At 40.3% G+C, this 115,897-nt stretch overlaps 1 protein-coding gene across 1 annotated transcript; it reads right to left on the bottom strand.

Annotated features, from left to right (window-relative positions):
• Nucleotides 1-4,724: 4,724 nt before the first annotated feature.
• LOC109052501 (neuronal tyrosine-phosphorylated phosphoinositide-3-kinase adapter 2-like) lies at nucleotides 4,725-100,619 on the bottom strand. The gene is given in 6 exon segments (XM_042754662.1): nucleotides 4,725-5,075; nucleotides 5,161-5,273; nucleotides 89,029-89,294; nucleotides 89,296-90,118; nucleotides 93,148-93,443; nucleotides 100,441-100,619. Coding segments are annotated over 6 exon segments (1,908 nt in total). The 3' UTR covers nucleotides 4,725-4,844.
• Nucleotides 100,620-115,897: the final 15,278 nt, after the last annotated feature.

The following is a 115,897-nucleotide window of genomic DNA, read 5'->3' as shown; positions in this document are numbered from 1 at the left end:
TATTTTTGCTTACTATCCGTTGACAGGGTCTTCCGGCAGGACGTGTTTAGGCGCCATACCACACGTGATGCAGCTTATTAGAATGCTCTCGATAGTGCCCTCTGTAGAATGTGCACATGATGGGGGCAGGGACTAGCTCTTCTCAGTTTGTGGAGGAAGTAGGGGACGCTGCTGTGCTTTCTTGGCCAGTGTTGCGGTGTTTTCAGTCCAAGGAGATTTCCTCTGTGATGTGCACCCCAGGAACTTGGTGCTGCTCACTTCCTCTCCAGAGTCGTACCGGTTGATGGTCAGGAGGGAGCATGCTGAGTGTGCACTTCCTGAAGCACAACAATTTCCCTTCATCTTCCACATTCAGAGAGAGATTGGCTGTCACTGCACCACTCAGCGCCAGGTGGCTCCCCCTCACTCCCTGTGAAGTTTGTCTCTCGTCTCTGTTGCTAATAATGAGATCAACCCAAGTAGACTTGATATGGTGTATGACTAGCTGTTCAAAGCACTTCATGAGAATAGAATTAAGTGAAACTGGATAATAGGTCGTTGGGAAGCAGGATGAAGACTGCTTCTTTCGGGACTGGAAATGATGGTGGTAGCTTTGAGCTACGTGGGGATAGTTGAAAATGTAACCGTAGCTACATCGAAGTGTGGTTCCCACCTGCACAGTCTCTCTCAGTCTATGCCCAGGAATGTTGTCAGGACCCAGAGCTTTGGCAGCATTGATCCTGCTGAAGCGATATCCTCATGCTGTCTGGGGTCGGCTGCCATTCCCGGGTCACCGAGTGAGGTGGTGGAGTCTTCTGTGCAGTGGTGATGTTTTTTGTTCCCTCACAAAATGAAAGCAAAGAAGGCGCCCAGCCTGCTCAGCAGGGAGATGTTGCTGTCACGGGTCTGGCGGTGGGGGCGTGACACATCCGTAATGATCTGTATCCCCTGCCATAGGCTCCTGAGTGTCTCTGCTTTTATGCGTTGAAGCGATGGGCCATCCTCCTGAAGTGCACAATCTCTCTAGCCTCTCTGATGCTGGCGGGATAGGTTGGCCCTAGCTGTCCTCAGGCCCATCTCATCTCCAGCCCTGAAGGCCAGCTGCTCCCACGCCTTCAGGACTCTGTAGAGCTCCCCTGTCATCCACAGTTTCTGGTTGACCGGGACAGTGATGGTCTTTAGGACTGTTACATCATCAATACACTTGGTGATGTAGAAAGCAGTGACAAATCTCGGAGTACTCTTGGAGGTCTGTGGTGCATTGTGTGTGTGGCAGCCTGCTTAAATATATTCCAGGCAGTGGTGTCAAAACAGTCTTGAAGGGCCTCTGGCTTGACCCTTCTGGCTACACTTGATTTGTTTGTGAAATGGTTTGGCTGACTTTAATGAGCAGTCTGTATGCAGACATTAGCATGACAGTGATGTGGTCTGAGGCACCAAGGTGGGGGGAGGGAGGGGCTTTGTAAGCTCCTCTCTGTGTGGAGTGTAAACAAAGTCTAAAATGTTATTACCAGTATGCTGTGTCTCCGACCTCTAGTGCCTGCCTAAAGCGTCAACCAGCCTACAACTCACGTAAGCTTCAGCCAACACCCAAGACTTCACTACAAATGACCACTGAACTTCCAGCCAATCAGCAACCTTTGTGAACCCCCCTTTCTGCAAAGAAAGTGACTACAAAGGAATCCATTAATGCCAAAGGCAACACAACTGCACAACCTCCAGATTCTAGCTGAACTGGTGCATATAATATAAAGTTTATAGCCTCTTTGAGAGACTCAATTGCAAGGGTTAATTAGATGATTGATGGTTGTTTCAGAATCTATACAATTGCATATATTGCTATAAACTTATTTCCTTATTTTCACTTTATAAACTCATTCTTTCCTCAACTTTCTCTCTGTCTGCAACTTGTATGAATGTGTGAGAGTGCATAAGTTTATGTTAGATATGTCAAACTCAAATGCAGCTACGGGGTTTGTTGACAAGCAAATGTGCATGAGCAGGTTACACAAATTTTGTTTGTAGTTATATGGAAGCAGCTCAGTTTTTACTGCTGTAAAATACATTTGGCCAAAATCCTTTTATAAAAGATTAAATGCTACTGTATCATGAGGCTATTTAAGTGTAGGCTATTGGCTATGACTATATGGCAAATGCTATCCCAAATATCCTCAATCCTCAAATACATAAAATATGAGCTTTGGTAGACATAGTGTTTCTTTGCGTAAAAAGAAAACACTGTACTTATTCAAACAAAAAATATCTTTATTTACCCTAGCAAAAACTTTGTTCAGCTGCTGTGGACTTCATTCAGTCAAGATAGAGAAGGTGGACTTATGCGGTTTTACTGACAGTTTGAGGTGAAACAAAAGATTTAGTCACAAGCTCTTTTTATTACCTTTCATTGGCTAAATATTTGTAAGACAGACAGACGTAAAGGGTGACCAATAGTATTGATTTATAAAAAAAATTCAAAATATGAATAAAATGTACACCACCACCACTAAAAAGGGCACTTCGGAGTGTAAGGGCAAAAAAGGGCATGTGTTCTGCACAGGTTGAGCCCTACCTGTGCACATGCCTGGTGACAGCCATAATTACAATAGAATTTTCAAGTAGCTTACATTAATTCACCTAACTGAAGTTTAACGACTGCCTCTTAGGCAACAGAAATATAACGATAAAAAGAAAATTTTGTACTATACACCAATACTAAATATATTATAGTTTGATGTGACCATATCTTACTGAGACAATAAAGTGTGTTTACAAATAATGTTAACTGAACACCAGTTTACAGTAAATGTAGCCTCAAACATGAAAACTATTAGTTAAGTTTAGAGGAATCATTTAAGATTTGGTAAAGGGACAAAGCACATCACAGAATTTTAAAGTTTATATTTGTTTATTCATCTTGAAAAGTCTCGTGACAATCAGTATACTTTTTTCCAATGGCACTGTACAGAGAAGCGAACACTCAGTGCAGTAAGACAAAGGACATAGGCTTTTTGCCTGTCACAGTGCACATTTTAAATACAAAGATGATTGTTCATTGTTACATTTCCATACTGCACCCTCTAGCCACAAGAGAGTGAATTACAAAGTTTATAGATGATCTGCATATAGTGGTAGCTTGACACACATACATAAAAACAGGCTACAACATCTTGTAAATCCCTCCATGCTTTTTGAGACTATACTAAGTGCTACCTCCCCGGGTTGTTTATTCCCCTTGTCATCCAACCTATGATTAGCTCACACAACTATATGTGTTAAATACCGGACCACCTTTCATACAGAGCTCAAAACACTATTTTAGACATTTAATAGTTTTTATTTCTCCAAAATGCTTGTAAAGCAGCAAAAAAAAAAAAAAAAACCTCTCAGGGGATTAGTCTACAGTCTTTACGACTGTGTGTTCACCCAGGACCCAGCTACAGTGAGTACCTATTCCAAGGCAACGCATTTGTACAGGCATCAGTTTCGCAAAACATGGAGGTCAAAGGAAGGAATGAGGGAATGAATTGGAGGTGGAGGGAATTTTACTACAACATCCAAGTACTTTGTCAGTGCAGATGGTGCATTGTTTTAGTACCAAATGAATGACCACTTGAACTGATTTTGGGAGTTTGAGGTAGAGGGACAGCAGTGGGTATCCAGTCAGGTAATATGTGACAGAGGATTGTGGAACTGCAGCTCTCTTTTTGTACAGCCTCTTTACTTATGTAGCCATAATCCCCAAGCTACCAGACCTTGAAGCCATTGGTATTATATACTACTTACAATAAGCGGAGTTATTGGTCATTTATTTGTTTTTATTAATATAGATTGGTTATTGTCTGTCTGGAAACTTCCACTCCAAATCCAAAATGTACTCCATTAACTTATGAAAAATTATGGCACAGCCATTCTATACAAGACAATTACACAAAAAATCCTATCTAATTTTTACAATTATCAGTCCATGTACACAAATCCTTAAAAAATGCTAAAACAAAATAAAAACTTTGATATTCCAGATTGTCAGCTAATCCTTCTGGGTGTCTACCTTGCATTTTGGAGAATTCTCCATCGCACCCGCCAGCTATTGCCACAGACTCAAAGAGGAGAGGGCCGTCCCTCAGGAGATTTTACACCTGTACATGTCATGTACACACAGAGCTGTTACAACACCCCATAAAGGAAATTTTCTGTATTACACAGAAAAACATTTACCCTTTTCATGTGCAATGATCTGATCTTAAATCAGAGCCATACTCCTCTGGAACCTACCACTCACTAAAGAAATTAAAGGCAGAGCAAAATGAGAATGTGGTTAAAAAACAATTGAACCCTTTCTGAAGGATTTTTGATAAATGCTTTATCCTGTTTTATTTCTTAAGATATTCAAATAAATGATCTAATCATGTGTGGAAAGGCAGCTAGAAGCCAGCTCACCTTAATCCAATCACCATAACGTCCAGTGTTAAAATAGATTCTATTCAGTGTGGTAAAAATACCACAGAAACTCATTTCCATAGTTCTCAAAATAGAAAGGCAAGTCAAAGCTTGATGAAAAGGTAACGACTGTGCATTGCGAAAATAAAAAAATGAAAAATAAAAAGCAAGAAAAGAATGGTAGCAACACTGTACATAATCTTTGCAAGGATAATGTGACATTTAATTTGTGGAAAATATCTATTGATGCTAACTCATTAGAAGAATCACATTGCATATAAAATATTAGATATCAACAATATACGAAAAACCTCATAAACTGCAAGCTCTGACATATTGCTACGATAACACCACTCTTTTGGTGGGTTCAAACCTGCCTGATAATGAAAGACAGAGCATGACCCTAATATGCTCACAAGACCACGAAGTCAAATGGCTGTGTCCCAGAAGACTGTAGTCTGAGTAGGGTAGGGAGGTGGGCTGTGCTTCTTTGCCCCGTTAGTTTTTTTCCAGCTGGGCATTGTAGGCAGGCTTTCTTTCTTGCATGGGCTACGGTCAGGAAGACGTTGTCGAGACCTTATCTCCCGGCAGAGGCGTTGTTTCCTCTCTATCATCTCCACCATGGTGCTGTCACTATACAACCATGGCATAGGGGGCATCTATTGGACACATATAGAGAACATAGGTTGTCAACTCTATGTAATTTTACAGCTGCACAAATAAGTACAGTGATAAAGACAGTACCTGTTGGACATCAGCTAGCTGTCTCTGAGGTGTGCCTTTTGGAGATGGTGCTACTGTTGTGGAAGAAGACATCCTGCCCTTTGGAACCATCTTTAGTTCTGCAAGGAACGTTCCTACAGATGAACAAGAAACATCAGTTATTGCAGTTATATCTTTCCACATGAAAAGACCAGCCCCAGGCATGAATTTCTGTGCTCTTCCAGAATAGATCAGGCAAATTTTTGCTGGTTATTGCTGGTCTAGCAAATCATGGTGAAGCTGATCAACCAGTGTTGTCTTTTTACTTTGCTGAAAAAAAAAAAAAAAAAAAAAAAAAAAACATCACATACCAGCCAAAGCTAGCTACCAGTTCGGATTGGGCTGGTCTATTTCCCTGGGATTTTCTGCACTTTCTTTAGCTAGTCAGGCTAAGATAAAAGCTGAAGACAAGGCTTGAAGACCTGTCATCAGCAACTTCACCAAATTAGCATCCTTTCTCAGGGGCCAGCATTCAAGATACATGATATTAACTAGCTGTGCTCATCTTTTTAGCTGGGCTGTAAAATCCACTATGTTCTTACCAGAGCTCTGAATTCCCCAACATTATATTTGGACTCATGGAGGATGGTCCAGACCAAGTGGCAGATGCCATGGCAAAAGATCCAGGCCTTGCATCTTTGTCCTGTGCTTTGGGGGATTCTGTGCTATCAATAAACCTCTATCTTTCCTGGCATCATATAATAGGGAGCCAAAGTCTCCATTTACGGTGTAACTCCCCCTATCTTTGCAGTCCCATTTGCTAATGACACTACTAAGCATTTGTTGATCCTTTCCTTGCTCCCCCCCTCCCGCTGTCTGAACTGTTGTTGCTTTTCTCCCTTGTCCTTACTGGATTCTATGACATGCTTGCCGCCATCTTTATCCCGCTGGCGGTTCAAGCCCGTCTGCTCCAGATCTTTATTTTCATGTCTGGGAAGAAGTTGGCTCTATCCCTGCTCAAACATTCTCTCGGGCTGTCACATCTGCTGTCTGACCATTTCTTAGCAGGTCTCTACTTCTCGTCTTGTCTGGGCAAGTGCTCTGGACCAACACAACCTCGGTTCCTACTGTCATGCCTGGCAAAGGTTCTGCACATTGCAGCCCCTGTCTTTGTTATCTCGCTGTTGAGGCAGTGCCTCAGTGCTACTTCCTCTATCTTGCTCTGTTGTCGGGAGGCAGCTCTGGGTAGCTATATCCCCTGTCCTTGCTGTCCCTTCCTGGCTAATGGCTCAACATTACTATATCCACAGTCTTTGCTGTCATGTCAGATAAGGCTTCAATGCCATTTGTTCTCTTGTCTTTGCTGTCAATACCGATGCAATGACTTTCGATTGCTGCTGCATCTTTTTTCCCGCTTGAATTCTTTGCTGTGATGGCTCCTCCTTGTGCTCCATTTGTACTCAGAACTGGTGACTTTTCCTTTGATTTCAACTGAAGAGGGAAAAATTACAGATACTTCAGTGATTTAATCTCATGTTGAAAACTATAGGTGGCTATTCACACTGATGTGTTTCAAATTTTGATTTTTGCGTACTGGAAATTGGTCACTAGGTGTCCCTATGATACTCAAGGATTCATCAATTAAGTAGTTTAGTGTTCTTTGGACTGTCCATGGTTATCAGTGCATCAATCAGTTGTGATAGGTGTGTCACACCCCCAGAAGATTTTACATATGGGCTGCACAATATGTTTTATGTTAATCTAAATAAAGTGCATTGTTTCTTTAAAAAATATAAATAAAATTTAAAAAGGTTACATTAACTTAAATTGGTCTGTTAGAACCAGAAGATTTTTATGTTCTAACATTCGTAAGACCAAACAGACTATCATTTACTCACTCTTATGTCGTTCCAAACATGTATGCACTTTTTTTTCTCTCTTTCTGTGGCACCCCAAAGAAGATTTTTCAAAACTATCTCAGTTTTTTGAGTCCATTCAAGAAAGTCGTGGGGTCCAGAGTTTTTCCCAAAAATTTTTACATTTTCAGTGATCTGTACCTTTAATGACTAAAAAGTATTTTGTTTTTTTTTAGGTTGCTGTAGTTTTGTAATGTAAAGTTTGCGTGCAGTCTTAAAAATGCCTTTCCCTTTTTTATCCATAACAGTGAAGGTTTCACAAAGACCTTTTGTGTACTGCCAGCAAGCATTGTTTAAATGTGCGGGATGCCTTTCCTTGCTTACAACACAATTGATGAGTGGGTTCATAAATAGGTAACCACTGTTTTCCACCACAGCATGGCATATGATACCTTTACCTCAGTAAAAACCAGAAATTGAGCCAATCCCCGTCTTGCATTAGAAAACATTCAGATTCAGCCCAGGGGGCAAGCCTTCAATAGGCCTATGGAATTGTGCACAATTAAAGTTCCACAACAGATATTTACTTCATGAGTAAACCCGGTAAAATCTTAAAGCCACATGGGAAAACCCGCAACATCAACAAAACTAAATTAAACAAATCAGATTCTAGAAATTAGTTATGTGTGTATGTATTCTTTATTTCCTTAAAGTGTAAAACACCAGCCGGGGGAGAGCTTCCCGTTAAAGCTTAATTAGTTGTGTGTGTGACAGAAAGAGAATACATACGTGTCTGGGCAGGTAGCACTGCTCACAGGTTTTTCATTCCACTGAGTGTACGAGTTCACATATTCACAATGGGGCTGCCATGACCTGCATCCTGATTGGTCTTTAACCTCCTCTGAGGGAGACTCTGCAAGGAATCCCCCTCTTTTGGCCAGCATGAAAAGTACCAAATGTTCATGTGGGCTTTACTGTAGTCCCGATAAGCACTGGATGTTTGCCAAATCTGCAATGAAATGCCATTATTATAGCATTAACCGAGGATGCTATTCACTTTTGGTTTCTAGCACTCCCCATAGAACTGTATAAAATGTGGAGACTTTTCAGACGTTAATTTAACTTCGGGCCAGCACTGGTGTAAGTACTAGTCAAATGAGCGAGAAAAGGTACAGGTAATGAGGGAGCCTGTGACAGAACACCTAACGTCTGGTAAGATGTCTGTTAAAGATCGCTTAATCTGGAAAGCATCTGCTGTGTACAAACATCTGATAGATGTCTCTAAGATGTCAGTTTTATACTAAATCATAAACATTTTAAAGACATTTTCTAAACATCTGTTTGACATCTGATAGGAAATGTCCTATAGACATATTGCAGATGAGCAAACACTCTAAAAATATGTCTTGCAAGTAAATGCAGATATCAAATATATGTATACATGATGTACGTGTGCTATCAGGAGCTTCAAGGTGTGTGTATTTATTGATAGATTTTGTATAATGTCTGCATCTGTGCAGTTTTTTTGTCATAAATACTGCCTTGGCTAAAAAATATCATGGAGCAGCAATAACCGGTTCCCCATCTACTGTCTACATCTAGTTTCTCTTTCACCAAGTGCTCATCCCTCATTACACCACAGCTGTTTCCTCCAGCTTAAAATGAAGCACATATGAACACACATACTTTATAAAAATGATCATGCTGCCATTTTCACTTTGAAAATGTAACTTTCAGTATAAGCAGGGCTCAAATTGAGGGGGATGTGGGTGGGTGTGGGGGGGTATGGCAAAATGACAAAAAGCACCCCACCAACCATTCCCTTTAGATTAACAATGTTGTGTATTGTGTAAAATTTATTGTGCAAAATTAAATGTTAATTCACTTTAACTAAATAAATACACATCTGGCCAATCAGGAACTCGGTAACTGTAACAAGCTGCCACAAGCTGAAACAAGTTTCCATCATTTTTCATGCAAAATGGTTCAAGCTGCCAACTTTGGAAGCCTCTTTAAAAAGAAGACAAACAGAATAGTGTATATAAAAATTAACTAATGAACTGTATATTAATTAGTACATAGATATTTTTTTTTTTTTTCTGAAATTAAACGCGATTAATCCCACCCTACATTAAAGTTTTTAAATATACTTTTATATAGCAATAATTTCTACAATATTCAAATTAATGTAGAAACAATATAAAGACTGAAGGCAAGCATCCTCGATACTCAGCACTATGTAGAACGAAGTCATCGTTTCGCTCCGTTATCTGGCTCGCCCGGTGTTCATCTTCTTTTCAGTTCTCTCTTCACAGCAGTTCAGTCGGGGTGTACTGTTTGAGTAAAATGAATTACTCCAGGATATTACTTTATTTGAACTCAGAGGGAGTGTCAGCCATGTTAAAAAAAGTTACCAGCTTAAGTCATTTCTGGATTCCGGCGATGGTTGACGCTGAACCGCTTTCAAACGATCTGAAGTTAGATTTGGTGAACTGGTTCAAGAAGATCCGTTACATCGAAAGGATTCGCTTCGCCAACCGATGTCACTAAACTGCAGTGCTGTGGAACGCTCATAACAGACCCGAGAGAAGTCAATGCTGAATAAAGTCATAGTTTTTTGATATTTTTTGGACCAAAATGTATTTTCGATGCTTCAAAAAATTTAACGGACCTCTGATGTCACATGGACTACTTTGAAGATGTTTTTATTACCTTTCTGGACGCGGACAGTATACCGCATATACATTCTCAATGGAGGGACAGAAAGCTCTCGGACTAAATCTAAAATATCTTATACTGTGTTCAAGATGAACGGAGGTCTTACTGGGTTTGGAAAGACATGAGGGTGAGTCATTAATGACATAATTTTCTTGTTTACACCGGACGCGACCACCCCACTAGCAAGTACAATACAGATCTGTAGAAGTAGTAGATTACAGAATGAAATGAAATACACAAAAACTAACAATGAAGAAGTCTATGCTATGTCATTCAGTATAGTTAAATTTTCATAAATCATGCTAGAAATTTTCATAAGAGCACTAGATAATCGGAATTATTTTCTGTTTAAACCATGAAGGTACCTAATGGATATTATACAAGCAACAAAACAAGAAAGTGAAAGTAAAAAGCTGATGGTGATTTCTTCAAAGAAAAAAAAAAAAAGAAAAAAGAAAGGACACAAATAATCAGTGAGGAACTCACAGCTCAACAATAAAACCATGAGAAAACATGTTCTAGTATGTAAACTTGCAACAGAACACATTTATATTGCTATTTTAAATTTGATTATTTTATTTACAATTATTATTTATTAGTCCTTTTTTTGACAGTTCTGCAGCTGTTACCTTGAATGTGATGAATTTAAATTATTTTTCATCCATTTGCTTAAATTTGGACTACATTATTATGTAATTATTTGTTCCATTTTTTTATTATGTAATTATTTGTTCCATTTTTATAAATAATTGAGCACTTTTTAAACTTTTTTAATGCCAAATTGTATATGACAAATATGATTATATATATATATATATATATATATATATATATATATATATATTATCCAATCTTGCAAAACTTTTGGCCTTTGTAAAATACTGACAAATTGTGTCTCATATCAATTTGAAGCTGAAGCACTCCTGGAATGTACCCCCTGCAAAAAAGGGGGTGCCAATAAGTTGTGTTAAAAAAACAAAAGTAGAATGAACAATATGTAATAAAAAATAAATAATATTCCATTTTATTAATTTGTATATTCATTTAAATTCATTGAAAAAAAAAGTCTAAGCCTACAATTGACAAGAGAGGCAATGGTTAAATATGAGTTAAAGGTACTGTATGTAGGATTGTGGTTGAACTAGGTATTGCAGTCCATATTCAAAATATTGAGAGAGCTGTTTTCCCACCCAGCCCCTTCTCCTCAGACCTCTGATGCACATGCAGTTTGCCAGATTGATAGGATATGCCCAACAGGAACGAGCACACTTGATGAAGGAATGAATGGAGTTTCTTTTATGCCCAAACTGGAGAACCCGGGTGCGGAAAATACAATTAGGGTAAATTGGCAGGGTGGGTTTGCCTGCCAAACCACAAACATTCCAGCCTGGAACACACATTTTCAAGGGAGAATACCTGAAACTGACTGTAGCATGGTTTTTCAGATAAACAAGTATGTTAACTTAAGCATGATTCTTAAATATCTGCAAACATATTATGGTATTTTTATGCTTTTAGTAGAGTCAAAAACGTACAATACAGCACCTTTTTAAATTGAATCAAATTGACTGTGCAAAAGTCATTTCAACTGATTAAACTAATTAAAACTAATTTGTTGCCATGATTTGGATTATATTATAACCTGTATCTGCCGCATCCAAGTTAAGAATTCAACAAAATATTCTCTACAGACAGCAGCAACAAATATCGATTCTCATCATCTGTAGCGCTTGAAATTTGATCTTTACGTTAGGAAAGATCTTTCCTATTCTTGAAACAAAATTAATGCTTGGTGGTTGATCTCAGTGCATTACTCTTAAAGGGGTCCAATTATGCTTTTTTTTTTTTCTACTTTTTGAATTTTATTCACTGTGTAATGTGTATGTTTGGGCATAAAAAGATCTTCAAATAAGATCTTGAAACAAATCTCAAAAGTCCACCCCTAAAGGGAGATATTTGTTTTTTTTTTTTAAATCCCCTCTTCAGAGAACTACAATGTTTGTTTTTCCTCCGGTTTTGTGTGATATCACAAAAAAGATTGTGATAAATTAGAATATCATTAAAATAATTATGGCCTACGAAATTCTAATGGTTGGGGGGCTGGGAGGGGCGAGGTAGTGGTTAAAATGCTTGGTTGAGTGTGTATCAGATAAAGACGATGACGGTAAGAAATGCTGCTGTAGCCCTCACTGTTTTCGCAAGTTATTACACCATGCACCTGAATAATTATGTATGTAAAGTATGTATATTATAAATTATGAAAATGTTTTTTAAAAATAAATGGCTGTACGGAGTACAATACTGGACAATGATGTAATCTGCAGAATTTACACTTCAATTATTGAGACTACACTGTTTCCCATACATTGAGTGTGGGTTTTTTCATATGGCCCTGTATGCACATAAAGTGACAGTCCACCACTCGATAAGCTACTCCTAAATATTGTGGAAACATAATTTTCTGTAAAGTTGCTTTTTGCAATGATTTGTATCGTAAAAAGCGTTTCTATACAAATAAACTTGAATTTGAATTGAATTGAATTTTTATATCACTGTATTCCTGAAGGAAAGAAAAATGGCAATTTTTCATTTAATCTTGCATGTAATGTCTGATAAAGCAGATTTTTGAGCGAGCGCTGCTTTGTGTACAGCAGTTACTGTGGAAACCTTGATCTATACCACTCCAACAGGCGCCTCCTGCTGGCAGAGAATGAGTTTGCCTATATATCCTGCCTGGGAAACACTAGACTATGGTATAAAATAAATACAAGTCTATAACAGTTTCACTGCAATTAATGTTGTAATGTTAAAATTAAACAACAATAAAAATAATACATATGCACTTATCTGTACATAGTAAATGCAGTTATTTTTAAGCGGTTGTTGACAACCTATCTAAAACTTGATTTAGCCAAAAAAAAAACAACAACAACAATAACATTACCACTCTAATATGTCTTGCACATATCCGGGTGTAAAGGTTCTCATGCGTGATCCTGTTGTTCAATATTCTCTGGTCTTAACCGCCTCAAATTGATATGTCAATATTGACGCCATCCTTAACTAAACCGAGCAGACAGAGGAACTTGCTGCTTTGGCAAGGGGCAGAGCAGTACTGAAACACCATCTAAGCTGTTCCACAATCACAACGACTGGGACAGCTAACCAATCACATCACGCTTAGTTTTTCAGAAGGCGGCCTTCATCAAACCCGAACTATTCGGAGCACTGGATGGGGCAGGATGTTTGTGAAAGGTATTGTAATAATGTAAATTATGTAAAAAATCATCGCTTTTTCAACAACCAAGCATGCAAGCATTTTCTAGTACACCCTCAAAACAAACTCAAGACATTGTAAAGAGCATACAGGACATGACAAAGTAAAAAACACACACACACAACATCAGCAATACTACAATGACAAAGTAGCTATATTAAAACATAAAACTTTTATGAACAAATAAGAACAAATAAGACCAGTGGCGAAGGCCTAATGCAGGGTATGCAAGGTGGGGAGTTTGGGGGGGCCCACCGAAAGCTGGGGGGCAACTTTAATTAAAACAAGGGATGGGCCCGGCCCTTGTCCAACAGCTTTATGAGAATTCCCTCGACCCAAGTCTGACTAGATCCTGTGTCTTTTTTTTCTCTCTCTTTCTGCCCCATTTCACAGCTATTGAAATAGTTCGGTTTTTTGGTTTTTAATGGCAAAGCGGTCATATTTATTTTTGTTTCTTTATTAAGTTCATTTAGAAATATGTTTGGAACATTTTATGTTTGTTAAAATCAAGTTTTTATTTTTAAAGGAACGACCAAGCGGCAGCGGCAGTGAGTTGAGTGTTATATTTAATCAATTTAGCCTTCTCAAACTAACATGACTTAAATGCCTAAAATAAACAGACATAAAAACACTTCATGCATTTCACAGTATTAAACATTTAACATAGATAAATGAGCCTTCGTTAGGCGATATCCAATCGCTTGCAGCGGAGAGTGGAAGCTAAAGACTTTGCAGGACATGGAGGCGCCAGCTGCGAATCACTTTGCACAATATTGCTGCTGCCCCACAGATCTTAAAATAAACATGCGATTTATTTCCCAGCAGTTTACCTTCACAGACATTACCTTCACAGAACAATAACTGTTTTTGTAACTCGTGTGTTTTTAACGTGAACTTCTGTGTGAGAACTTAGTTCCCTTCGATGACTACAGATCAGACAAGGCCGTAGTCGCTAGGCTAAGACGCCATGTGGGGAAAAGTAATTTTTCCTCAGATTTCTGGCGGCCTTTTTCAAGCACTGAAACTGTATGACCATTGGTTTGTGGAGTTCGATAGAAATGAACCAATGGCGACATGGCAGAGCCGCGATAGCTTCCATGGTTTCGCTGACGCTAGTGGTAAATGCCGCGACCACAGCTGTGGCAATATGCACATGCGTGCAGATGCCTGGGGGAAGTCCCATGCTGATGCATCAACATGACCTGTCCAAATTGGCGTAGATAATGAGTCTGGTCCCTCTGCACTTCTGCGGATAACTTTCTTTCGTGAAAGTGACTCACCGGCCCTTACCGCTTCCTCCTCTCCCAGGAGCCTGTGAGGAAGAAACAGCTGAGCAGTAGGGATCCGGAGCCAGATGAGATCAAGCTCAATGGGCCAGCTCAAGGCCCGCATGCATCGGGTCTCTCTCCTCAGAGTTTTTTGCCTCGGTCCGCTTCCCCCTAGATCAGAATTCTTCTGCCAGCTGAACGACCTGGTCTCATCTCGGGCGGTCCGGAAGACGAGCTGCCAGGATGACAGCATGTCAATAGCGCCCTCGCACCCCAGGATTGGTCTGGCGCCTGAGGAGCACGCGGTTGATGGCGCCGCGAAGGGCTATGAGAAAGTCCCCTCCAGTGGCCATATGGTGGTGTTTTCCGCGTATCGTCGCTTCCTCAGCACCATTGGACGGCGGGCACAACCCGGTCTTATTTAAGGAGCTGCGCAGTGCTGCGGATCTGGCCCTGCATGCTACTAAGGCCACTGTCCAGGCTATCGGCATTCGATGGCCAGCTTGGTGGTGTTAGAATGCCACCCTGGCTGAATCTGACGGAGATCATGACGTGATAAACCATCTTTACTGATTCGCTTGTCTCCCCCCCGGGCTGGTCTCTTCGTCCACGCCAGTGGATGCTACAGGCAATGTGACACTTTTGCCCAAGCACTGCCTCATCTGCCTCGAGTCAACTGCCCAACCCAGTGCTGACTCAGCAGCCCGGTAAAACTACGCTGCCAGAAAACCAGCTCATGCTGCGGCCTGAGCCCCGACAGCGCTCACGCTCTGCTAAGAAGTCGGTTGAAGAAACCAGTCACTAAGTCCCGCTCGGGCCCGGGACCACCCTCCAAATTGCCCTCGTCTCGCCTTCCCGCCCCCCCATTCTGTGACAACATGACAGTGGTGTTCTTTCATAATGCCTGTCCTATAGTTGTAAAGCACTGCAGTTTATCTTTGGGTCGATGGATAAAACTAAAGTTTTTAGACCTTAGAATCCCACATTTGATATTGTATTTCTGATGATACTCCTCAAAACCCCTATTCACTCTAGTGAAAAGTGTCCTAGAGTGGGCCCAGCACCACCCCGCTCTCGTTGGGGCAGTGCATGTGCATGGCATTCTGAACACAGGAGCGGACATGTTTTATTGACAGAGAATGTAAGTCAGCAGTCTGAAGCGGTTCGAAGGGGGCTCCCCCAACCTGCCCTCAGAGGAATGGAGGGCTCCCTCCCCAGACTGTTCAAAGGATTGGGATGTCTTTGGGAGGCAGAGGTTTACCTCTTCGCCTCCAAAGACAATTCTCATTGCCCAATCTATTTTTTTAAAATCGAGGATGCTCTGGCCCATGACTGGCCCAGGTTCCCCTTTTGCTTTTACCCCGATTGCTCTGATTCCTCAGGTCATCAGACGAATCAGGGAGGATGCCCACAAGGTCCTGGATGATAGCCCCCTGTGGAGGAGCCAACCATGGGTCTCGGACCTGTCCCCAACTGTTAGGACCTCCTCTCTCAAGCGAATGGAACGATATGGCAGCCCGAAACCCGAGCTGTGGGATCTCAATGTTGGCCTCTCGACGGGGGTCTGTAGACCTCCCAGAGGGCGTCATGAATACCATATTACAGGCTAGAGCTCTATCGACAAGGCCCCCTCTATAGCCTTAAATGGTCAAATATTGTCCTTCCTCCAAGACTTAATGGATAGGGGCCGCATTCTCTACCCTTAAAGTCTATGTTATGCCATCGCAGCTGCCTCACATGCTCCCATAGCCGGGCAGTCTGTAGGTAAGAACAAATTGGTTATTCATTTTCTGAAAGGTCCAAAGGTGAACCCCCCTCGCCCCTTTCCTCCCCCAAAGCCCTTCCCTTTGACACCACGCGTTTCCTCCAGCGACGAAAATGACAGCACATTGAACAATACTTATAAATGATCATGTTGCCATTTTCATTTGAAAATGTACTTTCAGTCTAAGCACGGGCTCAAATTGAGGGGGGATGGTGGGGGGGGGGGGGGTATGGGCAAATGACAAAAAAGCACCCCACACCCATTCCCTTTAGATTAACAATGTTGTGTATTGTGTAAAATTTATTGTGCAAAAGTAAATGTGAAATTACGAACTAAATGTAATGGCGATTGGCCAACTCAGAACTCGTCCTTGGTACTGGTAACAAGCTGCACAAGCTGAAACAAGTTTCCCTCTTTTTCATGCCAAAAATGGTTCCAAGCGCAACTTTGAAGTTCTTTAAAACGGACACAGAATATGTATATAAAAACAATTAAACTACTGAATGTATATAATTAGTACCTAGATATTTTTTTTTTTCTGAAATTAAACCGCGATACTCCCACCTTACATTAAAGTTTTTAAATATACGTTTATATAGCAATTAATTTCAAATATTACTGAATGTAAAACAACATAAAGACGAAGGCACGTATCCTGATACCAGTAAACAGAACGAGTCAATGTTTCGGTCGTTATTGGCTCGGCTCGGTGTTCATCTCAGTTCTCTCTTACAGCAGTTCAGTCAGTGTACTGTTTGAGTAAATGAATTTACTCCGATATTGTTTTTATTTGAACTCAGAGGGAGTGTCAGCCATGTTAAAAAAGTGAAACAGCTTAAGGTCAGTTTCTGGATTAATGCTATTTGTTACGCGAAACCGTTTTCAACGATTCCGTTCGATTTGGCGAACTGGTTCAAGAAGATCACGGTTACGCTCGAGGGATTCGTTCGCGAAACCGGATCTTGTAATAAACTGCATGCTGGGAACGCGCTTCATAATAACAGACCCGGGAAGAGAAGTCAATGCTGAATCAAGTCCTAGTGTTTGATATTTTTGGACCAAGAAAGGTATTTTCGATGCTTCAAAAAAATTCTACGCGGACCCTCTGATGTCACATGGACTACTTTGAAGATGTTTTTATTACCTTTCTGGGCGTGGACAGTATACCGTAAAGTACATTTTCTCAATGGAGGGGACAGCAAAGCTCTCGGGACGAAATCTAAAATATCTTAAACTGTGTTCGAAGATGAACGGAGTCTTACGGGTTTGGAAAGACATGAGGGTGAGTCATTAATGACATAATTTTCATTTTTGGGTGAACTATCCCTTTAACACTAGTACACACAGATCTGTAGAAGTAGTAGATTACAGAATGAAATGAAATACACAAAAACTAACAATGAAGAAGTCTATGCTATGTCATTCAGTATAGTTAATGTCATAAATCATGCTAGAAATTTTCATAAGCGAACTAGCTAATCGAATATTGTTTGTTTTTTTTAAACCATGAAGGTAGCTAATGGAGATTATACAAGCAAACAAACAGAAAGTGAAAGAAAGACTGATGGTGATTTTGCAAAAGAAAAAAAAAAAAAAGAAAAAAAGAAAAGGACACAAATACTCAGTGAGGAACTCACAGCTCTAACAAAAACCTATGAGGAAAACAGTTTAGTTATGTAACCTTGCAACAGAAACACATTTAAGTGCTATTTTAAATTTGATTATTTATTACAATTAGTATTTATTAGTCCTTTGTGACAGTTCTGCAGCTGTTAACTTGAATGTGATGAATTTAAAATTATTTTTCATCCATTTGCTTAAATTTGGATACATGATTATGTACTTATTTGTTCCATTTTTTATATGTAATTATTTGTTCCATTTTTTATAATAATTGAGCACTTTTTCAACTTTTTTTTAAATGCCAAAGTTATATGACAAAGATGATTATATATATATAATATATTATTATATATATATATATTATTATATATATCGATATATATATATATATATATATATCACCCTGCAAAAATCCTTGGCCTTTGTAAATACGGGACAAAGGTGTGTCTCATATCAATTGAAGCTGAAGCCCCCTGAATGTACCCCTGCAAAAAAGGGGGGTGCTGGGGTTGCGGTGTTCAAACCAAAAAAGAATGACACTATGTTAATAAAAAAGAAATTCAATATATTTAACTTTGGTCTATTCATTTAAATCATTGAAAAAAAAAAAGTCTAAGCCTACAATTGAAAGAGGCAATGGTTAATATGAGTTAAAGGTACTTAATGTATGTAGGATTGTGGTTGACTAGGTATTGCAGTCCATATTCAAAATATTGGAGAGAGCGTTTTTTCAACCCAGCCCTTCTCCTCAGGACTTGATGCACATGAGGTTGCCAGATTGATGACATCAACAGGAACGAGCCACTTGATGAGAATTGAACTGGAGGTTTTGACGCCAACTGGCAACCCGGGGTGCAAAAAAATTGGGTAAATTGGCAGTGGGTGGGTTTCCAAACCAAAACATTCCAGACCTGGAACACACATTTCAAGGGGAATACCTGAATTGTCGCAGGGTTTTTCAGAGAAACAAGTTGTGAACTTAGCATGATTCTTAAATATCTGCAAAACATATTATGGGATTTTGATGCTTACTCTTTTTTAGAGTCAAAAACGTATACAGCACCTTAAATTGAATCAAATTGATAAATTGACTGTGAACATCATTCAACTGATATTTAAAATAATTAAAAACTAATTTGTGACAGGATTTTGGGTTCTATTATAACTGTATTGCCGTATCCAAGTTAAGAATTAACAATAATTTCTACAGACAGCAGCAAAAAATCGGCGATTCTCTCATCTGTAGCGCTTAATTGTATGTTAGTTAGGTCTTGCATATCTGAACCAAATTAATGCTGAAGGTTGATTCAGTATTTACTCTTAACGTGCGTCCTATATGACTTTTCACTTTTTGAATTTTATTCATGGTAATGTGTATGTTTGGGCATAAAAAAGATCTTCAATAGGATCTTGAAACAAATTCTCAACGTCCCCAAAGGGAGATATTTTTTTTTTTAAATCCTTCACGAATACAATGGTTTGGGGTTTCCGGGTTGGTGCCTATCACAAAAAAGATTGTGATAAAATTAGAATCTCATAAAATAATATGGCTAGGAAATTCTATGGTTGCGGGGCTGGTGAGGGGCGAGGTAGTGGTTAAACTGTGGTTGCGTGTATCAGGACCAAGACGATGACGAGAAAGGCCTGCTGTAGCCTCAAGTTTTCGCAAGGTATTACACATGCACCTGAATAGTATGTATGTAAATACTGTATATTACCAAATTATGAAAATGTTTTTAAAAAAATGCTGACAGTACAATACTGACAATGATGTAATCTGCAGAATTTACACTTCAAGATGAGAGCTACATGTTTCAATACATTGAGTGGGGTTTTTAATATGGCTGTATGCAACATAAAGTGACAGTCACCACTGATAAGCTACTCCTAATATTGTGGAAACATAATTTTCTGTAAAGTTGCTTGGCAATGCATTTGTATCGTAAAAAAGCGCTATAAAAATAAACCTGAATTGAATGAATTGATGTGTCTTATATCACTGTATTCCGAAAGGAAAGAAAAAAATGGCAAGTTCCTTTAACTTGCATGGAATGTCTGGATGAAGCAGATTTTTTTGAGCGTGAGCGCTGCTTGTGTACAGCAGTTTATGTGGAAACCTTGATCTTACACTCAACAAGCGCCTCCGGCTGGCAGGAATGAGTTTGCATATATATCTGCCTGGAAACACTAGGACTATGGTATAAAATAAATACAAGTCTATAACAGTTTCACTGGCAATTCAGTTATAATGTTAGAATTAAAGAAAATAAAAATATACATATCAAGTATCAGTAACATAGTGTAATGCAGTATTTTTGAGTGGTTGTTGACATTCCTATCTAAAACTTGATTTAGCCAAAAAAAAAACAACAAACAACAATAACATTAACCACTTAATATGTCTTGCAATATCCGGGGTGTAAAGGTTTGCGTGTCCTGTTGTTCAATAATTCTCTGGGTTTAATCCGGCTCAAATGAGATGTCAATATTGACGTCATCCTAACGTACACAGGGCAGACAGAGGAACTTGCTGCTTTGGCAAGGGGCCACCCCAGAGCAGTACTGAAACAACAGATAAGCGTTACGTCAATCACAACGCACTGGGACCGCTAACAATCAACATTCAGTTTAGTTTTTCAGAAGGCGGGCCTCCTAAAACCCGGAACTATCGAGCACTGGCTGCGGCAAGGAGTTGTGAACGGTATTGAATAATGTAATTATGTAAAAAATATGCGTTTTTCGAACAACCAAGCATGCAAGCATTTTTAGTACCCCTCAAAACCAACTCAAGACATTGTAAAAGAGCATAATAGGTACCCCTTTAATGAAAAAACACACAACCAACATCAGCAATGTTACATGACAAAGTCGCTTATATTAAACATAAAACTTTAGGAACAAATAAGAACAAATCAGAAAAAAAAAAATGACCAGTGGGTAGCGTCTAGCAGGGTATGCAGGTGGGGGAGGTTGGGGGCCACCGAAGCTGGGGGCAACTGTTAATTAAACAAGGGCGGGCCCGGACCTTGTCCAACAGCTTTTATGAGGAATTCTCGACCCAAGTCTGAAACGAGATTCCTGTGTCTTTTTTATCTCTTTATGCCCCATTTCACAGCCTATTGGAAATAGTTCGGTTTGGTTTTATGGCAAAGTGGGTCATATTATTTTTGTTTCTTATAAGTTCATTCGAATATGTTGGAACATTTATGTTGTTAAATTCAAGTTTTTCTTTTTTAAAGGACGACAAGCGGCAGCGGCAGTGAGTTGTGAGTGTTATATTTAATCCATTTAGCCTTTCAAACTAACATGCTTAAAGCCTAAAATAACAGACATTAAAACACTTCATGCATTTCACAGTATTAAACAGTTAAATAAGATAAATGAGCGTGTTAGGCGCATATCCAATCGTTTGTTCCGGAGAGTGGAAGCTACAGCGCCACTTCAGGACATCGAGGCGCCAGCGCACTCACTTGCACCATATTGCTGCTGCCCCCACAGATTCTCAAATAAACATGCGATTATTTCCCAGCAGTTACCTTCACAGACTTACCACAGAACAATAACTGTTTTTCGTAACTCGTGTGTATTTTTAACGTAAACTTCTGTGTTTAGAAACTTAGTTCCCTTTCGATACTCCACTCGTTATACTGCGTCGTAAGCCTTTAGGCTAAGACGCTATGGGGGAAAATAATTTTTCTCCGATTTGCGGCCTTTTTTCAATCATGAAACGTATGACCAGTGGTTTGTGGAGTTCGATAGAAATGAACCATGGCGGGCGAAAGTTAGAGCCCGCAAATAATAAAGACTATGGTTTCGCGACGTTTGTGGCAAATGCCGCACCACAGCTGTGGCAAATGCACATTGCGGTGATGCCTGGGGAGTCCAGCTGATTGCATCAAATGGACCTGTTCCAAATGCGTAGCTATGAGTCTGGTCCCTCTGCATTGGGATTAACTTCTTTCAGAAAGTGACTCCGCCCCTCGTTGCCTACGTTCTCTCTCACAGGAGGCCTGTGAGGGAAGGAAACAGTGAGCAGAGGGATCGAGCGCTCGTATGAGATAACGCTCACGTCAGCTCAAGGCCCGCATGCATCGGTCTCTCCTCAGCGTTTTTTGCTGTTTTTTTCCCGGGGGGCTTTCTACCCCCTAGCTCAGAATCTTCTGCCAGCGTGAACGACCTGGTCCTCATCGGCGGGTCCGCAGCGCGCTGCTAGAGGACCGCATGTCAATAGAGCCTCAGGACCCGGAGGGTCTGCGCCTGAGGAGCACTGCGCGTGATGGCGCGGGGCAGAAGGGGATATGAGAAAAACACCAGTGGCCATGGTGGTGCTTCAGTGTATCAGCCCACGCTCCTCAGCACCCTGGACGACATAGTGGGGCACAATAACGGTCTTTTTAAGGATGTTGCTCAGGGCTATGGTCGGCCCTGCATGCTACTAAGGCCACCTGCCAGGCTATAGGCATTCGATGGCCAGCTTGGTGGTAGCTGTTCGAATGCCACCTCTGGGGAATCTGACGGAGATCAAGGACGTGGATAAAAAACTTACTTGATTCGACTTGTCGCCCCCGCTGGTCTCTGTAGTCCACATGGTGGATGCTGACATGCAGTGAACTTTTTGCCAAAGCACTGTCTCATCTGCTCGAGCAACTGCCACCAGTGCTGGACTCATGCAGCCCCGGTAAAACTACGCTGCCAGGAAAACAGCTCATGCTGCGGCCTGAGCCCCGACAGCGCTCACGCTACTGCTAAGAAGTCGGATTGAAGCACCAGTCACTAAAGTCCCGCTGCGGACGGACCACCCTCCAAATTGCATCGGTCTTCGCCTTCCCGTCACCCCATTCTGTGACCACATGACAGTGGTGTCTTTCATAGGGCCGTCCTAATAGTTGTCAAGCACTGCAGTTTATCTTTGGGTGCGCTGGATCAAACTAACAGTATTAGACACTGTAAATCTACATTTGATATTGTATTTCTGATGTTAGCTCCCTCAAAAACCCCTAGTCACTCTAGGTGAAAGTGTCCTAGAGGGGGCCCAGCACCACCTGCTCTCGTTGAGGGCAGTGCATGTGCATGGCCATTCTGACACAGGAGAGCGGACCAGGTTGTAGTGACAGAGAATGTTAAGTCACAGTCGGAGAAGCTGTTCGAAGGGCGGCTCTCAACTGTGCCCTGCGAGGAATGGAGGCTCCAATCCCCAGACTGTGTCAAAGGGTTTGGGATTCTTCTGCGGAGGTGCATAGGTTGACCTGCTTGCCGCCTCCAAGCCAATTCTCATTGCCCAATCTATTTTTCAAAAGTACGAGGATGCTCTGGCCCATGACCTGGCCCAGGTTCCTCCTTTATGCGTTTACCTACCATGGCTCTGATTCCTCAGGTTTATCAGACGAATCATGGAGGATTCCCACAATGTTCCTGATGATAGCCCCTCTGTTGTGAGGAGCCAACCATGGCTCTCGGACCGTGTCGCAACTGTGTTCGGACCTCCTCTCATCACTCGAATGGAACGATATGGCAGCCCATACCCGAGCTGTGGGATCTCACTGTATGGCCTCTCGACGGGAGTCTGTAGACCTCCCAGAGGGCGATTAGAATACCATATTTACAGGCCTTAGAGCTCCAATCGACAAGGCACCTCTATAGCCTTAATGGTCAAAAGATTGTCCGTTCCTTCCCAGACTTAATGATAGAGGGCCGTACTCCCTTATCCCCTTAAAGTCTATGTTGCGGCTATCGCCGCGTCTCATGCTCCCATAGCCGGCATGTCAGTCTGTAGGTAAGAACAACTTGTTTTTCATTTTCTGAAAGGGGTCCAAAAAGGCGGAACCCTCCGCGCCCCTGCAACTTCCCCACCTGAGGGACCTATCCATGGTTCTTGCGTGACGTTCAAAGCGCAGCCCTTCGAAACCACTTCATACTGTCGACTTAGTTCTCTGTCAACTAAAAAACCACTCTGATAGTGGCGCTAGCATCGTTTAAGCGAGTAGGAGACTTACATTTGCGCTCCATGAGCCCCTCTTGTCTTGAGTTGCGGGCTTCCCTGGCGACTCCAAGGTCCTCCTGAAGCCAAGGCACGTTGTAGTAACGAAGGTTCTCTCCACTACGCTACAGATACAAGATTGTTGTTCAGCGCAGCACTTCCTTCCTTCGCATGCGGATCAGGAGTTGAAACTTACTCTGCCCCTGTCAGGCCTGAGGAAAACTACATTGAGACCGTTTCCGCCTCATGTTTGACAGTTGGAGGCAGCGCTTTGAGTGCTTACTGGGGGCCACACAAAGGTCATTTCGGTCTCAAAGTTATTAGGCTATCCAGATGGATAGTGGATGTCAATAGCCTCTCACTTGGGGGTGTCTCTGTTGGACAATGTTAAACCGGCTTCCTGCTTGGTTTTGCTGCTGTTTTTGTGAATAGTCCGTGTAGCTTTGTTTTTCTGTAAGAATCGTTTAGATGACTATCACTCTCTGTTGTTTAAACCTGATGAAAATGAGATAATAACTTATTCCCACCATATTTCTGAGATTAATCTATAATCTAATCTGATTAATTTGATCATTCACTTTTATTTTTGAAATCCGCGAGTTGCAGTGCACCTGCATCGCTTTAGCAATTGGTTACTTGTCATTAGCGTTTCCATTGTGCGATAGCACGTTTTCTTTCCTCCTCTCCTCTCGCTCGCTATCTCTCCCTCCCTCATCTCGGTTTTCACAATTCATCAAAACAATTAGGTGGTAAGAATCCTTTCATCAAGCACGTGGAGTAATGGCTTCTCCTGCTATTGTATTTGCACTGCTTGCCACATGTATAATTTTCTATCTCTGTCCGTGGACTGAGGGATTCACATGGTGATCAAATGCAGGGAATGTGTAGCGCTGACAGAAGAACGATTTCAGAATGCAAGACAACGCATCCAACACTTGAAATGAGGACCAGTAATAATGTGAGGGACTCTAGATACTGCTTATGGATGCGTCATAGCTCCGGGAGTCCCTGGTCATTTGTTTTCGGGTTCCGGTAACAGGGCCTTTTGCTCCCCCCAGCAGGGCAACTGGGTTACTGTGAGGCGTCATAGTCGTGGGTCTAAACACCACGTCTACTGTTTCCGACGATCCAACACATTAAACCGGTTCGTCTCCCCACTCAGGTGGAGCAACCCACTTAGAAACCTGATGAAAGTGCTCTAGTTATTGTCGATTCTATTGTTACGGAACTGTGAATATAGAACTCCTCCAGCCACCATTAGTCCAAAGTTTACCTGGAGCCAGAGCGCCTGACATCTTAGCAAAATTTAAAAGTGGCTGGCTAATGCTAAACGTAAATACTGTAAGATTGTTAATTCAACTCGCCGCGCTAATGATGTTCGCTTCGCCGTCGGGAGGGGGGGAGATCACTAAAATAAACATTAAAGATGTGTGTGAATTTGCAAGCACTATTGTCAGAACACGTGGTAATATTGCTCTGGTCCCCTCACCTGCTTACCGTGGGGATGAAGGATACATAGCAGATTGTCATCCCTCGCAATTGCTGGATGTGCTACGTGGTGCCCCTAGGAATAACATAGGTTTCATAGACATTGGGACAAAGGTTTTGGGGCAGACCTGACCTGTTGAAAAGAGATGTCATTCATCCCTCCTGGGGTGGTGCCGCTCTTCTTTCCTACAACATGGCACATAGTCTTAGAGTTTGTACTTGACTCACTGGGGCCCAGGTCAGAAGCAGACAGACTGGCTAACCGCCGTTGTAAGCTGCTAGCCGCCTCCAGTCACAAGAACCGTCCGTTAAGTCTACGAAAGCACTTTTTGTAAATAATATGACTCACTGATCATAATCTAGATGCACTCTGTTTGAAAGTAAACCTGGCTAAAACCGATGATTACATTATTTTAAATGAGTCTACAACAACCGCCAAGATTACTGTTTAAACATGAAACATGAGCCACGTCCACAAGGGTAAGGGGGAGGGTGTTGCTTCATTTATAAGCAATGTTTTCAGGATTTTCTCAGAGGGCATGGCTTTCAAGTATAAACTCGTTTCAAGTTACCACCATGGCACCAGGGCAACCATACAGACTTTATTAAAGAGTTTGCGTGATTTTACAATCCGAGTTAGTGCTGGCTGCAGATCAAGTTTTAATTGTTGGTGATTTTATATCCATGTTGATAATGAAAAAGATTCATTGGGATCATCATTTTTCTAACATTTCTGAAAAAAAACCACCCACCCTTTTATTGGGGTTAGGACACCACCGTCGCAGGAATCTACTCATTGGTCGCAAATCTATACTCTAGATTTAATACTGTCACCTGGAATTGATGTTTGATGGTGTTGAAATTAATGCAGCCAAGCGATGATAGATCAGATTATTATTTAGGGTTTGTTGCAAACTTCATATAGCTCAAACTGTAAATTCCTACTTCTTGTTACAAGTATGGTAAGAACCATCAGCTCCTACCACAAAAGACTGCTTTGTAAAAGTAATCCTCTTCTGTCACGGTTTCATGAATGCACCGTCTCCTGCTGGTTTGGTTGTGACGTCATTTTAATTGTTTCATGTGGGTGTTACCGCTGATCGTGGCTTGGGAGGGCGGCATATAGGGAACGGGCGGTGTGTGAGAAACCAGGATCCATGCTGCGCCTCGTCCCAGTCCAACTCTCCACCAGTATGATACGGTCTTTGAATCGGGCCGTCACCCGTTCAGGGAGGTGGCCAGGAAGCCTTGTTGAACTACGGCAAGCACAGGAAAGATCCGTCTCGGACTATTCCATCGATGTCCGAACCCTGGCGGTAGAGTGTCCATTGTGCACTAGGTAGGCGCAGTGGGAACTTGTTCCTGATGGGTCTGGCTGACCGCGTCCAGAAGGCGATCTACGCCCTGGACCAGCCCTACTTCACTGAATGGCCTCATCGAACTGGCTTTGCGGGTCGACGGCACGGCTGATGCGGATGGATAGTCGGAGCTTACCCAGTCCACATCGTGGGTCCCAAGCCGAAGCCGAACGTGCGTCCGCGGCGGGACGCGGCCAGCCCCCTCCTACGATCACGAGCCCATGCAGGTAGGGACGAGCTCGGCTTTCCGGGAGGAGAAGGAGAGGTGGAGGTCCCTGGGCCTTTGTCTCTACTGCGGGGGAACCGGGCACCATGCTACACCTGCCCCGTAAAAAAGGCCAGCCCGGTAGTACGTATGAGGCTACTATCGGGTGGGATCTCTGCCTGAGAAGACCTCATCATCATCCACATGCTCCTTCGGTAAGGCTAAGGTGGCAGCACAAGACCCACCACTGTCAAGCCACTACTGGACTCAGGGGCACGAGGTAATTTCATTGCCAGCACACTAGCACACCGTCTTCAACATTCGTCTCCCGACCCCTTCCGCACCACATCACTGTTCACGCCCTCAATGGACACGAAGCTTCCGGTCATATGCTCACGTCACTGAAGACCATCACCCTCATCACCTCTGGCAATCACTCTGAACCACAACCCGAAACATCCTTGACTCCCCCCTGGCACCCATAGTCCTTGGTCACCCCTGGCTCCTCCTCCACAACCCGAAAGTAGACTGGTCTTCAAATACCATTTTAACTTGGTGTCAAGGATGTCCACGAGTCTTGTTTTAGGTGTCTGCCTGTCCGTTCTGTTTCTATGTCTGTGTTGCAGGAGGAGGCGGTGGATTGTGTAACTAACATGCCGCGGAGTACCTCCACCTGAAGGAAGTGTTCAGTAAGTCTCGTGCTGCTTCTCTTCCTCCGCATCGTCCCTACGACTGTGCCATAGAATTACTGTCGGGTAAGTCTCCGCCTAAGGGCAAGTTATATTCACTTTCGGTTCCAGAGAGGGAGGCTATGGAGAAATATATTCTGATTCTCTAGCTTCCAGGTTTCATCCGCCCTTCCTCTTCTCCAGCGGGGGGCGGGGTTCTTTTTTGTGGGAAAGAAGGACGGCTCACTGCGACCTTGTATTGATTACCGGGGACCTGAACGACATCACGGTCAAGAATACTTATCCTTTGCCGTTGATGTCTTCAGCCTTTGAGAGGTTGCAGGGAGCGTCGATTTTCACAAAACTGGACTTACGTATGCTTATCATTTGGTCCGCATCAGGGAGGGGGATGAATGGAAAGACCGCTTTTAATACCCCCAGGGGGCACTTTGAATACTTGGTCATGCCCTTTGGGCTTTCCAACTCCCCAGCGGTCTTCCAGGCACTCGTCAACGACGCGTGCTGTGAGATATGATCGATCAGTTCATATATGTCTACCTGGACGACATATTGATTTTTTCTTCTTCTCTCAAGGAACATGTGCAGCACGTTCGACGAGTGCTTCAGAGGTTCCTAGAGAATGGGCTTTTGGTCAAGGCGGAGAAATGCGAGTTTCATGCACAGTCGGTTCCATTTTTGGGGTATATTGGTCGACTGAGGGAATACGCATGGATCCCGAGAATATTAAGGCTGTGGTAGAGTGGCCAAAGTCCAGATTCCCGTAAGGCCCTACAGAGGTTTCTGGGGTTCGCCAACTTCTATCGACGGTTTATTCGCAACTTCAGCCAACTAGCCGCACCTCTGACCGCCTTGACCTCCACCAAAACTACGTTCAGGTGGTCAGACACAGTCGAGGCTGTGTTTGCCAAACTGAAGAGAGCTGCTTTGTTTCAGCCCCAATCTTGATAACCCCTGACCCATCACGTCAGTTTGTGGTGGAGGTCGATGCATCGGAGGTGGGGGTAGGAGCGGTGTTATCTCAGCGTTCTTCCTCAGATGACAAGGTCCACCCATGCGCGTATTTTTCTTATCTTTTATCTCCAGCCGAACGAAATTACGATATTGGTAACCGAGAGTTGTTGGCAGTCAAGATGGCAATTGGAGGAGTGGCGCCACTGGTTAGAGGGATCGGGGGTTCCTTTTATTGTATGGACTGACCACAAGAACTTAGAATATATTAGTACGGCTAAAAGGTTGAACTCCAGGCAGGCTAGGTGGGCACTTTTTTCGGACATTTTGATTTTACTATCTCGTACTGCCCGGGTTCCAAAAATATTAAACCCGATTCTTTATCACGTATTTTTGACCGTCCCGAACGCCCGTCCACTCCCGAGTGTATTTTTCCTGAGACATTAGAGGTCTCCGCACTCACATGGGAGATCGAATCGAAGGTTAAGACAGCCTTAGAAGGGGTAATGCCTCCGCCCGGGTGCCCACCGAATCGCTTATTTGTGCCGGAGGGATTACGGTCCAACGTTATCCAGTGGGGACATTGTTCTAATGTGGCTTGCCATCCAGGAGTTAACCGTACTAAGTTTTCGGTCAAGCAACGATTCTGGTGGCCATTGATGGCTCGTGACATTCACAGTTTTGTGTTGGCTTGCTCGGTTTGTGCCACTGGTAAGACTTCCAATCGACCCCCGGACGGGTTTACTTCAACCGCTGCCCAGTGCCTTCGAGACCCTGGTCCACATCGCTCTAGATTTTATCACCGCCCTCCTGCCCTCCCAGGGCAACACGGTAGTTTTGACCATGGTGGACCCGGTTCTCGAAGGCGGCCCATTTTATTCCCTTGCCCAAATTACCCTCAGCCAAGGAGACAGCGGTGGCCGTTGTAGATCACATCTTTCGGTTTACATGGCCTCCCGATAGACGTGGTGTCCGACAGGGGACCCCAATTGTGTCCAAATTTTTGCGAGAGTTCTGCAGATTACTGGGGGCGACTGTAAGTCTGTCCTCAGGGTTTCATCCCCAGAGCAATGGTCAAACCGAAAGAGCCAACCAAGATTTGGAAAGGGTGTTGCGATGTTTGATTTCCAAGAATCCTTCCTCCTGGAGCCAACAATTGTCGATGGTGGAGTACGCCCACAATACCTACCCATATCAGCTACGGGCCTATCAGCATTTGAATGTAGTGTAGGTACCAGCCACCTGTTTTTCCCAGTCTGGAATCCGAAGTCGCGGTCCCCTCCGTTCACGCCTTCGTCCAGAGGTGTCACCGCACTTGGACTAGAGCCCGCGAGACTCTACTCCAAGTGGGGGCGCGCACCAAGGCTAAGGCCGATCGCCACCGGTCTAGGCCTCCCGTATACGTCGTGGGTCAAAAAGTGTGGCTTTCTACTAAGAATATTCCTCTCCGCTCCGTATCTAATAAGTTGGCTCCCAAATTTATTGGCCCGTTTACGGTCACCAAGATCATTAGTCCGGTGGCAGTCCGCCTCAAAAACCCTCCTGCGTACAGGAGAATTCATCCAGCCTTTCATGTGTCTATAATTAAGCCCGTTTTTTCATTCCCCTATTAATCAGCCTACCCCGGTCCCCCCCCCCCCCGCCGCGACTCGTAGATGGGGAGACCACTTATTCGGTCAATCGCATTCTGGACTCTAGACGGAGGGGACGCGGTACTTGGTGGACTGGGAAGTTTTTACGGTACTTGTTGGACTGGGAAGGTTATGGTCCGGAGGAGAGAAGTTGGGGTACCTGCTAGGGACATCCTGGATCACTCCCTTATCGATGATTACAATCGACAGGTAAGGGGTTTGGGGACGCCAGGGGGCGTCCTTAGGAGGAGGGGTACTGTCACGGTTCATGAATGCACCGTCTCCTGCTGGTTTGTTGTGACGTCATGTTAATTGTTTCATGTGGGTGTTACCGCTGATCATGCTCTGTTTCCTGTTTGGTCGTCTCTGGATTTATGTTATCAGTACGGATACCTCGCCTTCACCAATTCCACCAACGCACTCAAGGGGATTGTTAATTCATCACTATCTCCACCAACGCACTCAAGGGAATTGTCAGGTCTTCACCACTTCCGTCATCGCACTCAAGGGAATCTACTCACCTGTCTGTGCTGCCACCGAAGTCCCTGCGTCATTCTCCAAGAGCCAGTCATCATCACATATTCTTAATAAACCTCATTATTACTTGCAGTTGCCTCCTGTCCTTTATTACGCCGTGACATCTTCTTGATGTATCCCAATTCCTTAGCATATCCCAAAACCTCAGAACAACTTGATGATGTAACAGAAACTATGGACTCTCTCTTTTCTAGCATTTTAAAATACAGTTGCTCCTTTACGCTTAAGGAAGGTTAAGGAAAACAAACTAGGGCCAAATTGGAAAAACTAACGGAATGCATAGTTGATATAAAAAACTGGATGACGAGTAATTTATTACTGCTAAATTCTGAAAAACAGAGGTGTTAATTATAGGGCATAAAAGCTCTGCATGTAATGACCTAGAACGCTGTCTAAGCCTTGATGGCTGGCTCTGTCAATTCTTCGTCATCAGTTAGGAACCTAGGTGTGCTATTTGATAGCAACCTTTCCTTAGAAAGCCACGTTTCTAGCATTTGTAAAACTGCATTTTTCCATCTCAAAAATATATCTAAATTACGGCCTATGCTCTCAATGTCAAATGCAGAAATGTTAATCCATGCGTTTATGACCTCAAGGTTAGACTATTGTAATGCTCTATTGGGTGGTTGTTCTGCACGCTTAGTAAACAAAACTCCAGTTAGTCCAAAATGCAGCAGCTAGAGTTCTTACTAGAACCAGGAAGTATGATCATATTAGCCCGGTCCTGTCAACACTGCACTGGCTCCCTATCAAACATCGTATAGATTTTAAAATCTTGCTTATTACTTATAAAGCCCATGAATGGTTTAGCACCTCAGTATTTGAACGAGCTCTTGTTACATTATAGTCCTCCACGTCCGCTCCGTTCTCAAAACTCTGGCAATTTTGATAATACCTAGAATATCAAAGTCAACTGCGGGCGGCAGATCCTTCTCCTATTTAGTGCACAAACTCTGGAATAACCTACCTAACATTGTTCGGGAGGCAGACACACTCTTGCAGTTTAAATCTAGATTAAAGACCCATCTCTTTAACCTGGCTTACACATAACATACTAATACACTTCTAATATACAAATCCGTTAAAGGATTTTTAGGCTGCATTAATTAGGTAAACCGGAACCGGGAACACTTCCCATAACACCCGATGTACTTGCTACATCGTTAGAAGAATGGCATCTACGCTCATATTAGTCTGTTTCTCTCTTATTCCGAGGTCACTGTAGGCACCAGATCCAGTCTGTATCCAAGTCAGAGGGTCACTGCAGTCACCCAGATCCAGTATATATCCAGCCCAGATGGTGGATCAGCACCTAGAAAGGACCTCTACAGCCCTGAAAGACAGCGGAGACCAGGACTAGAGCCCCAGAGACAGATTGTCTCAGACGACCACCGGGACAAGACCACAGGAAACAGATGATTCTTCTGAACAATCTGACTTTGCTGCAGCCTGGAATTGAACTGCTGCTTTCGTCTGGCCAGAGGAGAACTGGCCCCCCAACTGAGCCTGGTTTCTCCCAAGGTTTTTTTCTCCACTCTGTCACTGATGGAGTTTTGGTTCCTTGCCGCTGTCGCCTCTGGCTTGCTTAGTTGGGGACACTTCATTTACAGTGATCTCGTTGACTTGATTGCAAATTATTGCACAGATACTATTTAAACTGAAATTAACTGCATGATGACATCACTGAATTCAATGATGAACTGCCTTTAACTGTCATTTTGCATTATTGACACACTGCTTTCCTAATTGATGTTGTTCAGTTGCTTTGACGCAATCTTTTTTGTTTAAAAGCGCTATATAAATAAAGATGACTTGACTCACTTACTCATCCTCCGGGCTCCAATGTCCGATAGGGGTTAGAGCACACTCCACAAGGGGCATGGCCTCCTCGTGGGCTTGGTCTATCAGAAGTTTAAACCCATAGGGTTTAAAACGCATGATTTCAGCATTATAAACATGATAATGAGAACCAAAACAGCTGTTTTTTAGCAGGTCCAAGCTTTTATGGCACAGCTCTATTCTGGAAAAGGAGGTGGTGTGCAGCAGCTCATTTGCATTTAAGGACACAGGCCCGGAAAACAGTGTGTTTCAGCTTCCACTCAAAATAGGCATTTTTTAAAATGATATAATAAATGATCTGTGGAGTATTTTAGGATGAAACTTCACAGACACTTTCTGGGTACACCAGAGACTTATATTACATAGGCCTGATGTAAAAAAGGGGCATAATATGTCTCCTTTAAAACGAAATAATTCAAATTGAAAACAAAAACTTTTTCATTATGTAATCCCTAAAGAAGCATTTCTCTCTAAAGGCACATCCAATGAGGAGATGGCGAGTCAGGTTCGTCAAATTGATTTTTGCAACATTGACTCAGAAAACATTAGTTTGTTAACAAATAATTCTAATATCCCCTCACTATTTTTACTTTTTTGTTTGTTTTTTTATTTTATTATTATTTTGTTTGTTTGTTTGTTTTTTGGGCCGCCTGTACCAAAATTGTGTGGTTTGATTTCAGTAGCCTATAAGGCAGCATTTTGTGCCACGTTTAAAAATAACAAAAATAAATAACATTAACGTCATCATATTTTTTTTTCTTTGTGATCATTTTTTTTAAACATACAACAAACAACAACAACAGACATCCTCTATATACATCCACTATAAAGGTTAGAGAAAAACGTACTGTGCCATGGTAACAGTAATACCCACTCTCTCAAGAAAGAAACTCGTAGTCTTGAGCGCAAATGGAGAAAAACTAACATGGAAGTTTTTAGAATTGCGTGAAAAAACAGTATGTCCAGCTATAAACAGGCTCTAAAAACTGCCAGGGCCGAGCATATCCACAAACTCATAGAAAACAACCAAAAACAATCCAAGGTTTTATTTAGCACAGTGTAACAAATAACCAGATGCCACCCAATCTAAATTTTCCCTCATAGTTAAATAGTAATGACTTTATGAATTTATTCACTGATTAAATAGATAACATCAGAAATACAATAACAAATGTAGATTCTACAGTGTCTAATACTTTAGTTTTATCCATCGCACCCAAAGATAAACTGCATTGCTTTACAACTATAGGACAGGAAGAGCTAAATAAACTTATCACTGCATCTAAACCACCAACATGTTTATTAGATCCTGTACCCACTAAATTACTGAAAAAGTTGTTACCTGTAGCAGAAAAACTGCTTCTCAATATTATTAACTCGTCGTTATCTTTAGGTCACGTCCCAAAACCATTCAAGCTGCCGGTTATTAAGCCTCTTATTAAGAAACCACAACTAGATCCTAGTTAACTGGCAAATTACAGACCCATTTCAAATCTTCAATTTATGTCTAAAATTCTAGAAAAAGTTGTGTCTGCTCAATTGTGCTCCTTCCTGCAAAAAAATGATCTCTATGAGAATTTCAGGATCGGGAATCAGGCCCAATCATAGCACAGAAACTGCACTTGTTAAAATTACAAATGACTTGCTTCTTGCGTCAGACCAAGGCTGTATCTCATTGCTAGTTTTACTTGATCTTAGTGCTGCATTTGACACCATAGATCACAACATACTCATAGATAGATTACAAAACTATACAGGTATCCAAGGGCAGGTTTTAAGATGGTTTAGATCCTACCTGTCTGATCGCTACCACTTTGTTTATTTAAATGGGGAGTCCTCTCATTTATCACCAGTAAAATATGGAGTGCCACAAGGATCTGTCTTAGGTCCTCTGCTATTTTCAATATACATGTTGCCCCTTGGTAATAACATTAGAAAATACGGGAGTTTCCACTGTTATGCTGATGATACTCAACTATATATCTCAACGAGACCAGATGAAACTTCTAGATTATCTAAGCTAACAGAGTGTGTTAAAAATGTAAAAAGATTGGATGACCAATAATTTTCCCCTATTAAATTCAGATAAGATAGAGATATTACTTATTGGACCAAAAAACATTTCACAGAATCACGTAGATTACAATTTGCAATTAGAGGATGTACTGTTACTTCCTCTACTGTCAAAAATCTGGGTGTTATATTAGACAGTAACTTGTCTTTTGAAAATCATATTTCCCATGTTACAAAACAGCATTCTTCCATCTTAGAAACATTGCCAAGCTACGAAACATGTTACCTGTTTCTGCTGCAGAAAAAAGCTAGTTCATGCATTCATGACCTCTAGACTGGACTATTGTAATGCACTGCTAGGTGGTTGTCCTGCATCCTCAATAAACAAGCTACAGGTAGTCCAAAATGCAGCGGCTAGAGTCCTTACCAGGTCAAGAAAATATGATCATATTACCCCAATTTTACAGTCTCTGCACTGGCTACCTATTAAGTTCCGTATCAGTTACAAAATATTATTACTTACTTAGAAGGCCCTTAATGGTTTAGCTCCTGCGTACCTAACTAGTCTTTCACCACGCTACAATCCATCACGCTCCCTAAGGTCACAAAACGCTGGACTTTTGATAGTACCTAGGATAGCAAAGTCCACTAAAGGAAGTAGAGCTTTTTCGCATTTGGCTCCCACATTCTGGAATAGCCTTCCTGATAATGCTCAGGGTTCAGACACATTTTCTCTGTTTAAATCTAGATTAAAAACACACCTCTTTGGCCAAGCATTCAAAAAATGCATCTCATAATTTTGGACTGCAGTTATATCTGATCAAATGCGCATTATTACTCTTTAGCTTGGGTTAAACTAATTAATTTTACTTTGCTGGAACAGCAGCTACGCTAATTATGTCTCATTTTGTTTCTCTGTTTTGCCACAGGATTTACATCCCGTGGTAACTAGGATTTACACAAGCTCCAGTCTGGATCCAGAACACCTGAGAAGAGATGATGCCAACCCCTCAGAGGACCTCAGATGATGCTAACCCAGAGACAACATACAGAACTACCACATTTTGCTATAAGTTTGATTGCATAATTGCTGTTAATAGTGTTAATCGTCTGTTTGTTTACGTCTTTTATTGATTTTTCTGAACATTTCTGCCATATGCACATAAACTGACAGTCACCACTAATAAGCTACTCCTAAATATTGTAGAAACTTAATTTTCTGTAAATTTGCTTTGCAATGATTTGCATCATAAAAAGCGCTATACAAATAAACTTGAATTGAATTGAATAAGCCAGTGCTTTAGAAAAAGAACACTGCCAAACATCAACAGCGCCTGGCTCGGCCCCATCAATTTGTGCCGCTGTACATTAATGACACATAAACTTGGTTTAAAGCAGTCATATGATGCTTTTTTTAAAGATCATTATTTTGTGTATTTGGTATAACAGAATATGTTGACGCTTTAATGTTCAAAAAACATTATTTTTTAAAATACTGTACATTATTGTAGGTCCTCTATGCCCCGCCTCTCTCAAATGTGTTGTTTTCTACAAAGTCCCTCCTTCTGACAAGTGCAGTCTGCTCTGATTGGCCAACTGATCCAGTGAATTGTGATTGGCCGAACATCGCAAGCACTTGTCGGAAATGTAATGCCCCTTTACATAATCGTGAGCTTTTTCTTTCAAAATAAATGTAAAGACAGTTAATAATGTCCTTAGTTTTACCATCATTTCAAGTCCAAAAGGGGAACAGAGACGTGTGGCAGACACAGTGATGAAGCTCATATCTATTTGCAGTATGCAAGCCATGGACGGTTAAGACAGCTGACTCCACTTTGTGACCCTCTCTCTCTCTCTCTCTCTCTCTCTCACACACACACACACACACACACACACACACACACACACACACATGGCGCACACACACACACACACACACACACACACACACACACACACACACACACACACACAAAAAAAATTGAAATCGCATCATATGACCCCTTTAACCATATAATCAATTTGTAGTAACAAGGATAAAACAAAGTTTACATTTGTTATTAACAGAATAGGACACTCCCCATACATATGAAGAAAAGTAAATGCTGACGCGGTAATACAGAAATTGTAATTTGGTTGTATGTTCATTTTGAATCTTTTGCAAGGAGTTATTTTACATGCTTTATGAATAACTTTGAAATATATAAGACGATGAGCCAAGTTTTTATAGGTTAAACTGAGGTTAGACCACACTTTCTTCCAAGTTGACAGAAAAATTAAGGTCAGATAATTCCCGATTCCGAACAGATTTGACAGAGAAAGGCATTGTAATGTGATCAACAATTCCACCACACACCAAGGAAATAGATCCAATCCAATCCCACACAGAATGAGATCTCCTTAAATTAACTCTATATGCCAAACCCACCTGAGTGTGCAATCCTTTTAAAATTCAAATGAAATAAAGATATTAATGTCTGTTGTATAAAATAAAAGTAGAACAAAAAAGGAACGACAAACAACTTTGAAAAGGAACCAAATCAGACTGCACATTACCAAAAATATAGGTCTGCCTAAAGAAAAAAACAAATAAATATTTGGATAAGTGACCGATCAACTCCAACGCAAAGCCTGTCACCAAAAAGTCCACAGTGTCAAGAACTAGTAATCAAACCTTCTCTCCATTAGCTCCAAGAAAATATTTTAAAGCTTATCAGACACTAGACAAGTTTGCAGGATAGAAGATAATAGCAGAAACTTAAGTGTCCATGTCAACCTTGTTATTCTCCTCTCCTGGGCAGTTAAGATGCCTTCTTCTGTGGCAGTGAGCTGATAAAATCCTCTGCTTTTTGAGAATAGTCGAACATCATCTGCTCACCATTATGAAGTAGTTTAATTATCACTGTATACATGAGAAATGGCTGCAGACCCAGTGCTGTCATCCTTCTAAGGACTGGGTTGAGGTTCCTTCTCCTGGCAGACGTGGCTGGACTGAATTCAGGAAAAAAACAGCAGCTTGACATTATCCTGTGTATATTTCACCGGGTATGCCTGCTGTGCACCCTTCAGGATCATTGATCTGTCTTGCCATCTCAGCACATGAAAGATAAGAGTACGCAGCAGCTAGGAGTTACTTTTTCTTAAGTCATATACGAGATGAGCCTGCTCAATCTCAATATCACGTCCTTTCAGTGCAGGCATGGGAGCCTTCCGCCCCCTCTGGCAACCCCACCAGTCGCCCATTATTTCTCCTGCTCCTATCCTCCATGTTCGTCACTTTATCGGTAAGTTGTTCTAGCTGCTTTCTCAGGTTCGTGACTGTCCTCCTATCCTCACATGCAGCTGCTTGAATGGAATCAGCCCGGGCACGTGTCTGTTTCGCCGCGAAGTCTGTGGTACCCGTCAGTCTTTTGACTTTTTTAAAAACGCTGATTGATCGATTCATGAGACATTTGTTTGTATTACATTGTTCAGATTTTTTTCAACATGCATTCAAATATTCATGTTTATTTTGTCCTGCAAATATTACAGTTTTTCTTGATTGCTTAAACACTATAAGCAGGCTTTTGAGCTAAAATTTCAAGAACGCAAGCTTTAAGAGGGCACATAAGTCTGAAGTAATCAATTTAGGTAAAGAGGTGCAGAGCCAGTGGTGATTTTTCTAGGCAAACATCATTGCCTTGAATTTTATGCGAGCAGCTATTGGTAGCCAGTGCAAATTGATAAACAGAGGTGTGACCTGCATTCTTTTGAGCAAAATTAATCTTGCTGCTGTGTTCTGGATTAATTGTATTATTAATTGCATAAAAAGACATTTATTGTTTGTATTTTATCATAAAATTGACAGAAAGCTGAGACTTTGTAGTTAAGAAGCACAAAGCGGCGATTATTGGGTGGCTCGCGTGTTACAAATAATGAATGGACTTGAACATTTCCAAGCATTAGCCTATACCCTAAATAAAACAGTTTGTGAATAGTCATGATTCACATAAATTTTTTACTTCTAAAAAAAATCAAGAACAGTTGGAGCCCATAACGTTTGGGGGGGCCCCTATAAATTTTTTGTATATCGGCCTGGGGCTGACTTGCTGTGCCACTGAATAAGACTGATGTACCCGTGTTGTAACACAAATAAATTTTTGGTTTTTGGATTTTCCCCTTACTAAATGCATGCTTATGGCTCATTATTATTAATGGAAAAAAACAAAACAACAAAAAACAAAACATAGGCTATACAATAAAAACTGTACACTGGACAAATTCACCTATTTTAAACTTTGAACTTTTATTAACAAAATAAATATAGGTATGTTTTATCCGCGTTTATCGCAAATAAATAGCCTGTGGATTTCCCCTTAGGCTGCCTTAAAATGATCTAGTTTGTGGTTTATTATCTTATTAATTAAAACACATAAGCCATAAAATTGTACAAAGGCAAATTTGCATATATTAAACATCTACCTTGTATTAACAAAATGAATAAGATGGATATAGCCATTGTAACCCAAATAAATAACAAAATAAATAAATTAGGTCTTTTCCCTTATTTAAAATGAATGCTTAGTTTGTGTTTCACTTGTATTTTTTTAATGAAAACCCAGCAACAAAGACACTCACTTATTGTCTAATAAATAAAATAATGAAAGTTTTATTAACAAAAGTTGCTTTTTGGATCCGCCATCATAGTGTCAGTCTTCTTCTCGCATCACTCTCGTCATGTGTTTCATTTGTATTTTTTTTATGAAAACCCAGCAACAAAGACACTCACTTATTGTCTAATAAATTAAAAAATGAAAGTTTTATTAACAAAAGTTGCTTTTTCAATCCTCCAACATAATCCCAGCCCCTCTTTATTTCTCAGCCCCCCAGCTCAAAATACGTGCCCACGGCTTTGGCTTGACCCCCCCCCCCCACTAGTCGCCGCTAGAAATATAGCTGCTCTTAATTTTCATTGATGACCGCAGTATCAACATGTTTAATTATAGGCCTATAATCAGTTGTATGATATAACAGACCTGTTTTAAAAGACCTTATTAAAAAACATTCCAATGAGGAGTATAAGCTAATCCTCACAGTGTGTCAGTTATGCGGTGATGCGCAATTAAATTATTGCAGAGCAAATTAATTGTATTTTTATTTAAATAATAAAAGTAACCTAATAATAATAGCCCTAATGATAAGAAGAATGTAACAGGACTACATTAATTGGAAATGCCAAATACTCTTAATACTGACAATAGTTAATGCTTTTGACAGTATCTCCTCACAGTGCGTGCCCGCCCGTCCGCTACGCCACTGGCTACGGCCATGGCTACAGCGCGCGCTGGGTGTTACACCAAATTATGTGATTATCATATTTTGTGACAGTAATCAACACAACTAAAATCAAAATCTTTTTTTTTTTTTTGCAATTGTTTACACACTAAAATTAAAAATAACACACAGTTAGTGAAAGCTGACACTCAAAGAGCAAAACCTCAGCTCAAATCAACACAACTATAAGCACATTCTCAGCCTCACACTTTTTGCAAAACACTAAACACACTTCTCTACATTAGACACAGAAATCTAACATTATGTCACTTCTTTGCTATTTCAAGACACTGCTTTCCAAAATACTAAACATATGAAACTATTGATCAAACACAGCCATCTGGTGTGCAGACAATTAGGTGCTTAACTGTAAACTCAACAATCAAGGTGTAAGCACTATAAAAAGTTAACAGGTGAATTTTTGTCTTCAACAAAAATGAAAGGCAGTGGTGCAGGAAGAGGAATAGGGAGAAACAACTTTGGCCAGAAAGCTCTTTTGAATGTCCCAGGTCAAGGTGGTTGTAACATCACAAAATATGCTGCAATCATGCAGAATGGGGTCCTCCACTGGCATGCCAAAATAGGTCCTTAAAACACCGACCACATACGTTTTTAGAAAGACTAAGCAGTGGACAGACTAGGTGTCTGGTTCCATTATTCCAGTACCTCCCTTCCTTTTCTTTTCCCCTTCTGCATGGCAGTGGAAGGTTTATGATCTCTGACCCTAAGTTATACCCCTCATTCAAGCAATGGAGGAGGCCTGTGACCTAAAAGATGCAGAGTCTGTGTAAGCATGGATTCGCCATTTGAGAAGTGGCCATACCCAGCCATATGAAGAGATGATGCTAAGGTGTTGTTTACTTATCTCCACAAAAGTTTATGTACTACTGTATATTGTATTTGGAATACATTCTGATTTTCAGTGAAAAATGCTGCTTAATTGCAATGATGTACTGAAAGATTTTACAATGTGCTGGGAAATAAATATTGTCATGAATGTGCAGTACTTGTCTCATGTTGTGTTTGGTCAATATATTCATGTACTTTAACAATATTAAAAAAAAAAACTGCATAAAAAATAGAAATGTTAAACGTGTTAAAGATTGTGCCCAGCAGTGTCTAAGTGTTTCAAACTGAATCTAACTGTATGAACTATGTGTGTGCCATATGGTACCAAAATTGGGTTTTGTTGAATTATTGTAAAGTTTTGAATGAAGTGCTTCGTTTTGCAAAAGATCTGAGATGTTGTGATACTTGTGTGTGTGGATATGTTAATTGTGTGTAGTGTTTTGACAAATGCCGCGTTTCCACTGAAATTACCCGGAACATTTGTACCAGGAACTTTTTTCCCCAGGAACCCCCCCCCCACCCCCAGAACTGTTGCTTTCTGCATTTCCACCGCGGTCTAAAGTACCACGAAGATTAGGCAAATAGTCTGGTGACGTAGGTCTACAGACATTACAATGAAACAAAATATTATATAAATTTGCCTTTTTTATTTTCATTTTAACATATAGATAAATTGAATACAGACCAAAGATTACCTGTTAGATTTACTCAAAACAAATTATATTTCATGTATAACCACTAAAGAGACATCAGAGCCAGCGGCAGATATCAGAAGGACTAGCCGAGGTGAGGCTGCTCACCGCAGATACATGATCAGTGAGCTCCTGCTGATGGTGTGGAGCGGACCGTCTCCGAAATCGGCCAAACATATTTTTAAATAGGCGCTGTCTTTATAAATAAACCACAGATTTGAGTTTTAAACAACTATATTCTCACCTGAAATACTTTAAAATTACATTTCATGACATAATAACAGTAATATTTTGAAAATGATCCGAATAAATGGTGGTTGAAATCACAATGCTGCGTGAACTCAACCAATCAGCATGCTCAGCACCCAAGTCCTGCCCCCGAAAGTTCCGGAACTTTGAAAAAGTACTACCTTGCCGGCAGGGACTTTCTGAGGGGCATTTTTTTTACCCGGAACTTTATTTAGTTCCTGGTTCCTGTGGTGGAAACACACCGAGTACCAGCCCAAAGTCCCTAGTTCCTGGGTAAAGTTCCTGCGGTGGAAACGCAGCTAAAATGAGCCTTGTTTTTAAAATTGTGCTAAATGTGTTAAATTCTTAGTCTGGGGCCGTGGAAAATAATTAAAGGTTCTCTCTTGCACTGCACCTTGCTCTCTTTCATCGAGTCCAGCGCATTGGTTCTGTTCGGAATCATTTGCCGGAAGCGTGGAACAAACGTGAGCCAATTAGCGCAGCGTTTATTATGGAATGAAAAAATCGGAAATTATCAATTTGGGACATTAAGAAGGCATAAATATAAAACATTAATAATAATAACAATTAAAGCTGCAAGCAGCGATGAACAGGCCCTCGCACCCGGGCTCACCACCACCGGGTGGCTTTAGTAAAACAGAGAACGGCGAGAAATATGCCTTTAATGTGGTAAATATAAGAGGAATATGTCAAAGTCATTTATATGTGCCAATCTTCCTGCTGCCAGCTGGTGGCGCTATGACTATAACTGGATTTTGTCATGTAGATTTCTTCAGTCCAGCACTTTTATCAAGCATATGAAATTTAGTGCAGATTGAACATGGAATGTTTGAGTTGGTATAAAGCATGTTGTGTCCTATTGCCAACAGTTGGCGCTATGATTATAACTGAACATTGGCCTTTAGATATCTTCAGGCCATGACTCTTTCCAAATATTTGAAGTTTGGTGCAGATTGGACATTGCATGTTTAAGTTAGTGTAAAACAAGACATTTTCTGTTGTCAGCAGGTGGCGCTATGATTATAGTGGAATAATGACCTTCAGATGTGTTCAGGCCAAGACACTTTTCGAACATGTGAAGTTTGGGGAAGATCGGACGTCTTATGCCTGAGTTACAACAACTTCTATTCCCATGGCGAGACATCGAACTTTGTCACGGCGCTATGGCCACACCCTTTAATTAAACCTCAAGATGTTCACAATTTAACATCGCAAAGGCCTTTAAATTAGACTGACCAAAAAAAATTATAAAATGTCATAAAATTTCTAGGAGTAGTTTGTTACGGCGTAAAACATGTCACTTCCTGTTGCCAGCAGGTGGCGCTATAGCGATATCTGAAAATTGGCATGTAGATATATTCAGGTCAGGAGTCTTCTCAAACATGTGAAGTTTGGGGCAGATTGGACATTGTATGTCTGAGTTATAGCAACTTCCTTTCTCATGGCGAAACATCGAAATTTGTATGGCCGCCACAGACACGCCCTTAAACGAAACCTCAAAATCTTCGCAATTTAACTTCACAAAGGCCTTTAGATTACACTGACAAAGTTTGGTGTTGATCTGAATAAATCTCTAGGAGGAGTTTGTTAAAGTACAACCCCTTAAAATGGCAAAAACGACTGCCTAAATAACTGACTTCCTGTTGGGATTCGAATTTCGTACCAAGAGACTTTTTTGTAGGTATTGGTGCGTTACATGTGTGTACTAATTTTTGTACATGTAGGTGAAACGTAGCTCGAGGCGCACTCCGTTGAAAATGTATAGGTGGCGCTATCGAGGCATTTTGCCACACCCAATGTAATATTGGCCTTCAAATGTGTTCAGGCCAGGACTCTTATCAAACATGTGAAGTTTGGGCAAGATCGGACGTTTTATGCCTGAGTTACAATAACTTTTATTCCCATGGTGAGACATCGAACTTTGTGACGGCGCCATGGAAACGCCCTTTAACGAAAACTCAAGATCTTCACAATTTAACATCACACAGGACTTTAGAATAGAGTGACTGAAAAAAAAAAAAAATTATGTCATAAAATTTCTCGGGGTAGTATTTTACAGCGTAAAATATGTCACTTCCTGTTGCCAGTAGGTGGCGCTATGACTATAACTGAATATGGGCATATCAATCTGTTCAGGTCAGGAGTCTTATCAAACATGTGAAGTTTGGGGCAGATTGGACATTGTATGTCTGAGTTATAGCAACTTCAATTTTCATGGCGAATCATCAAAATTCGTCAGGCCGCTACGGACACATCCTTCAACGAAAACTCAAGATCTTCGCAATTTAACATCGCAAAGGCCTTTAGATTAGGCATACCAAATTTGGTGTTGATCTGAATAAATCTCTAGGAGGAGTTCGTTAAAATACAATGCATGCAAATGACAAAAATGATGCAAAATTTGCTCATAAATTAAAAATAACCGACTTCCTGTTGGGTTTCGGATATTGCTCCAAGAGTCTTTTTTGTAGGTACTGATACTTTACATATGTGTGCCAATTTTCATGCATGTACGTGAAACACAGCTTGAGGGCTGTTGATTTTTTTTAGGATAGGTGGCGCTGTCGAGCCATTTTGCCACACCCTCTTCTGAAACCTATATCAGCCATAAATTTTCACCAGGTCGGACGCGTGTGCAAAGTTTCAGGACTTTTCGAGCATGTTTAGGCCCTCAAAAATGCGATTCATTTTGGAGGAGAAGAAGAAGAAGAAGAAAAAAATAAATATTATAACTGCCAGTTTTGTTCGGATCTAGCTGCAAGCAGCAATGAACGGGCCCTCGCACCCGGACTCACCGCCAGCAAACGGCTTTAGTAAAAAAGGCGAACGGCGAGAAATATGCATTTAATTAAAGTTGTAAATATAAGTGGAAAATGTCAAAGTCATTTATATGTGCCAATCTTCCTGTTGCCAGCAGGTGGCGCTATCATTATGATGGAATATTGGCCTTCAGATGTGTTCAGGCCAGGACTCTTATCGAACATGTGAAGTTTGGGGAAGATAGAAAATTTTATGCCTGAGTTACAACAACTTCTCTTCCTATGGCGAGACATCAAATTTTGTCACCACGCTAAGGACACGCCCTTTAACAAAAACTCAAAATCTCCACAATTTAACATTGCAAAGGCCTGTAGATTAGACTGACCAAAATAAAATGTTGATGTCATTAAATTTCTTGGAGTAGTTCATTACAGCGTTAAACATGACACTTCCTGTTGCCAGCAGGTGGCGCTATGACTATGACTGAATATGGGCATGTAGATCTGTTCAGAGTAGAAGTCTTATCAAACATGTTAAGTTTGGGGCAGATTGGACATTGTATGTCTGAGTTATAGCAACTTCCTTTTTCATGGCGAAACATCGAAATTTGTCAGGTCGCCATGGACACGCCCTTTAACAAAAACTCAAGATCTTCGTAATTTAACATCGCAAAGGCCTTAACATTACACGGACCAACTGTGGTGTTGATCTGAATAAATCTCTAGGAGTTGTTCGTTAAAGTACAACCCCTGAAAATGTCAAAAATTACACAAATTTTGCAGAGAAAATTCAAAATAACTCACTTCCTGTTGGGATTGGGATTTCATACTAAGAGACTTTTTTGTAGATATTGGTGTGTTACATGTGTGTACCGACTTTTGTACATGTAGGTGAAACGTAGCTCGAAACGCACTCCGTTGAAAGTGTATAGGTGGCGCTGTTGAGCCATTTTCCCACAACCAATGGAATATTGGCCTTCGGCTGTGTTCAGGCCAGGACTCTTATCAAACATATGAAGTTTAAGGAAGATCAGAGATTTTATGACTGAGTTACAACAACTTTTATTCCCATGGCGAGAAATCAAACTTTTATTGGTGCTATGGACACGCCTTTTAACGAAAACTCAAGATCTTCACAATTTACCATCTCAAAGGCCTTTAGATTAGATTGACCGAAATAAAATGTTGATGTCATTAAATTTGTAGGAGTAGTTTGTTACAGCGTAAAACATGACACTTCCTGTTGCCAGCAGGTGGCGCTATGACAATGACTGAATATGGGCATGTAGATCTGTTCAGGTCCGGAGTCTTATCCAACATTTGAAGTTTGGGGCAGATTGGACACTGAATGTCTGAGTTATAGCAACTTCCTTTTTCATGGCGAATCATCGAAATTTGTAAGGCCGCCACGGACACACCCTGTTACGAAAACTCAAGATCTTCACAATTTAACATCACACAGGCCTTTAGATTAGACTGACTGAAAAAAACTATTTGTTGTCATTCAATTTCTTGGAGTAGTTCGTCACAGCGAAAAATATGTCACTTCCTGTTGCCAATAGGTGGCGCTATGACTATAACTGAATATGGGCATGTCGATCTGTTCAGGTCAGGAGTATTATCGAACATGTGAAGTTTGGGGCAGATTGGACATTGTATGTCTTAGTTATAGCAACTTCCTTTTTCATGGTGAATCATCGAAATTCGTCAGGCCGCCATGGACACGCCAACCAATGAAAACTCAAGATCTTCGCAATTTAACATCGCAAAGGCGTTTAGATTAGGCATACCAAGTTTGGTGTTGATCTGAATAAATCTCTAGGAGGAGTTCGTTAAAGTACAACGCATGGAAATGGCAAAAAAATACACAAAATTTGCTCATAAAATTAAAAATAACCGACTTCCTGTTGGGTTTCGGATTTTGCTCCAAGAGTCTTTTTTGTAGGTATTGGGGAGTTACATGTGTGTACCGATTTTCATACATGTACGTGAAACGTAGCTCGAGGTGCACACCGTTGAACGTGTATAGGTGGCGCTGTCGAGCCATTTTGCCACACCCACTTCAGAAACCCATATCAGATGTAAATTTTTGCACCACCAGAGGTGTGTGCAAAGTTTCATGACTTTTCGAGCATGTTTAGGCCCTCAAAAATGCGATTCATTTCGGAGAATAATAATAATAATAATAATTAAAGCTGCAAGCAGCGATGAAAGGGCCCTCGCACCCGGGATCACCACTACCCGGTGGCCATAGGAGAACAGCGAACGTTGGGACATATGCTTATAAAAAGGTTAACATTTGTGCCACATTTCCTGCTGCCAACAGGCAGCGCTATGATTATAACTGAATATCGGCATGTATATGTCTTCAGGCCAGGACTCTTACCAAACATGCAAAGTTTCGGGCAGATCAGACATTGCATGTTTAATTTAGTGTAAAAAGAACTAATTTCCTGTTGCCAGCAGGTGGCGCTAAGGCTATAAATAAATATTGGCCTAAAGATGAGTTCAGGCCAGGACCAATATCAAACACATGAACTTTGGGCAGACCGGATATTGCATGCTTAAAATAGTTTAAAACAAGTAATTTCCTGTCGCCAGCAGGTGGCGGTATGATTATAATTGAAATATTGGCCTTAAGTTCTGTTGAGACCAGGAATCTTATCAAACATGTGAAGTTTAGGGCAGATCAGACATTTCATGTTTAAGTTAGTTTAAAATAAGTAATTTTCCTGTTGCCAGCAGGTGGTGTTACAATTATAATTGTTTTCAGAATATTCCTAGCATGATTAGCACACTATGGCATATTTTACTGTCTTGTAATAGTGCATAAAAGTGTAAAACATGTCACTTCCTGTTGCCAGTCGGAGGCACTATATCTATAACGAAATATGAACATGTAGATATCTTCAGGCCAGAACTCTAATCAAACCTTGTGAAGTTTGAGGCAGATTGGACATTGTATACATGAGCTACAATAATGTTCTGCTTCACTGCATTAATAGCATGCTTTAACACTTAGGTAAGTGTTGCTAGCATGTTTTAGAATGCTTCTAGAATGTTGCCAGCCTATTTAACACTTGTTGATGCTTTTTTTTATTATGTTGCTAGGAGTCCATAACAGTGTCAAACATGCCACTTCCTGTTGCCAGCAGGTGGTGCTATGACTTTAATCGAATATAGACATGTAGGTTTGTTCAGGACAGGACTCTTATCAAACTTTGTTAAATTTGGGGCAGATTGGGCACTGCATGCCTGAGTTACAGTAACTTCTTGCTTCACTGCATTAGTAGCACGCTTTACCACTTAGCTAAGTGTTGCTAACATATTTTAGTATGTTTCTAGCATGTTGCCAGCCTATTTAGCACATGTTGACACTTTTTAATATGTTGCTAGGAGTCCATTACAGTGTTAACCATGTCACTTCCTGTTACAAGCAGGTGGCGCTATGACTATAACTGAATTTTGGAATATTTGTTTGTTCAGGGCATAACACCTATCACACGTATGAAGTTTGGGGCAGATCGGACATTGCTTGCCTGAGTTACAACAACTTCCTGTTTCATAGTATTAATAGCATGCTTTAGCACTTAGTTAATGTTGTTACCATGTTTGGGAATATTTCTAGCATGATTAGCACACAATGGCATATTTTATTGTTTGCTAATAGTGCATAGCAGTGAAAAACATGTCACTTTCTGTTGCCAGTAGGTGGCACCATGACTATAACCGAATATGGGCATGTTAATGTGTTCAGGACAGGACTCTTGTCAAACGTTTGAAGTTTGGGGCAGATTGGACATTGCTGGCCTGAGTTACAGCAACTTCCTTTTTCACTGCATTAGTAGCATGCTTTAGCACTTAGCTAAGGGTTGCTAGCATGTTTTAGTATGTTTCCAGCATGTTTCCAGACTATTTAACACTTGTTGACACTTTTTAATATGTTCCTAGGAGTCCATAACAGTTTTAACCATGTCACTTCCTGTTGCCAGCAGGTGGCGCTATGACTATAACTGAATTTGGTCATGAGTGTTTGTTCAGGACAGAAAACCTATCACACATGTGAAGTTTGGGGCAGATCGGACATTGCTGGCCTGAGTTACAGCAACTTCCTTTTGCACTGCATTAGTAGCATGCTTTAGCACTTAGCTAAGTGTTGCTAGCATGTTTTAGTATGTTTCTAGCATGTTTCCAGACTATTTAACACTTGTTGACACTTTTTAATATGTTCCTAGGCGTCCATAAACGTTTTAACCATGTCACTTCCTGTTGTCAGCAGGTGGCGCTATGACTATAACTGAATTTGTTCATGAGTGTTTGTTCAGGACAGAACACCTATCACACATGTGAAGTTTGGGGCAGATCGGACCTTGCTTGCCTGAGTTACAGCAACTTCCTGTTTCACGGCGAAACATCAAATTTTGTCAGGCCACCAGGGACACACCCCTTGACGAAAACTCAAAACCTTCGCAATTTAACATCACAAAGGTCTTATGATGACCCTCACCAAATTTGAAAACAATCCGATTAAAACTGTAGGAGGAGTTCGTCAAAGTACGAGGCATGGAAATGGCAAAAACTGCACAAAAATACTACAGGAAATTCAAAATAACTTACTTCCTGTTGGGTTTTGGATTTTGTACCAAGAGACTTTTTTGTAGATAATGGTGTGCTACACATGTGTCCCAATTTTCATGCATGTACATGAAACATAGCTCGTGGTGCACTCCGTTGAAATTTAATAGGTGGCGCTATCGAGCCATTTTGCCACACCCACTTCTGAAACCTATATCAGATGTAAATATTCGCCAGTTCTGATGCGTGTGCAAAGTTTCGTGAGTTTTGGAGCATGTTTAGGCCCTCAAAAATGCGACTCATTGCGGAGAAGAAGAAGAAGAAGAAGAAGAATAAACGGAGCAATTCCAATAAACTCCCCCCACCGCAGTGCTCGGGCCCTAATAATAATAATAATTAAAGCTGCAAGCAGCGATGAACCTCCCACCCCACCCCACCACAACACCGCCCAGTGGCCATAGGAGATCAGCGAACGTTGGACCATATGCTTTTAAAATGGTAAATATTTGTGCCACATTTCCTGCTGCCAACAGGTGGCGCTATGATCATAACTGAATATCGGCATGTAAATATCTTCAGACCAGGACTTTTACCAAACATGCAAAGTTTCAGGCAGATCAGACATTGCATGTTTAAGTTAGTTTAAAAGAAGTAATTTCCTGTTGCCAGCAGGTGGCACTAAGACTATAAATAAATATTGGCCTAAAGATGAGTTCAGGCCAGGACTCTTATAAAACGTGTGAAGTTTGGGGCAGATTGGGCATTGTATGCAAGAGTTACAATAACTTCCTGTTTCATAGTAATAATAGCATCCTTTAGCACATAGTAAGTTTTGCTAGCATGTTTGAGAATATTTCTAGCATGATTAGCACACAATGGCATATTTTACGGGGGTTCGCTAATAGTGCATAAAAGTATTAAAACATGTCACTTCCTGTTTTCAGTAGGTGGCACTATAACTATAACCAAATATGAGCATGTAGATATCTTCACGCCAGGACTCTAATCAAATTTGTGAAGCTTGAGGCAGATTGGACATAGTATGCACGAGTTCCAGTAATGTTCTACTTCACTGCATTAATAGCATGCTTTAACACTGAGCTAAGTGTTGCTAGCATGTTTAAGCATGCTTCTAGAATTTTGCCAGCCTATTTACCACATTTTGATGCTTTTTATTATTTTGCAAGGAGTCCATAAAAGTGTTAAACATGCCACTTCCTGTTGCCATCAGGTGGCGCTATGACTATAATCAAATACAGGCATGTTGATGTGTTCAGGACAGGACTCTTGTGAAATGTGTGTGAAGTTTGGGGAAGATCGGATATTGCTAGCCTGAGTTACAGCAACTTCCTTTTTCACTGCATTAGTAGCATGCTTTAGCACTTAGCTAAGTGCTACTAGCATGTTTTAGTATGTTTTTAACATGTTGCCAGTGTATTTAGCACTTCCTGACACTTTTTAATATGATCCTATGAGTCCATTACAGTGTTAACCATGTCACTTCCTGTTGCCAGCAGGTGGTGCTATGACTATAACTGAATTTGGTCATGAGTGTTTGTTCAGGACAGAACACCTATCACACATGTGAAGTTTGGGGCAGATCGGACATTGCCTGCCTGAGTTACAGCAACTTCCTGTTTCACGGTGAAACATCAAATTTTGTCAGGCCGCCAGGGACACACCCCTTGACGAAAACTCAAAACCTTCGCAATTTAACATCACAAAGGTCTTATGATGACCCCCACCAAATTTGAAGACAATCCAATTAAAACTGTAGGAGGAGTTCGTCAAAGTACGAGGCATGGAAATGGCAAAAACTGCACAAAAATCCTACAGGAAATTCAAAATAACTTACTTCCTATTGGGTTTTGGATTTTGTACCAAGATACTTTTTTTGTAGATAATAGTGTGCTACATGTGTGTACCAATTTCCACGCATGTACGTGAAAAGTAGCTCCAGGCGCACTCCGTTGAAATTTTAATAGGTGGCGCTATCGAGCCATTTTGCCACACCCACTTCTGAAACCCATATAAGATGTAAATTTTCGCCAGTTCTGATGCGTGTGCAAAGTTTCGTGAGTTTTGGAGCATGTTTAGGCCCTCAAAAATGCGACTCATTGCGGAGAAGAAGAAGAAGAAAAAGAAGAAGAATAAACGGAGCAATTCCAAGAGGGTCCTCGCACTGCAGTGCTCGGGCCCTAAATATAGCTGCAAGCAGCGATGGCGGGCTCAAGCCACCAGTGCAAACGCCACCCCGGTGGAATCAGGTAAACTGTGCCCAGCGGGCACATGTATTTACAGTAACCCTCTGGCACTCAGGTTTTAAGGGATACGGCAATTAACAGGTTAATCCGAAGCATCAAGACTTTGAAATCACATACACAGAACAATATTCATTAAGAAAGTGAAATTAAATGATTAATAAACTATTTATTCGAACCCTTGCTATTTTCTATTCTAATAAAAGTTTCTGCTGTGGAACATCTGTAATAGAGTAGCTGGATGCAAATAAAGTCATGCCTTTTATTTTTTCCCCTGTTTGCTATTTCACATTCCTGTCACTGAAGCGTTGTGGCCTAAGACACAGAAGGTAACTGAAACAGTGTGGTTTAAGTCAAGGTGATTATTTGGGGTCCAAGCACATTGGTTTGTGTAGATGATGCAGTTACACAATGAACGTGTCTCTTTTCAAGTAAATTGTGAGTCCTTATGTGAGTACTATTATATGCACAACATGAAAATAGATAACTAATATAGTGTCCCTTCTACACTTTTTCAGTAATGTGTGATAACTTGAGAAATATGTTGTCAATACAATTAAAATAACAAAGTAATGGTATTTAGGAGATGATAGCTTTTGCATAAATACTATATTGGGCTTTATTAAAGTTTATGAAAAAAGAATGAATGTTAATGCATTTTTTATTTATGCACATAAGTGAAACATTTTCAAGTCCTTTGAACAGATCTTGAAGTATTTGCTATCCTGTGGCGCCATTGAGTGGACAACATTAGCATTGTGGCCTTCATTTTTGAACAACATTATGAAAGGGGCCAATATTTTTTGAATGATTATAAATATTTAATGATTAGTTTACTGATAATATACCCACATTAAAATCTAATTTACTGATTCTGTATCTTATTTCATGCTCAATCATGAGTTTAATTTTCAATTTACATTTTTAAGCAGTGTTGAATGATTACTATGTGAGTTGCTAGATTTTTTTTTTTTTTTTTTATTTTTTTTTTTTTTATTTTTTTTTTTTTTTTTTTATAAGATTTACATTTAAAAAATAGCCTACTTCAAACATTTTAAGCAGCTTGAACAAAACATGTTAATATTTATTACAGACCACTGTAACTTTCTATAATCTAAAAAACAAATTTATTATGAAAATAAAAGTGTGTACATCAGTTAAATTTGACGATAAAGAAATTGCTAACAATAGTTTATAGTGCATGTTTTAAGTTTATAGGTGTTTGGATGCAGAAATGGACAAATCAAATGTAAAATAACATGTCATCGATTTAGTTAAATATAGATTAATTCTTGTTAGAGCATAATAATAATAATAATAATAATAATAATAATAATAATAATAATAATAATAAATACATAAATACATACACACATACAAAAAAAAAAAAAAGCAGCCAAAACGAATGATTTTCTGTTTTTTATTAGATTAAAATTGAAGACAGAAAGCAGCTGGTAAATGCAGTCAATTTAATATTCAAATCCAGTATCATGATCCACTTCAGATCTATTTCTCAACAGTTTATATTCACGTGGCTGTTTTCGTTTATATTCGCCAAGCTATTATGCATTTTGAAATAATATTGTACGCGATTTGTTCGTTCTTGCGACGAAAAGCCAGAATCAGCGTCCTTTGGCGCTCGAGAGATCAATGTTATTCTGCCCTTAGATTGTCTCGCGCTGTCAAATAGTATTTCTTTTCACAATTAAACAGCTCAAAAACACCTGAATTCAGCTCTTGTTGTGTTCTAATGGGTGGATTGTGTGCATTTGCGGTAACATTTTGTTTTAAAAAGCTCTTAAAACTATAAAAATGCTTTTATTGTGAGCTAGTTGAGACTGCACGCGCTGAGGCAGCGGTGATTTCTCTCTGGTCTTTCTCACTGTTCTGGCCAGACATCAATTATTAATGAGATCTGAGCCGGTAATAATAACATATGTTGGTTCAGCTTGTCAGTGTGAATGAAACGTGTATTTATTTGTCCCTTCTCGCCGAAAAACCATCACGTGTTCTGGAGCGCAGAGCAATCGATGTTCAGCCCTTAGACAAAGAAAATCTCACAAGCACTCATAAACACTCATTTTCATCTCTATAATATGTTCTTCTAATTGTTTTGTGTTAATTCGCCGCTGTGTTTTAATGTAAAAGGCTGTAGTTTCTGTATGTACACTTTTTTTTTTCCCTTCAAGTGTTCAGAAGTCTCGCGCTGTCAGACAGGCTGCAGCAAATATTTCATTTTAAAACAGCTCACAAACATCTGAATTTAGCTCTTGGTGTGTTCTAATGGGCGGACTGTGTGCAATCGCCGTAATATTTTATTTTTAAAAGGTCTTAAACAAGAATAAACTCGTTTGTTGTGAGCTCGTTGAGACTGCACGCGCTGATGCAGCAGTGATTTATCTCTCGTCTGTCTCACTGTTCTGTGGCCAGACATCGATTATTAATAAGCCCTGACCCGCTAATAATAAGATATGTTGGTTTAGCTTGTCAGTGTTAATTAAATGTATTTATTTATTTGTATTTTTAACCGATTTAAAAGTGAAACTAAGCGAGACTCCTCCCTCTCAGTCCCGGGAATTGCTCCTGTAGAGGCGCAATTTCCCTCAGACAATGAAAGTCTCAGCACACATACACTCCTCACACAGAGCCAAAAATCCATATTCAAATCAAAATAGCCGACTTCCTGTTGGTCGTAGCTAATGACTGTAAATTAGGAAAGTTGTCCGTCTTAATAAGAACAATATATGTACCGAGTTTGGTGTCTGTAGCTAAAACTAAGCCCCCCCACTTTTGACAAAAGGTGGCGCTATAGAGTGCCTCCTCCACGCCCTTTTATGACCTTTTGCCAGTGTCTAGCTATCATTAATACCGATATGTGTTCTGAGTTTCATGAAATTTTAAGCATGTTATCTGCCTCAAAATCAGAATATATTATACAGAAAAATATTCCAGTTTGATATGTTGCCATGGCAACACTATATTAGATATCAATATCCCCTCTACAGTTTTACATGGGCCGTGTTTTGTCATTATTCTGATGAAGTTTGAAGCAAATTGAGTAAAAATAAGATGCTGATTTCAAAGCATTTTGAAAATGACACACTTCCTTCTGCCAGTTGGTGGCGCTATAATTTTGACTCCTAATAGTCACATATATGCGATCGGCATCATACAACGAACAAACTGATGAAGTTTGAACAAACTCAGGTAGTGTATGTGGATGTTATTAGGCACTTCCTGTTTCTCATTTCTCACCATAATTTCAACGCCTCGCCATGAGCAAACTGTTCGAGATATCAAAAATCCCCTGCCAATTTTTCATCCCCAATGTCTTGAGATCATATTGACCGAGTTTGGTGGCAATCGAGTAAAAAACCTATGACAAGTATATCAAATTCCAGAGCATGCACTTTTTACATAGCTCTAAATAGCTGACTTCCTGTTGGGTGGAGCCAATGACATGCAATATGAAAGTTGTTCGGCACAATGAGATCTATATGTGTATTGAGTTTCATATGAATACGTGCAAGTATGTGTGAGCTATACATCAACATTTCTGACTGTGTTCCAGGGGGCGCCGTAGAGCCCCTGTACCACGCCCGGGTCCCAGCCTCTGCAGCCTCCTAATGGCCACAGATTCTAAAGTGTGTGCAAATTTTCAAGAGTTTTTGAGCATGTTAAGGGCCCCAAAAGCCCCCAAAACTTTGACGAAAAATAACAATACTTAACCCTAAATAGCCAACTTCCTGTTGGGCGGAGCCTATGACATGCAGTGCGAAAGTTGTTCGGCTTGATGAGATCTATATGTGTACCGAGTTTCATACGTCTACGTGCAAGTATGTATGATATATGGCCCTCCATATTCCAGGGGGCGCTGTAGAGCCCCTGTGCCACGCCCGTGTATCAGTTTCTGCCCGGCCCTAATGGCCGCAGGTTCCAATGTGTGTGCCAATTTTCAAGAGTTTTCGAGTATGTTAAGGGCCCCAAAAGCCCCCGAAACCTTGAAAAAAAATTAGAAGAATAAATAATAATAATAACAAATAATCCTAAGGAAAACAATAGGGCTCTCGCCCTCCAGGCTTGAGCCCTAATAATAATAATAATAATAATAATAAATAATCCTAAGGAAAACAATAGGGCTCTCGCCTTCCAGGCTTGAGCCCTAATTAAAGCTGCAAGCAGCGATGAAAGGGCCCTCGCACCCGGGCTCACCACTACCCGGTGGCCATAGGAGAACAGCGAACGTTGGGACATATGCTTATAAAAAGGTTAATATTTGTGCCACATTTCCTGCTGCCAATAGGCAGCGCTATGATTATAACTGAATATCAGCATGTATATGTCTTCAGGCCAGGACTCTTACCAAACATGCAAAGTTTCGGGCAGATCAGACATTGCATGTTTAATTTAGTGTAAAAGAACTAATTTTCTGTTGCCAGCAGGTGGTGCTAAGGCTATAAATAAATATTGGTCTAAAGATGAGTTCAGGCCAGTACCCATATCAAACACATGAACTTTGGGCAGACCGGATATTGCATGTTTAAAATAGTTTAAAACAAGTAATTTCCTGTCGCCAGCAGGTGGCGGTATGATTATAATTGAAATATTGGCCTTAAGTTCTGTTGAGACCAGGAATCTTATCAAACATGTGAAGTTTAGGGCAGATCAGACATTTCATGTTTAAGTTAGTTTAAAATAAGTCATTTTCTGTTGCCAGCAGGTGGCGTTACAATTATAATTGTTTGAGAATATTCCTAGCATGATTAGCACACTATGGCATATTTTACTGTCTTGTAATAGTGCATAAAAGTGTAAAACATGTCACTTCCTGTTGCCAGTAGGAGGCACTATAACTATAACCAAATATGAACATGTAGATATCTTCAGGCCAGAACTCTAATAAAACTTGTGAAGTTTGAGGCAGATTGGACATTGTATACATGAGCTACAATAATGTTCTGCTTCACTGCATTAATAGCATGGTTTAACACTTAGCTAAGTGTTGCTAGCATGTTTTAGCATGCTTCTAGGATGTTGCCAGCCTATTTAACACTTCTTGATGCTTTTTATTATGTTGCTAGGAGTCCACAACAGTGTAAAACATGTCACTTCCTGTTGCCAGCAGGTGGTGCTATGACTATAATCGAATATAGACATGTAGGTGTGTTCAGGACAGGACTCTTATCAAACTTGATAAATTTGGGCAGATTGGACACTGCATGCCTGAGTTACAGTAACTTCCTGCTTCACTGCATTAGTAGCACGCTTTACCACTTAGCTAAGTGTTGCTAACATATTTTAGTATGTTTCTAGCATGTTGCCAGCCTATTTAGCACTTGTTGATGCTTTTTATTATTTTGCAAGGAGTCCATAAGAGTGTTAAACATGCCACTTCCTGTTGCCATCAGGTGGCGCTATGACTATAATCAAATACAGGCATGTTGATGTGTTCAGGACAGGACTCTTGTGAAATGTGTGAAGTTTGGGGGCAGATCGGATATTTCTAGCCTCAGTTACAGCAACTTCCTTTTTCACTGCATTAGTAGCATGCTTTAGCACTTAGCTAAGTGCTACTAGCATGTTTAAGTATGTTTTTAACATATTGCCAGTGTATTTAGCACTTCCTGACACTTTTTAATATGTTGCCAGGAGTCCATAACAGTGTTAAACATGACACTTCCTGTTGCCAGTAGGTGGCGCTATGACTATAACTCGAATAAGGGCATGTTGATGTTTTCAGGACAGGAATCTTGTCAAACATTTCAAGTTTTGGGCAGATCGGACATTGCTGGCCTGAGTTACAGCAACTTCCTTTTTTTAATGCATTAGTAGCATGCTTTAGCACTTAGCTAAGTGTTGCTAGCATGTATAAGTATGTTTCTAGCATCTTTCCAGCCTATTTAACAATTGCTGACACTTTTTAATATGTTTCTAGGAGTCCATAACAGTTTTAACCATGTCACTTCCTGTTGCCAGCAGGTGGCGCTATGACTATAACTGAATTTGGTCATGAGTGTTTGTTCAGGACAGAACACCTATCACACATGTGAAGTTTGGGGCAGATCGGACATTGCTTGCCTGAGTTACAGCAAATTCCTGTTTCACGGTGAAACATCAAATTTTGTCAGGCCGCCAGGGACACACCCCTTGACGAAAACTCAAAACCTTCGCAATTTAACATCACAAAGGTCTTATGATGACCCTCACCAAATTTGAAGACAATCCGATTAAAACTGTAGGAGGAGTTCGTCAAAGTAAGAGGCATGGAAATGGCAAAAACTGCACAAAAATACTACAGGAAATTCAAAATAACTTACTTCCTGTTGGGTTTTTTGGATTTTGTACCAAGAGACTTTTTTGTAGATAATGGTGTGCTACACGTGTGTACCAATTTTTCATGCATGTACGTTAAACGTAGCTCGAGGCGCACTCCGTTGAAATTTAATAGGTGGCGCTATCGAGCCATTTTGCCACAGCCACTTCTGAAACCTATATCAGATGTAAATTTTTGCCAGTTCTGATGCGTGTGCAAAGTTTCGTGAGTTTTGGAGCATGTTTAGGCCCTCAAAAATGTGACTCATTGCGGAGAAGAAGAAGAAGTAGAAGAAGAAGAAGAAGAAGAAGAAATATAGCTGCAAGCAGCGATGGCGGGCTCAAGCCATCAGTGCAATCGCCACCCCGGTGGCATCAGGAAAACTGTGCCCAGCGAGCACATGTATTTACAGTAACTCTATGGCAGTCTGGTTTTAAGGATTCGGCAATTAAAGGGTTAATCCAAACCATCAAGACTATGAAAGACACACACAGAGAACAATATATAATACTTTAGTAACACTTTTTTATAAGGTTTCAGTTATTAAGATTAACTAACATGAACAATAATTATATTGCATGTCAATGTCCGTTAATAGTCAAAACTTAAAAAAAAAAATAACTGTTAACATTAGTTAATGCACTGTGAACAAAAATCAACAAAAATTTATAAATTCTGTGAAAATATATTTTTCATGTTCATTTACTAATGTTTACAAATTAGACATTATTTTAAAGTGTTACTAAAACCTTTATTGATTTACACTGTGTGCACAATTATTAGGCATGTTGATATTCTGATTTTTTTTTCCAAGCACATTTTACCAATTCCCAATGACATCAATCTTAATAACTACCATTAATTTTGTATTTAATCATTTATGAGTGATACATAATTGTCCAAGAAGGCTGGAAGAGAAAAACTCCTTATATTCAGGTGTGCAGAATTATTAGGCTTTTTTTACAGATGAAATGAGCCAAAAAAGAGTTTTAACTCGGACTGAAAAGTCAAAAATTATTAAATCCCCATGAGAATTATTCAAAACTATTGCAATATAGAAATTGCAAAATTTCGACATGACCATTGGACAATGCTAATGCTGACTGGGACAGTGGAGTTTGAAAAAAAAAAAAGGTGGAGAAAAGACACAAGTTAACTGCAAAAGAATTAAGAATTAAGACTTTTCAGAATAGAAGATGGAATAAAAATGTGCTCCCCAAACTTACTGCCAGATTCAGGAACAGGGGTCAGGAACCTTTTTTGACCAAAAAGCAAAATTTTTATTTTTGGTTAACAGCCATTTTTCCAAAAGGGCATATATATATATGTGTATATATATATTATATATATATATATATATATGTGCTTGGAAAATATATATATATACATATATATATATATGTGCTTGGAAAATATCAACTCCTAATAATGATTGTCATGGATACGAACCCCCGTGAGTCCCTCCAGTGGCCAGCAGAGGGCACCATCACCCGAATACTGACACTTACATGCATCCAAACACTCACGTACACTGATACTGACTACATTACCCATAAGCCCCGTACCTTGGACTGATCACCGGCCAGGTGTTCCCCTATCAGAGACTGCCATATAAGCCAGACCTTTGCATCACCTCTTTGCGAGGTCTTGTTACTGCCACGGCCTAACATTTCTGAGCGTTTTACCCTGTCTTGTTTTCCCAGTTGCCTACCTTTGTTGTTTATCGATCTGTGAACCTTTGCTGCCTACCTTTGAACCCTGATTGTTATACGGACTGTGAGACTTGCTTGTTACCCCCGACCCACTGCTTGGTATTGACTACGATTCTGATATTCCTGTGACACTGTGTTTGCTGATCCTGACCCTTCGCCTGTACGACTACGAGTGTTCAAATAAAAGCTTGCAAATGGATCCCAAGTCGAGTTATTCATCGTTACAGAAGACCTCGCCCGGACAAGATCCAGCAGTATATGAACATCTCTGCACCAACCTGGCAGCTCAGGCAAGTCAGATCGCTGCTAATCAGCAACAGTTAAATCGTCTTACCGCCGTCAATGAGGAATTGGTGAAAGCTATTCAGAATCTCCACAGTCCTGTTGTCACAACACCCGCGCCACCAGCGGCCGCCATTACACATGCGGTTCCCACGCCCTCTCAGATTAACCCACGACTGGCGTTTCCTGAGAGATTCGACGGTGACCCTAATAAATGTAAAGGCTTCTTACTTCAATGTTCGCTGTTTGTGGAACAACAACCCATGCTCTATTCCACTGACAACGGTAAGATTGCCTTTGTTTGCTCTTTGTTAACCGGAAGGGCTCTTGACTGGATTACCGCTGTATGGCGCACGGATGGGTCATCTTTCCCCTCCTTCAACGATTTCCTCACACGCTTCCGTGAGGTTTTCGATCATCCCAAGGAGGGAAAGAGCGCTGGTGAACGCTTGCTAGAGCTTTCTCAAGGGAAATCTTCAGCTGCTGAGTATGCTATGAACTTCCGCACACTGGCAGCACAAACGACCTGGGTGAGTGACACCTTAAAAGTTCTGTTTCGGAAAGGTTTTAAGTCATGAATTACAAACTGAACTGGCATGTCGAGATGAAGGGAAAAGTTTGAATGATTTCATCGAACTGACAATAGCAATTGACAATCTGCAACGTTCACATAAACCCCGTTCTCGTGTCAGCACTGCCATTAAAGCAGTTCAGTCTGTTGAAGACCCTGAACCTATGCAAGTTAATTCCTATCATCTCTCATCTGAAGAAAGGAATCGTCGCTTGGCAAATCGTCTATGTCTGTATTGTGGATCCCCAGGTCATCAACGAGCCAGCTGTCCTTCACGTCCCTCATCTGTCTCGTCCAAATTGGTGAGTGAATCCTTACACTCTCTCCATCCTGTAAACTGTGTGATTGTACCCCTGAAACTAACCATTAACAACGTTCAAGTGACCACATTTGCTTTACTGGATTCTGGAGCGGCTGGGAACTTCATGTCAGCTGAGTTTGCAAGAACAAACAAAGTATCATTAATACCCTGTGCTAACTCTCTGTCTGTAGCTACCATAGATGGTCGTCCCCTGGGAACTGGTATCATCACTCATCTTACTCAAAGTCTATCCATGACAACCGGTTTACTGCACCAGGAGGTCATTCAGTTCTACGTTCTGCCCACGTCTAATACACCCATAATTCTGGGACTACCATGGCTGAGACTGCACGATCCACTAGTATCATGGAGGGAAGGTCAGATATTAAAGTGGAGCACTAAATGTCAAACAAAATGTCTATCTACCATTTCTCCTCTCCCAGTGCACTCGTTGGTGATTAACGAGGAGTCATCCGAGGTTCCCAATCTACCAGCGGAATATCACGATCTCAAAGCAGCATTCAGCAAAACCCAAGCAAACACATTACCATCTCATCGACCCCATGACTGTGCTATTGATCTCCTACCAGGTCACAATCCACCCAAAGGTCGTGTGTTTCCACTGTCACTCCCAGAATCCAAAGCCATGACTAAATACATCAAGGAAGAGTTGGAAAAAGGCTTCATACGTCCTTCCACTTCCCCTGCATCCGCTGGTTTCTTCTTCGTCAAGAAGAAAGACGGCAGTCTGAGACCCTGCATTGATTACCGTGGTCTAAACGAGATCACGGTGAAGTACCGTTATCCCCTTCCCCTGGTTCCAGCTGCATTAGAACAACTTCGCACTGCCCAATACTACACCAAACTTGACTTACGCTGTGCTTACAACCTGATTCGCATCAGAGAGGGTGACGAATGGAAGACGGCCTTTTCTACAACCAACGGGCACTATGAATACCGGGTTATGCCGTTTGGACTGGTCGATAGTCCGTCCATCTTCCAGGCTTTCATTAATGATGTCTTCAGGGACATGCTGAACAAGTTTGTTGTGGTCTACATTGACGATATCCTTATCTACTCCAATACCCTACAGGATCATATTCAACACGTCAGAACTGTGCTACAGCGCCTCATCGAACATCAACTGTACGCCAAAGCCGAGAAGTGTGAGTTTCACACTACATCCACTACCTTCCTGGGTTATGTCATCAGTCCGGGGGGAGTTGCCATGGATGACAGTAAGGTCTCTGCTGTACTCAAGTGGCCAGAGCCTCAGACTCTCAAGGAGCTACAACGGTTCCTGGGGTTTGCCAATTTTCTACAGACGCTTCATCAGAAATTTCAGTACAGTCGTCAGTCCTCTCACTTCTATGATCAAAAAAAGGTACACATCGTCTCACCTGGTCCGAGGCCCCCCGTCAAGCCTTTAAGGAATTAAAGGAACGCTTTGTCACCGCTCCTATCCTGCATCACCCTGACCCTTCTCTCCCCTTCTTAGTCGAAGTTGACGCATCCAATACTGGCATTGGGGCCGTTCTCTCACAGCGACCAGGCCCTCAGGAGAAACTTCATCCCTGTGCTTTCTACTCCCGCAAGCTCAACCCGGCGGAGAGGAATTATTATGTGGGAGACAGAGAACTGTTAGCCATGAAAGCAGCGTTTGAAGAGTGGAGACATTGGCTCGAAGGGGCTATTCATCCTTTCACCGTCTTTACGGATCATAAAAATCTGGAATACCTACGCTCTGCCAAAAGACTCAACCCACGCCAAGCCAGATGGTCCTTGTTCTTCTCCCGGTTTCAGTTCAATGTCACATATCGCCCAGGTTCCAAGAATACTAAAGCCGATGCTTTGTCACGTATCCATGATGACGACCCCTCCATCTCAACCTCCGAACGCATCTTGCCCTTCCATGTGGTGGTTGCTCCCATCCAGTGGGATATAATGACCCTAATAGAACAGCACAATTCACAAGAAGCACCACCAGCCACCTGTCCACCGGATAAAACCTACGTACCTGCCCCCTACCGTGATCAAGTCCTGGATCATATCCACTGTCTTCCTGCCTCTGGTCACCCCGGCATCACAGCCACACTCCATCTCCTCAAGAACCGCTTCTGGTGGGAAACAATCAACCCCGACACTATTAAATTCATTCAGAACTGTCAGACGTGTAACATGCACAAAACCCCTCGTCAACTACCAGCTGGACTCCTTCAACCTCTTCCTATCCCTCAACGACCCTGGTCACACCTTGCCATAGACTTCATCACAGACTTACCCCTATCCCAAGGAAACACGGTCATACTCACAATCATCGATCGATTCTCCAAAGCATGTCGCCTCATTCCTCTACCCAAACTCCCCACGGCTCTTCAGACCGCCGAACTCCTGTGTAATTGGGTGTTTAGGTTTTTACGGCATACCTGACGACATCGTTTCGGATAGAGGTCCTCAATTCACCTCTCGTTTATGGAAGGATTTCTTTCAAGCTCTAGGGGTCAACGTAAGTCTCACGTCTGGTTATCACCCCGAGGCCAACGGTCAAGTGGAACGCCTCAACCAGGAGCTCACTCGGTTCCTCCGCTCCTACTGCAGCTCCCATCAAGAGGACTGGTCTCGTTTTTCTCCTATGGGCCGAATATGCACAGAACTCCCTGATCAAGCCATCCACCGGGATCACCCCCTTCAAATGCATTCTAGGGTACCAACCACCCATGTTCCCCTGGTCAGGTGAACCCACCAATGTTCCCGCTGTAACTGATTGGCTTCAACGAAGCGAGGACACATGGAATCAAGCCCACGTACACCTACAACAAGCTGTACGGCGCCTGAAGGAACAGGCCGACCGTCGTCGACGCCCTGGACACACTTTCCAACCTGGTCAATGGGTCTGGCTGTCCACCAGAGACCTTCGGATGAAATTGCCATGCCGAAAGTTAAGTCCAAGGTACGTGGGTCCATTCAAAATCACACAACAAATCACACCTGTTTCATTCCGCCTTGCTTTGCCTAACACATATCGTATTTCTCCCACTTTCCACATGTCATTGCTCAAGCCCGCTGCTGCCCCTGAGGAGGAGGGCGAGGGGAGGTCCCGTGAGCAGAGTCCCCAACCGGTTCAGGTGGAGAGCGAGGAGACCTATCAGGTGCGAGAGCTGCTTGATTCGAGACGTCGGGGACGAGTCCTCCAATACTTGGTTGACTGGGAGGGGTACGGTCCAGAGGAACGTTCCTGGGTCAATGCCGAGGACATTCTTGACCCCAACTTAACCACAGATTTTCATAGAGAACATCCAGAGAAACCGGCCCCTCGACCTCGAGGTAGACCCCGACGTCGTCCTCCACCTCACGCCAGAAGGCGTTCGCAGGGAGGGGGCTCTGTCACGGATACGAACCCCGTGAGTCCCTCCAGTGGCCAGCAGAGGGCACCATCACCCGAATTCTGACACTTACATGCATCCAAACACTCACGTACACTGATACTGACTACATTACCCATAAGCCCCGTACCTTGGACTGATCACCGCCCAGGTGTTCCCTATCAGAGACTGCCATATAAGCCAGACCTTTGCATCACCTCTTTGCGAGGTCTTGTTACTGCCACGGCTAACATTTCTGAGCGTTGTCCCCTTACTTGTTTTCCCAGTTGCCTACCTTTGTTGTTTATCGATCTGTGAACCTTTGCTGCCTACCTTTGAACCCTGATTGTTATACGGACTGTGAGACTTGCTTGTTACCCCGACCCACTGCTTGGTATTGACTACGATTCTGATATTCCTGTGACACTGTGTTTGCTGATCCTGACCCTTCGCCTGTATGACTACGAGTGTTCAAATAAAAGCTTGCAAATGGATCCCAAGTCGAGTTATTCATCGTTACAAAGTGTCTAATGATGCACGCCGTGCCAAAAATTTTTAATGATTTTATTGATCTATAAGCATTTGTGAAATATTTTTGCCGGCATTACAGCTTGGTCTTCATCTGTGAGCTTATCTGTTTTACTGTTACATCATGAGTTGTGTAAATTCAGATAAATTTCATGTCACAGGATGTCATAGGTCAGTATTTAAATGAGTTTGAAATTATTATTATTATTATTATAAACCTATGCAATTATATATATATATATATATATATATGTATATGTGTGTATATATATATATATATATGCATAGGTTTATAATAATAATAATTTCAAACTCATTTAAATACTGACTTATGACAGTATTGAAATGTGTGTATATATATATATATATATATATATATATATATATTTTTTTTTTTACACACATAATATATATATATATATATATATATATATATATATATATTGAAACACACACACACACACACACACACACACACACATAGCCTATATTAGGGGTGTATTGATTCATCGATATGGATCGATGCATCGATAGCACCTAAAAAAAACCCACCTAAATAACCTTTGTAACATCAAAAACGATTAATCAATATTTAGTTTTAAACAGTGATGTCTATGCAGTTATTTACGTTTGATATATTAGGGGTGTATTGATTCATCGATATGGATCGACGCATCGATAGCACACGTACAATATAGATATCTGTTATATAAATAGGCAGCTTATTTGGCACTCAGGGGCGTCGGACTGGGGGGGTAAAGGGTACCGAGTACCCAGGGCCCGAGGCAGGGGGGGGCCCTTAGAAGTCAGTTTTCTATACATACATATACATGCACTAACATTTGTATAGCATTTATGTACAAATAAAAAAGTTCCTGTGCAAAACTAAACTTGTAGTTAGGCACTGGTTTGGTATATAAAAAAAAGTAATTTTCATGCTGTGCAGGGCCCCACCACCCCTCTCGAATCAATGTAAATGGTACGACCCGCAGGTCAGGTGCTTCTGCTGCGGACCCGCGGAGAAATTGAATCAGTTAATGAGACAGGAGCTGGAGTTAGGCGTGATATGAACTAGGAAGACAGGGGAAGAGTCATGTCTATCATTAAGAAAGGAAAATCGGGGCTCAAAAACGAAAAGAAAAGAATATTAAAGAGAGAAAGGCAAATGAGGGCAAGCAGTTGCTCACTCAGATTTTTGAAAAGAAAGGTGAGCTCCAAATGCATCATCGAGCATTGACATTGTTTTAACATAAATATCTACTCCAGGTAGAATAGCATACATTTATGTTCGTACTCTATTTGAATAATATACCAATAATGTATAGTATCACATCCTTCATAGCGAGCAAACAATATTTCTGGGTAAATAACAGGGCGTGAGAAGCAGACGGAGGCGGAGCTGGGAGCTTAACACACTGCCACTCCAGACAGCTGCGCAGCTTGTCTCCTCTTCTGCTGCAGTTCTCCCCAGAGTCAGAAGTTTACATGAAAACACTGTATATTTCCCTCCATTGTCAAAATCTAACACCCGCGAAAACACAGATCGTTAGCGCCTATTTTACCGCATTGTTATGCAAATTAGTTCGCGCACGCTCTTACATTAAGTACAGGATTGTTCTCAGTTTAATGCACATCTTAATGATTGAAAAAGACTTACAGTATTTTAAAACGTAATTCAAAGACTGAATGTCTAGTTTGGCGGTTAGTGTACCCTGTGATTCTATAGTCTGCATTTATTTTAAACAGACAAATAATCAGCAATTAACTTGTACTTAGCCTACACTTTAAAAAAGGTATTGTGACAATAAAGGATATTTTAGCAACCATTTGAAGCCATATATTTCAGTTTCAGACCCTGCAGCAGCAGGCCCCTCATCACGGCCAGGTGAAAGCAGTGACAGTGAGACAAGGTGAGCTTAAATGTTAAGAGGAAATAAGACAAAATAGGTACATTGTTATTGTACACATTTAAACTTTAAAGGGATAGTTCACCCAAAAATGAAAATTCTTTCATCATTTACTCTCCCTCAAGTTGTTCCAAACCTGTATGATTTTCCTTTCTTCTGCTAAACACAAAAGAAGATATTTTAAAGAAGGTTGGTAATGATAAACAGTTGCTGGTCCCCATTGACTTCCATAGTATTTTTTTTCCTATGGAAGTCAATGGGGTCCATCAGTCGTTTGGTTACCAACTTTCTTCAAAATATCTTCTTTTGTGTTCAGCAGAAGAAAGAAAGTCATACAGGTTTGGAACAACTTGAGGGAGAGTAAATGATGACATAATTTTCATTTTTGGGTGAACTATCCCTTTAAACTGTAATTACTAATTACAGTTTAAAGTTTAAATGTGTACAATAACAATGTACCCATTTTGCTTATTTCCTCTTGTAGCAGAGGAAGAAATAGAAGATGAGGTTGACATTCATATAAGTGATGAGAGGGAAAGTGAAGAATGTGATGAAGGTAGTCAGGAGCAGGAGGACAGAGCTGACGAGGAAAGAGAAGAGAATGAGAGACTTAGACCATTGGTATCACTATGGTATTTGGTACGGGGGCCCAGCAAGATGGTTTGTACCCAGGGCCCAAAATTTGGTGCTACGCCCCTGTTGGCACTGTCTACATTTTCACATAATGTCCGTCAACGGCTGCATTCTCGTTCAAACTCACCGATTAGGACTCGGTATAAGGCACAAGGTGAGCATATAAAACGCTCGGGATTGTTCGCGGGAACAGTCGAGCGCTGTGTGAGAAGTTTTCACCGCACACATCTGAAGCGCGTGCACGCACACAGACAGCCGCACGAGCGAATACTAAACTGAGCTATCTTCCGCTCTTTAAAAAAAAAAATCAAAAAATAAATAAAAAAATCCAAACACCAAATTTGCCAAACACCTAAGTAAACACAGTCGGTTAGGCATATGTCTTAACGTTAACAGTTCAGAAATAAAAGGCATGTGTATATTAAACCCGTGATTGGTTCTTAAAGTGAAAGCATAATAATAAATCTAATGCTGTCAAAGAAAAATACAAGTGCTCACTGCTTCTGACTAAATAACCTTTGTAACATCAAAAACGATTAACACATACACTCAGCGCACACACATTCTTCACAGGGCAATGGCAGAGTCATCAGAGTGACTCAGCCCCTCCTTTTTCTCACACAGAGAGAGTGGCCTCAGAGTGAGATCAGATGACTGACAGTTTTTTAATTTTCTGTTATCCATAGAGCATTGAAAAGTCGTGAAACTATGCATATTTGCTCAGAATGACTTATCCTCTATATATAAAAATTTTGAAGTGTTTGGAAGCTGCACTTTAAGAAATATAAGACAATTTATGTTTACTTTTTTTACTGTTATTTCAATAAATCACCACGGCAAAAACGTTCAAGCTATCCAAAATCCATTCGCAATTTAAGTTCCTCAATGTTTTGGCATCATGTAGACAAAGTTTGGTGTGTATACTGTAATTCTCCTCTGAGCAGTATGCATTAATTCACAGCTATATTTTTCCAAAAAATCCATATTCAAATCAATATAACTGACTTCCTGTTCATCGTAGCTGATGACTGTGAATTAGAAAGTTGTCCGTCTTGATAAGAACAATTTATGTACTGAGTTTGGTGCCTGTAGCTAAAACTAACCCCCTCACTTTTGACAAAAGGTGGCGCTATAGAGTGGCTCCTCCACGCCCTTTCATGAGCTTTTGCCATTGTCTAGCTATCATTAATACTGATATGTGTTCTGAGTTTTATGTAATTCTGAGCATGTTATCTGCCTCAAAATCACCAGAACAGAATATTCAACTTTGACACGTTGCCATGGCAACACTATATTAGATATCAATATCCCCACGAGAGATTTACATCGGCCGTGTTTTGTCATTATTCTGATGAAGTTTGTAGCAAATCGAGTAAAAATAAGATGCTGAATTCAAAGCATTTGAAAATGACACACTTCCTGCTGCCAGTTGGTGGCGCTGTAACTTTGACTCCTAATAGTCACATATATGCGATCGGCATCATACATCGAACAAACCAATGAAGTTTGATAAAACTCAGGTAGTGTATGTTGATGTTATTAGACATTTCCTGTTTCTCATCATTCTCGCCATAATTTCAACGCCTCGCCACGGACAAACCGTTCGAGATATCAAAAATATCTTCGCAATTTAGCATCCCCAATGTCTTGAGATCATGTTCACCGAGTTTTGTGGCAAACGGGTGGAGTTCCTCAGAGGCGTATATCAAATTCCAGAGCATGTGTTTTTCACAAAACCCTAAATAGCCACCTTCCTGTTGGGCGGAGCTTATGACATGCAGTGCGAAAGTTGTTTGGTTTGATGAGATCTACATGTGTACCGAGTTTCATATGTATACGTGCAAGTATGCATGATATATGGCCCTCAATGCTCCAGGGGGCGCTGTAGAGCCCCTGAGCCACGCCCGTGTATCAGTCTCTGCCCGGCCCTAATGGCCGCAGATTCCAAGGTGTGTGCCAATTTTCAAGAGTTTTTGAGCATGTTAAGGGCCCCAAAAGCCCCCAAAACCTTGGAAAAAAATTAGAAGAATAAAGAAAAAAAATAAATAAATAAATTAAAAAAAAATCCTAAGGAAAACAATAGGGCTCTTCGCCCTCCAGGCTTGAGCGCTAATAAACGGAGCAATTCCAAGAGGGTCCTCGCACTGCAGTGCTCGGGCCCTAAGTAAAGCTGCAAGCAGCGATGAACGGGCCCTCGCACCCGGGCTCACCACCACCAGGTGGCTTTTGTAAAACGGCAAACGGCGAGAAATATGCGTTTAATGTGGTAAATATAAGAGGAATATATCAAACTCATTTATATGTGCCAATCTTCCTGCTGCCAGCTGGTGGCGCTATGACTATAACTGGATTTTTTCATGTAGATTTCTTCAGTCCAGCACTTTTATCAAGCATATGAAATTTAGTGCAGATTGAACATGGAATGTTTGAGTTAGTATAAAGCATGTTGTGTCCTATTGCCAACAGGTGGTGCTATTATTATAACTGAACATTGGCCTTTAGATATCTTCAGGCCATGACTCTTATCAAATATTTGAAGTTTGGTGCAGATTGGACATTGCATGTTTAAGTTAGTGTAAAACAAGAAATTTTCTGTTGTCAGCAGGTGGCTCTATGATTATAGTGGAATAATGACCTTCAGATGTGTTCAGGCCAAGACTCTTTTCGAACATGTGAAGTTTGGGGAAGATCGGACATCTTATGCCTGAGTTACAACAACTTCTATTCCCATGGCGAGACATCGAACTTTGTCATGGCGCCATGGCCACACCCTTTAATGAAACCTCAAGATGTTCACAATTTAACATCGCAAAGGCCTTTAGATTAGACTGACCAAAATTTTTTTTAAAATGTCATAAAATTTCTAGGGGTAGTTTGTTACGGCGTAAAACATGTCACTTCCTGTTGCCAGCAGGTGGCGCTATAGCGATATCTGAATATTGGCATGTAGATATATTCAGGTCAGGAGTCTTCTCAAACATGTGAAGTTTGGGGCAGATTGGACATTGTATGTCTGAGTTATAGCAACTTCCTTTCTCATGGCGAAACATCGAAATTTGTAAGGCCGCCACAGACACGCCCTTCAACGAAACCTCAAGATCTTCGCAATTTAACTTAATTAATTAATTTAATTAATTAATTTAAATTTTGGAGAAGAAGAAGAAGAAGAAGAAGAAGAAGAAGAAGAAGAAGAAGAAACGAAGCAGATACAAGAGGGTCCTCACACCATCGGTGCTCGGGCCCTAATAAACGAAGCAATTCCAATAGGGTCCTCACACCATCGGTGATCGGGCCCTAATAAACGAAGCAATTCCAATAGGGTCCTCGCACCATCGGTGCTCGGGCCCTAATAAACAGAGCAATTCCAAGAGGGACCTCGCACCATCGGTGCTCGGGCCCTAATAAACGAAGCAATTCCAAGAGGGTCCTCGCACCTCGGTGCTCGGGCCCTAATAATAATAAACGAAGCAGATACAAGAGGGTCCTCACACCATCGGTGCTCGGGCCCTAATTATAATAACTTAAAAAAAGAAAGAAAGAAAGAAAAAGAAAAAAGCGGGCCAAATCAGCCGCCAGGCCACGGGAATTCTCCCAGTGCTCCCGATGGCCAGTCCGATCCTGTTTTATTATAGGCTAATAAAATGTTGTGTGGTCGGATGTTGGATGGTTTTAATGTTAATTGTTCATTTTAATATTTAATTTAATTATAAGCTGTTGTGGTTTCATCTCTCACAGTGTTGCCAAGTCCGCGGCTTTCCCGTGGAATTGGGCTACTTCCCAGCAAACAGAGGACGTCCGGATTTTGTCCGCTGTGTAACGTTCGCTGGCGGACTTTCTAAGGACGTCCGCATTTGGTCCTCTTTTTGACGTTCGCTGGCGGACGTTTTGAGAACGTCCCGTTTTGGTCCGCTTTGTAACGTTCGCTGACGGACTTTCTGAGGACGTCCGTATTTGGTCCTCTTTTTGACGTTCGCTGGCGGACGTTCGGAGGACATTCGTCCAAGACAGTTTGCGAACGTCCCTGTTTCGTCCATCATCTGCGATTTCCATTACAACACCTGAAAAAATCCAGTCCTTTATAACATATAACCAAACCTGAGCAGTGTTGAGCAGTAACTAGTTACATGTAACTAAATTACGTAATTTAATTGCAAAATAAATGTAACTGTAATCTGTTACAGTTACTGAGAGAAAAAAAAGTGTAATTAAATTACAGTTACTTAGGAAAATGGGAGTTACATCTGAATATTTTCACACATATACATATTTAAAATCTGAGACACCAATATTTCAAGAGTTGAAGACACAGAATATGACACATGCTTATTCCACAACTCATATATATCCTATTATTTGATTACAAAAACAATATTTTTTTTTTTAAGATTAACTGTTTTTCCCCCCAAGGCATTGTAAGATGCCAGTGTTTCCTGTCATAGCTATGCAAAGATTTGATTTCAAAAACAGTATCATAGCTATTAAACTATATCTTATGATTTAAAATCTGTATTTAACCTCAAAAAGATCGCAAAGTAAAAAGAGCTGCTAAAGTCCTATTTTGAGGTAGTTGTACATTACAATTAAATTATTATAATCTTAATTCAAGTGAAGAAGGACTGTGAAAGTCTGACAGTAATCAGTGTTGAATACCACTGTGATGTTAACCCTGCCTTCTTTAAATGTTTCAAAATAATTAAAATTTGAAAACAATAGAAATTTAGAAAAGTAATCAAAAATAATCAAATGTAATCAGTTACATTACTTGACTAAAGTCACTGAAACAGTTACACATATTTTGTTTTAAATAGGGTAATTTGTAATCTGTAACCTATTACATTTCCAAAGTAACCTTCCCAACACTGTACCTGACACCTTGTAACTCAGACAAAGAGAGTTGACAAAATTAAACTAAAATATAAACCCATATTGGATTTTAAAGGGTATCATTCCTTAAAACAAAATCCTTTTTTTAACTGTGATAATAATAGAATGCAAAATGCAAAATGCAAAATGCAAAAAAAAAAAAAAAAAATGTTTTGATTTGCAGATTCATATTATTATTATTTTTTTTTACTATAGTAGAAAATATTTGATTACATTGTTAAATTAAGTTGATGTTAAATTAATCATTTTCATTTCTGGAAAAAGAAAATAGGAGTAACTTCTCTAATTTAAAATGTCATCAAGTCAGGAGTCTATTATCAGCATTTAAACATCAAAATCATGATACCCTTCATAATATAATTAAACATATAGGCTACAATTAGGTTTATACATTCCCCATGAATGAAGAAAATAATGTTGCATCCCAGGAGCTCTACAAGAATGTTATAGAGTGATGAATGCATGCAGCCAAGGAAAACATGAAGAAAAGAAAGTGGAAAAAACCACAGGTAAGACAAATAAATTAATTCTTTCCATTTACGTATTAAACTGTTGGTAAGCCGACAAGAAAAGTTATTTAGGAAATTTATTATTTTAGTTATTGCATTTAAGACTGCTACACTACATGCAGCTCAAAAAAAAAAAAAAAGTAATACAGACACATTGGGAGATAGGATCCAAGCAAGTGTCGCTCAATTGAGCACATGACCGAGTGACGTCACTTTAGGGCACGCAGCATGTATCCATGGCAACGCTCAGCTGCGTAGTGACAGTTAACGGTCTTTCCCTCAGACACGGCCTTGAGTTTTCGCTTTTGTTTGGTCGAAAAGGTATTTATACTTTTATATTATTAGACATTATAGTTACCGTAACTACTGTTTATCTCCTAATGCTTACATTTTATGAAAAGTGTACCTTTTTAAACGTTTGCTGAAGTTGTCCCGTACGGCCGCTGACGTTACATGAACACTTTCGAAGCTAACGTTAGCATGTAAAGATGAAATGATTAAACGTAAATAATACTGACAGATATTGAACTTAAATATTGAATTTCCATATGTTAAAAATACACATTGAGATGCCTATATGCGGCAAAAAGGCATATGTCCGCTAAATTTCGGACCACTTGGTCTAAATCCAAACTGTCAAAAGTCTTTACAAATCTTTTTTCAATGGATAAACGATAGTCCTAGAGATATAAAATCATAGCAGTACTGAATGTGTTTATTTTGTTGTTTTAGGTTAGAAGACAATGGGCAGAATCGCCATCGGATCGGACTAACGACAGCTGACAACCAGAGATGCACACACACACCCATCCACCAACACACACACACGAAAAGAGCACTCCAACTTTACAATTCTTCAATTAACATAAACGTATTTTGCTTCATACAACGTGTCTGTTGTCTTTGATTAGCCTAAAAGTAAAATAAAATGACATTCAGAGGACTTAAAGCGAAAGTCCCCTAAATGTCCCGAATGGCCGCTGCACGTCCTGTGAACGTCCCCGTGAATGTCCGGAGGACGTCTTCGCAAACGTCCGCTCGACGTCAAGGGGGCCCTACACGCTGACGTCCGGAGGACGTTCGCAGAGGCCCTTTAGGGGACGTCCTGGGGACCTTTTTTTTGTTAGCTGGGTTTATCACTGTTGCTGCGGGGTTTTTTTCATGTCCGCGGATTGAAGCGACATGAGGTATTTTAGTGATAAGCTATTTAAACTGCAAATAGCTCAATTCTATTTATACACATAGGCGTAGCTTGACGCTTGTCAGTCAAACTTTTAAATACATTTTAGCATTTCTGTAGTAAACGTACAAAGTCACAATCCATGTAAGTTACCATTAAAAGCGGTTTTACTATGATTAGCAACAGCAAGCGGGTGAGGTTGCCATGGCAACCAGATACATTGCACGCAAATTACTTGTAAAAGCTGCGCTGTCTATTTCTTCTGCGCTAGCAATAAACAGGTTGCATAGAATGCACCATAAACAAGTTCGCCAAACAGAATCGCAAAGTAGATTTTAAGCAAATCAACGAGTGAATTACTCACTGCTTTAAAACAGATATCTTTTGGACATTATTCCAGTTAAACGCACAGGAACACAAACACATTTAGTAACGTTAAATCTTACTGAAAATGGCCGATTAAGCAGTTTATATTCTGAAATATATTTATAGGTTGTGTTCTGTGTGCATTAAATTACATTTGGATGTAAATGGTCCTTTTTCCTGACATAAATGTAAAACACTGAGCTGCTAAGGGAGAGTCTAATGAATCACCTTTATGAGGCTGTCCGGGTCTAGAGTCGGGCATCTAGCTTCATCTGTCTTTATTTTGGTTAGGTACAGATTCCTCTGCAGTTTTTGTATGTTGTAAAAAAACAAAACAAAATAGTTGCAGTTATCTGCACCTCAGCATTGTAATAAATTATAAACCAGTTGAGTGCAAATTGAGTGTAAATTTTAATTCAAATTATTAAATGGATGCCACCTTATTGGGAAAAAAGCCCTCCCTAATCCTACCCAATACTTAATTTTCAACTTTTTGATGGTTTTCCGATGTGATTTGAAGTTTGAAAAGGGAGAAAAAAAGTTCTCCAAAAGGCAGATTCGAACCCAGTTCGATCGCATCAAAATGGTTAGAATGACACCCACTTTACCACCTACACCACTGAATTTAACAGTTGGTGGCCACCTTATATAATCTTGACTAGCACAATCACAATCTGCCACAAATACCAGCTACTTGCATTTTTTTAAATGTAAAATAGACGCCGATTTTTTATTTTTTTCCCCAAAAGTTAAACAGTTTTCCACAAAAAACAGGGGGTGTTGCAGCACTTCCCGCGCCTATGGGTCCCTCTCGAAACACGGTTAGTTTGGTTCAGTTTTGAGTAGCAATTAGGCGGGTTTTGTTGTGTGAAACCTGGCAACCCTGTCCGTCAAGCGGGTAACGTTATTATTGCTAACAAAGCGGACTCATCAAAAAATACATTGGCATCATCTGTATTAAAGAGAAAATAATCACTTCTTCCGATGTTTAAGTCTTACTTACTGGAGTTCCACAAGGACCATACCTATAGACTTTGTTCTCTCTCATGTGTGTAGGTGATGTAAAAGAGGAAAGCAGGTATTTGGACCAAAGCACTTTGAGGCAAGGGAGGGGGAGACTCAAAAATGTTTCTAAACTTAAATCCTGTCTCCCCCAGGATTTCTGCCTATGTATACTATACTTTTTTGGATATGAGGGGCCTTCTTTCGCATATGAAAGGCCATACAAGCCATAATTCATTCTGGTGCTCTCAAACACTTATATTTTCCTTTCACATACAGTACATACACTTCAATTTCACACACTTACGTTCTTCTTTCACATACATATATTTCTGCTCTCACACACTTACATTGTCCTTTCACATATTTCTATTCTCACACACTTACATTCTCCTTTCGCATTCAAATCTCACATTCTCCTTTCACATATTTCTGCTCTCACACACTTTGTACATTCTTCTTTCACATACATATATTTTTACTCTCACACACATACATTCTTGTTTTCACATACATATATCTCTATACATATATTACATATGTATTTTTCTGCTTACATATATAATGTAGGCCTATACGCTTTTACTTTTCAACACATACATGTGTTGTTCAGATACGGTTCAGATACAGTTGTGCGGCCCGCTACAGCCAAGCACGAAACCACCATGCACGCCATGGAGATGCGCATGCTCCGGTGGGTGCCCGGCTTGACCCTGCTCAACCAGGTGCAGAACGAGGACGTCAGACGGGCCATGGGCGTCGCTCTGTTTACGGAGAAGATGCGAGAAGCGAGCCTGTGATGGTTCAGCCACGTCATGCGGAGCGTGACGACGACTCGGTGGTCAAGACCACCTCCCGCCTCAGCCTGCCTGGCAAGCGACTGCGAGGAAGGCCCAAAAAGAAATGGATGGAGCACATTCGGGTGACATACGGACCCACAGCATCATCCCCGATGATGCCCACGACTGAACCATTTTTTATCAGGTTCCTATGTTTAGGTTTAGTCATTTTTCATTAATGGCAATGTATAGGTCATTTTCTATGCCATTAAATTGAAAGAACTGAACATAAATATAGAAACCTGATAAAAATGTTAGATGAAAATTTCAGATGGCTTTTGCATCTGAACTCTTCATTTCTACTTCCACACATATATTTTTTATTTTTATATACTTAGATTGTAACTTATATACATATATTGTCACTTTAACATATATGTTTCACCCTTATTTGCATGAACGTCTCATCTTTTTGTTTTAATCCATTACCTCCTCTCTAAGCAGGAACTCACTCTCAAACCAGGAAATACATATGCAAGACTTGCTCAGCTCATCCTATCACAACTCTACAATTATGCTATTCAGAGTCATCCTGTTTTCTGTTCAAGTACATATTTTATTAAAATATAATTATATAACCTACGTGTTCTACAGATCTGTGTACAAGTGTTATGATACTGATTTTGATAGTATTGACAGGGCTCAACACTAAGGAAATTTTCTAATGGCCTGGTTTGGCCAGTGGTTTAAATTTTTTACTTGCCCTGGCAAAGTACTTTTCACAGGCCTTGCCACAATCAATGAATAAATCAATAAATAAGACCTACTGTTTTTATTGTTGATTGAAACACTGTATTGTTTTTCTGAATTGCTAAAACACATTTCTTGAAACCATCACTCAATTTGTCAAAACCTTAAACTCAAATCCAAATACTCAAACTAAATTCACGAAACCTCTAACACTTCCATCAAAATCAAACAATCACTGCAAAACCATTTCACTTGCACTCAAAATCAAATGGTGCTCTCAGATCAAACACACATGAGTCAATAAACAAAACACTATAGACCATTCATTCATCACTACAGAGAAAAATGGAGAACACAGCATCCAGAAGATTACAGAAAAAAGTATATTGTATTGAGTAAACAATTTTGCAATTCTGTAAAAAAGTAATTGGAACACTGATTAAAGTGAATATATTATATAGGCCTTGTGTATGTACTGCAAGAATTGAGCTGAATATTGAATAGTACTGAATTTATATATTCAAAGGCCAAAAAGGTCAAATAAAACTCTAAATTAATAGCATGTTACAGTACACTCAAATACTGTAAGTTGTGCAATTGTAAAATCTGGGTCAATGAGAGATTCATTCTGTCTCAGCATCATGTCTTTGTGCTTTGTGCCTGAGTACTTAGTCCACATCACAAGTAATGTTATCTTTTTTGCTAGACAGAGAAAAACCCCTCTGGTCTGACAGATCCAGCCTTGATAACACTCTCTAAACCTTACTCTTTCTCTCCCCATCCTCCACTTCTTACATGTACTCTTCCTCCTCTCCTTCTCAGAGTGTTTCCATCTATTGTTCGTATTATCATTCAGTCACCTGTGCCATTTGTGCACTCTGAACTGGCTCATATTTTGTACAGTTGGTTTGATCACATTATTAGAAACAAGTGTGAACAATTTGAATCGTTGTGTTTAAATGATGACACCTGTGCTTTAGTTGTGCTTAACTTTTGCTGCTTGTGTTTAGCATTTTGCAGCACAAATGCATCACAGTGTGATAAGTGTTTAAGTGAATGAGAATGTGTTTAGAGTTTTGCAAAAAGAATGCATGAGATTTGCAAATTTGACAAATTGGTTTAAGCTAGTGAGAATTTGGTTCAGAGATTGGGGTTTAGTGTTTTAGCAATTCAAAAAAATTGTAAATGATAACCATTTTGCACATATAGGTACAATAGTTCAAAGATAAAACTGTAATGAACCATGATTTTTTCAGGTTTTTCTGGTAGGTCTAACTCTATTCCAGTAAAGGATGCACTGATCAGGATTTTTTTGTGACCGATTCCATTTGCATTTTTTTTTTAATCAAATGAGCCGATTCCCATACTCATTGCCAGTTTATTTATGCCTTCCGTTTCCATCATACTTCTTCAGTTTCCACTATACTCTCTCACACACACATACCCTGCGTCCCAGTGTTCATACTATCCATCCTAAATAGTATGTGAGATTAGAATAAGTGTGTCCCAAAACATAGTATGTTGAAAAGAGTATAGCATAAGTCCCTGGATGGTCTACTATTTCAGGTTGTTTTTTGAAGTGTGGATCCATGCACACTCCAATGGCTAATATTACCCACAATCCATTGTGCTTTGACGAATGATTCGGTTGAGAACTACAAACACGAATAAAAAGCATTAAAAAAGCTACAAACATGGTGGACGTGCACGGCCAATGCTTAAGTACTGTAGAGAGGTTTAGATAAATGAGAATCAGAATTAGATTTATTCGCCAGGTGTGCACAAACACACAAGGAATTTGTTGTGGTTTTTAAGGTGCTCCTGGTACATACATACATGCATACATACATACACATCTGACATGAGAACAGAAAAACATTTTGGGGTAATAAAGGGATTTGGGTTACAACATTTAACCTGGTAAAAAATGTTTATTTAATGTTATTTATGTTACATTTCATCTGCAACAGCAATGCAAACTTTTATAAATGTATAAAAGAGATACAGGAACTAGTACTGCGTCGCTAGATGCTTATGGGAAAAACTCCTTTTTCTCTGAGGACTGAAGCCTTTACAATCACGCAGTGTAACTGCACTGTGCAGTAAATAAAAATCAGCTGCACGAGCCTATGGCGTCGAAGCATGCCAGAGCCCGCCAGAATGGGCAGGGCCATCTGGCTACGTAAGTGGTCATTTCGCCATAGGATCTCAGGTAAATTTGACTGAAGTGATGACACTGAGTTGTGTAGCGTCATGGCATGGCAAGGAACGCAGTACTCACCTGAACGGGACGAAATAGTAACCGGGCAGAGAAGGTTAAGCTCCTGGTTATCCTCAGAAGGAGGAAACGCAGTGAGAGTAATAACCTGGGCTCTAAACGGGGTGTAGAGCACCTTAGGAACGTACCCATGTCTTGGTTTTAGGATGACTTTGGAGTCGTTAAGCTCAAACTCAAGACAGGCAGGACTTACCGAGAGAGCCTGCAAGTCGCCTACTCATTTAACCGATGCGAACGCCAGTAGCAGAGTGGTTTTCAATGACACAGTTTTCAAGTCTGCACACTGTAGTGGCTCAAAGGGGGAGCCCTTGAGGGCTCTCAGGACCGTGGGCAGGTCCCATGCAGGGACCGTGGTGGACTGGGAAAAATCAACATCCTCAACACACACATTAAACGTACAATTAAATCGTCCTCGGCCCACAGACTCTCCGGCTATAGGAGCATGGGAAACAGCTATAGCTGCCCCATAGACCTTGAGTGTGGAAGGGGAGCGGCCCTTGTCCAGCAGCTCTTGAAGGTAGGACAATATCCCATATGTCACATGAAACTGGGTCTTCACCACGGGTTGTGCATTAGGCGGAAAAGACCGACCACTTAAGGCCATATAGGTGTCTTGTAGACATGGCTCTAGCCTCTGAGCCCAGAGGTGCAGAGCCCACAGCTCAGGCTGGGGGTGCCAAATCATACTGTTCACCTGAGAGAGAAGGTCCTGCCTCAGGGGAATGGGACACGGGGTTGCTGTCAGCAGCTGAGAAACTCTGAAACCCAATGCTGGTTCCTCCAGAGTGGAGCCACTAGAGGGACTCTGTGTCTGTGTTCCCTGACTCGTCGGATTACGTGTGGGATCAGAACAACCGAGGGAAAAGCATACAGGAGGAGGTTGGGCCAATCGTGGGCCAACGCGTCCTTGCTCTTCGAAAAATAAGTTGGGCTATAAAAGTTGTCTACTGAGGCAAAGAGGTCGATCTCTGCTTTGCCAAAAATCTCCCAAATTCTCTGAACTATTTGCGGGTGAAGCCTCCATTCCTCTGAGGGGACGTTGCTCCGAGATAGCATGTCTACTCCTCGGTTCAATATGCCAGGCACATGTGCTGCCCTCACTGAATGCAGGTTGAGATGTGCCACATGCAGCCACTGATTCATCCAGAGGATGTAGTCTTTTGTAGCCCCTTCCCTCAGTGACATCCACTGAGGAGAGCACAGAAAAAGAGGATGTGCGAAGGCGAGCCGAGTAGGGATTGCACCATGATTTTGTAAGCTCGTCATGGACTTCTGGGAAAATGGGAAGGCTCATTGATGAGGGGCCTGGTGGCACCCTGGCAGGAACCATTAATACAGACAGCTACGAGTGGGCTCCTCTGGCGTAGACCATTTCAATCCCAGCTCTTTGACCGCTTTAGAGAGGACACAAAAAAGTTCACTGTCCATCCCTTGCTTGGTGTTGCTGGGATCAGCAGGCAGCAAAGGGGCGAGGTCGATAGTAAAGCCCAACATCTCCTCCATGTCTGACGCTATTACAGACATGCTGTCATCTGGTAGTACGTCCTCAATCACACCGAACGAGACCATGATGCTCGCATCAACCCGGGGACGCTGGTCTGAGAGAGGACGGGAGAACCCTATCTGAGGGCGGGTCACGTGGAATCTGGGCCAGCTTGAGTGCGCATGTAAAAAACGGGAGGGTGTGAGGGGCGGAGTCGTTCTCTGAAAAGAAAGTGATCTGAGCACGCAGAGAGGCAAGACTCCATCTCGGTCAGAGCGGCTTCTGTGTGGGACCTCCCCCAAAAAAAAAACGCACCCTTATTAGTAGCGAAAATTATCAATATCAATCGTACAACAGCCGCAATGACAGCGCAGCATTTGAAACATCGCTGCTGCTCTTTTAGATGAAAAATTGCTTTTTAGACTAGCTGGATGGCGTCAGCTGACGTCTTTGCTGAACGCTGAAGGTGGCTCGAAAGAACGGGCGTGAACAGCAGAGAGGCAAGGAAAGGCAGCTTCTGTCAGCAGCGAGATGTGTCAATGGCGTAGTATAGTAGTAGGCACACTGGGATGCAGCAACCCATTCTTCTCTTACATATACACATTGTAGGAGCCTATTTTGATTAGATTCAGTTTTTGAATATTTTTGTTTGAATTTGCTTCATTTGTAATCTTACTTTATTTATGTTACCATTTGGATAAATATTCTGTAAAAATATGTAATATGTTAAAATAGTTTACTGGCTCTTTAAGAATCACGACAGTGAAGCTTTGCGGCAGTGCGCTCTTTGGAATACAGTGGAGTTGCACAGTTTTCTTTACCGCATCCGTGATATTGAAGATTTAAGATCATATTTTGCTTTTTTAATTTTATTTGTTTTATTGAACTGACAATCAAGATTAAAGGAAGATATTTTTATCAGAAAACGGAGTACGTGGATTGTTTTATTGGACACGGAGCGAGTGAAACCAAAACTGAAACTAAATGCGCAATCACAATTAGTAAAGAAAACTTAACTCTTGAAGGATAAGGACGTGTTTGACACGAAGATATGTGGATGTTTTACGGAACAGTGGATCTTGCAGTACATGTTATGTGGAGTTTCGTTGGAAAAGGACGTTCTAGGATTACCTCTGAAGCGCTGCCTTATCTACCCGCAATCTAATGGCGCAGTTTCTGCAGAGAAGATTTCTGAGGTAAAAAATTTAAACGTGATACTGCACAGTTCAGCAAATGATATAAGGACAATTAATCATTCGTTTTGATGCTTTAAACTAAGAATGGATGAAAATACGAAGATTAATGAGGATTGCACTAGTGCTAAAAGGCCAATAAAAATGACGGAGAAAGCAAAGGAAGAAAGATTGCAAAGGCTTTTGCAGTCAAGGAAAGCTAAACTTGCTCAGCTCACAAGTAAATCTAAGGAAATTGAACAACTTATGGATGATTCTGCACATATTGACATTGTTCGAACTAAACTGGAAACTGAGTACAAACATTTGTATAAAGACTTCTGTCAGCTGAATCATGCTGTTGAGGAGTACATGTCTGATGAAGAATATGCAAAGGACCAGCATACATGGTTTGAACCAAGAGTCAGCTCATGTGAAAGATTTATTAATGCAGTCAACAGGTGGATGAAACAGGTTGCAGAAAATGCTGAGCAAGCAATACAGTGTGATCTAGAAGTGAATCCTGATGATAGCATTCCCTCTGTGTCAGTGACTTCCAGTAAGAAACATAAGAAACATGGGTCAGTAGATGGCAGATCTACAGCTTCTACAACTTCTTCTGCACGAATATCTGCTGAAGCAGAAAAAGCTGCACTGCTTGTTAAACATGCTGCATTGAAGAAGAAACAAGCTATTGAACGACAAGAGGCTGAACTAAAAGCTAAAAGGGAAGAATTTGAGCTAGAAGTTGCGCTTGCAGTGTCAGATGCTAAGCATTATGTAATGCTATGGAGCGACAAGCCAGCATCACTGAGTGCTTAGTGAAGCATCAAAAAATGTCCATGCTTCCTTCAGTTGACATACCTATTTTCAAAGGAGATCCTCTCGATTATAAGCTGTTCATTCGGGCCTTCGAACATGCCGTTGAAGATCGTACCGATAATGATAAAGACCGTTTGTACTTCATGGAACAGTACACGACTGGAAAGCCTAAGGAACTGGTTCGTAGTTGTCTACATATGAATCCAGCAGAAGGCTATCTTAAGGCAAAGCAGCTTCTGAGAGAGCATTTTGGAAATGAGTATCAGATTGCAGACGCATACATGAACAAAGCTCTACACTGGCACTCCATCAAACCTGAAGATGGAGAAGCACTTCACTCCTTTTCATTGTTTCTGTCAGGATGCTGCAATGCAATGTCAGATATAAGTTACATGGAAGAGATGGATAATGCAGCAAATCTGAGAGCCATCGTGGTGAAACTTCCATTTAAATTAAGAGAAAAATGGCGATCGGTGGCATGTCATGTGATATTCAAAGAGAAGCGAAATGCTAGAGTGAAGTTCAAAGATTTAGTTGATTTCATTAATAAGCAGGCAAGGATTTCTCTCCATCCAGTGTTTGGAGACATAAAAGATAGTTCAACAGCTAAAGGACATGCTAAGTCACAAGCAGAAGAAAGCACTTATAAAAAGGCTGTAACAAAAAGGGTCTTCACGACTAGTGCTGTACCAGTTGACAAAAAGGTTGAAGACGATGACAAACTTGCAGTTCAAAGATCGCAAAATAAAAATGCCAGCAACCAGAAGAAACCATGTCTTTTTTGTAAAGTACTGCAACACAATCTGGAATCCTGTAAAAGATTGAGAAGCAAGACACATCAAGAGAAAATTGACTTTTTGCGAACCAAAGGATTGTGTTTTGGCTGTTTAAAGCATGGTCACATGAGCAAACAATGCAAAGATAGAATGAGCTGCAGTGAATGTTCTTTGCCACATCCAACCATACTGCATATGAAGTCAAAGGAAACAGCTTGTCTTCAGGAAGACAAAATGGATAGCTGTGAAAGACAGTCTGTTACAAGTGCACTAGTCTGTGCAAAAAAGGACACAAGTGGAGACGAAGATACCTGTGAGACTGTGTGTACTTTGTCAATTGTTCCTGTATAAGTTAAGACTACTAAAGGTACACATCTGGTCAAAACGTATGCCTTTCTCGACCCAGGAAGTTCAGATACTTTTTGTACAGAAGCGTTGATGTCTGAACTGAAAGTGAATGGAAGAAAGACTGATATACTTCTAAAAACCATGGGAGATGAAAAACAAGTCAAAACTCACATAGTGTCTGGGTTGGAGATTAGTAGTCTAGATGGTGACGAGTTTGTTCCACTTCCTGACGTCTTCACACAGAAAACATTTCCAGTTCACAAGAGTAACATTCCACAGCAAAAGGATTTGGAGAGATGGCCGTATCTTAAAGAGGTTTGTCTTCCTAGCATTGAAGCAAAAATTGGACTACTAATAGGAGCTAATGTGCCTGAAGTCATGGAGCCTTGGCAAGTGATTAGTAGTAAAGACAATGGACCTTGTGCTGTTAGAACCAAGTTGGGCTGGACAGTCAATGGGCCTCTCAGGAATAGTAATGATGTCACAAGTAAAGGAAGGTGTGCTCCAGTATCGGTGAATCACATATCAGTAGCCAGATTAGAAGACTTGTGGCAACAGCAATTCAAGCAGGATTTCCCTGAAACAGAAAAGGATGATCAAGTGGAAATGTCCAAGGAAGACCTCCAATTTATGAAAATTATGTCTGAGTCAGCTAAGCTTGTAGATGGTCATTACAGCTTGTGCCTGCCTTTGAAGAACAAGGCTATTCAGATGCCAAATAATCGTGTGGTGGCTGAACAACGGGCTCTGAATTTGAAAAGAAAATTCATCAGAAATCCTGATTTCCACACAGAGTATACATCTTTCATGAACAGTCTCATCAAAAATGGTTATGCTGTTGAGCTCACAGAAGACAACCACAAGAAAAACAGATGGCAAAATATGGTACATACCTCACCATGGGGTGTACCATCCCGTCAAGCACAAACTGAGGGTTGTTTATGACTGTGGGGCATCTTATCAAGGGACGTCGTTGAACCAATAACTTTTACAAGGTCCCAACCTCACAAGTAATCTTGTTGGTGTCATTATAAGATTCAGACAAGAAAGGATCGCCTTTATGGCAGATGTGGAAGCTATGTTCCACCAGGTTCGCATGCATGAAGAGGATTCAAATCTTCTTAGGTTCCTGTGGTGGCCTCACGGAGATTATAATGGAGACTTGGTGGAACATAAAATGGTTGTCCACTTATTTGGCGCTACTTCTTCGCCCAGCTGCGCCAGCTTTGCTTTGAGGAAGTGTGCTGAAGATCACGGCACACTGTTCAAACCTGATGTTGCTGATGCTGTTCTTCGAAATTTTTACGTAGATGACTGTTTAAAGTCCACAGCCACTGAGACACAAGCCATAGAGTTATATCATGGTCTGCGAGCAATATGTTCCAAAGGAGGTTTTTGCCTGGTCAAGTGGACAAGCAACAGTCGTTCTGTGCTGGCAGCTATCCCTGAGAATGAATGGGCTGATGGAGTGAAAAACTTGGATCTTGATAAGGAAACACTGCCAATGGAAAGAGCATTGGGCATTCACTGGAATGTTGAGTCAGACACATTTCAATTCAAAATAGTCATTAAAGATCGTCCATTCACTCGACGAGGGCTGCTCTCAATTGTCAGCTCTATCTATGACCCATTGGGGTTTCTTGCACCTGTAGTTTTACCAGCAAAGATGATCCTGCAGGATTTATGCAGACTGAAAATAGGATGGGATGATGATCTTCCAGAGCAAGCAAAACAAAGGTGGACAGACTGGCTCAGTGGACTTCATCAGCTTGAAGAGTTCAAGGTTAGCAGATGCATTAAACCAGCAGATTTCGGAGAAACTGTTGTGGCACAGCTCCATCACTTCGCAGATGCGAGTGAAGATGCGTATGGTACAGCAAGCTATCTTCTTCTGCGTAATCAACAGGACCAGGTGCACTGTGCACTGATGATGGGGAAGTCCAGAGTTGACCCTTTAAAAAGGCCTACAATTCCACGAATGGAACTGACAGCTGCGACAGTTGCCACTAAAATGGATCTGATGTTAAAAAGAGAACTACAGCTGGAACTTAAACCTTCAGTTTACTGGACAGACAGCACAGCTGTAAACAAATATCACACAAAATAAAGCACAATATTCATAAAAATTGCAGAGAACAAATACACAACAACTCTTAAAACCAAAAATAGACAACAGTCGAACCATGTTTTAACTGGCTCAAATCCAGCAGATTGCGCCTCGAGAGGGCAAAAGGTCAACACTTTCATGCAAAATGAAAAATGGATCTCAGCCCCAAAATTTCTTTACCAATCCACAGATGAGTGGTCAAAGAGCATGGAAGAAATTATAATATCTGCAGATGATCCAGAGATCAAGAAGTCTGTGTTGGTCAATTCAGTACAGACCCAACATAATAACAGTTCTGTTAGACAACTGATGGATCATTTCTCCTCTTGTATAAAGCTTTGGCGCATTGTAGCATGGATTCTAAAATTTAAGACCATGCTGTTGGATCTTGTACAAAAGAGAAAGACACTTACTGCTACAGAGACTCTAGTCAATTCAAGTAACGGCAAGTAGATAGTGAACAAAAGGATGGAAGACATCAAAGCTAAATGGAAAGGAAGTAACATTTCAGTTGATGATTTGGAGGAGGCTGAGCTTGAAATAGTGAAGTACTGTCAAAGAGAGAAGTTTGCTGAGGAGATATCAGCTCTGCAACGCGGGCAAGCCATAAAGAGAAACAGTTCGATTTACAGGTTAAACCCCCAGTTGCACAGTGAAGTTTTACGCGTTGGTGGAAGACTTAGCAATGCTGCTATGCCGGAAGAATGCAAGCGTCCTATGATTATTCCAAAGGATCTTCATGTCACCAACTTAATCCTCCAGAATATTCATGAGAAAACAGGACACAGTGGCAGAAATCACATGACTTCTACACTGCAACAGAAATACTGGATACCAGGTGCCAAATCTGCAATCAGAAAAATACTCGCAAAATGTGTTATTTGTCGTCGTTTACATTCCTCAACAGGAAAGCAAATAATGGCAGACTTACCATCAGACAGGGTGTTACCAGATGATCCACCTTTTACAAGAGTAGGTGTAGATTACTTTGGACCATTCATGGTTAAACGTGGAAGAAGCATTGTCAAGAAATATGGTGTTATCTTCACTTGCTTAGCAATTCGTGCAGTGCACATCGAAGTGGCTTCTTCATTGGATACCGATTCCTGTATAAATGCTATACGTCGATTTGTAGCCAGAAGAGGACAAGTGAAAGTTATCAGGTCAGACAATGGGACCAATTTTGTAGCTGCCGAGTGTGAATTAAGACAATCCATTGAAAAATGGAACAACGAAAAGATTCAGGACCATCTCAGCCAGCAAGGAATTAAGTGGGTTTTCAATCCTCCCACTGGGTCTCACCATGGCGGGGCATGAGAGATTGATACGCTCAATAAGAAAAATCCTTAATGCTACAATCAGAGAACAAGTTCTTGATGAGGAATGCCTTCAAACTGTTTTCTGTGAGGCAGAAGCTATAATCAACAGTCGTACAATAACAGCAACATCAAACGACATAAATGATCTGGAAGCTTTGACTCCAAATCACTTGTTGTTACTCAAGACAAAACCATCGTTGCCTCCAGGACTGTTTGACAAAGACAACCTGTATTCTAGACGCAAATGGAAACAGGTGCAGTATGTTTCTGATTTGTTTTGGAAACGTTGGTGTCGTGAATATTTGCCACAACTGCAACAGAGACAAAAGTGGAATAACACAAGAAGAAACTTCTCTGTTGGAGACATTGTTCTGGTAGTCGATGACTCCGCCCCTAGAAATTCCTGGATGTTAGCAAGAGTTATTGAAACTATTCCTGACAAGAAGGGTCTCGTTCGACAAGTCCGCATTAAGACAAAAACCAACATTTTGGAAAGACCCATAACAAAACTTTGCATGTTGCAGGAGGCAGAATGAGTAGTGAAGGCAATATGTCTATAGGAACCTAAATTTGTGTTGCTGTGGACTTTAAGAATTTACTTTGGATATTAAAATAATATGGCTCCTTCTGTATACATTTAAGTAATTGTTTCAAAGAGTTTGAGAACAATTAGGGTCCGGTAATGTAGGAGTCTATTTTGATTAGATTCAGTTTTTGAATATTTTTGTTTGAATTTGCTTCATTTGTAATCTTACTTTATTTATGTTACCATTTGGATAAATATTCTGTAAAAATATGTAATATGTTAAAATTGTTTACTGGCTCTTTAAGAATCACGACTGTGAAGCTTTGCGGCAGTGCGCTCTTTGGAATACAGTGGAGTTGCACAGTTTTCTTTACCGCATCCGTGATATTTAAGATTTAAGATCATATTTTGCTTTTTTAATTTTATTTGTTTTATTGAACTGACAATCAAGATTAAAGGAAGATATTTTTATCAGAAAACGGAGTACGTGGATTGTTTTATTGGACACGGAGCGAGTGAAACCAAAACTGAAACTAAATGCGCAATCACACACATTTTTTTTATATAATATGAAATGTACACTTTGAATACATTTGCATAAGAGAAAAATGTATACATCTGTGCGTAAAATATATGAATATAAGAGGAAACTGTATGCATGTGAAAGGAGAATGTAAGTGTGTGAGAGTAGAAATACATTTATATGAAAGAAGAATGTAAGTGTGTGAAAATAAAAAAAATGTATGTATGTGAAAGGAGAATATAAGTGTATGAGAGCTGAAATATATGAAAGGAGAATGCAAGTATCTGAGAGTAGAAATATATGTATGTGAAAGGAGAATATAAGTGTGTGAGCACCAAAATGAATTATGGGTTGTACGGCTCCTCATACTCATACTCATACTCACACTATCTATCTATCTAACTATCTATCTATCTATCTATCTATCTATCTATCTATCTATCTATCTATCTATCTATCTATCTATCTATCTATCTATCTATCTATCTATCTATCTATCTATCTATCTATCTATCTATCAGGTCCCATGCAGGGACCGTGGTGGACTGGGGTTGATTGAGCCTCCTGGATCCTCTCAGGAAACGGACAATTAAGTTGTTCCGGCCCACAGACTGTCCAGCTATAGGAGCATGGGAAGCTGCTATAGCTGCCACATAGACCTTGAGCGTGGAAGGGGAGCAGCCCTTGTCCAGCAGCTCTTGAAGGTAGGACAATATCCCTATCTATCTATCTATCTATCTATCTATCTATCTATCTATCTATCTATCTATCTATCTATCTACATAGATAGACAGACAGATAGATAGATAGATAATGTGTTATAATATTATTGTTATTATTATTATTATTTATTTTTTGTAGAGCTACCAAGTGTTGACAACCGTACAAAGTCTCATGCCATTAGATAAAGGGGATTTTTTTTTTCAGCAAACATCATTTGGGTTCAAAAAGTCCCAAACAGCACCTAAGGGTTAAAGTAGTAACATGCTGCTTTGGTTTAATGCATCAGCAGCAGGTCTGGGGAGTCAACACTGACTGAGCCTGTCACAATTGGGCACCTGAGACCACATAGACTGTCCCAGGTTGGAAAAATGCCAGAGCTCAGTGCCCTAAGTGTATCTAAGTGTATCTTGTCATTCATCATGATCAGAAACTCATGTGCCCCAAAATAGCAAGACATCAATAAAAATATTACAGTATAAGCTTAATTAATTAGATATTACATATATTTGGTATTAAAACGTAAAGTGTTGCATATTTTATTGGCGAGTCAAGAATATGCATTTTGCAAAATGTGCAACTGCTTTTTATAACTTAATTAAAAGCACCACAACTATTACTTTGGGTCGTCTGTTACATAGTCTAGTACACTGAAAATCAAAATGTGTAAATCAAGCTCTATAAAAAACTTTTTTTTTTTTACATCATGTTCTTTAATTTTACTACATTGATTTTGCACAATAAACTGATTTGCACTATTGCATATGTATCTATTTGTGATACTTATGCACTTTTTTTAAGTTTTTAAAACTGGTGAACAATTACTAAATTAGTGACTGAATATGATTATAGGCAGTTGGCACTCACTTTCTCCTGGCTCCTTGCTCTTTCTGCCACTGGTATTCTTTTTCAGCATGTTCCTGCCAGTGGTGAAGAGGTTTGTGAGCTCATCTAGTGGGCTAGTGGGCGTCCGTGAGCGTGCCACTGAGACGTTCTGCATGGAGCCATGATGCCGTCCCCCTGAGCCCGCATCCTGCGGTGGTGATCCCTTTCCATGTGGTGTGGCAGAGGCACTGCGAGGAAGGCCTGTTGTAGGAAATGGCCCATCAAAAGGAGGTGATCTCATGAGGCTGAGGGGTCAGGCACCGGCCCATACTAACAGGTGAGGGGCAGGCTGAGTGACTGCGCTGATAACCGTGTGAAGAGGAAGAACTTTTATAGAGGGCACAGGGCAGTGGTGGTGCCGACGATCGCCCAGATACTGTTATTGTAGGAGTGGCTGTTAGCTCCCTCTCAGCACGTCTTAGGTGTGGCGTAGATGCAGAGACAGAGGGTTCCAGAGAAGATGGGGTTGGTGACTTGCCATAAGAACTGTTTTCTAACATAGGAAGCTTTGCTACATCGAGAGGGGTGAGAGGGGACTCGTCCGAGTTGGGCGAGCACTGAGCTGGGACTGGAGGGAAAACCAGTAAAGGTGGCCTATGTGTCAACAGGTTGGGGAATGGGGCAGGGATGTCACAAACTGGCGTGCCCCGAGGGGTGGTACAACGGCTTAGGGGGGCATGAATATCAAGCTCAGGTGTGCAGGGTGTGGCACACTGTGAGCGACAGCTAGAAAGATCCCAACGCAAGTCAATCTCATCAAGGCCTGGGTACTTCATCTCTTCATAGACAGCTTCACCTGGCTCATCTTCCTCAGGACGGAGGGTCGGTTCTCGTCTCACATTCCCAGACATCTCAATGTAGACAGGTTCATCTAAGTCTGAATCCTGTGGGCCCTGTGGCTGAGCAGGAAAAGGAGCATGGACATCACTTGAGAAGAGCATGGTGGGAAAACCTTTTGAACCATGACTGCGGATGTAAGACTCGTCAAAGGAAGTGCTTAGTTGCGTGTTAGGATTCCTCTTAGGCTTTGGTGGGGGAACTTTCCTGCAGTCCTCACTGCAGCCTTGTGATCCTGAGTAAGTAGAAATGCATGAAGAAAGATACATGATTTAGCATAATACCATAGTATCAGAGAGTTTGGGTCACTGTACATACAATTTAATAACTTTAAATTATTCAGATACCATGTGGTCCTGCTGCTCCAACTCTATCACCATCTTTATTACCAACTCCAAATAAGTACACACCAATATATTTTATACAACATGCAATAATAAAGTTGCAGTCTTACCAAAATACACACATTGGAAAACACAATCTGGGCACTGCCTCAAAGGTGTCACATGACATAGATAATATTCTGGCACACACATGCACTAAATCTAATATTCCAACTTCACTCTGAGAATAAAAATTACAAAATGCCCTGTGCTGAGAAAAGATCATCTTTTATCTTATCAAAGAATATTATCTCTTATATGCTTTGTGGGTTTTCAAAGAGAGTAAAAAGAGTAAAAAAATGCATTGCGGCCTGATTAAAGTCATTTTCATGTTTTCTCAGCGAGTCAGAGAATCCCTTTGTGCATGACTAAAAAAACTGATTATATATTTGTTAATTCTGTGAAAATGTACAGTCTTGCTGCTCCAACTCTATCACCATATTTATCACCAACTCCATATAAGTACACACCAATATATTTTATACAACATGCAATGAAAAAGTTGCAGTTTATCGAAATACACACATTGGGAAACATAATCTGGGCACTGCCTCAAAGGTGACACATGACATAGATAATATTCTGGCACACAGATGCACTAACTCTAATATTACAACTTCACTCTGAGAATAAAAATGATAAAATGCCCTGATTTCTGTGCTCAGAAAAGATAATCTTTTATCATATTAAAACATTTTCTCTTAAATGCTTTGTGGGTTTTTAAAGAGAGTAAAAAGAGTAAAAAAAAAAAAAAAACTGCATTGCAGCCTGATTAAAGTCATTTTCATGTTTTCTCAGTAAGTCAGAGAATCCCTTTGTGCATGACAAAAAACTGATTATATATTTGTTAATTCTGTGAAAGTGTAGACTGGTGGATCTTGAGATCTGTTTCAACACCTCTGAACATGCCCCTCCTGCTGCTCTCTCTGCCTTTCCCCTCCCTACGAGCGGATCTGTTTACCCTCGCCCTCTATCCTCCAGGGGAACTAAATCTAGGTCAGTCACTCCTCCTGAATGAATTCTGCGCTAGCTGGTCCCTCCCCCCACACCCCCTCAACCTCCCGTTCAACACGCAACTGTCCTCTGAATAAGTTACATTCCCCACTCTTTAGTGCTCATTGGCTAAAGTGCTGTTGAGCTGGCTGCCAGCCCATTCCTTATTGGTTGTTGCCACACTCTGTCTTCCTGTCACCTCGCTGATGATTGGTTGAGGCTTGATATCAGATGTCTGGATTGGTTGAGCAGCAAGAGGTCTCTGTTTCTGTGGGATGGTTGCTGTGGCTTTGAGGAAGATCTGTGTACACACTGTGATCCCTTTAAATTCTGACAAAAAGCATTTCTCACGGCACACTTCAGAACTTGAGAAATATAAATTTACTTAATACTTTTGCAGTCTACAGCTAAATAAAAGATAAAACATCACTGGATAGACATAAACTGATAGGCTTGTTGAGATCTGAATGAGGGTGCCCTAGAACACTGTTGATGCTTACGGCTTGCTTTTTTTGCAGGGATGAAAACCTGCAAAATTATAATCAGAAATTATAAGCAAACAGCTTCAACCACTACACGATATCTTTTCAAATGATGGTAAGAAATGGTGGGAGATAAATTTAGGGTCAACTGCATAAATTCCTTGGCATGTATAAAAATGTTCTACAAATGTTGTCCTGATCTGGAAGACATCACATGCTATAGTCTTGTTTGTGCTCGGTCCAGAAAAAGCTTCACATGACTTGGCCATTCAAAAGTATGGCATTGTCCACATTGTTGTGTGTTTGCTTTTACATTAAACAATAGCCCCACTCTAAAATGCTGGGTTCTTTTTTTCAACCCAATCACTGGGTTGTGAGTCTATTGGGTCATTATGTTGGGTAATTTTTCCAGTGTTGGGTAGTTTTTGCGGAACTCAGCTGTTGGGTTAGTGGCTGGGTCAATCTCACTGACCACTGAAACTATACACCCCTCCCCCTCCCTCTGATGAAACAACCCAGTGCAGACTTACTTCAACCCAGCTGTTGGGTTAGAGTCAGAGCGTGGGCTTTTCATCCTCTTCAGGAGTGAGTGGTTCTCAGCACCGCCGATTTGGTGGACTTCTTCAGTGAAATCAAGGTTTGTATACATTTTATTTACTCTATAAAATCTTCACTGTGCTGTAAATAATTTTCTTTTACACAACTCAGCATACAGGGACGATATGTCAGTCAGCTAAATGTGCCAGCAATGGTCATTTCGCATGATCGAAATGCTTTGCCTGATTCTAATTAATTTGGATGTTAAAATATGTTCTCAAAACTCTGTACGGTTTGTTTATGGGCAGGTATTTGATTATTACTATTGCTTCTAGTAATTCTGTGTCTTATTTATAATGCCTTGTCATGTGTAAAAACGTGCCCCAAATTTTGTTCTAATCTGGAAGACATCACATGCTATAGTCATGCTTATGCTCAGTCCAGATAAGGCTTCACACACTCAAAAAAATAAATTGTTGAATGAACATGATTTATTCGTAGCACCCATTATGCATCTAATCAAATCAAGTAAACTTGCACTGCTTCGAATAATAATTTAGTTACAAATAACAAGAATGAATCATTTAACATAAGTAAATGTGTTTATTCTTATTAATCAGACATATTTGTATTTTGCAAATCAAACAAGTGGCTAGTTGACTTTTTTGAGTGCATGACTTGACCATTCAAAATTATGCCATTGTCCACATTGTTGTGTGTGTTTGCTTTTACAAGAAACAATAGAATTAAATTTGTTCCCCATTATTTAACATCAGCTAGTATATAACTACAGAAAGAGTTGACCATAACATTTTGTGCAGCAGGAATTGTGAAGGTGAAGCTTGGATTAAACAACCATAGAATCTTACCATCACACCTCTCTAAGTTATTGCCTTTACTCCCGGTGGGACTGAGGTCCACAGCTTCAGAGGAGATGCTGAGCTTGGTGCTGGGGTCCCTCCGGGGTTTGGGCGGGGGCTGCTTACGGGATGTGGGGCTGCCCTCCTCTTCCCCTCCTTCCACAGAGTGTAGGGACTGAGAGCGAACTGTGAAACCTGGGTTACAGGAGGGCTGGTGCTGGTGAGGAGACATGTGTTCTACAGGGGCCGGCATGCTCATGGAGCCCATTCGCAGGTGCTTACCCTCGGTGATCACCTCTTCCCTCCTGATAAGAGACCACAATCAGAAATAAAACAGTTCATGAATGGATTTTGAAGTAAATAGCAGCATTGTGTGATATATTAAATCAGTAAGTCACAATTTATTTGGTTATTAGTACATATTGTTTAATTTTAGATCACTCTGACATATTTGAAGATATGTCTGGAGAAATATAGATTAGTATATAATAATAACAGTATGAAATTACATACTCTGTTTTATACTGAACCAGTTCCTATACTGAAATATTGAATGTTAAATTTCTTTACACTACATGAGGATACAGAAAAACACTTGGAATGAATGAAAATAAATTCAAAAACAAAATGTTTGGGACCATTTGAATATTTTGAGCATAAATCGATCTGCATCTGACTGCAAAGCACTCCAGCGGGTGGTGAAAACTGCTCAATGGATCACCAGCACCCAGTTAACTACCACTGAGAACATTTATCACAAGCGCTGCCTGGGCAGGGCAAGGAACATCATCAAGGATGCCTCTCACCCTAACCACCTGCTTTCTTACTGCACTGGTCACGGTACTTTACATACATATATTTGCACTACTCATATTTTGCACAGACTGTACATTGTTCAAGCTATTACACTGTAAACTGTCTAATTTGTTACTGTACAAAGCACAGTAAACTATTTCTATAAACATATTATTGCACTACTGATATTTTGCATAGAATACATTGTTTAATAATACTGTTGTACACTCAACCAACTGTATTTATTACCACTGTTCTTACGTTGCTGCTGTTCATAATGTACATATAATCCTACATTGCATTCCTATTTATATTCTGTACATGCTCTGCTTAATACTGTATATAGCAACTCCACTGTACATTCTGTAAATCATAGCTTCACTTACTCTGCACTTACATGTATATAAAACACTATATTCTTGCACTTCTGGTTAGAGGCTAACTGCATTTCCTTAGCTCTGTACTTGTACTCTGCATAATGACAATAAAGTTGAATCTAATTTAATCTAATAAATTATAAAGAGATCTAATGAATATTACAGTGAACTACACTACAGTTCTCTAAACAAAGGATTTTATATGATATATATACACACACACAAATATATATGTATGTATATATATATATATATATATATATATATATATATATATATATATATATATATATATATTTAAAATATAAAAAAAAACCGAAGTACTCTTTTAAATAATACTATTACAGTACTATTAGATGTATAAACCTTAAAATAAATATTTTAAATGAAATTTAAATAAATTATATTTATTTAGACCAGCCAGCACTCCATTGCAGCCCCCTGGGGATTCCTAGACCCCAGTTTGAAAACCCTTGTACAAAATCATAATATACAGTGCTGCTATGTAAATCATATGTCTGTGCATGTGCTTGCAATAAGCAGCAGATGAGATCTGTGATTAAGTTACTCATCTAAATAAATGGCTAATTTGAAGCTATTGAGTTTTATATTTAGCACCCCATCCGACTTAATGACACAGTTAAAGGCTCCAGGAATATATTTTTATGTGGCTATTTTTATCACACACAATTTTTTTTTTAGGAGAATGAAATATAAATTCAAGCTTAGTGGAGTCTGTTTTCCACTATGGTGCACTGGAAAATATCCTTGATCTTCCTTATTATCTCATGAACTGTTAAAACCCACACTTGCCATTTTTTTCGCTACTATATCTGTTTCTTTTGGACACTGTAGTCATAATCTACTTTGGTTCTTTTGGTATGCTGATCAAAGGTCTCCGTTAATGTCTGTCTCTCACTCTCTCACTATCTCTGTCTTTCTCTCTCTCTCTACCTTAAAGATTTATGTCCCACAAATGAGAATGACTGCACTAGCCACTAGTTTTGAGTAAAAGATGCAACTGCTGTTTGTGTTGCCAATGTTCAAGGTGCGTTCTTTTATTACCTGAGCATGTGTGTGTTTGTGTAACTTGGTAACTCATGCACACACAGCTGCTTAACAGCAGGCGTCTTGAGAGAAGGGTTCATTGGTCAGGGGCTTAAGTTTGCCTAGCAAACAGGGTACCCACAGAAAGCAAATACAAAATCTGCTGCTGCTGCTCTGTGTAATCAGTCTCCTCACACACTCGCGCATACACAAAACCATCTAAATACACACACCCATGTGACAGATCAGGCATTAAGCTCTCATTAGGAAGAAGAACGGTGATGTTGGAGCAGCTGTCAGCACTGCGTGTGCCTGTTCCTGCTTGGCACAGACACGTTTCCTACTGTTAAATGTAACTGACCACTATGCTTCAGTGTAGTGTTACACAATCTTTTTGAAATTCTGAATATAGCAACCATAAAACAAGAATTTTAATTATGCTGCAAATGATTTTATTATTTATGTATTTTCTTTAATCTTAAAATGACATATTCAGAAAACCTGATTAAAAACATTATAGTCATAATTTCAGCAATTCTGTTTGCTGACAGAAATGACATTACCTTTAAATATGGCCAATTAAAGGGGTCATATGATATGATTTCAAGTTTCCTTTCTCTTTGGAGTGTTACAAGCGCTTGATGCATAAAGAAGATCTGTAAAGTTGCAAAGACTAAAATCTCAAACCCAAAGAGATATTCTTTATAGAAGTTAAGACTCGTCCACAGCCTCCTAAAATGCCTCGTTTAAACCATAGACAGTAAAAGAAATGGACACAGCGACCCCATTGGAACTCAATTGAGACAAGTGAAGCCCATTTTTAGCGATATTTATAGCACTTCCGTTTCTGACGCGCAGACTCAAACTAAGCTTGATGACGTCAGCAACCTGTCTGACAGATGTAAATCTTCTAGTAGCTGTGCGTGCAAACTGCCATCGTTAATCTTGCAGAGACGGCGAGCTTGAGCGGGGAGTTCTTTGGTGTGAGTGAGCAAGAGAAAGTATTCTGATTAATTATTTTGTATAGTATTTTAAAATGTAACACCAGTACGCCATATCTCTTGACGTCTCCCCGATTGACTGCGAGCTTCTCCTCCTGTCTGTACGGTAATTTCTCTACTGTGCGACAGAGAGTCGAGTGGTTATGACGCAATCGTCAGCCTATTTTTACAAAAACTGTTTCTACGGGGCCATAATGTAACATAGAAGGTAATGGAGCCCTTTATACATTGTCGTGTATCCTTTAGAAATAAATAATGGACAAATGGAGTCTTTAAACGCCTCAGATGTAAAGTTATTCTCTGTCAAAGTGACGCAAAAAATTAATGGGAGTCAATGGGATGCTAACGCAAGTGAAGTTCTGCTACAAGATGGCGGCACGCGGCCCCCCGACTTCAACTTCCGGTCGACTTCCTTGCCCCCTGGTTTAAACACACCCCCACATATCTATGTCACGATGTGGGAAGATTTGCATTACACCGCCAAAATGTTCACCCAAAGAAAGAAGGCGTAACCTTTGATTCTCGCTGTTGCTGCCGGCGCCATGTTGTGGAGACGCTGTTTCGTGGTGAAAGCGAAACTACTTTGTTTGGCCTTCCAAATGAGGACACATCTAGAAATCAGTGGTCAAGTTGTATTTACAACACTGTTCCAGAACAGTTCACCCCAAATACTGGAGTGTGTGCAGCACATTTTATGGTGGACTGTTTCCTGATCCTGGGACAGAAGACTACAATGCAGGCTGTTCGGACTCACAGTCTGTAAGTACATTTACATATGTAAAGGATTTGCCACTGAGGATTCAAATGCAAGTTTTGAGCAGTGTAGAGCAGCGTTTCTCAATTTCAGTCCTCACGCCCCCCTGCTCTGCACATTTTGTATGTTTCTCTTATGGCTTCAGATGTTTGTTCTATTCGAACGTAAGAGCCCTGCGAAGTGGACATCACAGGATATTCCGCCATGATTCCAGTTCGAAGCAAATGTATATGTTCCATTCAAAGTAAATTGAAATGTGCGAGACGTGAATTTAAATTGTATTTATTTACAGAGGTATATGATGTCACACTTGTCCATGTGTGAGAAGATGTTGCACAGAGCAAATCCGTGAATGAATGTTCCGAAGTGAGGTAACTTCAACAGGGAGCAGGGGCGGAGCCAGGGGTGGCCAGGGGTGTCCGTGGGGTACCCTACTTTTTTTCTTGACAAGAAATCAATTTAAAAGACACTGCAGCACTGCCGCATCTCTTTATGACCACAACAAATTGGACACTTTTTAGACGCATACTTCAACTTCGCCTCCACACCAGGCACTAGTCAAATTAGCGTGGAAAGGAACATGTGCCAAATGAGCTTCAGTAGAACAACAGTGAACTGCGGTCTGGTGAGATGTCATCAGGCTATATATCAGTAAAAAAAAAAAAAAATCCTGTCCTGGCAGCTGTTTTACCATGCTCACAGCGCACACTCTTCAACTTTACGCGAATATAAGGTGTACGATCTATATCGCTTCATCATACATAAAGCTAACAAGAAACTATGGACAGACAATGTAGTTCTGTCATCAGTTAAGCCATGAAATTACCATGAAATAATTGTTTTTTTCTTGTAGTGCTGGTGATCACAATATGGCAAGGGGCATAACATTTCTGTCACACACTTTTGGGCATTCGCCAGTCAGAAGGCACTGGATAGCTGGCCAATCAGAGCACACCTCACTTTTCAGACCGATGAGCTTCGTACAAAACGACGCGTTTCAGAAAGGTGGGGCATAGAGGAGAAACAATAATGTACACTAGTGGAAAATAATGTGTTCACCAAATACACAAAATAATGTTCTTTTTAGCAACATCATATTAAGACTTCACCTGAAAGCAGGTCTATTATTTATTACACTGCCCTTAACCAGTAAAAGTGTTAATGTCATTACTGCCGATATATTGCCAATATATGGACAGCATTCTTACAACCTTTTCAAAATATTGAAAAACAAATAAAAGTAATTCTTTATATTAAAATGTCATACACAGAACAGTCTAAAACAGGGGTGTCAAATTCAATTCTTGATGGGCCGGAGCCTTGCAGAGCTAAGATTCAACCCTAATTAAACACACCTGATCCAACTAATCAAGTTCTTCAGGCTTATTTGAAAACTACATGGTATGTGTGTTGGAGCAGGGTTGGAACTAAACTCTTGTAGGGCTCCAACCCTCCAGGAATTGAGTTTGACACCACTAATCTTAAACATTAAATTATTTTTCAGTTCTGTATAGTATCATATAAATTTAATTATTTTCTTTTATTTCTGTCTATGCTCTTCAGTATTTACAGCATAGCTTCTGAAAGCAAATGAGCATGTGAGGCTATGTATGGACAAAGTTATTGTGCACTCCCAGAGACAGTGAAAGCTCCAACAGAATGGCAGAGAATTAAAGAATACCCGCCTCACTCAGAGCAATGTGAATGTGCAAGCATACTGATTGGTGGGTGACTGCTCCAGCTGTCACCAGGCAGAACACAACTCCTGCTAGCACACTCTTCACACTTAATCTCTTTCTACCAGATTTTTCTCTTGCTCTCTTCCAATCAGTTCCTGTAAAAATGGGTCGTCTCATTGACCCACTTATATGTCTCATGAAAAATCCAGCTATTCTTTTTTTCTAGCCCTCATCCTCCAGCCACTGAGTATGAATATTTTATATTAGCAACAGCTGATAAGCAGACCAGAAGTAGACCAATATCAGAGAATAAATACTCTTCTGTACCCTTTACAGTCAAGAAAGCAACAATTTGGTGAAAGCTCTTCAGCTTCAAGTAGCTGCAACAGTGAAGTGTCTTATGTAAAGCAGTGTCTCACTGAAGACTGTTTAATCAAACACTGCTATCTGCTATATTGTGTATAGTGCTGATGGGAAATCAACTGCACCTCATGTGGGAGACTTTGACTGGGAACAGACATCAACAGTTATAGATAGCATAATGAAGATTCATTGATCATTTTGTCAAAAGATGTGGAGATGACCTAAAAAGTGAATGGTAATCTGGGGCATTAGTTAATGTGGGGGACACCTAAGCTCTTTTGGGTACATTTCTTGCTTAATCAGAAACAATTAAAATATTTTGCCATGACCATATTTGTTTGGATGACAACCACAATAAATTGCTCTAATTCATCACAAATTTATTTATTAAAAAGTCTGAACCAAACTCATCTAGGTATCATTAGGGTCTATGGTGCTTTGATGCATAAATCATTAAAAGATGCCAACAAAACACCATGCAAAAGTGACCATGCTGTGCATGTTTTACCATGTATGTTTATGCCTCCCTGTAACTGGTGTATACAGATTTATAGCCAGCATTCCTTGTAAGCACAAATTTACGTCATGTCAAAGCTGAAATAAATGTTTTAATTTTTTTTTTGAGTAGTTGAGGCCTGAGCCATCAATGCTCTGAGAGCATTTAGCTTTTTATTGCGCTTGGAAGACTGTGGCAAATGTGATCAATACAATCTATGCCAACGGGTCAGGGGCAGCACTCAACAGTAAATGGCTCACTGACACAATTACAGCTGCATTTATGTTAGCAAGGCTGTTGATTTAAAAAAGTGTTAAAATCCATCTGAAGCCTGTGCCTACGACTACAATCACTTTTCTATGACTTCAATTACCTTAAGATTAAAAAATTAATGACTAGTATGAAGCTGATACAAATGTTGTGCAACATTATTCAAAATTAAATTTGGCCATGTGTCTTGCACATACTGTAACCTTTCAAGTCACAAGGATGAAATACATTATGAACATGTCCAAACTCCATGTAAAAATTTGAAAAATAAATAAATAATTAACATCCACATGTAGAATGGGACATGGTCTTTTCTGTCATTGCCAGAGGCATTCAGTGTGAGGGAGCATCATGAGTAACAATATTAAGGTTTGTTTATTTTTGTGGCTGTCATTTACATACATTTAGTTAAGAGTGTGTGCCAATGAGTGAATGCTCATAATGTTTTATGTCAGCTTGAGTGAGTTGAGTGAGCATTTTATTTTTTATTTATACATTGTTAAAATATTTTCATTCTTACCTTTTAATGGCTTCTTCCTGTGTTTGCTTCTTGTTGATTTTCCCCTGAAACTTTATCCAGTTTTTCTCATTCCCCTCGTGACTGATGTTCTGTGAAACCAATCTGTTATATGCTCTTAGTCCATAGTCTTCAACATATTGCAGAAATTTTAGTGAATCCTCCTCTTTTGAGCTAATCATTGTGCTTACAGGCATTCCAACAGGGTATTCTGCAAATAAAATTCAAATTATAATAGTGATCATTTGAATTATTGTTATTATTATTATATTGCTTTAGATAGATAGATAGATAGATAGATAGATAGATAGATAGATAGATAGATAGATAGATATGATTAGAACTGCTGATTTCATACGCAGTACCATTTTAATGGGTTATTGTGTAAAACAAGGATTCTGGGGTCAAGTAGATTCTCCCACCATCAGCAAACACAGAGAGATGGTTAAGCCTCAGGAACACACATATAAAGAAATAGTTTATTAGTTTGAGTAATCTGTAGCATTGTTAATAGGCTTGTTTTCGTGAAAAAAAGGCCAATGCATTTATCAGCCTGGATTATGAAGCATACTGTGAACAAATGTATGTTAGTGGAGTAATGGGCTGCATTTAGTGAGACACAACATGTTGTGTGATTATTTATTGAGCTTGAGTAACCATATTTTTCTACAGAATGTGTGTGTGTGTGGTGGTGTGCGAAGTGCACAAAAAAATTATATTAATTAATGCAGAAACGCAGAGTGTGGAGTGTATAGTCTATCGCAATGTACATCTGCAGAGGTCTAGGAGGAGGAGAGGAAATAGCACTCTGTAGTATGTAGGTCAGTATTTTCAGAGTGATCCAAGAATATGGACATGCTTGTTTATGTGTAAGGGGCAGTATTTATGTGGAGGAGGGAGGTTGTGGGGGAAAAGGGGGTTTAAAGCAGCCAAAAAGGTAATGCACTTCCACCACTGTTGTCTAGCATCCTCTGCATCATCTACATTTGACCTTTAAGAAACTTGTTTTCAGAGCAGATTTTTAGTTGTGTTCAGTTCATATTCACTTTCTTCTTATTGCATTTGAACATGTTCAATGTCATATGACTTTGCTGAGTTAGTCAGTAGGACTTTTGCAAAAGTTTCAAGTTTGTTCTTTTGCCTTCTTTAACACAATTCAGTGAGGTTTATGCTTACAACAGGAAAAAAAACTATTTGACAATGCGATATAGAAAATGTAATATATTCTTTGAAAAACAAGATGTAATTTCTATGATTCACAAGTAATTTAATCTTGTTTTAAGGATATTTGTACTTTTCTTGTGCATCAGTGTGTGATGCTATTATACACCACACTTCTGATGGGCTTGGTGAAATGGCTTGTTTCTAAGCATCAGATACACTCCTTAATCCTGTAATTTTCACTATCCTCTCCCATTTAAAACTGTTTCCTTGGTAGATTCTTTAGCATATTCTGCCAACATCTCATCTTATCCTCCATATTCATTTGACAGTATTTGCAACAACTGGAACTATGAGGAGATGTGACCCTATTTTCCAAACTGAACACAATACATGTTTCTAGATAACAACTAGACAGATGGAGACACCATATTCAAAGAACGCAGCTGTAGTTTCAAATCAAAAGAGAAAGTTTATCCAGAAATTTACATCTGAAATCATAAATCTGTAAAATAAGGATAAACGTAAGTTTCAAGAAATGGATGAGAGCTCAGTTGATTTTTGTACTTACAGAGGAACTAGGTCCCCTGCAGGCTACAATGCCACCCATTTCAGGTAGCTCCATTGGACTCCCAAAAGCACCTGGGACTGATTTCCTGAGATTCCAACTCCAGTCCAGTAGGAAAGTTTCAAGCCATTTCAAAGTCAAGCCCCGGTCCATTAACTTGAACCCCCAAAACTTCAGGTGCATAAAAGCAGGAGGCAGGGAGAATGTTGTCGTGACACTAGTTATCTGCCTAGAACCTTCAGCCCCCTGTGTATGCACGTAAATCTAGCCTAAAAGATGCTCTCCTCTTCTTCTGTACATGCTACATCTGCTTAAGTGCAACAACATTTTGAGAACAACCTGAGAAAAACATCATTTCTAATTCCCATCCACATGCACTTTCAAAAGTCTTAGTACAGCACAAAGCAAAAAGGTCCTCGAGTCTTCCAAGATGAAACCACACAGGCTCAGGAGATGAACTTTTTGAAATTAATCCTTGTTTTTTTTTTGTTTTTGTTTTTTTTGTTAAGGGACAACACTTGAGCAGGGGCTGTGCTGGGCACCTCACAGCAGTGCTGGTTCTCAGATGTACGGCTCCTCTCTGAGTTGATGCCACAGCAGATTAAAATCGGGCTGCACACACAAAGAACACGCCTCCACCCTCCTCCTCTCTCCCCCGCACATGCACACGCTCACACCGTTTCCAGCTATCAGTACCAAGGACAGCTCCTCTGCAGCCCTGCTATTGTTGGTGGGCTGTAGTTAAAGGGGCAGGAAAATATGTCAGTCATGGCACATTGGGCAGGGTGGGTGGTCCAGGGTGTGACCTCATTAGACTGTACAAACTGTAAGCCCCACTCCCAGTGTCCTCAACCAGCCAGTAAACAACACAGTGAAAAGGCCAAGCCTTAAATTAAAAGTCACATTATGAAGTAAACTACCTGGTTTGTTTTTTTTTTTTTTTTTTTTTTATGCATTCATATTTATATCTGTTTTTGATTTTAAAAGCAGAAAATAGCTAACAATTTAGCTTTCTCTGAATCTTTCAGTCAACACACACACACACACACAAATAGAACAGAGTTGGTATGTTTTGAGATTTGTTTGCATGGGTTATTGCAGCAATGAATGCAGGGGGTTATTCAAATGGTTCATTTCTGTCAACACAAAGGGATGAAAACACAGTGATCTGTTGTTTTGTCAAGACCTCCCACCCCCCACCCCCATCTCCCCCCCTCACTTTTCCACCTCCCTACCTCCCACAGTCTCTGTGTCTGTGACTGATGTAACACAAAACTATGTCAGAGGCATTTAAAAGCATCCGTGTACTTACTTTCATACCACGCAAACTACAAAACATTACAGAGCTCACAGGCTTTTTGTTGAGAGGACCAGGGACTGTAATTAACCAGCTTGATCTCTCAAAGACAGTTCTGTCTGCAGTATCATAATTTTTTTCTGCCAGTTAAAAGCCTGATTGCTGCTATTAACCAGATTTGAGACTTTTGAGCTGGTTTTTGGAGAAGAATAAAGTCATCGAGTGATGGGCTAGTTTTCATTACTCTGGGGTGGAAGAGTTGAGGATACAGCGGGTCAGTGGATGAGAAAAGGGCATTTAAAGATGACAGGCTCTCATTAAAGTTTTACTGCACCTTATTTTCCACATCAATGCCTGACCAACCAAAGTGGGCCACCAGTCGCTATTTTTTCACCTTGATTGGACTGAAAATCTCATACGCACACACATAAGATATTTTGAGAAATATCCATACAAAGGATAACCAAAACTTTTCATCCCTCTGCGACATCTAAAGGACAGGGTTTCCTTAAGTAAAGAACTGCTTAAAACCATTTGGTGGCCTATACAACGGAAATGTCAACAAAAGTGTGAGCTCTTGTAAGAGGACTGATACAGAAGGTGAAAATTCGGGTCGGGGGGCCCACATTCCTTTACAACAGGTGGCAGACGAATCTGGGATTTTTCCTCTTAAGCCCAAAGTATATATATTGTTCTACACTCCGTCTGCAGTGGTCACGCATACGGTGCGAGCATTATGCACAATTTCTTCTTCAGAACAATATGGACATACTAGTACACTGCATGCCACTGATTTTATACCTGTGTGCACATTGCACATGTTCATTTATTTATTAGGGCCAAGCACCGCGAAAGTGCGTAGGCACCTATTGAAAAATCGTTGGCATTATATTATTAGGGGCCCAGCACCGAAGGTGCGTACGCAATCTATTGACAATATTTGTGCGTTTTTTTATTATTATTAGGGGCCAAAGCAACTGAAGGTGCGTAGGCACCTATAAGATGGTAGACAACCAAAATGGGTATGCCGATTCCGCGCGTACCAGTCGCGTGTTAAAATCATTCGCGAAAAACTACCGCCAGGTGGCGCAAAGGGACGGGTTGCGAACTGAATGTAAATTTGGTAAAAATGTACAAAGGAAGACGTTTTAAACAACAATACACATTAAATATACATTATAACATCTTACAACCATTAAAATAGGATAGTCTTAGGCTACAGTCTACTCACAAAAACATAAAAAATAAACCTTTACACAAAGGCTCCTTATGCATGCTATGGTTTTTGAACTCAGTCATTTTTAATATATATATAGTTATACAAGAATGAACCGCAATGACAACATTTAATTTCGTATATACAGTATACGGGGGATGTTTTCATTTCGTTCATTCTTGGTTTAAAAATAAACCATACATCAATAAGAATATAATAATAATCTGACAGGTTCCATTTGCAGAGCGAAATGAGAAACGGGTCCAGCATTTACAACAGATCATTCTTATTAACTCTGTTATTATTCTTGATTTTTTACACTGCTAACACTTTGTATTTTGAATTATGCCTTTACTGTGTGACCAATAATTGTGAATTGTGACTTTGAATCGCGCTGGTTGCCTCACGCGCATATTCAGGAATCATAGTGGAAACCGAGCAGTCGGTTTCACGGACGCACTGCGGCCAGCGGCGAAAGACAGCGGGGCACTAAATTTGCATATAGATTTTTTTTTTTTTTCGTCGCTATGAAAGAAACAACGTGAATGTGAATCCAAAGCCTATTTTACCTAAGAATAAGAGTTTCGCTTCAAATGGGCAAAATGTTTGGATTTGCCCCGATGAGAGAGATAAGCCCAACATGTAGGGAGAGCCAACATATATATTATTTTTATTATTATTATTTTTGTTGTTGTTTATAAGCCTATAGCCTTATATAGCTGCTTGCAATTATAGTATCCCATTAGAATTATATATTGTAATTCTTGTTCTGTTTCCTGATAATTTTTTAAATTTAAAGGATTTGTTGTAAACGTGAAGGGAACTAAAAATGTCCTGTTGGGTACATTAGCCTATAGCATTCCTTTCGGCCTGCTGTGATTAGTTTCGAAATGTAATAAAATGCACTTCTCACAAATGTAATTTTATTTTTAGCGGGTTTTCGTGTATGTTTTTATCCAGCTTTATTTTTCCATTGCATTCTAAAAATGACTTTTGTGCATCACCTCACTTCGTGAACAAACAAATATAAACTTCAGATCTGGCTCCTGCATTGCTCAGCTGTGACGATTTCAAATGTTGATATAAAGGTTGCTGTCACCTTTTATACGGGAATTGTTCATTTAAAAAAAAAAAATCAAATTTAATATTAGTTTCGTTTATGCTAACATGCACTCAAGTCTTCGGCTATCTATACAAGATACAAGTTTCATTTAGGCTAGCATGCACTGTGAATTTGATACCGGTGCAACTTATACGACTTGAGATTTAAAGTCAGTTTTAATAGTATTGAAATTCAAGTTGAATCTAGAAAAAAAATTTTTTTTTAATTTAAATTCTTCTATGAAATTAATACGTTTAGCTATTCATTTTTCATCATAGCATTTTTTTACGCGCTGTATTCGTTTTCTGAAACATGCCCGCCACATTTTTTCTTTTAAAATGCTCATGAATCGCTCGCTATCTCCCTACAAACTAAAATAAAGGCTAATAGAGGGTCTTTCGTTAATTATTTATTTATAATGTTTATCAAAGCGACATGGAAGAAAATAGTAATTTATTCTTTACTACAATAATGGCTCCAACTATTTGTTGGACTGTACAATAATATAGGCCTATCTCTGCCTGCAGTTAACAAGTTCTATTGTTTTGCTCATCCATTCTGTTACAATTCGCTATTCTAACAACTACCATCAATCATGTCATAAACCAACCAAATGGGGCCCCCCCCACGGTTGACCATCAATTTTACCATTATAGAGTGTGGGGTGGTCATTTGGGAGTTAACATACCCATCGGGAATTCCAAATGGATGGGATTAAGCATGACAATCTAAAGGTCTATGACCATTGTGCATTTTTACAATTGGCCTTTCAGGTTTCAACTAAATATTACCTATTTCAACCATATTAGCCTGTGAATAAATACAATACAGAAAATGCATTACTTTCGCTGAAGGAAACACTGAGAGTGTAGGTTGCTTCTGGTGTTTGGATTTGTACTGCAATATAATGAGCTCCAAGTTAAGGATAGCCTCAATAGTGTAGTTTTGTTTTTGTTGTTTTTACTCTCTATTAAACAGCATTAAACTTACAAGAATACGTCTTCCTTCAGGCAGACTGAAGGTTTTCCTGCCTGGCTAAAGGTTGGGTCAGTTTGCGCTAGTCCCGCACGCTGTGAAGGAAGTAAGCTTACGGAGGAGTCCGCCCTGGTCTTAAAGCCTTCCGCAAACGCCTCCGGTCACAAATAAACAATGATTGTGGCAAAATAATGATTAATATATCACTTGCTTTTAATTTGTTATTATTTTGGTCTAGTGAAAAAATAAATATGGGCTGCGGCGAAAATAATGTAATAAAAAGATGATAGGGCTGCTGTGAGTGCAGGCAGTTTCAATCCCAGTAACATGACAACACCGTTCCTCACAGCTAAAAAACAGACGGTTCGTTCAGCTGGCGGGGGGTAGGGTCGTTCTGTTGCTTGTGGGGGTCGAGATCAAGGTGTGAATTTCTTGCTCTTCATAGGACAGTCTTTATGAGGGTTTCAAACTTGCAGAACAGGTTTAGTGACAACTTTAAAGACGGTTTGGATCTTCAAATGTGATACTGTTTAGAGCGCAATAAGTTAGTAGCTTTTAGAACTTAATTCAGAAGGAAGTGCCTTAACTTAAAAAAAAAAAAAAACACGTTGCATTTTGGGGGGGCGAGAGGCCATATGGCCTAAAAAATCCCCGATTTTTTCACAAAAAAATCCGATTTACAACTTTCAATCGCTTTTTTTTGCCTCCCTACTTAAAATCAATATTCAAATGACAAAAGAAATGTTCAAAACAAGTTAATATAAAAAACTATATTATTTGTTAATAAGAGCAATCTTGCCATCACTGGCGTAAGAAGACTGTTCAGGATTATTAAAATCCAGTCCGCAGTGAGTGAGTCAGTGTAGGACGGAGGACAGACAAGTGTAGCCTAAATCAGTTTTCTAGTCTTATTATTTTAATCTCGTTATGCCAATTGGTTTAGGTTATGTAATTATTTTTATTTTATATAAATTATTGTTAAAAATAGCGACCAGACACTGTCTCACAGTGTCTACACCGGACTGCCTGTTCATATTGGTTGACGGAACATCTCTCCACTCGGGCAGTACAGTTAGGCCTAGGTGACGGAGTGGAGCAGCAAACAATTGTCCCCTAAGCATCGAAGCTCCGCGTTCCTTGATACCCAGAAACACTGCTCCGCCTTCAACTCCGTGGCTACAGTTGAAATGTTGTTCAAATAGCTTATAAAATAAAATAAAAATAAATATAATAAATAAAATTACAGGAGAGTTTCAAGGGATTAGCTATTGTGTGCAAACTTTTTGTCCTACCAAAACGCCAAAAGAATAAAAATTGTCCAGCTTAAATTAAAAAGGTATAATGCTGCTTTCTGCTGTTCTGCAAATTTTGTTTGTGATGAAAATAACAGTTTACATTTTCGTCAGTTATTTTATCTACCATCGATGCATTGTTACAGATTTCTGCTCATTCAAATCGTACAGAGAAGTAGCCTACTGTAAGATTACCTTTGTGTGAAGCATTATTGCGACACGATTAGTGTGAATGGACTTGTCTCTGTTTAAATTATGCTTTAACCGAAAATAATCAGTGTTCAACTAAAGACAAACTCCTAGAGAACTAGCCTGGAACATTCCCGATGACGATGCCGTCATTATAGTCTTCTGATCGAGAGATTGTGTCTCAAGATATAGCTTAAATATGTTTATATGTAATTCTTGCTAAATATGCAGTTATCATACGGGCTGTGGCCAATATGAATTGTATTTCGTGATGGAGCGGTGCTGGAGCGAGTGGTGACAACCACGACGCTCCGAATTTTAAAAATCCGATCTCTTCAGTCAGAATCACTCCGCTCGCTCATTACTCATGCTCGACAGGTGTCTCAAACGCGCGGGGGAGCTTGAGCCCAATATCTTCAAAACATAAAATATTTATTGTATTTCAATTTTGTTTTTGGGTTTCAGAGGAAAATCAGTGTTAAGGCACTCTCATTACAGGACCATTCTGAAGGAAGAATATTGCAAAAGGCAGTATAAAATTCTTTAAAAACTTTAACAGAGATGTCTAGATGGTATTACTAGGTCTGACTCCCACGTGTAAGATTTTCTAGTTACTAGTGTCATTTGGTCATTTTCAACGAATCGGAAGTTTATATTAAATTTAAAACTATAACTCCAGCCTTTAATATATTCCACGCTCAAGAACATGCATTAAGTCGTCACAAAGGCACAGGCAGAAGTAGCCTATATTATGAAAAAGAGAGACATTTTAATATTATTAATTTAAACAAATGTATCTTGCGGCTGCAAGAGAAATCACAGTGCTGGACGCTCTCCACAGGACGCGCCTTTGGTAAAACAGAAATACAACCGTCAAGATTCATAATGCTTTGCGTTTGACTGATTCGTTTAAACGAACATTTCAAGTTTCTGTCGATATATTTCTCAGGTATGTGAGACGCCACAATTTTCAGTTATTCATTATTAGGAAAAAAATTACGTGATCGAGAGGGCCCTCCCTGTCATGCATTAATAAATTTTGCACAAACACTTGAATATAAATAAAATTCACATTTGAATATGCATTAACAAAGTAATATTTTTTTAAATGCAATTATCCAAAAATAAACCAAACCAAGATTTGTAATGAAGATAAAATATGTAGAAAATTAAGAATAAATGCTGCGGGCACCTCAGAAGCAGAGCAATCTTGCATGATATTTTACGGAATATTTATACAAACCTGACATTTTAAAGGCGGGCTTGCCATTTATGTATTATTTTATTATTTATTTTTACTTTATTTAAATTATATGAAAGCAAGCAAGAAGACTCATTTAAAATCATGAAGTTGCAATTAGTAAAGCTCTTTTTTTTTTTAAATCGTGTACACTTTGTTGAGTAAGTGAGGACGTGTTAGCTAATCCATCCATTCTTTAGAGTTGGCAATATTGTAGTTAAATCGTTGCAGGTTTAAGTTCATTCGTTTCTATGTTTTAATTAGCTAAATAATGGGAGCGAAATGATACAGTGCCTTATGTTTTACTAAAATAAGAAAAATAATGTTTATAAAAAACGCAGCCTAGCTCACAATAGGCTACACTTTTATGCTCCGATGCAAAGTAAACCACATTTTCTTTTAAAAATATAACACATAATTAATATTATTATAAATAATCTGCACACTATTTAATGTGTCTAATCTAAATATGGGGTTAGAGAAACTATAAGCACAGGTCATAGGCTTGACATTTATCCTGCTTGAATTCGTTCTAAGAAAACGCACATATCTTCATAAGGGACTAAACTTTCCATCTGTGAATTAGAATATTTTCTTCATTTCCCCGACTGCAATGCAAATATAAACACTTCGGTGAGGCAAAGCGACATCTATTTGCGAAAATGTGCTGATGTGCTTGTTGAAAACCTGTGATATTAAAGCACCACTCAGCGGTTCACAAAGATGCAAGCACTTTGCAGACACCGCGGCGGCGGTACGAGCGGCGGTTAAGAAACGACATTTTGGGTAGTCCACCTACTGGTATTGTATCCGTTGGAGTTATTATGGCCAAGCACCGAAGGTGCGGAGGCACCTGTATTCGTTGGCGTTATAGGGGCCAAGCACCAAGGTGCTGAGGCACCTATTGAAATCGTTGGCGTTATGAGGGCCAAGCACCGAACGGCGGCTTAGGCACGGCTTGAATAGTTATTGGGATTTTTTTTCTTTCCGCCGCAGAGTCTAGGCAGCCCATAGCACGCTGCGGGAAAGTGTGAAATGAAATTGGGCAACATTTTTGGATAGAGGACAGTGTCAACAGTACTCCTGTAAATTTGGAGTCTCTAACTCCCAACTCTCTGCGCCACACTTGTCCAAAGTTTCAAATCTTTTGCTAAAAAACTTTTGAATATGTAAGGTTACAGAAGGAAAAATTATTTTTTTCCTATGAATCCCTCTGGCTCAGGCGAGTCGGAATGGACCCAAAAATTCAACAATCGCAAGGTTTTTTAGTTTTTTCGACTATTTTTCAATTGTTCGAAAAACCTACTTTTTCGAAACGTTCTAGACAGTAGTCCGATTTTCATGGAAAATTGGCTCAGAATCATCTCAGACAGTCTGGCAAAAACAGTAATGGAATTCAAGTTGATTCGTCCAACCGTTCCTCAAATACCAACGAGAACAAATTCTTACGAAGAGCACGCAAAAATGCTTGTGAGGCTATAAATCCGCAACGGTTTGGCGTATTGAGACCAACTGGTGTGTGTTATAACAAGCATGACCTGAGATACCTGCAGTGTTTCGAGGCAGCGCCACCAGTGGTCAGGAGATATGAAAAATGCCTATTTTTGCTTAAAACTTCTGAATGGTTGGCCAAAAATCACAAAACTTCTCTTCTCTTCTCTTTAGATCGGAAGGGGAAATGTAAAAGTCGAAATGATATCATTTTCCCGTGTCGGCCATTTTGAATGATGTTTCAAAATGCTGTATTTTTGTTAATGAATTTATCGTATCGTTACGAAACTACTTACAACTATAGCTTCTATGGCAGCAATTGCGGGGAGCTGTTACCAAATTGATGTGGCATCGGTTCTATGGGCTGCCATAGACTTGTGGCGGAAGAAAGAAGAAGAGAAGAAGAAGAAATAGAGCTGCAAGCACAATACGGGCCCAAACACAAGCACTACCGGCGCAAGCTTCAGACGAACGGCAGGAATTGAGGAATTACAAAAACCGTTTTAAGATTATTTTAGGCAAAATGGCTTGAAACATAAACACAACAGCTAGAATAGGATTTTTTTGGCTTATCACGTTGGACCAATAGGTGGCGCTGTTGCAAATTAGTGTGGAATGGTCAGTGTGAAGGCCACCCTACGTGCACTACAAAGTTGGCTCGTCAGTATGTCAAAGCTTTGAAGAGCTATAGCCGTAGAGTCATTTTGCACAGTGCTAAGTTTATAACAGCGCTTATGAAAACGGTTTTGTCTATAACACGAAATCCACAACCTCTTTGTCAGCACAGTCTGAAGATCATCTGATTCGATTTTGGTTTGAAAATCGGGACCAAAGGTTGATGAGGAGTGCCAAAAAAAAAGGTGTTTTCAAACAAATCAATATGGCCGACAGAAAGTCAGCTTATTATGACATAAATTGATATGTATGTTGTCAGCAGACCAAGCGAATATTTTAAGACCAGTTATTACATAGGCCAATGAATCAAAAGTTATGAAATTTAAACATGTTAATAATTAACGAGTAATGAATGTTCTACTCCAAGACAATGGTGGCGCTGTTACCAAATTGAATGTGGCGTGTCAATGGTGGTGAAATGGCACATGCAAAGTGGTTGTAAATATGTCAACTCGGGCAGAGATACAGCCTCAGATACATTTTGGCATCCTTCCAGCAAAATTCTTTGGTGCGCTAAACGAAAACCGTTTCGTTTATGACACCAAAATCCATAAAATGTTTGCCAGCATCGTCTGCAGATGATCTGAGTACATTTGGGTGTGGAAAATTGGACTAACGGTCTAGGAGGAGTTTGAATAATTAGGTGTTTCAAACTGAATCAACATGGCGGACAGAGTTTGGCCAATTTTGACGTACTTGTATCGCGTCCGGCATGATCAAAGAATATAGGAGACCCAGTTTGATTCCAATAGTCCAATGTATCAAACGTGATTAGCATTTATTTTAAATTTCTTTATAACTTTGACCCAGACGTGCACTGTGCCCAAAGTTATTGAGTACATCAGGGCATGGTGTCAAACATTTTTGTAATAGGTTCGTAACGATACGCTAATGCGTTTCTGAAATACAGAAACTTAGATACTAATTCAAATGGTAGACACTAAAATGGCCGACATGGGAAAATTGGATATCATTTGACTCACCTGACCCCACCGAATCTGTTAATGAGACCAGTTTGTGATTTTTGGCTAAAACCATTTTCAGAAGTTAATAAGCAAACTATTGCATTTTTCATAATCGCATGACCACTCGGTGGTAGCGGTGTCGAAACCATGCAGGGTAGTCTCAGGTCATGCTTGTATAAACACACCAAGTTTGGTTCAATACGCCAATCCATTGCGGAGTTTTAGCCTCACAGCATAATTGCGTGCTTTTCATAGAATTTTTTCACATGGTATTCAAACACGGTGACACAGCAAACTTGAATTCCAAACTTTTGTCGGATTGTCTGAAGATGATCTGAGCAATTTCGTGAAAAGCGGACTAACCGTCTAGGACGAGTTGAAAAAGTAGGTTTTGTCAAAACAATTGAAAATAGCGAAAAACTAAACCTTGCGATTTTTGATTTCGAGGTTCATTCGACTCGGCATGAGCCAATGTGGATTCAGAAGAATACGAAATCATTGTGGCTTACGGTTCAAAAGTTATTAGCATAAAAATTATGAAATTTTGACAAGTGGTGGCGCTAGAGAGGTTGGAGTTGCGACTTCAAATTTGCTTGTTAATGTGGGAATGTCCTCTATCAGGTCCAAATATACAAACTTTCCCGCAATCGGTTTCTATGGGTGCCATTAGACGGGCGGCCGGAAGAAGCAGAAGAAGAAGAAGGAAAGAAGAAGAGAATAAAAATATAGCTGCAAGCAGCAATTACGGGGCCCAGCACTCAAGCGGCATATGAATGGCTAAGCATGGCATGGGCATCACACCAAAGGCACAGTGAGCAATTCAGCAATTTTAGGATGATTGTAATTGAAATGGCGGAAACAATCCTAATACAAGCACTAGTTTATGATTAAATAACTTATCACTTTGACCAACAGCGGCGCTGTAATCAAACATTTTGGTGTGTTATCGGTGAGGTGACATGGCACACCCAAAGTTTGGTGTCAATTACACCAAAGCATTGAAAAGATATAGGTGAAGTGTCATTCGGACCTGCCTGAAATTTCGCTATTGGTATTGCGAACGGTTTGTCTATCGACACCAAAATCCATAACATTTTGTCAGCATAGTCTGAAGATCATCGATTTCAATTTTGGTGAAATCGGACCACGGTTGATGAGGCGTTCGAAAAGTAGGTTTTCAACAGAATCAAAATGGCGGACAGGAAGTTCAGCTTACTCTGGCATATTGCGCTCTATGTTGTCGGCATAAGACAGGGGAATATTTTGAGGCCAATTTCATTGCATATTTTGCCGAGATACAGCTTGCCTCAAGATGTGTTTTGGAATCCTTCCGAACAAATTCTTTGTGCGCTAAACGAATACGTTTCATATCTCCAACACGAATTCCAGACTTTTTTTTATCAGCTTGGTCTGAGATATTCTGAACCAAATTTGTGAAAATCAGGATACACGTTAGAGGAGTTCGAAAAAGTAGGTCTTCAACTTGAATCAAAATGGCGGACCGGAAGTTTGGACAATTTGGCATAATTGGTATCAATGTTCTCGGGCTATGACCAAACGAAATATCGCGAGATGACTCATTGTCAATAGTCTAAATTTTCAAAAGGTATAGCATATATTAGATATTCATTATAACTTTGACCACTAGGTGGCGCTGCCACCAAACTTTTGAGTAGCTTCAGGACATGGAGCCAAACATTTTTGTAATTATTTTCGTAACGATACGATAATGCGTTCAAAAACTACAGCATTTTAAAACATAATTCAAAATGGCCGACACCTAAAATGGCTGACACATGAAAATTATATCATTCGACTCGGCATGACCACCGAATCTAAAGAGATCAGTTTTGTGATTTTTGGTCAAACCATTCAGAAGTTATAAGCAAAAATATGCATTTTTCATATCTCCTGACCACTAGGTGGCGCTGCTTCGAAACACTGCAGGTAGTCTCAGGTCATGCTTGTTATAACACACACCAAGTTGGTCTCAATACGCCAAACCGTTGCGGAGTTATAGCCTCACAATCATTTTTGCATGCGCTTCGTAGAATTTTTTCGCGTGGTATTCGAGAACGGTTAGACGAATCAACTTGAATTCCATAACTTTTTGCCAGCATCGAATGAAGATGCTCTGAGCCAATTTTCGTGAAAATCAGACTAACCGTCTAGGACGAGTTCGAAAAAGTAAGTTTTTCGAACAATTGAAAATAGCGAAAAAACTAAACCTTGCGATTTTTGAATTTTGGGATCCATTCGACTCGGCATGAGCCAAGGATTCAGAGGAAAATTTCCGTCTGTGGCTTATGGTTCAAAAGTTATTAGCATAAAGAAATTGAAATTTGGGCCAAGTGGTGGCGCTAGAGAGTTGGAGTTAGAGACTTCAAATTTGCTCTAGTTAATGTTGGGACTGTCCTCTATCAGTGTGCCAAATTATACAACTTTCCCGCAATCGGTTCTATGTGCTGCCATAGACTTGCGGCGGAAGAAGAAGAAGAAGAAGAAGAATAAATATAGCTGCAAGCAGCAATTACGGGGCCAAGCACTCCAGAGGCAAATTGAGGAGCAAAGCATGGTGTGGAGCATCAGACCAAATGCAACAATGAGCAATTACAGCAATTTTAGGATGATTGGTAATTGAAATGGCGGAAAAATCATAAATACAAGCACTAGTATTATGATTAAATGACTTATCACTTTTGACCAACAGGTGGTGCTGTAATCAAATCATTTCGGTGTGTGTTCTGTGTGAGCTGACAATGCCACACACAAAGTTTGGTGTCAGTATGCAAAGCATTGCAGAGATACAGGCTGAAGTGTCATTTTGGCATCATGCCTGAAATTCGTCGCTGTGGTATGCGGGAAAACGGTTTCGTCTATCGATACAAAATCCATAACATTTTGACAGCACAGTCTGAAGATCATCTGATTCAATTTTGTGAAAATCGGACCAACGGTTGATGAGGGGTCGAAAAAAGTAGGTTTTCAACATAAACAAAATGGCGAACAGGAAGTTCAGCGTACTCTGGCATATTTGGTATCCATGTTGTCGGCATAAGGCAAGGAATATTTTGAGACCAGTTTCATTGCAATAGGCTATGCAATAAAAAGTTATTAGCATTTTTATAAATGTAATTATTAATGGTTAATGAATGATTTATTACTCTTGACCAATAGGTGGCGCTGTTACCAAATTGATGTGGCATGGTCAGTGTGAGGTGACAATGGCACATACAAAGTTTGGTACAAATATGTCAAAGCTTTGCCGAGATACAGCCTCAAGTATTTG

Source organism: Cyprinus carpio, unplaced genomic scaffold, assembly GCF_018340385.1.
Source record: "Cyprinus carpio isolate SPL01 unplaced genomic scaffold, ASM1834038v1 S000006578, whole genome shotgun sequence".
Taxonomy (NCBI): Eukaryota; Metazoa; Chordata; class Actinopteri; order Cypriniformes; family Cyprinidae; genus Cyprinus; species Cyprinus carpio.
The sequence above is the reverse complement of the archived record's forward strand: the minus strand, read 5'-3'. Positions and strand labels throughout refer to the sequence as shown.